The sequence below is a fragment of the Megalobrama amblycephala genome, linkage group LG5, assembly GCF_018812025.1.
Source record: "Megalobrama amblycephala isolate DHTTF-2021 linkage group LG5, ASM1881202v1, whole genome shotgun sequence".
NCBI lineage: Eukaryota > Metazoa > Chordata > Actinopteri > Cypriniformes > Xenocyprididae > Megalobrama > Megalobrama amblycephala.
The window spans coordinates 13,029,952-13,151,847 of record NC_063048.1 but is presented as its reverse complement, the minus strand read 5'-3'; the positions used below and the strand labels follow the sequence as shown (position 1 = coordinate 13,151,847).

At 37.7% G+C, this 121,896-nt stretch overlaps 2 protein-coding genes across 10 annotated transcripts in view; both read right to left on the bottom strand.

Annotated features, from left to right (window-relative positions):
- Window positions 1-17,234: 17,234 nt before the first annotated feature.
- On the bottom strand, window positions 17,235-54,745 carry ston2 (stonin 2). Its single transcript, XM_048190777.1, is given in 8 exon segments — window positions 17,235-18,920; window positions 23,319-23,521; window positions 25,198-27,072; window positions 35,143-35,325; window positions 40,464-40,611; window positions 40,613-40,629; window positions 41,412-41,584; window positions 54,663-54,745. Coding segments are annotated over 7 exon segments (2,583 nt in total). The 5' UTR covers window positions 41,491-41,584; window positions 54,663-54,745; the 3' UTR covers window positions 17,235-18,842.
- A 52,889-nt stretch (window positions 54,746-107,634) lies between these two features.
- The window catches only part of foxn3 (forkhead box N3), a 126,074-nt gene continuing 111,812 nt past the window's right edge, over window positions 107,635-121,896 (bottom strand). For all 9 annotated transcript variants that reach the window (XM_048190767.1, XM_048190768.1, XM_048190770.1 and 6 more), the window contains 2 exons: window positions 112,644-112,752; window positions 107,635-110,808 (listed from right to left, as the gene is read on the bottom strand). In XM_048190767.1, the coding sequence (XP_048046724.1) occupies window positions 110,340-110,808; window positions 112,644-112,752 (578 nt within the window). In that variant the 3' untranslated portion in view covers window positions 107,635-110,339. The remainder of the gene's footprint in view (window positions 110,809-112,643; window positions 112,753-121,896) is intronic.

Genomic DNA, 121,896 nt, shown 5'->3' with positions numbered 1-121,896 from the left:
GAATTGAGAAGAAAAGACACTATTTTTTTTATTCTATTTTCTTTAATGTATATATTTATTTAGAATTTTGTCCACTATATGTTCACGTGCACTTTTAACAAAATGTAATCAGCAGTCTCACGATGCCTCGCTGCATCAATGATCTGTAATCTAACCAACCTTTGGTCCTGTTTGTCCCAGTTTTGTTTATCCCAGGCCCAGTCAAGTGCAATCTTGAGTGACCATCCACATGCTCTGTGTGAATCAATCCATCAACACACATATGCTCACTACCATTGTAAAGTTTTAGATCGGTAAGATTTTTTTTTTTTTTATGTTTTAAAAGGCTCTTCTGCTCACCAAGGGTGCATTTCTTTGATACAAAATACAGCGAAAGCAGTAATATTGTGAAATATTTTTACATTTTAAAACAGGCCTGTTTTCTATTTGAGTATATTTTAAAATATTATTTATTCCTGTGATGCAAAGCTGAATTTTTCAGCATCATTACTTCAGTCTTCAGTGTCACATGATCCTTCAGAAATCATTCTAATATCCTGACTTGCTGCTCAAGAAGCATTTACTATCAGTGTTGAAAATGGTTATGTACCTTTTTTTCAGGATTCTTTGAATAGAACCTAGATTTTGTAACATTATACATGTCTGCTGTCACTTTTGATCAATTTAAATGTGCTAAAGAGGATGTTTTGTTTTATACATTTTTGCAATATTACTTGAAACTGTCTTTACTAACTGATAAAAGACTATTTATTAGGTGCACTGAAAGGAATAATATTAATATACATCATCTGTGCACGAGGTAGGGCCTTAAAAACATCAGCCAATCGTTTACGCGATCATCGCGTAAACGATTGGCCCTCTGGCTTGTCAATCACTGCTGTGGCGTTCCTTGTGAGAGACGTGCGCGGATTGGCCCTCTGGCTTGTCAATCACTGCCGTGACGTTCCTTTTGAGAGACGAGCGTGGCTGCGCTCTCCAGTAACTTTCCACACTCTACAGGCGCCGCATGCAATGTTTTTGTCAGGAGACAGGAGTAACAACTGCAGATTATGAGTTACCTGCGGTGAGTCCGACATAATGAATCCACTAACACAACACAGCGAATGCCGGTGGTAAACACTCGTGTTCCAATACTAGTGTTTACGAGTTTTGGGAGGCGTTCCTTTGAAATGTGTTGTGAAGGAGGGGGGTTGTTCTTACGCATGCGCTCATTTAAAAAACTCAGTAACAGTCTTTGGATTCTCCGTCGACGAAAAAATCCTCTCTATCACCTTTAATGCATCCTTGCTTTATAAAAGTATTAATTTCTTCATCTTACTGACCCCAAACTTTTGAACTGAGTCTTCAAAAGTTTTCTATTTCAGATAAATGCTGTTCTTTTGAACTTTCTATTCAAAGAATCCTGAAAATTGTTAACACATTTCACAATATTACTGTTTTTGCTGTATTTTGGATCAAATAAATACAACTTTAGTGAACAGAAGAGACTTCTTTTAAAAACATAAAAAAATCTTACTGATCAAAAATTTTTCAATGCTATGGTAATATCCAAACACACTAACAATACCTAGAATATTTGCCATGGAAACCCATGGCATTCCAGTTTCTCTCAATGGTGAATGATGTTCGTTATGTGATATCTGGAAGTTAGAATTAAAAATGTTTTATGGTTTCATTCATCAAGGCATGAACATTTTTGGTAGGCCTACATTTTACATTTAATAGAATTCAGATTAGGGGCGTTGCGATATACCGGTATTAACGATAACCGTGATATTTAAAACATGAAAAAATCGATATTGTGTTAATTAAGGGTCTGACAATATATCGTGATAACCGTAATATTTAGAATGAATAATACACATGATAATATGACACACAAATAATCCAGCGCCAGTACCTGGTTGACATCCCAGAGTACAATAGGTGGCGGTATTGCACCTTAACACTGCCATCTGACATGAAACAGAAGCAGATGCAATGCGCGCAGCTGCTACTGCCTTGCAAAATCATGTCGTCTGATAAGACAGAGGAGATTCTCTACACAGCAGAGTGTGTGAGCGAAAACGTTTTTAGTTCATATTTATCTTCATATATTATAATGTTATTTTTTAATTTAATTTGTTGATTATTGAACAGCATGAGTACATCATAAGATGCGCAATATATCAGGAGACATGGAGTGTGTCAGACATGATTTTGACCACTTCATTAAGTTTTGTTTTTAATATAATTTTAATCAATGTTTCATCAACCAATTGCCTGGATTTAAGAAGTAAATATAGCAGACAATATAATGGAGGCGCCGGCGCGATCACTTGCACGTGAACTGGAGCGAACTGAAACTCCTGTTCACACCAATAACTGTAAGGCCGAGCTTTCGGTGGAGAGAATGCTGGCGCATGTTGGCTGCCGCTTCTCTGTCCGTGTTTTTTACTAATTACCTCATTTGTTTGTTTTAAACAGTTGAGATTTTATTATTTGGTGTTTTTATGCTGTTTTCTGACACTGGAGTTCTACTGTGGAGTTTCTCGTGGCTTTTGGGCAAAACATCGTGGGATTGCGGATCCTGCTGATTGGGAACGCTGCGGCCTGTGTGATAGCTATAACATGCTGCAGTGTGATAACAACGCGTCTGCACTGTATTTCAAGTGACTAAATTTGTATATTGCTGCTCATATCATGCATATTCCTTTGTTTTGCATTATCATCATCATTATTTTGACCCTGTCTGGGCTTCGTGGAGAGCGGGTCCTTCAACAGTTGGATTTCATCATGATAAGGTACTCTTTTGCTGAACTTCTCTCACTAGAACACTATTTACTTCCTGACGTCTGTGTTCTAAAGACCTTGAAATCATGCTGGCTTTTACGTCGGCCGAAATATTTACACAGAGGATCACGGCGGAATGTTCATACTACTGGGACTGGCATTAAAGTTTTATGCTCTCGATCCAAGGACTCTGATATACAAAAGCGTTCTCTATGTGGTGTTTGCCATGCAAACTTGTGTTATCCGCAACTGACTCATCAGAAAATACGACTTGAAACTGCTCGATTTGCACATCTAAATGTTCGTTCACTGAATAATAAGACTGCTGTACTTCATGATATCATATTGAACCAATTCTCTGGACTTCTTTTGTATCTGTGAGACTTGGCACCAGCCAAAAGATTTTATAAACTTAAATATGAGTGCTCCACCGGGATACACATATATTGAGAGGCCACGTCTAAGTGGTAAAGGCGGCGGTCTCGCTGTTATCTACAGAGTTGATATATCTGTCACGGAAATTACAATTCCCTGTGTAACATCATTTGAGTGCATTGCTTTTAAAGTGAACGGTGTCTCACCTGTCCTTATTGTACTCATATATCGACCTCCAAAACCAAATCCTTTGTGTTTTTACTGAACTCACATAGCTACTTACATCTCTTAGTGCTGTTTGTCCAGCAATGATTGTGACTGGAGACATTAATATCCACGTGGATAACTCTAATAGTAATCTAACAGTTGATTTCATGGATGCATTAGACTGTTTTAACATGACTCAGCATGTGAAATTTCCCACTCATAATAAAGGTCACACACTTGATCTGGTATGTTCTGTTGGGGTGGACATTGATCAGTTTGATAGTAGTGACTTGTGTATCAGTGATCATAAGCTTCTCACTTTTAATTTAAATTTTCCACTTCTAAGAGGTACTCAAAAAAGGGTCATTAGTTTTAGAAATGTCAAGAATCTTAACTTTGACAGTTTCTCCTGCCTGATCTCAGAGCATTCAGATGTTGAAACTGTTGATCACTATAATTCTATTTTGTCATCTGCTTTGGATGAATTAGCTCCTAGGAGAGAACGTGTTGTTTCATTTAGTAAATCTTCTCATTGGTACACCACTGAGTTAAGGGCCATGAAGATAAAAAATAGGCAGCTTGAACGCCAATATAAGAAATCAGGATTAACTGGTCATAAGCTTATGTATGACGATCACTTGAGTCAATACGCTGAAGCACTCAAAGCAGCAAGAACAAAGTACTGTTCATCTATCATTGGTGATGGTGCTGCAAACCCTAATAAGATTTTTAAAGGTGCCCTAGATTCAAAAATTGAATTTACCTCAGCATAGTTAAATAACAAGAGTTCAGTACATGGAAAAGACATACATTGAGTTTCAAACTCCATTGTTTCCTCCTTCTTATATAAATCTCATTTGTTTAAAAGACCTCCGAAGAACAGGCGAATCTCAACATAACACCGACTGTTACGTAACAGTCGGGTGAACGCCCCAATATTTGCATAATGCCAGCCCATGTTCCCAACATTATAAAAGGCATTAGACAAGGGCAGCCAGTTAACGTCTGGATCTGTGCACAGGTGAATCAACAGACTAGGTAAGCAAGCAAGAACAATAGCAAAAAATGGCAGATGGAGCAATAATAACTGACATGATCCATGATAACATGATATTTTTAGTGATATTTGTAAATTGTCTTTCTAAATGTTTCATTAGCATGTTGCTAATGTACTGTTAAATGTGGTTAAAGTTACCATCGTTTCTTACTGTATTCACGGAGACAAGAGCTGTCGCTATTTTCATTTTTAAACACTTGCAGTCTGTATAATTCATAAACACAACTTCATTCTTTATAAATCTCTCCAACAGTGTAGCATTAGCCGTTAGCCACAGAGGACAGCCTCAAATTCACTCAGAATAAAACGTTAACATCCAAATAAATACTTTACTCGCATAATTCGAAGCATGCATACAGCATGCATGACGAACATCTTGTAAAGATCCATTTGAGGGTTATATTAGCTGTGTGAACTTTGTAAATGCACTGTAATATAGTCGACAGCTCATGTGGCAGGGAGCACACGAATTAAAGGGGCGGCGCTGCCTAAATCAGTGCATTGTTAATGATGCCCCAAAATAGGCAGTTAAAAAAATTAATTTAAAAAAATCTATGGGGTATTTTGGGCTGAAACATCACAGACACATTCAGGAGACACCTTAGACTTATATTACATCTTGTGAAAAAGCATTCTTGGGCACCTTTAAGACGATCAACAGCCTTCTTGCACCAATCAAGTCACCAATTTGTTCCTCTGTGCAGGAGTGTAACAAGTTTCTTAGTTTCTTCATGGAAAAAAAATGAAAATATCTATAAGTCCATCAGTTTGGTACCTTGCTCGAAAATTCCTGTGACCTTTCCACCTAGTTTTCCTGAAAGTGCATTTTCTAGTTTTAACATAGTCACCAATGATTGTATTCTGAAACTAGTGATGGCAATGAATACAACTACATGTACTCCTGACCAATGTTCCCTCTAATTTTTTACAGCACTGAGCAAATAAATATTTCTCTGAGCGCAAACTTTAAAACTGTGAGCAACTTGAGCAAAAATCTTCTGTGACCGTATAGTCTACACAAAAAGAACGTAGCTAACATTAACTAAGATGTGATAGTTTGATAGATGACTTGCTCCTTGTTTAACAAAAAGTCTAGTAAATAATTTAAAAAGTACAATATTTTTGACCAGAAACATTTTATTAAACCATATACACAACAACATTGTAGTGCTTCATCAGTCCTTTCTTGACTGGCCTTGCAGGTCTGTGGAGAACCTCTCTCAAAACAGCATCTGAAAAACAGATACACCACAATAGTTAAAATAGTATCTAACTGTTTAAGTATATAGAAACACTCCCCTGTTTTTGATCATTTCTGCTGGTCTGTACTAATTCATCAAAATAGTAACCTAACCTTTAAACAAAATGTAAAGCTTTAGTCATCTAATTAATATCAACTATATTATAATGATATGTTTAAGAGTTAAAGTTATTTCAGTAAACAATAAAACATATTGTCCAAGTCAAACACGTTAAATACATGTATTATTACTACATATGTAGCCTATTTATTAATATTGCAGCCTAGGCCTACCTTAAAACTTTTTCCTTCTGTCCTTGTCCCCTTTCCAGTGGTTGTAGATCTTGTCCAGATTTAGAGGACCCTCTGATTGTGTAGACCGGATTCTCATTAGCTGATCCAAGTGGGTGGTCTGAAGTCGGTTCCGTGAATTTGTCTTGATACGATTCATCAAACTGAAACCGCGTTCACAGTCTGCACTAGACGCTTGGAATGTCCCGCAAATGCCGATTAGCTGTACAAGCTCAGTGAACTCCTCACTTTTTAGTGTCCAGGTTACCATCTCAGCAAATGTCTGTAGCACTCCCATCTTTCGTTTTTCTTTGATAGTGAACTTGAAATCCTTGTACTGTTGACAGATACGCTCGGTGGCAGTCTTGCCTGTTTGTTTTAGAAAAGCGTGAAACTTCTCTGTCAGTCTGGTTACATCTTCTGTACCATGATCAAAATCAAATGTTGAATCCAGTGTTTCCAGGCTAAAAACAGACCATTCTTTAAGCTCACCTTCAGGAAATCGAGCATCAAGATGGTCACAAAGTTTATGAACAAACAGAATAATGTCCGCTGTATTTACCGCACTGTCACTTGTTTCCAACAGCTCGTTCACTCGGTTGCTCCAATAAATATGCTGTCCAAGATACTGAGATCTTTTTCGATCTTAGCTCTGGCAAAGCAATGGGCATCAACGGTGCTAAGATTGCTTCGCTGCATGGAGACACAGAGCTGGGCTAGTTCTTCCAACACATCTCCAAGCACAGTGAGAGCAACTCTGTACTTCGAATCGGACAGTTTTTTTAAACAGTATTTTGCAATTGGGTCGTTGTTTTCAGCTTCTTTTGTGCAGTACTCTTTTAATAAACTGTAATTCCGCAAAAACGAATTTACAGCTTGGTGACGTGACAGCCAACGAACCTCATTCAAAGGCCTAAAAGACAGTGAATCCACTTCTAAAACGTTTGCCAACTCATCGAATTTGCTTTTCTTCACAGAAGACCTACTAAATAGTGAATATACTGTCCTGAGAAGCGTTTCCACTTCCTTCATCAAAGACACTCCTTTCCAAGCATCATCAATTCCCAAATCCTCTCTATGGGCAACACAATGTTGTTCTGTAAGGTGCGGTATTTGTCGTCTCAGTATTGCAGTGACCCCATTATGTTTACCTAACATGACAGATGCGCCGTCGGAGGTTAACATGACCATTTTCTGCAAATCAAGTCGGTGATCCATATAGAACTTTATTATTGCATCTGCAATATGCTGGGCGCTGCATCCTGCCAGCTGAATGATCCCGGCAAACACAGTTTTGTAAGTGACTTGACTTTGTTCCCTAAACTTAAAGTAAAGAACCAGCATTTTATGCACTGTAATGTCTGTGCTTTCGTCTACTATCAGTGTGTGAACATTGGCATTTCTCACGCTTTACATAGTCTCAGCTTGTACAACTGCATTAATTGACTCCACAAATTCAAATGCGTAGTTTTTACTTCTCCAGCTGTCAGGAAGGCTAACATATTTCGCCAGATGATTATGAATTTCTTGAACAGACAGCATTGATGCGTTCATTTGGATGGCAAGAAGCACGTTATTGATCAATATTTTTGATTTGTTCAGGGTTTGATTTGTTCTTATTAGCAAGATCAATACGTTTTTCTCTCAATTCTCTTGACTTCGAGAAGCTGGTTAATTGAAGTTCCATGCTTTTGATTATACGATGCTTTCACAGCATCAATGTGTCATTTTTGTGTTAAGTGGCGTTTTAGGTAGTCAAGTTTCTACTCCTGTCCACGTTTTCCTGGTGGAAAACTCTCCTTTGATTTTAGCTTCGGAACAAATTTTGCAAACAATCCCATTAGCTTCGTAGCTGAATATGTCAGACAATTTAACTGATTTACGAGGACCATCACTTGTGTCCGTTTGAACTATTTCGTTAAGCCATTCTTGTTTGAAAGTCAAACAAACCTTTTCCTTAGGATGTTGTCGAGGTAAAGTCTCTTCTTTTCGTTTAGCCATGGCTGCTTAATGAGTGGATGCGCGCCATGTGCGCGGTCTACAATTGTGCTGCGTGGGACCTTCAATTAGTCTGCGCGGCCGTGCATGCGCAGCTTAGAGGGAACATTGCTCCTGACCCAATCCCAACATCTGTTCTAAAGGGGTGTCTCTCTTCAATTAGTCCCCTCTCTCACTACTGGCATAGTTCCAAAAGCCCTCAAAGTTGCAGCTATTACACCAGTCCTTAAAAAGCCTAGATGTGATAAGTTAGATCTATCAAATTACAGACCGATCTCAAACGTACCCTTTCTTGCTAAAGTTCTGGAACGTGTCGTTGTGGCACAACTCCACTCACACTTGTCTTCCAACAAGGTTTTTGAACCTTTTCAGTCTAGGTTTAGAAAGGGACACAGTACAGAGACAGCCCTCGAGTTATGAATTATCTGCTTGTCTCAGCTGACTCTGGAGCCTCCACCATCCTGGTCTTGTTAGACCTTAGTGCTGCATTTGATACAGTGTGCCATTCTATCCTGATAAATAGGCTAGAGAGATGGCTTGGTATCACTGGTACGGTGCTTAACTGGTTTAAATCCTACCTCACTGATCGTACCCAGTTTGTTGTCTTGGGAAACAACAAATCTGAACTTGGACAGGTCTGTCATGGTGTTCCTCAGGGATCTGTAATGGGTCCTTTATTGTTTAGTGTGTATATGCTTCCTCTGGGACAAATTATTAGGAAATATGGTTTGGGGTATCACTTTTATGCTGATGACACCCAAATTTACATCAGCTCCAAATCTGATCCTACTCTCACCTCAACAATTCTTTCAGAGTGTGTGCAGGAAATAAAAACATGGATGCACCATAACTTTCTAAAATTGAATTGTTCTAAAACAGAGGTCCTACTCATTGGCACACCGGCGGTTATTCACAAGGGTAGCAATCTTAATTTGATTATGGATGATAGTGTAGTACTTCCATCTGCTCAGGCTCGTAACCTTGGAGTGATTTTTGACACTCATCTAACACTAGACTCTCACATTAAGAGTATCACAAAATCTGCTTTCCATCACCTCAGAAACATTGCAAGAATTAGGCATTTCCTCACTCCACCTGACGCTGAAAGGCTTATTCATGCATTTGTTACTTCTAGGATTGACTACTGTAATGCACTATTCATTGGTTTACCTGCTAAATCAATTAAATGTCTGCAGTATATCCAAAATTCAGCAGCTCGTGTTCTCACATATACTCCATCACGTCAGCATATCACAGGTGTGCTTCATAGTTTGCACTGGCTTCCAGTACAGTCACGTATTGTTTTTACAACTCTCACATTAATATACAAAGCTATACATGGAACAGCCCCTTCTTATATTTGTGACCTAGTGACCCGTTATGCGCCTTCTCGTTCCCTTCGGTCTGCTGACTCCCTTACTCTTCAACAGCCTCCCTCTAGATTAAAATCTATGGGGGAGAGAGCTTTTTCTGTTGCTGCACCCAGGTTATGGAATGCGCTTCCCGTTGCTGTTAGAGATGCTCACACACTAGCCAGTTTTAAGAAGCTGTTAAAAACTCATCTTTTTAAAATTGCTTTTATGGACTGTCAGTAATATTCTATTCTCTTACTGTAATGATTATTTTAGGTTTTTAGTTTCTACTTTGTATTACATTTATTGTAGTTTTGTATTTTATTTGTTTGTAGCGCTTTGGGTTCCAGAAATGCGCATTATAAATAAAATGTATTATTATTATTTTATAGGCTACTTGCCTCACAGACATGAGAAATATATAGAAAGTTTGAAATGACTACTTTTCAATGAAACAATTCAAAACAAAAAGAAATAGGCTACTCTCTGATTATGTAATCCGTATGAAATGTGCATTTAAAATGCAGATAGATGTTTTGAATGATTTAACATGGAGAATTAACACCATTTTGACAGTATATGGTTTGTCTGTGTTCAAGCCATCTTGGTTATTTTCGTAAGGATAATGTATATTTATAATGCTATGCTAATCTACATAGCCTTTATCACTGTATAGAATACTATAAAATAAACTTCTGCCTCTAAATAACTTGGTCTTTAAAATGTGCATCAGAAAGTCTTTTCAGTTCTTCGTGATACATTCAGGCAATGTTTTTTTTACTCCAGCTTGAAATCGGATAAACTAAATGCTTGTCTTCCTTCATAAAAATTTGCTAAAGACAGAATGCAAAAAGTAAAAATAATTGTGCCTTGTGTTTATCAGTTGTTTGTTTATCAGTTGTTTATCAGTATCTGATTACCCTTAAGTGTAGTTGTTGTATGTAAAATGGTTCTATGTAGTACTAAAAGTGGTTCTATGGCTCGTAATCACATACCCCTTTTCCACCAAGGCAGTTTGAGTGCTGGTTCGGAGCCAGAGCCTATTTCAAATCAGTTCTTTGTCTTTCGACACACAAAGCACCAGCTCCGAACCAGAAAAAGTGGTTCGTAAGTAGCACCAAAACATTGCTGGGCTAGAAGTAAGAACCGCTTGCATCAGGGGCTGGGGGCGGGGTTACCGTGACCAACAAGAATCTAGTGACCGCCATTTTTGAAATAGCAGCTAATCGAGCTAATAGCAGCTCGATTGTAATCTCCGTCTATATACAAATTATGGCGAGCCGTGTTTGGATGCCGATGTGGGTTCGCAAAACCATGAGCATCATTAGTAGCGAAACGTCCGCCATTGTTGATGAAAGGCTTGTTTGAGATGCATTGGAGCAGTGCGGACCGATCGGCAGGTGATATAGGAGTGCTGCGGGTCCGCGGGAGCGTTTGTAGAGCATACGACTCCTTGTGCTTTTGGATCATTCTCGTGGTGCTTTGGTGTCATGCGCCGATCGCTCTGCGAGAAGCCGATGCATCTCGAACAAGCTTGGTGTGTTTGTGTTTGGTGCTGCAGCGCTAGCTTTGCTGTGAAATATGAGACGTATACAGTGACGTAAGACCTGCCTCTGTGCTGTCTCTCTAGCCCATGGAAAGGCAAACCGGTTCTTAGAAGGCTCGTCAGTTGAACCAACTCCGAACTGGCACTAGCTCTGAACTAGCACCCGGTTCGTGCTGGTGGAAAAGGGGTATTATAGGTTGTACATGGCACCATTTGACAAAGGTGCTGTAGAGCACCTTTAAAGACATAGTGCTACACAGCACCAAAAGTGGTTCCCCTATGATTACGAGCCAAGAACCACTTTTAGTGCTATATAGCACTTTTTGTGTGTGTGTGTGGTGTGATTCATTGGCTTAAAAAAAAAAAAAGAATGAAAAAGACAAAATAAAGATGAATTTGACTGATTTCTATAGATATCGCGATATATTGATATCGTGAATTCTTTTGGCCAAGATAACTGTGGTGTGAAAAATCTGATAACGTGACAGCCCTATTTCAGATAATAACTAAGCCTATAAAATAAAAAGTTAGACGTGATGCTCAAGATGACTGCGGTATAGCGTCTCGACCAGCTCCCGTGGCTACATACGTGCAATTCTTCAAAGTAGCCTAAGAAACACTACTGTTCGTTTACATGCTAATATGAAAGATAATAAGCAAAAGAAGTGTATAACTTCATTAGTGCCCGAGCACCGATGGTGTGAGGACCCTATTGCATGCAACGTCAACTGGCGGCCCGCGGGCCAAATCCGGCCCGCCAGAGATTTCCATCCGGCCCCCAGAATAATACTGAATTCAGGAATAGCCTTGTAAGAGGAAAAAAGTTTAGGGCTGGTCCGAATACCATTTTTTGAGCTTCGAAGCTTCGGTAGTAATGAACGTATTTTTCTCTCTAATAAAGGCAGGAATCTGTGTCTGTATGTCCGTTTGCATTTTTATTATTTCGAGAACCGTTCATCCAATCGACTTCACAAGGCAGTGCAGTGTCGCATTTGGTGCAATATAGATGGACACGCGAGACGCGACACATTCAGAATTAATAAACTTTTAGTAAACTACAGTCAGAACAGCGCGAGCGGGAAGCGGCGCACCTCATGCGGGCAGGGCTTATGCTCCGAGAACGGACACTGCACTAGTGATATAAAACGCACACACACAGGTCTGTTAAATTAAGCAATACTTTTAAGGTAGTCTAATATTTTTCTGACTAACAAATTGGCACAGTAAGGGTAGATTTAAATAAAGAAAAACGAAATTTAAATAAAGAAAAACGAAATTTAAATAAAGAAAAAACGAAATTTATATAAACAAAAACAAAATTTAAATAAAGAAAAAACGAAATTTAAATAAAGAAAAATGAAATTTAAATAAAGAAAAACGAAATTAAGTTAAATTAAAAACGAGATTAATTTAGATTGATAATAACGGGTAAAAATGCTAATACATTTTGTTTCTATTATTGTATTTTCCACAGTGTCAAAGCAACAAAACACAAGCTCAGACATGCACTTCGGTCCATACAAACTCCGCTGTTCTGAACACTCCCGTTGCTGGAACACGCGTCGGTTCTATTTCTAGCATGCAGGCGTTTTCCGCGTGGCTCGAGCGCGCCTGAGACGCGTGTCTCAGTGTGCAAACTCCAACCTGTTAAATATGGGAGCCGAAATAAAAACGGACACGCCACGCAGCTGAGACGCTCACGCAGCCAGTGTGTCGCCGGCCTTATTCAAGGGGGAATGAGAATCGTTTCGCGGGGGATCCCAGGTGTGCAAAAAATAAAAATAAAAAAATATTCGAATGTCAAATTTTCAAATCGAATACCAACCCACCGAACGAACGAATATTTGAATATTCGGGTCCGTTCCATATTTATTTATTTTTAAATCTAACGAAAAAAAAAAAACCTTCTGAAAAGTAGCTTGTGCCATAGCCTGCCTTCAGTCAAGAATGACGATAAACGCATTGCTCTCATTGAACATCTTTTATTGTTTCACGTGCTCATTTTTTCACAAATGTCAAAATTTTCCTTGCCTGGGATTAGCGCACAATTGCGTGACAGTGATGGACAGCTTGACAGCCTCACAAATATGAAGCCTAAAATATCGCTATCGCCCCCTGGTGGCTTGCTGCAGTACAGGTAATATGTAAAAAATAAAATACATTTGGAATTAGAATTAGTATATCAAATAATAACATATTAGGATACAATTCGAATTTTATTTTATATTACGAGTATCTGGCCCTTACAGTGTCTGCAGAGAAAAATTCTGGCCCTTGGACAAATATAGTTGATGACCCCTGCCCTATTGTAATTGCTCGGTCAATTCTTCTTCTCCGAAATGAATCGAATTTTTGAGGGCCTAAACATGCTCAAACTCATGAAACTTTGCACACACGTAGAAAGTGGTGAAAATTTACGTCCGATATGGGTTTCAGAATTAGGGGTGGCAAAATGGCTCGATAGCACTACCTACAAAATGTTAATTAAGCACTCTTTGTGCTGCGTTTCATGTACAGGTATGAAATTCGGTAGAGAGCCCAATACCTACAAAAAAAGTCCCTGGGAGCAAAATCTGAAAACTCAACAGGAAGTGAGATATTTTGAATTTTCTCTGCAACTTTCTCTGCATTTTTGCAGTCTTTGCCATTTCCAGATGTTGTACTTTTAACAAACTCCTCCTAGAGATTTAATCAGATAAAGATCATATTTGGTCTGTCTAATCTAAAGGCCTTTGTGATGTTAAATTGCGAAGAAAGGGCGTGTCCGTTGTGGCCTGACAAACTTTGATGTTTCGCCATGAAACAGGAAGTTGTTGTAACTCAGACATACAATGTCCGATCTGCCCCAAACTTCACATGTTTGATAATAGTCCTGGCCTGAAGACATTTACATGCCAATATTCAGTTACAGTCATAGCGCCACCTGCGGGCAAAAGGAAATTACATGTTTTACACTGTGATCAACTCCTCATAGACATTTAACCAGATCAACATCATATTTAGTCAGTCAAATCGTAAAGCCTTAGCGATGTTAAATTGCAAAGATCTTGAGCTTCCGTTGAATGACGTGTCCGTGGCAGACTGACAAAGTTTGACGTTTTGCCATGAAAGAGGAAGCTGTTGTAACTCAGGCATACCAATGTCCGATCTGCCCCAAACGTCACGTGTGATAAGAGTCCTGGGCTGCGTTCCACTCCAATTTTAGACACATGAACTTCGGGGAAATCCCTGCTGCCATTTTGAAGTGCATTCCACTTCGTGAAGTGGACAAGGGAAGTTTATTTGGACAGACCCTCGTCCCCTCAATTTTGACAGAGGGAGCGAGTCTACTCTGATGTACACTTCAGGCAGCTCTATATCCCACAATTCAACTTGTTTTGTGACGTCACAGCAGATCACGCTTAACAGAAGTGTATGATATATTAAATATTTTGGGAATTAATTGCATAATAGTGTATAATATATTGTGTTGAGATTTAATCGCATAATATTTGTAGCTCATAATATAGGATTTTATATATTTTCTCCAACAACTTATAAGGATTTAGAATGTTGCATAAAACAAATTCATAAGTACAAAAGGGGTTTAAATAATAAATCAGCTCCATAGTGAATTCCAAGTAATCAATGGTTTGGGGCATTTCATTTAAACCTTATGCACCAGTTTCGCCAGTAGTGGGCACTTGTGCAACATAAGTAATGACACACATCCGAGTCTACGAGACAGGGAAGTTTGCAAGTGAAGGGCATAAAAATTTGGAGTGGAATGCAGCACTGGCCTTAAGAGTTCTACATGCCAATATTCAGTTAGTCATAGCGCCACCTGCTGGCAACAGGAAATGGCATGCTTTACACTGTAATTTACTTCCAGAAACACATTTAAATATGCCATGAAGTACCAAACATGCTAGAAACATGTTAAATCATGCAACACTTGGCTAAGTGCTAATGTAAGTGATTAACGCCACAAAACAGGAAGTTATTGTAACTCAGGCAGGCATACAATGTCTGATCTGCCCCAAACTTTACATGTTTGATAATAGTCTTGGTCTGAAGACATCTACATGGCAGTCTTCAGTTGTAGTCAAAGCGCCACCTGTTGGCAGCAGGAAGTGTGGCACACACAAAAGTGACTTTGCCATATTTCTCCTACATTTGCCCGCTTAAATGCACGTCTCGCCCACTGTTCACTGTTTTCCTAAGGCCACTGGGTGGTGGTGGCCCCGGGTGCGAGGGCACTTTCAACGCTGCTTGCAGCTTTAATTCTCTTCATCTTCATTATCTAAAAACAGTTGAACTTTCACGCCACGCTGTCTGTTCAGTGGCGCTAGCAAACATGTTCTCGCTGCGCTGCACAGCTTGGTCAATTGTAACAGCGCGCTGTTTTGTCCCACTTCCGGTGTGAATGGCTTACCATAGTTTGGCTTCCTACACCACTGTTACAACTATCCGCTATTAGCCTTTTTTACACTTCTGGGTTTTTGGCTTCTGGAATGACCCACGCCGGGTAAAAGTTTTTCCGGTAACAGTGATAAATAGTCAAGCCTAAGAACCAGTTCGGGAATCAAAGTCTTTTTACAAATGAAATGTCATGAAAATGTTTGAACAGTCTTGGTGATTTATTGGTGAGACTACAGAGCTCTCATTAAGAGTTAAATTTATGAACTAATTTTAAGTGATGGCGGTTAAATTGGTTATATTCTCTGTGTCTGTTTGGCGGGGCTGTGCATTATCGCACTCCATGTACTGTAAAGATAGTGCCTGTGTCTCAATTTGCATACTATCCATCCTAAATAGTAGGCTATGTGACACATTCAATACTATTTAGGGTGGATAGTATGCACATTGGGATGCAGGGAGTGTTTTTCGTGACATGCTGGGCAAATGATTGGCTGGCAGCTCCCTTATCACCCAGACCTGATCCTCTGATTCATAATGAGAAGCAGGACAGCTCGCACCCTGGGCTGTTTCTGGATAAAAACACCTCTGTCATCTCTCAATGATATTTCATCTCATTCACTCATATTTTTGCTGTCGTCATAATCTTAAAGTCTGCAATATGCACAGTATTACAAACCCATAGTCAGTATTGTTGCTGTTGCAACATTAATGCAAAGACTGATAGTTGTGTACAGTGTTGTCTTTGAAAGCAATTATGTCTTAGATTAATCATTTTATTGTGTCAGGATTAGTTATAACATGCTTGAATGCGGGATGTAATGTCATGACATTAATACATGCTATATATTTTTAAAATGTATTAAACTCACGACAGTATTATGTATTTCTCACAACTTTATATCCCGCATTGAAGCATATTTTGGGAGTTTAATTTTTCATGAATAAATTATATAAATAACATTCGTCGTATGGTGATACAAGCAGGGGAATTGCTGAATGAGTATCTGCGTAGTCTACAGTTGGTGAAACGAAACCACCCGCCAGTAGATTCAAGCAACGGTCTCATTGTCCGTATAAGCTACAAACAAGTAGAAAATGATTTCTTTGTAGATTATACAACAGCAACTTGGAAAACAAACAAAAATGAAAAGGTAAGCAGCGATATTTGAGAAAAGAGCATATTAATCTAAAAGTGAATCTAAAAGTGAAATTAGCTCATCTATCTTTTCTCATTTCAGTTATGCATATGAATAAATTTCACTGAGGTTGATCATTATTTTCACTTGTGTTTGTAAGTCTTTTTCAGTAATGCGTATGTATTTCACTGAGGTTGATCAGTGTTTTGACTAGTGTTTGTAAGAGGGTTTTTCAGTATTGCTTATGAATTAATTTCACTGAATTGTCAATGTTTTCACTTGTTTGTAAGTCTTTTTCAGTAATGCGTATGAATGAATTCACTGAGGTTGATCAATGTTTTGACTAGTGTTTGTAAGAGGGTTTTCAATAATTGTGGCTTATATACGGCCCCTCATACTATTGTGGTCATGCTCATGTGACATTGCAGTTCATCGTCATGAAAGTCTATGCTAATAGGGCAGAGTCTGTCAACAGTCATAGGTAGGGCCTAAGCATTTGTGACATCACAAAAGCTACAATCTGCAAATGTCTTCTGATGATCTGAATGTTGAGACACTGCTTATGATTTATGGGGATTAAAAAAAGAGGAGTAGGTGGGTTTTTACCATTATATGGTAGTTGGTGTACACACACTGCCTGACAAACATTTGTTCAAACACCATGTAAAAGTGAATTTTGCATAATAGGTCCCCTTTAATGAGCATGTCATTGAAAATCATGCTTTATATTATGATCATTGATCATATGGCATGTGTTTACATTTCAAACTTAAGACAAAAGGCATAGACCATTTAACATAGAGGCATACCATACACAACATCAAAATATAAGGACAAATGAGGGTAAATAGCAAGTAACTTTTTTTTAATCAAACATACTTTATTGTATGCATGCCGTCCAGTTGAGAGATGGTGCATAATCGAGTGACAGATGTTAGTGGAATTACAATTATGAAGACAATAGAAAATTAAACGCATCTATCCATATTGCATCAATTAGCAAAGCATATTTTTTTTTAAATTAACAAAGAATACCAACCCAGAAAAAACAAAAAACAAACTTAAGACATAATAAACAATCAGGGACACTAACAAATAATTTCTTTGCCAAATGTCAAAGTCGCTTTACTGTGAGTATCAAAACTAACAGAAGCAATATATTTTTTTTATAATTATGACAATTATTTCTCAATGTCTCAAGCTATTTTAAGACTATGAATAATCAGCAAAAAAACAACTACATTTTTTTTAAATCATTCTTTGCTTTCAGTGTAACGCTAGTGTGAAATCAGGGTCAGGTCAGATGAAAACATGTGGCAGTTGATATGAAGCATGATGTTGAGTGTTTTCCTCTGTGTCATCATTTTAATCAAATAAAACATACATATTTTTGAAATCATTCTAGGTTTGTGCACAAAAAAAAAAAATATAAAAGCAACTGCGATTCCCAAAACCAAAACAGCATGAAATGAAAATGCAACTGAAATAATGCACAAATATTATTTGGTAAGTGTTATCTTAAATATATTCTTTTTAAACACATTACTTATCAGTATAATGTCAACAACCATTAGTTAAATGAAGCAATAAATCATTACAGCAGATTTCAATAGTTAAACACAAAGTTTAAGCCCTCTATAGTAATTCTGAACATACTTAAATGTTAAACTCAGTATATAAATATACTCACTTAAATTCATCAAGATGTGCAAAGTACAGGGTATTTGACATTCATGATCTATTTCCCTCACAGGAATACTCTGCTTTAAGACTTTAGGAACTTAACTCATTTGCAATTTGATTCTGAGTGTGTAACAAACTAATTTAATGTGAATGATATTTTCATTTGGAATTTGTGTTGATCTAAAAATGGAATTCAAATATAAATATTCATGAAAACAAATTAAAATGTGCTTATAAAAGACTTGTGAACACAAATCTAAGGTAAACAATTTGCATTACTAGTACCTTTTGTTATAATAGCATTTGTGTTTTAACTAGAAATTAGCAAGGGTTACTTAATTTTGTTCTCTGAAATGTGTTAGTTAATGAGTCCCTCATTATCCTCGGTACAAAGTTAAATTAGCAAGAAAATTAACCTGGTAACCCTACACAAATGTCTCTACATAGGCCAAAATATACAAAAAAAAAAAAAAAAAAAAAAAAATTACACAAAATCTCTGATATCTGCAGTTCAGTAAAATGATGACAGCTGCATTGTTTTAGGCAAAGATGATTACATGACTTAATGAGATGATTGAAATTAATATGGAGATCTGCAAATATACTGTAGTGTTGCAAGGGATCTGTGGTGTGTTTTCCCTTTCTGCATTTCATTCTAAATATGTTTCAATTTCAAAATATTGTCCAAATGGGCAATAAATGTAAACGAAAACTACCCCAGTTCAGGGTTGAACATTTATCTCGTTCAAGTGCAACCTGTGAACCTCCCTCTCTTCCTGGTTCCTCACTGATGAGTGCACTCGCCTGGTTGCTCATTTTGAGGACTGTCCAATTTGCTCTCATTCTTCTGCTCGACTGCCACCTACAGGATAACATAAGCAAGTGCATGTGATTAGTTGAGTAGTAGCAAATGCTTGCCACAAGGAGGCAGTAAATTACAAGGCAAGGAAGTTGGGAGTAACAACCTAATGTAAACGGAACAACCTAATCTCAGGCATCACCTGTTTCCACATGCTCATCCCCTTTCAATCTGCCCGTGACTGACCTCACTGGGGTTCAGACACCTGCTGCCACTGTCCTGCCCTGCAGCTATGATACATTTATCATATACAACAAGTTGCTTCATCAGCAGGTTTCTCTGTCATTCCTATACGGAGGTTACAGGCAGAGTTTTACATCTCGTTTCTGCCGCCCTGCTGTTTGTTGCACACCTCTGCTCAGTGATGAATCACTCCCTGTGGCTGCTGAACAGTAATGGGAACAGATGTTTGTAGTAACAGCTCCAGCCACCTTAATGACATGTTTGGAATGCAGTAGGGAAAACAAGCTCTGGCAGCTGACACAGCAGGTTGCTTGAGGGTGACAACTTGTCTTTCAGTGGTTTTGTCACAGGGTACATGACATTTAGCTCAGACCCCTCCCGAAGGGCTTGGCTTAAAAACCACCACTAAATAACCAGATTAAATGACCAGTTTTCCGAAGTGTAATTTTGAGGGTGAAGACAGGTGTATAACATCTAACAAGGTAGAAACATAGCTTTAATCACTGCACTAACACATATTTAGGGATGAGTGGACTAAGGCGTGTCAGTGGGTAAGATGTGCCAACATCTAGCAAACTGCAAAACGTCATGTGACCATATACAGTATTTAAACCAATCATATATAGCTGCCTGTGATTGAGTACTTGATAAAAGTTATATATACACACTATATTGCCAAAAGTTTCGGGATGCCTGCCTTTACGTGCACATGAACTTTAATGACATCCCATTCTTTATCCGTAGGTTTTTAATATGGAGTTGGCCCACCCTTTGCAGCTATAACAGCCTCAACTCTTTTGGGAAGGCTTTCCACAAGGTTTAGGAGTGTGTTTATGGGAATTTTTGACCATTCTTCTTAAAGCGCATTTGTGAGGTCAGGCACTGATGTTAGCGAGAAGGCCTGGCTCACAGTCTCCTCTCTAATTCATCCCAAAGGTGTTCTATCGGGTTGTGGTCAGGACGCTGTGCAGGTCAGTCAAGTTCCTCCACATAAAACTCACTCATCCATATCTTTATGAACCTTGCTTTGGGCGCTGGTGCGCAGTCATGTTGAAACGGGAAGGGGCCATCCCCAAACTGTTCCCACAAAGTTGGGAGCATGAAATTGTCCAAAATGTCTTGGTATGCTAAAGCATTAAGAGTTCCTTTCATTGGAACTAAGGGGCCAAGCCAAACCCCTGAAAAACAACCCCATACCATAACAACAACCCCCCTCCACCAAACTTTATACTTGGCACAATGCAGTCAGGCAAGTACCATTCTCCTGGCACCCGCCAAACCCAAACTGAGAAGCATGATTTGTTACTCCAGAGAACATGTCTCCACTGCTCTAGAGTCCAGTGACAGCGTGCTTTAAACCACTGCATCTGATGCTTTGCATTGCACTTGGTGATGTAAGGCTTGGATGCAGCTGCTCGGCGATGGAAACCCATTCCATGAAGCTCTCTACGCACTGTTCTTGAGCTAATCTGAAGGCCACATGAAGTTTGGAGGTCTATAGCTATTGACTCTGCAGAAAGTTGCCGACTTCTGCGCACTGTGCGCCTCAGCATGCGCTAACCCCACTCAGTGATTTTATGTGGCCTACCACTTCGTGGCTGAGTTGCTGATACTCCCAATTGCTTCCACTTTGTTATGATACCACTAACAGTTGACCGTGGAATATTTAGTAGTGAGGAAATTTCTCAAATGGACTTATTGCACAGGTGGCAACCTATCAGGTACCACGCTTGAATTCACTGAGCTCCTAAGAGCGACTCATTCTTTCACAAATGTTTGTAGAAGCAGTCTGCATGCCTAGGTGCTTGATTTTATACACCTGTGGCCATGGAAGTGATTGGAACACCTGAATTCAATGATTTGGAGGGGTGTCCAATAGGGGTGCAACGGTTCTCCACTTACGGTTCGGTACGCACTTGCACCGCGGTCCATCTCGAATGATGACGCATCTATTGGTTAATATGGTTTGTTTAAAATAGCAATGTGGAAAACGGACACAGAGTTCAGATAATGTATGTTTCAGTCGATGGATGCACAAAACGTTACAACAACGATAATCAGAAAGCGTGGACAAAACAGTCACTCTTTGTAAACTTTGTTCACTGCGAGTGCCATAAGCTCTAATGTCCAGTCATTTAAGCCGTCATCACCCTGGTGTTGATAGCGCGCGAGCGCAGGTGAGACCTGAACAACACACGTTGCTATCTGTATTTAAACTAAACTCATTTAAGACTTGCTGATTTAAACCTTCAAGAACAAGACGCGAAAGAGAACTCGCACACGCTGTGAGAAGATTTGTGTGCGCTCATCCGAAGCGCGTACACGCTTATTTCATTCAGCGCGCAAATACTGAGTTCTCTTTCAAGTCTTGCGCTTCAGCGGACAAATTCGTACAAAAATTATGTCAGCATGCCCGTCTTGGCGAGTATCCTAGCAAACATAGTCAGTTATGTCTTAAGTGAACGTATATTAGTCGAGAAAGACATCGCATTTATTGTTAAATCAAACAACAAATAACAAATCAGTCACTGCTCTTGACTGAATAGTTTTTGTAACTTCAATAATGATTAATCTTTATTTATTTTATACAGTAAAGATAATATGTCCAATATAGTGTGTGTGTGTATATATATATATATATATATATATATATATATATATATATATATATATATACATACTTTTATTTATATATATAACAAATGATTACCTTCCTAGTAGGGTGTGACGAGACGAGACTAGATGGCCAAATACATGACTAGAAAAAAAATATTCTGCAGGTGTATTTGAAATGTTTTAACTAATCATCTTGTAATGAATGTCATTTCAGTTCTACTTTCTGAGTATGAATTATCATATGCACTAAAAGACAACAATACTCAAGCACTGTAAAAGGTTTTGCCACTAACTCAACTGACTGGCTTCTCTCCTGTATGATTCAGTCTCTTCAGACCTTACTGTACATGATTTATGAGCTTCTACAACTTTTGACCTCCTAACTGAACTCCTTTTCATAAACTGATCATAGAAATAAAACAGTATAAATGAAAATGTTAACACTTTACAATAAGGTCTCATTTATTAACATTAATGTATTAATCAACATCAACTAACAATGAGCAATATCTTTGCTACAGTATTTATTAATCTTTGTTTATGTTAGTTAATAAAAATAGTCATTCATTGTTAGTTGATGACAGTTCACAGTGCATTAACTAATGTTAACAAATGAAACCTTATTGTTTGTACTTAATAAGATTAAGAGAAAACTGTTCATTCATTTTTATGGTACTTTACAATAAGTGCAACCATAATCGCACTCTCTCAATATTCAAAGTACAAATAAGACCAAATTTTTCTTTGATACAGAGCTAAGAGATGGTTACAACTACACTGCCCAGCCTAAGATAGCTTTCATATTGAGAGATATTTGCATTCATCAGGGAGCCGCTTTCAAAATGCGGGGTATGGAAATCGCGTTTGAATGCGCCCTCGCGTTTACTTTCACTTTCACTGTCACGTGCACTCTGTGAATATGGAGCGGTGGCAACCATTATCTAACTTAAATGTTTTTTTATTTAAATACAAAGCAAAACGTTAGTGGAGGTGTAATGAGAAATCTCGTCACACCCCTACTTCCTAGTGCTTCCGCCAAAACTGCACTTTCGTATTCTTCAAAAAGCTTACACTGTATGTCCTACGAATTCCCAATTCTTCTTACGGAAAAAATGTAACTGGCGCTGCGTTCGTTCCATAAGTAGAATAGGGAAGGCGTAGGACATACAGCGTAAGCTTTTTGAAGAATACAAAAGTGCGGTTTTGGTGGAACCACTTAGAGGGCGATCATTTGTTTATATAAAGCATATACATTTTTTTTTTTTCTGAAATGACCGATCGTTTCGCTAGATAAGACCCTTATTCCTCGTCTGGTATCGTTTAAAGCCCTTTGAAGCTGCACTAAAACTATTATTTTGACCTTCAACCGTTTGGAGGCCAATAAAGTCCATTATAAGGGAATAATCATGGAATGTTTTCATCAAAAACCTTAATTTCTTTTGGACTGAAGAAAGAAAGACATGAACATCTTGGATGACATGGGGGTGAGTAAATTGTAAGGAAAATTTGATTTGAAAGTGAACTAATCCTTTAAGTAAAAGTTTGCACAGCTTACTCCACCCTTCCCTCACACACACAAACACTCACACACATAGAGAATACCTTATAGAGGTAATGTGATTTGTAGGTGATCCATTTTTTTAAGTCAGTTCTGTCCCCCACGGACAGAGAGCGAACAATGGCTTTGGACGCAGAAGCAGAGGGCATGTCAAACTCAACCTCTACCAGGCACTCAAACTTAGGAGGCACCTCCCAATCTGAGCCCAGCTCCAAACGACAGAAGAACGTATGAGGATGTCCCAGTGCTACAAAAAAAAAGAAAACATCCACAACCGTATTAATGTTATGTATGCAATATTAATGCAAATAATTAATTAATGCAAATTACTAGATGACATTTTAGATGGAGCTGTGCCATGTATAATTTAACATTAGTATAGAACTGGCCTTGATTCTGCTAAAATGAACTGAAGAAAACTCAAGAAATGTCAGGTGTGCCAGACTTGATATCAGTGATGCTAAATAGTATTGGTTTGTGTTCATCTTGATGGTGACTCATTTACAATATGTAAAATATGTAAAAAAAAAAATAAAAAAAAAAAACCCTAAACATGATGTAAATACCCCTCTTGTGAAGCAAATGTATGGCTTCAGAAGACTACAACTTTATAGAGTCTATAGCAGGGGTGGTGAACTCCGGTCCTGGAGAACCACAGTCCTGCAGAGTTCAGCTCCAACCCTGGTAAAAACTCACCTGCCTGTAGCTGTCTAGTAACCATTCAGACCTTGATTAGCCTGTTCATGTGTGTTTGATTCGGGTTGAAGCAAAACTTTGCAGGACTGTTGCTCTTCAGGACCGGAGTTCGCCACCCCTGGTCTATAGAGTCCTATGAACTACTTTCATGATACTTATATAGTGCTTTTTTTTGTCATTTTAGGAGCTTGACAGACATTCTTCAAAATATCTCCTTTTGTGTTCTTTAGAAAAAGAAATTCCATATGGGTTCCATACAACATGAGGGTGAGCAAATGATGAACAATTTTTTTCCTTAAAAACAACTTAAGAGAAGAGAAAGAAAAAAAGCTCATTGCACTGAATTGTAAAGCTCAGGGATGTCAGACACGGAGTCTGTGAATTAACAGATAATGACAGCTTGAGCTTTGTCTAACCAATCAGACTCATGCAGGGGGAGGGGGTCCCTGCTGATGTACTATTGAAAAGCCTAAAGCACTGGCCATTGACAGAAAAAAAATATACCAGCCCTGGTCACAATGCAAATGCTATGACAACAGAAAATCAACAAAAAGGATAAACGATTACTTCTACACCACTGCACTTGCTTAATGCAGTCAATACTGCATTAATAAGCATGGCTTGTTACCACAGCCTTTTTAATGATTTGGGGGTTTGTGAGAATTTATTCAGCAGCATCAAAACATAAAAATCCTTAATCTACTTTGTATACTAATATTCTAACCATGATAATAGAGAAAAACACACTAAAATAAGAGTAGAATTCTCAAATACTGGCATTATTTCATCTTTCATACATAGAAATAGCAAAATCATTATACAGTAACACTAGGAAAAAGTCAGAATTGTTGGCTCATTTTTTGACTTGATCGATCTAACCTTCATCTGATGAAATACAGCAGCTAGATAAAATAAAACAGCTCTGATGTTGCATAAGAGTTACAGAGGAGAACAAGATCAGTTTAACTTGAGAGTGCATCATGGCTATTCTACACTAATGCTATATCTAAATATTTAGGTCAATAAATTGACAAAAAAAAGGGAAGAACATGAGTACTCGGTAAGAGCAATTGATTGATTATGAAAAATAATTGTGTGACTTCAACTACTTTTTTAACTTCGAAACAACACAAGACACCTTCTTGCATTCAAAACTTTTCAAAGTTCATTCATGTTGCCGCATCATTTGACACCATAGCTACCTCAAATTCAGACCTAAGTTCTCACCTGCGTTCTTGTCAGGCAGACGACTGATCCTCCACACCACAGACCTAAAGGCCTGTTCGTATTTAGCCGTGCCGAGCGTGACCCTCATGGCTGGTTCGGGCCCTGACGTGCTGGTTGAACCAAAGCTGGCTCCTTTATTGAACCGAGCCTTCAGGGATTTCTCTCCCGTCACACTCTCGCGCCTAAAGTTCTTTGCCCAAATTTCTGGTATAGGGTAACGGATAGCAACGTTTTCACATGGTATTAAAGTTAAAGGATCCCGATTGGATGAGAACCCAGTTGACATCACCAGCCAGGACTGCACCTCCACTTCCGCACCCCTGACACAAGCGACAGTTCTCAGGGTGAAGGGAAGGGTTTTTTCTGCGAACGCAGTACGAAAACGCAGCAGTTCAAAGCGACGACCAACTGGAGGACTAAACGTAATGGCTCGGGACTCTGTGAACTCTAACTGGTCTGCACACTCATGCAGTCGACAATCCCGCAGTTGAATCCAACGTGACGTTGTGTTGGGAATTATGTCATGCCGAGAAACCACCTCTTTACCTTTGACCTGGACATCATTGAGGCCGATACTACAAGGTGGAGATCCATTTAAAAATGCTAGCATGTTCACTTGGGTCAAAACTAGTTGCTCCAAGATACGGCTGTCCCCTTTGGACAGAATCCCATAAAAGTTATCCCTCACCTCCACGTGGACCTCCTCCTCAGAGTAAGTCGTTGGCCAGTTGAGACCTTCTTGATCCACTGAGAGGCCTACAAGCCTCTCCTGCAGAGCATGACGAAAGCTCAAGAAGTCCTGGTAGTTTGTGGTCCCAAGCTTCACTACTTGCTCTCTTACAGGCAAATGAACCACCGTGACCTTGGGCTGGATCTTCCTCTTCTCCTTGTAAACCACCTGGTCTACACTGATGGTATGAACCCGGCCGTTCTCATCATAGTTCTGAAGCTTGGGTTCAGATATCTCATGCTGGGAGTTTAACTGGAATTCTTTGAAGGGCTTTTCCAGCCCTTTCTCATAGAAAAGTTGCAGCTGGCCAATGTTCGTCAATCTGACAAATATTGGTCCCCAGTGGCGTGAGGACATGATGTTCTTCTTTTCAGGGATGCGCAGGAGCATGGGCCAGCCTTCCTGAGGAGTCATGTGGTCTGGTTCGTAGGTGGAATCATCTGGGCAAACTTCATCCACCGAATCATCTGGTAGTGTAGGACTGCCGTCACGGTCAGGGTCAGAGATGTGTATATTCCTGAGTTGATCCAGACCATCTACAGGAAAGCCTGATGGGACACTATCTTTTCTAACTGCGGAGTCCTTCTGAGCTGAAAAAAGCAAAATCGATTCTTTTTTTATATCAGCATCTTGATACTCAAAGAACGGTGAGCTGAAGCTGGACACATTCGGTGCCTCCTGACACAAGCCAATGCCTTGGGACGTTTTCAGGTCTCTTTTGTCAAAATAGGCACTGAAAGGGTTAATAGGAGAAGGTTGTAGGTTGGAGAACTCATCATCCAGGAAAGGGTTCTTCTTGTTGTAAGGGACGCTGTTGTTCGATAGTGTGTTATCAAAGGCTAAGATGGAATTGTTGCCATCAGGGGTCAAATCCAGGATGTGTCTCTCTGTCATCTGGCCCAAAAAGGAAGATGAAATCAAGTTGCTGTTGGCATCCTGCAGTGGAGAATTGTTCAGGTTATCCAGTTTTATATTAGACGGTCTCCCTGGAGGCTGGAAAACTGAGTCCTCATCATCATCAAAAGTAACCCAACCGGTAAAGTGGTTGGAGGTGACATATGAATGGCCATTACTGTGTTGGTCATTTGCTGTCCAGTTGAATGAATCCATGTTCATTCCTTCATCCTCTTGGCACACAGAAGAATCTATCAATAAAAAAAGAAGACAAAGCCGTTTCAACACTTCAGATCAAATTTGAGCTCTCCAGAATTTAATAATGAATACTTTTTCAGAAGCATTCTCTCAAAGGAATTAACAGAAAGGCAGGCAGAAGAAAATAGATGACCACCTTGGTGTTTCCACTGTCCTTTGAGTTTATTTCTGAAACCTATTTCTGAAAAGTCACAATGGTTGAACTATTTTGGTCTAAATAAAAAATTAAAAAGACATTTCCACTAACAGGAAGGAGGCAGATTCCAATCAACTACAATTCATAAGCACGCAGACATACATACATACATTCACTCTCTTTCCATGCTATGCATTTATTTTAATATAGGTATATTAATATTTCATTAGAAGAGGTGTAAGTGACTTCACAAAAATTAATTTTTCAGGTTGAGATTAATGTTTTTTGCACTAGGATTAGTTTCAGGAACAATGGGATAGCTGAATAATCAATTTCTTTTTAGTCACACCAAGGTCACAGATGACAGTGGCTACACATCACGAGAGTTTGAATTAATTTGTGCAATTCCCCTACTTCTTAGCTGCAAATAATTTGACTATTTACCAAATTATAGACATTCTTATTGTTAGATTTTTTTTACTCTAATCCACAATTATTTAAAAATGTATTGTAATTCCCATGCAGCAGTTCATCACAGTCTCCTTGGGCCTTCACTTTGACTCATTAAGTACATTAACATGCACTTTAAAAGATTGATTTCACAATAAAACAGCCCAGGTGAAAAAAAAGTACACTAGTATAATGTACTTAAAGTGCTCTATTTTCACACACTAATTTTGTACTTAATATACTAAAAATTCTGCTTTAGTACTTCTTAAGATTATCTTAAGAACATTTAAGTGTACTCAACTGTGCTATTTTGAGACGCCATGAAATATGAACTAAAATGTGCTTATAATAACATACTGTCTCTATTAGAAAAATATGTTTAGTTACCACTTGGAGTACACAATCCTTCTGGCTTTTTGGGTTTTAAGCAGGTGTCAGAAAAGTTACCACAGGTATAACTGGCTTGTGACGGCCAAGCGTTCATAGAGACGGCGCTTTTTTTAAAGGCCATTTGCACTAGTAATAAATTGAATTATTGCTGTCAAAAAGAAGGAGTTCATTATTAAACATCAGTAAATACTTTTGTGAGCTAATCAGAGATGGTGAACACCCCTGCTCATTTACCATGCTATTATATCAGGCTACCAGCTAACCTCAACATTTAAGACATTTGAAACAATTTTCAGCTCAACTTACTTACAGACACCAGCGAGTGTTTATGGAAAATACCAGAAACAGCTTGAGGAACATAGTGTACTATAAATGGTAACTAAATAAATTTTTTAAATACAGAGATAGTGTATTAAAAGCACATTTTAGTTAATATTTCATGGTGTCTCAAAATAGCACAGTTGAGTACACATAGATGTACTGAAGATTATCTTAAGAATTTTTAGTATACAAGTACAAAATTGGTGTGTGAAACTAAAGCACTTGAAGTACATTATAGAAATGTTCTTTTTTTTTTTCACCTGGGAGTAATTTGTCTTTTAAAATGGCATGTAAACATGTTTTATTTGAAATGAAGACAATAATTCTAAATTTACCTTAGGCAAATATGTATAAATAAGAGTGATAGCAAAAATAATCATTCATTCATTAATGAATCCTACTGCAATTCTGGTAGTTTGAAATCATGCTCAAACTCTTGTCTGTTTCAGTTCTCCAATGCCAAATTAGAGAGAGTCTTTACCTGTTGCTAGGCACCAGCATTCCCCACCTCAGACCTACTTTCTCTGCCAATGCAACAAAGCACTCAGTGAATGGTCTGTCTCATGCTGAAAACTGGCATGACATCACTATGCAATGAGAGCATATGCACACCCAGACTTTGACACATGCTAACTCACAAACAACATTTTTTAGGATCTGTAATAGAATTATAGACCAAATCAAAAGCCATAAACAACTAATACATCTATCGGGATCCTTTGTACTTGAATTTTTCAGGCTCCCTCATCCCAGTCTCTTAAAACATTTACTATTTAATGTGAGAGAGTGTGTGTACTATGGCTTGTGGCTTTGTTAATCTTCTCATATTAGTTCAACAAGGTTTATCACATTATAAATCTACTCATCTGAAACGATGACTATAACAGAAAGTAATAAAAGGCTACAATACAAAATGTGCACACACAGAAGCGACCACAGACATAAAGAGGCTCAGATTTTATCAGCCCTGGAGGTAGCAGGTTAAAAGATTATCTCAGCTCAGAAAAAAATGCAATGTCCCAAACATGAATACAGCATCTGCGCACCTCCAAAGCAAGTTTGTTCATGTTCTTACAAGAGCTACATCAAATCAGCCAGAGGGTGAGATGCAAATTGTAACCATCAAGGTTCAACCAAGTTCAAGTTAAATTCACTAACAAAATCTTAATTTTTCTTCCAACAAAGCTGCAGTTTAATTACAAAAACACTGCATTAGTTTTCTTCTTCAGTATTTAAATGTTTTCCAGTAAAATAACAATAGTAACAATACTTTAAAACAAGACCGACTTATTAAGCAAAAGTTACTTTCTGAGAATATATCTTTAACCATACTTTTTTTACTTGATGCAAGCATAAATCAGTAACAATTTATTGAGGTTTATGCTTATAACAAGAACAACAGTATCCTACACAACTTTGCTTCTCAAAAAAATGTATCTTAAAGATTAAGAAAATAATTTTTTGCAGACAGTCTGTTCTACAGAGTAAATCATGAAAGCAAAAGCCTGTTGCTAAGCATCAACTTACTGGTATTTCTTCAAACTTCCAGCTCCAAGTAAATCTCAGCATGGATAGAGTGCTGATCCTGAGGCTGTATAAGCTATGCCAAGTGGGACTCCATCAAATGCTCAAATCCCGCTTCTTTTTTAAAACAAACCACCCGATCTTAAAATACAGAACTAAAAGATGAATATATGCTTAATCGACAATAAAAGATGCCCAATTGCTCATGTTATACGATTCATAAAAGAGGAAGGAAGAATGGTGAAAATCAAAACATAATGATGATCCACAAGCATTTATAAGCCAAAGTCAGACAAAATTTTCAAAGCCTGTCACAAAGCAACAGTGCAAGGAAAGACACTCACCAGTACAGCAGAGTCAAGAGTCCAGGTGCTAAAGAGAGGAACAGATGGGACACCAATTGTGAGGCTTCACTAAGGCATCATGCAGTAAGTAGCAGGTCACATGACCTCCTCTGTCTGTGGACATGTAGATGCCTGTTGGTCTGCCTGCCTCACAGGAGGAGTCTGAACTTTTTGACAGGCTGCTGTCTTTTCAGAAACTCTTTGCCACACCTCAACACAGAAATGCATTCTTTGAAATACGATTGGTGGGAAGCAAGTTGCCCGCACTTAGTGCCCGCACTCTCTCATGTTTGTCTGTAACCATGTGGAGGAGCGATTCTGAATAACCCGATTAGGTACGTGTCAAATAAAAGAGAAGAAATTATGTGGAAATGTGAAACAGAAACTGACTCACCAATAACATGATGTTGTGCAACAAACAACTGTATTTAAACAGCTATAAAATGTGCAAGTCAACTGGCATCTGACTGCACACTAAGAGCTGAGACAAACAGGTAACAGCTTGTGTTTGTACTGATGTCCTGATCTTCTTTGAGATCGCTCAATCCTTTCCTACAGCACTGAGCTACTGACCTTTATTTTGCTGGTTTCAGATCAGTCCTAATCAAACGCAGAGCATTAACAAGGGATTACTGCAGAATTTTCTCTACTACACACGCACCCATTCAAGACTGATTATCGTTTACATCAAATGAATGTATTGATCTCAAGATTGGCACTCTTTGTAATATTTACTTTTAAATGCCCATTTTTAAAGCCTCAATCTATGCTTTGCATGATGTATCCCATTTGAAACTCACCAAACTATGCTGGTGAGAAGCAGGCAGAGGTTTCCTATAATTGTGAAACGGAGTGATAGCTGCAGGTGTTAGTCACAGGAGGCGGGTGTTTTGCGAGGACATTTGCAGGGGTCAAAGGTCAAAGTCAGTGAGGAAGCGTGCAAGATTCCCAGCAGGATGTGCTCTTAAACAAGCTGTTGCTCTACTCTATAACCTCTGTTGATCTGAGATTACAGTTAACTTCTGCTGTTCTCTGTAGAGATTTGCAAACTGACGACAATGCCCCTCTGTGTGGGCTACGCTGGATATGACAAAACCACATTCACACACGCTCTTTCTCTTCCTCTCTTGACCGCACACACTCAATGCATCTCAACGGACAACACCATTCTTATGCACAACCGGAAATGGAATAAGAAGGAAATGAAAATGTGCATTGCATATCAAATGCACTGCACGTCCTGATAAAGAACATAGTCAGCCATCCGTGCCTGTGAATTAGCCTAACACAAAGCTTTCATAAAGACCTGCCTTGCACCATACAGCTGCATAAATGTTCATATTCACTCGTATCCAATAGCCTCGACGTACAATGACACATTCATAACTACAATGTTTCATTCATGAATAATCGCAATCTGTAAATCACACACAAAGAATCCCTCTAAAGAAAATATTTGACATACAGTGCTTGAAGTACACACAAGCCAAGAACATGTGCAATGTGTACAAACAGTAAAAGCAGGTCAAACAATTACATCGGGGGGAGGGCTATGTACACAAATAATTAGCAATTACAAGCAAATTTACTTTCAATTCAGCTGTAAATAAACAATTGTGGACCAACACCCATGGGTCACATGGTAAAAAGAAAACAAATAGAACGACACCCTGCTGCCAGTATTTCAACAGTGAGAGCAGGAGCAAAGGCTGGTGGGTAGGTCTAATTGTGTCTCACATAGACAGGCCATATGGAAAATCCAAAACCCCCAAATGCTTCTACAAAGACTTATTAGTGATGATTGCTATAACTCTAGCAAAGCATTTAATAAGCATGTAGACCATTTGTACTACAGGCATGAATGACACCTCAAATCTTCAGATTTGTTGAGGACCGGTATTCTGACATTCATTGGATGAAAAAAATCCCATGGCCTTACTCTGAAGGAGCAACCCAAGCCATATCAAGAGACCAGAGGCCTGGGAATAGCATTAATTGAGTAACCAGAAAGCAGCATCCAAGCAACCTCTCAGAACACCTTTTTTCAACTCACATATTCTTCAGAAAAAAATGTAGTTAGAACAGATTATTCATTCCGTTATGCTACTATCCAAAGTGACTTAAAGGGTGACCTATAATGAGCCTTTTACAAAATGTAATATAAGTCTCTGGTGTCCCCAGAATGTGCCCCACAGATCATTTATTATAGCTTGTCAAATTTGCCCCTATTTGGGTGTGAGCAAAAACACACCGTTTATGTGTGTGTCCCTTTAAATGCAAATGAGCTGGTGCTCCCGGCCCCCTTTCCAGAAGAGGGTGGAGCTTTAACAGCTCATGCTTCCACTTCGGTTGCTCAACAACAACAAAGCTGGAGAATCTCACACAGCCAAAATGACGATTGTCAATAACGATGTTCAGCCTTACATTGTTCAAACCGGAGTCGGACACTGATGGAAAGACTCAGAAGTTACAACTTTTAGAATGCATCTGGACGTTTCTGAATGGTTAAATGGTGGATAAATTGTATGTTGTTGCTGTGGAGTTGATTCAACTCATTAAGCATGTGCCATCATGTTAATCTTTTGTGCAAATCCAGCGTTGAATTGACTCTAGTTTGTGACGCAGTCCGGCGTAAAATGACGGCATGCTAACAACAATCTACTACAGCAACTCTTCCTCTTCTCTAAAGCAGCCCAACATGGCCTCGCCCCCTTTGTTGCATGTTCTCGGGGGCAGGGTTTATGTAAATTTTGGGGTTTGTGATGTCACCAGTCAGGGAAGAAGCTCACTGTAGTCCCTACCAGCCATTTGTTGTAGACCTAAAAAAGCGATTTCTGTAAAAGAAAATATCTCTCTTTGCATTGAACTTTGAGCGTCGTACCTTTGCAAATGCTGTTTATGCTCAAACAGCAACATTACACACTGAAGTTAAAAAAGTGAAATAATCAAGGACCCTTTTAAAGTAGACTTGTACTACCATTTAAAATTTTAGGGTCAGTAAGACTTTTTTTTTTAATGTTTTTGAAAGAAGTCTCTTATGTTTACCAAGGCCACATTTATTTGATCAAAAAATTCAGTAATACTGTTAAATATTCTCGATTTTCTATATTTTTAATAGAATTTATTTCTGTGATGCAAAGCTGAATTTTCAGCTTCATTACTCCAGTCTTCAGTGTCACATGATCTTTCAGAAATTTTAATATGCTGATTTGGTGTTCAAGAAACTTTTCTTATTATTATCAATGTTGTACACAGTCATGCTGCTTAATATTTTTGTGGAAACTATTTTCTTCTGGACATTTATTTGAATCTTTTTTATCATCATACTAAAAAGTACTAATTTCTTTAAAACAAAACTGTACTGACCCCAAACTTTTAAAGGTCCCGTTCTTCGTGATCCCATGTTTCAAACTTTAGTTAGTGTGTAATGTTGTTGTTAGAGTATAAATAAAATCTGTAAAATGTTAAAGCTCAAAGTTCAATGCCAAGCGACATATTTTATTTAACAGAAGTCGCCTACATCGAACGGCCAGTTTGGACTACATCCCTCTACTTCCTTCTTTAATGACGTCACTAAAACAGTTTTTTGACTAACCTCCGCCCACAGGAATACACAAGAGTTGCGTTTGTAGAGTGTGTTTGTCGCCATGTCGTCGAAACGCTGTTATTTTCATCCCGCAGTCCAATCACCGGGTCTGATTCCGGCTCAAATTGATAGGGTAAAATTAAAGACATGTTTACGATAACACTGAGCGCATGCATCTCCACGTTATGGTAAGAGGCGTGACCTTTCCAGGCAAGGTTCGCTAAGCTGCTGTCGAATCACAACACAGGAACCGCTGGCACAATCAGAACTCGTTACGTATTTCTGAAGGAGGGACTTCATAGAACAAGGAAGTCATCAGCCCGTTTTTATGACAGTGGAAACAGCGGTATACAGATAAGTAAATTATGTGAATAATACTGTGTTTTTTTACACGCGAAACATGAACACATGTTATATTGCACACTATAAACACAATCAAAGCTTCAAAAAACCACGAAAAACGGGACCTTTAAATGGTAAGTGTACATTATTACAAATAAAATTATTCATAAAATCTTCTTTTTCCAACTTCCAACAAGTGAAGAATATTTTATATTCTTTTTTAAAGAATGCTCTTATCTTTTCATGCTAAAACTCCAGTGCAGCTTGTCGTAATTACACATTTGACTATTTAGTGTAACATTTGCTTTAACTAACACTCAAAATCATGCACTGCTATTCACTCCTACCTCAAGTGAAAATTCAGTTGCAGTGACTACATCTTCCCTCACACTCTGAGAAATGAAGCATGCTGCATTTTAATAAATAAAACCGTCTTAAGCACCTCACCCTCTCCTGTCTCCATAGAAACCCTGGTCTGAGTGAGCTATTGCCGGAGGGCTGAGGCGAGAGGCCCGAGATGGATCGCGTAGGAGCGCTAACCGCTCCGCCGCAAATTACCTTGCGAGAGAGAGTGCGTCCTGCCTCAAATCAGCACAGCGTTCCTTCAGAGCCACCATCACTCACACCAGAGGAGCGTCTGAGGAGCAGCTGTCACAGACCGCGAGAATTTATTTGTCCCGATTCCTCCATCATTTACTCCTAAACCTGCCGTCTTTTCATTCCGCCTGCGTTCCTGGATGCGACCCTGGAGGCTGTGCTGAGCAACAGAAGGGATTTATTGATGGATAATTCAGCGTGTGAAACATTTCCTGTGTGATTCTCACTTCCTTCTGTCTTCTCACGAGGGGACAGACTTTAATTACTGTTTGAGGCATTGGGTGAATATAAAACTGCCACTTACAGACGTTCGGATGATGAGAGTTACCCATTTATTAACTAGTAGGTATGGCTCAGTGTGTGTGGTACTCACTAGGAGAGTGGGGACAGGAGGGTGTTTGACTGGGTGGCTCTTCAGTGTTAAGAGAGGGCAGGTCACAGGATGACGCCCCCATGCTCACGGAGCTCTGCTCCTCTGATTGGGTGGTCCAGCTGCTCTCTGATGGGGGAATGGTACTCCAGAAACTGGCTGAAGAGCAAATGCTGTGCCTGGGACCTGTAATAAAACAGAAATGTCTTTAGAGATACACATTTGTGGTACATACAGTACTCATAAAATAACTGCCATCTTCAAAAACAGGTAAAATTCTGGATTTAAAAAGAAATAGTTCATCCAAAAATAAGGAATTTGCTTATGCCCTTAAGGGTGCATTTTTTGATCCAAATACAGTAAAATCTTGTGAAATATGATTACAATTTAAAATAACTTCTTTATTTTAATATATATAATTATACAAACTATATTATAATATATTTTATACACATAATAAATAATTGCTTCATTTTTTTCTAGATTCTTAAATGAAGTTTATAATTTTAAAAGAACAATTTATTTGAAACTATTTTTTTATAGTCTTTACTGTCACTTTTGATCATTTCAACGCATCCTTGCTGAATAAAATAATTTCTTTAAAAATAAAATTAAAAAAAAAAATTAAAAAAACTTTTGATTGGTAGTATAGATCGTGTCTATACATCTGAATTGCATTTTTAATTAAATTAAACTACTTCCTTTCAAACTGAAATTCAAATAATAATTCTGCCTCCTATTTGCAACTGTAGAATTCGATTCAAATTCAGGAATTGAGTTGGAATTTAAAGGCATTGTCATTTTTCATTCCGAATGGTGCACAACCCTGGTATGTGTGTGCGTGAATAAATGTGTGTCACTAATGAACAGGTGTTATCATTGAATTAGGACAAGAGACTATTAAATATTCACAGTGGGGAAAAGTGCTTTAGTAAAAGGATTAAACATCAAGGGTGAGGTGAGATAGCACAGCATACTGATGTGTATCATCCTCGTCAAACAAATGAATCAATCTACTCAATGATTTTAATTAGCACTGCTGTAATTGCTATCAGAGGACACATTACTTATGTTATGAATTACTGTGTAGAAGAATGCTTTGAAACAACAATGGCTCTAGATTCAGGTTGGAGTAAAAATATGTAAAGTCAGATAACACACTTCCAGTTCTTTAAATACATGTAGGCAACTCTGATGCTTAATCAAACAATTGGGATTCAAACACAGGATGTGTACACTGCCTAGCAACAAATCCAACCATACAGGTTTTTTTTTTTTTTTTTTTTTTTTTTTCCCTTCAATGGATTTTTTTTTTTTTTTTTCTTGGAGCTCAATTAAAAGAGTTCACAAAAGTAGTTCTTTAAAACTTTTATGGCCTACCTAATTACTAAAGCACACCATAAAGTAGAACTTGACAATGTTATAAGTAAAATATAAAAATATTGAGATCATAGGTCAAAAATGGATAAAGTAGTACAACAGACATGTAAATCTTTTCCTTCATTGCACAAGGAATAAAAAACAGAGAAGTGGTTTGAAACAATGAATTGAGATCATCTGACTGAGTATCACAGGCTTATCATCATCTTTTTTGTCTTTATCACTAAGCATTAAAAGACTTCATCATCAGTTTGAAAAAATAAAAACAGTCAACTAACAACTAGAAGGAATAAAGCACATCTTTTGTGAGTAAATAAAACATGCCTAAAACATTTTATTTGGAATATTCCTTCCATTAAAGGGATAGTTCACCCAAAAATGAAAATTTGATGTTTATCTGCTTACCCCCAGAGCATCCAAGATGTAGGTGTCTTTGTTTCTTCAGTAGAACACAAATGATGATAACTGCAACCGCTGCCGTCTGTCAGTGGTATAATGCAAGTCAGCGGGAACTTGGACTATAAGAGTAAATAAAACACGACAGACAAATCCAAAACCGAACAGTATTTATATAATTTTTTACCTCTAATACACCACTATGTCCAACGGCATTCATCACTCGATTCGTGAGGTCTGATCGCGCTCTGACAACGGCAGTGATGTCTTGCGCTCATTGAAGTATATGCGCGAGACATCACTGCCGTTGTTAGAGCGCGATCAAACCTCACTAAGCGAATGCTGAACGCGGTTGGACATAGTGGTGTATTACAGGTAAAAAATGATATAAATACTGTTCGGTTTCTCTCACAAACTGATTGTTTTGTGTCTAAGGACATCAATGTGTCGTCACGAGCCGCAGGGTTTAATTTGGATTTGTCTGTCGTGTTTTATTTACTCTTATAGTCCAAGTTCCCGCTGACTTGCATTATACCACTGACAGACGGCAGCGGTTGGAGTTAAAAATCATCATTTGTGTTCTACTGAAGAAACAAAGACACCTACATCTTGGATGCTCTGAGGGTAAGCAGATAAACATCAAATTTTCATTTTTGGGTGAACTATCCCTTTAAGTCACCACAGGAAAATATAAGGAATACAATATTAAGTTTGTCTTTACAACTGATGCAGAAAGACAAAGAGTGACTCATATACGATGCTGTGAGGGACACAATGACCTGCTTGTCACTAATAGGCTACTAATAGTAAAAATATTGACTAATAGTAATAGTCATCGTGTCACTGCAGCGGCCGTTAGAAGCTCCGGTTCCTATAGAAACAGTCAGACGCGCGCCTCCGAAATGAGGCACAAGAGACGCGCATTTAGGACTGCGCATGCGCGTTAGCTCGATCCAGCCTGAAAAATAAAATTTTTTGTCATGATTCGAGCATTTAGAAACAAAATTCATGAGACAGTTTTTGTCAGATTTCATTGGTGATTTAAAATATGAAATTTAATCGAAAGCTTGGCAAACAGCTTTAGACAATTTGATGTTTCCCCATTCAAAGAGATAGGAGCTGCACTTGAATGCCTGAGAGGCGTTTCAAAGATGGCCGCCGAGTGAAATGACTTGTCTTAAAGGGACTTTGAATTGGTTGCAGGGCGGGATTGCCGCTGAACTAGTTTGGAGGGAAAAAATCAAGCGCTATGGACTTGCTTGACCAGAGCGTTGCCACCTTGCTTTAGTAGGAAATACTTCTTAGCAAATTTTAAGTCATAATGGGTGTCGACTTGTATTATTCCCGGGTGCAAGAATTCAAAGAGTAAACGTTTAGCGGGAGTGGGCTACTTTTGGTTTCCAGAGTGTTGTATGCAGTGGCTAAAGGCTGCAAAGAATCATAAATATGGAGAGAACGCCACAATCTGAAAATCTGAAAAATCACCCTGTTTGTAGGCAACATTTCAAACTGGAAGAAAACTGAAAGAAACTGTTCCATCAGTTCCGCCTGAAGCAAAACGCTGTCTTGTACAGGTAAAAAAGCTGTTGCCATAGTATTCCATATTTACCATAATGCTGTTTAAAGAGTAGACATAGTACAATAACATTTTTTTTAGTGATAAACCTACCCTTACAATAACGGTTAACTGTTAATAACCCTCTGTCGATCCAATGGTCCATACAAAAATGCTGAAACTATAATCTGTAGTTTTTGCGCAAGCCCTGGAGCTGTCAAAAGAATTTTTGCTGACAAATAAATATTAATTTCTCGGTCCAGGTAACAGAGAGAACGAGTAAACATTGTTCATTTACATATACAATTTCACTCTAACTAGTTTTCTGACCAAATTCAAAGCATTCAAACCACTATTAAAAATCTCTGTATTTTCATATATCCATGTTGCCAGTGATAAGTGAAATCTCAATGTTTTAAAGGAATAGTTTTAAAGATTTGAATAATATTCTCAGTCTATAAGAAAAGAAAACAAGTGTGCATGTGGGATTACTCCACCTAACACTCCTTTTCCTGAGGGTTCCAAAACCTCTGATATCACCACAATCGCCACTTCAGATGGATCCAAATGTGCTCTGATGATTTTAGGTCAATAAATCACATTACGTTCACAATATATAACTATGGCAACATCTGCTGTATTAGCAATAAAGAAAACTTTATTAAACATTTCCATAAATTATAAAATAGTATTCATTCAATCTAAAATGATATGAATCTTGATGCATTTGAATATAAACAATTTAAGACGTAGTTGGATAAACCCAACATCTGACATTGGCTTCCTGGCTGCTAAACCTTCCTCAAGACCACACATGAAAATAAAGGCATCAAACCTGAAATCATATGTTAGACAGACCCTGTAATCGAAGTAAATAAGCAGTATTTTAACAAACCCAGGCTTGATCTCTTAGTGATCATATTATGAAAGAATGATAGACTGGCTGCACCCTGGACTTCATCCTACGGCAGATTTCATGCAAAAGCAACAACAGCTGAGATGAAAACTCTGCTTATGGCTTCAATTAGGGTTTGAAGGGTTTGGCCATTTGCGTGTTGCTGCACTCGGCCTCTCATTGGAGATTTCCTGGGAAAGAGTTGCTGGCAAAGCTGCTGGGTTTGACAAGAGTGGGGGTGGGTGAGTCAATGTGTACAAAAAAGAGACAGACGGAGATAAAGAGAGAGACAGGCAAGACTAGACCAATCCTCAGGCCTAAAGGAAGTGACACAGTCCTCCTCAGCCTAACCCAACTAAGTCAACTCCATTTACAGAAATCAGTATAATAACATTTCTTCAGGAAAACTGGAAACATGGGGAAATCCATGTTGAAATGGGTGTGGAGTAATGGTTAGAAAACTCAAGGCTGGTACTGAAAGGTTGCCATTGTGCCCTCAAGCAAGGGTATAAACCCAGGTTGCTCCAGAGGAATTGTCAAGTATCATAAATCACATGAGTAAGTACTCATTTGTTGAGGAAGCATCTGTCACCCATTATTTGGAGTTTATTTTGAGTCTCTTTGTGAAATTATTATGACTATTGTTATGAAAGAGAAAAAGCAGAAATGTGAAGCTCATTCATGCACTTTATGAACTCTTCAATAAAAAAATTGTATTTATTTTTGTACTTTTTATAATACAAGTACAAAAAATATTTTTCAAATTTTTAATTTGAAAAATAAAGCGGGGGGGGGGGGGATCTGAGGAGGAAGTTTGTTTTGAAACTAGAGTCCTTAACCTAACAGAACTCTTTTCTCAGAAGATCTTGTTTCCTTACAATATGACCCCTTTCGAAACTGTGTGCACTGCATTGCATTTCCCTGTTTTCTTGTATTGTCAGTGATTTTTTTTTTAACAAACTGAAGGATGATAGATTTTATTGAACTGTACTGAACCCTGACCATCCCGTTGGGAGTATAGCATGTGAATCCCAAAGTAAGATTGCACCTTTTATGCAATAACAAAAAAAATAAACCATATTTAAGAAGTTCTCATACCTTTTACCTGTGTTGAGGGAGGAGGAGAGGGTGACCATGGTTTCTCATCAAACTGAACCCAGGAATCTGTCTGCTCTGTTTTGTGGCCAGGCACACATGGTACTTCTGCCCAAGAAGAGGAGTCCAGCACAGGCTGGTCTAAAGAGTTGCTGGAGGTGGTCCTCATCTTCAGAGCAGAAGAAGAAACACAAAAACACAGTAAGTGTTTCTTCTCAGAAGAAAGGTCACAGCTGAATGTTAAATCTAGCAGGGTGCAAGAGCTCTGGACCGTTCCCGCAGTAATCACTATGGAGCAATGACCTCAGGACACAGGAATCTCACAGAAAGGTCTGAACGCAAACTCAGACAGAGTAAAACAAACTGATACCCAATCAGCAAAAAGGTTACATGTCTTTATAATTCCTTACACTGTTTTTCAATCAGGTATAAAAACTTCATCTAGAGCCTTTCTTTGCAATCTAAAGTAACATTCACAATCCTCCTATCCAATGTCGGTCAAGGATTTCCAACTGTGACATATACTTTAGTCAGGGCAGTGCTGTGCCATAATTAATTTTTCACAGGAATGAAAACAAGGCTGTGAGGGATAGAAGTACAACTGATTTGTACTGCAGTTTAACAACATGCCAATTGTTCAGCTGACAAAACATCTTTCAAAAACACACATTTTCAAAAAATTCCATTTAGCAGTTTTAAAAGTTGTTAATTTTGATAATTACATGACCTAGTACCTTTATAAAGTACCTAACATTGTAAAGATGGAAGGTTATCTCTGATGAAGGTCTATTATTGACTGGTAATAGAGGTACTTACATTTACATTTATTAATTTTGCAGCCTTTCATCAGCAGAGTTTTCAAGGTATACCTTTTATTAGCATGTTTGTTACCGGAGAATTGAACCCACAAAATATCTTGTGACTCTGAGTAAAGACAATGTTTGTACTGACCTGCCTGTGACTCCTCATCTGTAAAAGCGACCCACCCCGATCTTGGAGTTCCAGTTCTGCTACTGGCTGTAGCAGCCATGAGGAGCTGTTCTGTCCTGTATCTTCAGCTGCTTGTACCTTGTAACTTCACCTCACTCCCCCCAAATCTTTGATGCCATGTCCACCTACTAAGGCTTAAGGACAAAAAGAAAAGAAACACATTAGCTATTCATTAGGGATTTGATCTATTTCAATATGAAGGTATTTTCCAGACAGTTATTGTTGTAGCAAACATTTTTCACAAAAAATATAGTATACATTTCACGTGATCCTTCAGAAATCATCCTAATATGCGGATTTGGTGTTCAAGAAACATTTCTTATTTTTTGTCAATGTTTAAAAAAAAAAAAAAACATGGTTTGTCAGCATTCTTTGATTAATAAAAAGTTCAAAAGAAACAGAAACTTTTGAAACATAAATATTTTACTGTCAATTTTACAATTCTCATGTGTTCTTGCTGAATAAAAGTATTAAAAGTGCTCTAAGCGATGTCACGCATGTTTAGGCCAAAACATTTTTTGACACATACAGCAAACATCTCCTCACTATCCGCTAGCTGCCTGTCCCCTGAACACACTGTAAAAAAATGCGGTCTCTGTAGTCGCCACAAGCTCCAAAAACGGCAACAAAAACTACCTGGTGCAGCCTGGACCACTTAACATAATAAATATGCTCCAGCCAATAACCGACAAGAATGATTTTAAATGCGCGTTCATGACTGTTTCAGGAAGCATGGAGGGGAGGGGGAGGAGGAGGAGGAGGGAGGGTCTAGCTAGCCTCTGTTTTGTTTGACAACACTTCGAACGTCAACAGGAAGTTACTCCACCCAGGATCACTTAGAGCACCTTTAATTTCTTTTTTTTTTCAAATAAGAAAAAAAAAAATCTTACTGACCAAACTTTATACCATTCAGGTACAATAGTATATATATGCAACAAACTGTAAAGTATAATAAATAATAATATTTATCTACATGTATTTTTACTAAAACATAGCAGGTACACTATGCGCCTAAAATTCACATGGAAACTTCCACGGACAACTGGCTCTTTTTTTTCTTTTTTTTTTACTGATGTGAAATTAATAAAAACTTAAATATCTTTACTAATTGATGTTAAAAATGATGTTAAATAAGACGTTATTAAATTTCTGTCCTAATGCTTTCATGCAAGTTGTGACACAATGAATGGGCACAAAATAGTCTGATATGGTTTTAACAAAAAAAAAAAAAAGCACATTTAAATCATCACAATATTGTGTGATTTTAAATATTCAACAAAATATATTGTAAAAGTTCAATATATTGCCCAGCCCTACTGCTCAAGTGCTCATCAAGACTCTTTTTAAGTCAATTTTATTTATATAGTGCTTTAAATATGCTACAACTTCAGACATTCTTGCTCTGTGTGTTTGTCTTCTGTAGTGAGAGCACAGGAAGAGCATTCGCTCATTCTCTGTGCGCTTGTCTTGTTGTGTGAGAGTGTGGTTTTGAGTTCGCTCAGGCTGTACGCTCTTCTGTCTGCATGTGTGTTGTGTTTGGGGTAGCACGCGGCTCGTGTTTTTCACTGGCCACGTGCTTTCATCATGTCTTGTGTGGTGAGTGCTCTCATTGGCTGCATGTTCATGTCATGTTTTGTTTGTGCACATCTTGTGATTGCTTTCATATCTGTCATGTTTGGTGTGAGCATATGACTTGTCATGTTTATTTCTATGTGCCCTGTGCTCTTCTGTCTATTGTCTTTAACCCTGTCCTCTGTGTTACCTGATTATTGGTTCAGTTGCCCCGCCTTCTCTCCCTCGTTACCTTCCTTGTTTGCTCTTCTAGTTATGTGTGCTCTGTCCGTGCCAGTTTATTGTCAACTATTGGTGTGTTCCTGTCATGTCATACTCCCTGTCTTGTCGTGCCATTTTCTGTTTTTTCCTACGGGGTAGTTTTTTTGTTTGTTTGTTTGCTTTTGCTTAATTTTATATTTAAATAGAAAGCCTGTTGCTCGGCAGTCCTTGCCTCATCCCTTCACAAAATTTGACACAAATAGATTTACAAAGCTTACAAGTAATTAATCATGAGTAATTGGTTTGACTCTTGAAAAGATTACTGAGTAAGTGATTGACTTCATATCTGACTCAGTATTAACCTAAAACAATTAATGTAAGATTTACTTTAGATTTGTAATTACTGAATGTTTGTTAATGGGACAACTTTTAGATTAACATTTTTACAGCAGAAGTTTGTTCTAAAGTTTGAAGTTTGTTGTAAATGGTATTTTATAGGACTGTTGATTTAACGCATTAATTTATGGAAAAACAACGCATTAAAATAATTTAATGCGTTAAATTAATAATTTAATTTAACCCACCCGCCCCAGACCTTTGTAGTTCATCTTACAACCTATGCAGTTAGAATGCCCCTAAAATTCAATATATTAGAGCAAAAAAACCCATCTAAGAGTTTTTGTATATATAGGCATATATACATATATAGGCCTATATGATACGATATAGTTAAAGGTGAAGAATGCAATCCAAGAATGCTTTTTCACAAGATGTAATATAAGTCTAAGGTGTCCCCTGAATGTGTCTGTGAAGTTTCAGCTCAAAATACCCCATAGATTTTTTTTAAATTAATTGTTTTAACTGCCTATTTTGGGGCATCATTAACAATGCACTGATTTACACTCGGCACCGCCCCTTTAAATCGCGTGCTCCCTGCCAAACAAGCTCTCGACTATATTACAGCGCATTTACAAAGTTCACACAGCTAATATAACCCTCAAATGGATCTTTACAAGATGTTCGTCATGCATGCTGCATGCATGCATCGGATCATGTGAGTAAAGTATTTATTTGGATGTTAACGTTTTATTCTGAGTGAATTTGAGGCTGTGCTCCGTGGCTAACCGGAGAGAGATTTATAAAAGAATGAAGTTGTGTTTATGAATTATACAGACTGCAAGTGTTTAAAAATGAAAATAGCGACGGCTCTTGTCTCTGTGAATACAGTAAGAAACGATGGTAACTTTAACCACATTTAACAGTACATTAGCAACATGCTAACGAAACATTTAGAAAGACAATTTACAAATATCAGTAAAAATATCATGCTATCATGGATTATGTCAGTTATTATTGCTCCATCTGCCATTTTACGTTTTACTGTTACGTAACAGTCGGTGTTATGTTGAGATTCGCCTGTTCTTCGGAGGTCGTTTAAACAAATGAGATTTATATAAGGAGGAAACAATGGGGTTTGAGACTCACTGTATATCTTTTCCATGTACTGAACTCTTGTTATTTAACTATGCCGAGGTAAATTCAATTTTTGAATCTAGGGCACCTTTAAGCAATTTCGTACGAGTAACAAGTGCAATACAGTGGTGCAGGTGTGACGTCGGAACCCAGAAGATAAATTTGCCGCCTGGTATTATAATGGGATTTTGGGATTTGGGCCTGTGGTAAGCATAACTCAGTGGTAAGCAGTATGACATCAAAGTATTGCGTGAGCAATTAGAGAGCAGACAGCTCTGTATGCTTCTGAAACACTCTTGCGATACTTTAATGTCATACTTAATGTCATAATTAATGTCATCTATCCACGCAGCACGATTCCTGAATGAATCAGCTGTTTGAACAAAAAGAATGACTGAATGACCTTTACTCATTTAGACATTTACTGCCACCTACTGGCAGTTTTAGTTTCTTATTTAGAGTATCATTTCATTAAAAAAATCATTTCCTATTTTAGGGACAGTTTGCCCCAAAAATTAAATTCTGTTTATTTATCGTTATTTATCGTTTCAAACCTGTACGACTTTCTTTCTTTTGTGGAACATAAAAGAAGATATTTTGAAGAATGTCTGTAACCAAACTGTTTTGGTCTGTAAATATATCTAAATACCAATTCAGATGCAGCTTCAGAAAAAAAAAAAAAAAAATCATGGCCGTTGTAGCCTAAACGTTTATTTGTAATAAATTCTACATTGAATCAAATAAAATATTTATTTCTAAAACTAGCCTACTTTATGTAATATCTATTTATGCTTTTCTCATTTAACATAATAATGACTTGATCTGATGAAATGATCTTTTGGGGGTAATTTCTCAGCCAAATTTGATGTACGATTAATTAATCGGCATATAATGTAATTAAAGCTGCAGTCCGCGATTTTTCCTCTTTGTCACCATCTCTTGTTTGAAACCTGCAATTGCAGTCATATGCGGAACAGTTATCTGTACGTGCGTTGTGCATCAGCACAGCTCGTCAGCGCGGATGAATCTAATGCTTGCTGTCAGTCACCGCACCGGTGTGGATACTGTACTTCAGAATCACAGATTCTACGTCTTGAAAGTATGACCAATATAAGAATTTTCACTGGAAAATATAATCTGAACAAGTAACATTTCTGCCACTTTTGTTCTGACCAACTGAGGAAAAAAGCATTAGGCCTACAATAAATCGTGCTGCCAATGATGATTAAATCTAACGATCGCTTAGCTCGGATCATGCCAAACCATGCAAATTATTATTACTGTTATACTTTGTTCTCAAATTGTTAATGTTAACAACATCAGCATTACGATGACTGTGTGTATTAGCGTTACCTGTAGATTTCAATTTCTGTAGCCACTCAACAGTCTAAAGTCTTTTGCTTTTTGACTACGGCTGAATCTCCAGTTCTCCTGATGATTGTCATTTGGATCTTTCTGGATTACAATCCACCATCAAAATGATAAGTTTAATTATTTCAGCTGCTGTGAGAAAAGGCTATAAATGATCCGCTACCAGCTGCATCCTCACGTGATAAAACCGACTAGCCTGGACTCCTTCCTTTCTGTTTACGGATGTGACGTAATGACGCACAGAGGAACTGCTGCATGCTCAAATTTCCCGTGGAAATCCACCATGTCGCTCTTATTATAAAACATTATCACAAGCTTACTGTTGTGAATCGAGCTAAGATGATGAGATAGTTTTGAACACTGGCTAGTTATGTACTTGCTCAAAAATTGATTTTTAACCCAAAAAAGTTACGGACTGCAGCTTTAATTAGATTAAAAATTGTATTTGCTTGACAGCCCTAGTACTTTATTTATTTATTTATTTTAAAAAAGTGTCACTAAATAGTGTAAAAATAGTTACAAAAATGGTTACTGTTTAGCATTCATTTCATAAAAACCCTATTAATTCATAATTAGAGTTTTGTGGTTTTTACTGTTAGTTTTCAGGCCATTTTACAAGTTTTGGTGTCTCAAAAGTTGTTTGGCTTTGTTTTGTTTAGGACCTGAAAGCCCTATTTATTTTTTAGCCCTGGTTTTATTTGATTACTTGACGCAAATATATTAAGTAACAATAGTACTTTTAAATAGTTACATGACTGGACAGGAAATGGCTGAGGATATACAGCAGGGCTGATAGACAGCATCCCAATCAGTAAACGACGGCTGTTGTTTTTAATAAACATGGGTGTTGTGAGATGTTTAATGAATTCAGTAGCTGGAGGGAGGTGCTTGCTTTGTTTGGTTTGAAAAAGGGGGCTGAGGAAGGGTAGCATGTAGCCGAATTGTGAATACAAAGTTCTGTCACCAAAGCGAAAACATGTTACGGAATTGGCCCCAATTTACTAAATTGTTCAGCACGTCCAAGTGTGCTTCCTCTATTAAAGTGTGTTTCCTGCAGGGTCTTGATTTAAAAGAGGGAAAATAGGCCCTCTGATGTGAAAAAAATCATGATCACAATGCCTTTCCTCCTTTGTGACCTTTGAAAGGTACTGGTGGCTTTTAGGTGGTGCATTTGTCACCCGGATCCTTGTGAACACTAATGAGACATTAGAATGCAGTGATCCTTGACACTTGAAACTTTGATTATATTTACAACACACTGCTTTAATGTCTCCTATGGCATCTAAGAAGCCAGTGGGGCTGTAGTATCTTTTTGTGTTATAAATAGTTTTCAGTTGTCAGACATTTAACAGTAGTCCTTCCTGTGGCTTCACATAGCCTTCATCCTGTATAGAAGGGCCCTGTCGGGGCATGTTGTTTTCTGTTTTGCAGTCAAAAACACTTACACCAAGCCTTTTGTTTACTGCCGTCACTTCTAGCTGTCAAAGCCTCAAATTTGCAACCTTTTTTATATTCTCAACAAATGCAATATATAATAATTGCTTATTAATAGGGTCATAGAGACATATTTAAAGCTGTAATTGAAACTAGAACTGACTAGATTTTAACTTACTGTGAACATTTTAAGCTCTTTTTAGTTGCACTCTGGAGTGTACAGTCAAAATTTCAAAGCAACACCAATGTTTGCAGCTGCAAAATCTTACAAAACTTCCATCCACTTCTCAGACTCCAACAGGCTTGTGCTATGGCAGTCTGTCAGTTATGTCAGTGGTGCATGCAGGCGTCCACAAGATATGTACACAATTAGGACGTTTGGCAGAGCTGGTCTGCAAAACTCTCTCACTGTGTTAAATCTTTCACTTGCATGACCATCCGCGAGCTCATGATCAAGCATGACATCATTCAGACTGTGCTTTTAGACAGTGAATAATTTCCTGCTGTCAGTGCTCACAGTCTTAGTGAGTTTGCCTCATGCAGTCCATGTGGATGGGAGTAAAGACAAACAAACCAAACTGGAAAAACAAAGTGTCTAAAGTATCTAGAAATACAGGAATAAACAGTTATTATCTTTGTGGTGGTGCTGCTATGTCAAGCCACATCTGGACCTCAAAATGCATGATGGTCATGGTCTACATATTGTATGTGACAGTAGTGTAGAGCACAAGTATCAGGTGCATCTCATCATAGGAGCCAACAGGTCTCAGTTCAGCTTTCTATTCACCTTTTTCTTAATGTAAGAGTTGGCACGACTATTGTAACTTCATTTCGTCGCAGAGGTTTCCAATCTCATCAACTTCCTGTTATTTTAGCTGTACAAAAACTGTTCGTTATGCTGCTTGATATTGCAAACTGTTATTTGTTATGATATTTTGTTTTAATTTATTATCGTAATCATAACACACTGGTTTGTAGTGCAAATTATTTTACTATTTACAGCACTAGTTTAGAAGCTATAGTTATTTACTATAGCTTCTAAAGAATTGGAAGTGTGCACAGCCGCACACATTCACAGAAAAAAAAAAAGCTAACTTCAATGTTGCAAATCTTAAAAATCTTGTCTTGGCAACCAACTTAAATTAAGTAAGTTTAAAGGGTTAGTTCACCCAAAATGAAATTTCTGTCATTAAGTACTCACTCTCATGTCGTCCCAAACCCGTAAGACCTTCGTTCATCTTCAGAACACAAATGAAGATATTTAAATGAAATCTAAGGGTTTCTGAACCACACATAGGTAGCAACATCATTGCACTTTTTGAGGTCCAGAAAGTACGGTGGCCCAGTAGTGCACAACACAACGAAATTAAAAAAGCAAACATAAGTTCACAACACAACGAAATCGAGCCACAACACAACAGAATCGAGCCACAACACAACGAAATAAAGCCACAACACAACGAAATCGAGCCACAACACAACAGAATCGAGCCACAACACAACGGAATAAAGCCACAACACAACGAAATCGAGCCACAACACAACAGAATCGAGCCACAACACAACGAAATAAAGCCACAACACAACGAAATCGAGCCACAACACAACAGAATCGAGCCACAACACAACGAAATAAAGCCACAACACAACGAAATCGAGCCACAACACAACAGAATCGAGCCAAAACACAACGGAATAAAGCCACAACACAACGAAATCAAGCCACAACACAACGGAAATGCTCCCGACCACTAGGGGGCTCTCAGAGCTCGGTAAAGTTAGTTTTCCTTGCCACTGTTCAATAGAGTCGGCAGTGATATCAATACCACCACGATTAGTTTAAACAGTATGTAACCACTGCATATCGACCCAAAATATTAATTCAATATCACCTATGTGCAAAATAGCTTCATATTTATACTTGTGAATGATTTGATGCGCTACCACGGCGCATGATGAAGGGAACGTCTGCCAATCCCACCAAGTGGTTAAAACGTATAATTTGTATTCATTAAAATTACTTTTAACATTTAAAAACAGACATATTCAAATTCCAACAGGAATTAACAACCTTTGGAATTTGAATATGTCTGTTTTTAAATGTTAAAAGTAATTTTAATGAATACAAATTATACGTTTTAACCACATGGTGGAATTGGTGGATGTTCCCTTTATCATGCGCCGTGGTATCGCATCAAATCATTCACAAGTATAAATATGAAGCTATTGTGAACGTAGTTGATTTTTAATTAATATATCATGTCGATATACAATGCTTACATACTTAAAACTAATCATGGTATTGAGATCTTTGTAAAACTGTCGACTTTATAGAACAGTGGCAAGGAATAGTAATATTACTGAGCTCTGAGAGCCCCCAAGTGGTCGGGAGCATTTCCGTTGTGTTGTGGCTTGTTTCCGTTGTGTTGTGGCTTTATTTCGTTGTGTTGTGGCTTGTTTCCGTTGTGTTGTGGCTTTATTTCGTTGTGTTGTGGCTTTATTTCGTTGTGTTGTGGCTTTATTTCGTTGTGTTGTGGCTTGTTTCCGTTGTGTTGTGGCTTGTTTCCGTTGTGTTGTGGCTTTATTTCGTTGTGTTGTGGCTTTATTTCGTTGTGTTGTGGCTTTATTTCGTTGTGTTGTGGCTTTATTCCGTTGTGTTGTGGCTTGATTCCGTTGTATTGTGGCTTTATTTCGTTGTGTTGTGGCTTGTTTCCGTTGTGTTGTGGCTTTATTTCGTTGTGTTGTGGCTTGTTTCCGTTGTGTTGTGGCTTGTTTCCGTTGTGTTGTGGCTTGTTTCCGTTGTGTTGTGGCTTTATTTCGTTGTGTTGTGGCTTTATTTCGTTGTGTTGTGGCTTTATTTCGTTGTGTTGTGGCTTTATTTCGTTGTGTTGTGGCTTTATTCCGTTGTGTTGTGGCTTGTTTCCGTTGTGTTGTGGCTTTATTTCGTTGTGTTGTGGCTTGTTTCCGTTGTGTTGTGGCTTTATTTCGTTGTGTTGTGAACTTATGTTTGCTTTTTAATTTCGTTGTGTTGTGCACTACTGGGCCACCATAAGAAAGGCATTAGATATCGTTAAAATAGTCCATGTGACTACAGTGGTTCAACCTTAATGTTATGAAGTATATATACTTTTTGTGCACAAAAACAAAACAAAAATAACGACTTTACTCAACAGTTTTTTGTTGTCAGTTCCCTGTCAGTCTCCTACGCTGTTGATGTAGCAGACGCAATGCAGCACTATAGTCACGTAGACTATTTTAATGATGTCTTTACCACCTTTCTGGAGCTGCTTATGTGTGCTTCAGAAACCCTCCGATTTCATCAAAAATAACTTAATTTGCATTCCAAAGATGAACGAAGGGCTTGCAGGTTTGGAACGACATGAGGGTGAGAAATTAATGACAGAAATTTCACTTTTGGGTGAACTAACCCTTTAAGTTTAACTAAAATGACTAACAATGAAACATTTTAAAGACAAAAACTAATAAAAACAAAATTACTACAACTTGAACGAAAATTACAATAAAAACTGAAAATATAAAAATATCAGCTAATTAAAAATATTAATAAATACTATAATAGCATAAAAATAATCATCAAATAACACCGGGTTTATGGTGTAGCAATCAAAATACGACAAAGAAAATTCATAGCAACCAATCAGACAAACAGTATGATATCTGTAAATAATAAAAATTTAAAACAATACAGAATAATGGAAAACAAAGTGGCTGGAGTAGTTTTGCAACGTGACAAAAATAGGTGTTTGCTTCCAGACAGCTTGATTATAATTGAAGAGACCAAGTGTCTAGTTTTGTTTTGCATGAGGCTAGCCAGATTACGCTGTCATTGTTTTGAAACATATCTGGTAAGGATATTGTCCCACCTCACCGACCACTGACATTAATGGTTCCAGCCGGTTTAAAGGGGCCAGAGCAGAGCCAGTTCAGCCACCTTAAAAGATAAGTTCACTTTCAAATGAAAATTAGCCCAAGCTTTACTCGCCCATAAACACACAGCTCCAGGGGGTTAATAAAGCCCTTCTGAAGCGAAGTGAAGCGTTTGTATATATATATATATATATATATATATATATATATAAAAAAAAATCTATATTTTAAGTTATTGAGTAAAATATCTAGCTTCTGCCAGTCCGTCTTCCGTATTCAACGTACAAAGAAAGTGTAAAACTCTTGCAATTCAAAAACTTACACTACGATCTACGTAGTCCCTATTCAACTAACGGAAAAGGTGTAACTGACGCGACGTCAGTTTACACTTTTTTCGTAACTTTAATACGGAAGGCGGTCTGGCGGAAGCTATATATTTTACTTCATAACTTGATAAATATGGATATTTTTTTACACAAACGCATCACTTTGCTTCAGAAGCGCTTTAATAACCCCCTGGAGCCGTGTGGAATACGTTTATGATGGATGGAGACACTTTCTTGAAGTGAAGTGAAGTGAAGTGAAGTGAAGTGAAGTGAAGTGAAGTGAAGTGAAGTGACATGTGGCCAAGTATAGTGACCCATACTTGGAATTTGTGCTCTGCATTTAACCCATCCAAGTGCACACACACACACTGTGAACACACACCCGGAGCAGTGGGCAGCCATTGCTGCGGCGCCCAGGGAGCAGTTGGGGGTACGGTGCCTTGCTCAAGGGCACCTCAGTCGTGGTAATTAGGGTGGGGAGACATTCACTGGACATTCACTCCCCTCACCGACAATCCCTGCCGGACCTGAGACTCTAACCCGTGACCTTTGGGTTACAAGTCCAACTTTCTATCCATTAGGCCACGACTGCCTTCAGTTCATACTCGCTGATCCTCGCTCACTGCCATTATAAAGCTCGGATGCGTCATGATATTTATTAACTCCAATTGTGTTCATCAGAAAGAAGAAAGTCATATATACCTAGGATGGCTTGAGGGTGAGTAAAGCTTGGGGTAATTTTCATTTGAAAGTGAACTAATCCTTTAACTCCTGCAATGTCCCCTACTGTGCCTAGCAAGAGAAACTCTGCGATTCCCTACAGCTTTATCTCATGGAGTGGGCTTGCTGTCTCACTAAAACCCAGCAATGCACCAAAAGACAACAAAGAGTGGTTCGGTTTTAATAAAAAAGCGTCTACACCCCCCTGCCAACCAAAAGTTCTCAGCTTCATGCCAAGTTCACAGAGAAACTGTTTACAGAGCAGCGAAGCTCACATGAATAACACCATAATCTCCAGACGCTCTACCAGAAAATCCTGCTGCGCTCAGTCTTCAAAGACACTGCCACCAGTTCCAAAACAAGTAGAATGAGTAAAAACAAATATAAGTAACTGAATCCATGTATAGGTAAAAAGGTCAATCCACCACCTGGGACATATAAATGCAGCTAATGAATAGATAGGATATAGACTGGATAGCCATGCCATTTGTCTTGCGGTAATGTAGCCCGTGTATGAAGATGAATAGTATATGCTGACAACTAACTACACCATTACTTTTCACCTAGTGAGAGTAAGTATAATTGAGTTAATGTAGGCAGGTACACATTATAAGAATTGCCACATGCAAACCTTGACCATGAGTATGTTCACAGAGGTTTTTAAAATGTCAATGTCAAAACCTGACAAAGGTTCCTACAGGGTCTATCCATTATGTATTGATTCATATTTGAAAGGCCATATTTATTTAGGATTAGTCTATGAATAGATTTTAGATGCCTAAATAGAGTGGTTCTTCATAGTCTGGTAAATCCCAACAAGGATATGAATATTTGTGTGTGTTTCTACATAGACAAAAGCAAACCGAACAAGCCCAGTTCTAGCAATGACTCTGCAAGAAAAATGTTTCTGACATGCTATGTTATTCACATTCCTATACAAAACAACAAAAACACTGGCACCACCACCTCCGCGTGATTTTCACAGCAGTTTCAATTTCACCATTCCCTGAGGAACTGAACACCTCTTACAAACATTTACTATGGTAACCACAGATAAAGTACCACAGTTACTAGTTATTGCCATCACAAAAAAACTATATCAACTTAAGTATTATTCACCACATTAAAGACCTACTTGACAAGAACCATTTTCCTTCCTCTCTTGATGGATTTCCTATAGAAACTGAGGTGGGACATATCAAAGGTATTATCTCCTTTTAAATTAGATGGTATTAGGCAAGTGTTTTTTAGAGAAGGGACATTTTAGAAAGCATTTGATTGGACAAAACTACATGCAATGCAGCATTTTTCCCATTAAAACTGAACTTTTAAGACAGCCTGATTACTGATACTAAAAAAACACAAGTCTAATTCTGATTTCATATTGTCATTATGAAAAACAATGTGAATTTTATCACAAAATTCTAAAAAAAAAAAAAAAAAAAAAAAAAAACATGCTGAAATTATCTAATTTCAAGAATTTCCCATACTGAGCAACTTTAATTAATTATTTATTTTATTGAAAACTGTGGTTAACATGGTAAAATTGGTAACCAATAGGATCTTCAAAATCACTGATTGAACCCTTTCAGAAATTCTAAATATGCAAAAATGGCATCATACATATGTAAAATAAGATGTTACAACGATAGACAAATTCATGAAATTGAATTAAATTGTAGCAGACTTTAGAGAGTGGAACAAAAAAGTATTCGGACTTATTATAATAATTTTAGCTGGACAAAGCATTATAGAATAATAAATGCTCGTGTCCGAAAACAGTATATTAAGATATGATCGTTTCTTTCAATTATTATCTTAATCAATGCCGATCACACAACAACAATCTGCTGCGATATGTTATCAAATAAATCAAGACATGCTTCAACACGTAACAATGGCACAAAAACAACTACAAATGTCTCCTTACGACATCTACTTCACATAAAACATCTTCCATTTGTGTGTTCTGATATTTAATTACTTTTTGCCACGTATTACACATATCCTGCTACCAATGTAAACAAAGCACACGCGCTTACAACAACCTGTTGCAACATAGTGAGACATATAGTTTCATGGTAACTTATGTAACTTAAATACTTATCCCCGAATATATACCTCTGAAAATAATTCAAGATTCTTAAGCATATTAAGTCGACAGTATTGTGTATATAACACAGCGACAAGACAAAAAAAAAACAAGTGCATGGGAATATTTACATACCGATATCGTGTTGTTGAGTCTAAGCAGATTGTAGCTCTCACTCGCTCCCGGTAAATCAGCGCTAATGCCCCACCTTAATCACAGCTGATTGGACAGTTGAAGCAGCGCTGCTCGATGCCCCACCTTATTGTCAGATGATTGGAGAGTTAAAGCAGCGCTGCTTCAAATGTCCAATCAAGTGCAAATCAGGTGGAGTGTCGAAGAAAGTTGCCCCCATTGCCATTACTCATGGCTCTGGTTGCCCCTAAACGCATCACATGGATTAAAAATTGCGTCTAAATAAAAGTCATATTATATTATATTATATTATATTATATTATATTATATTATATTATATTATATTATATTATATTATATTATAGTTAAAGTGAGAGCTGTGTGTTCTATTATTTGTATTATTTTTTATTTTAAATATATAAAACGGTCATGTCATGGATTTACATACATTATTGTATTTAACATCTAATTAATGAATTGCTTTCACTCATGTACGCCATCTGTTGGATGTAAATTCCTGTTTTGGTGTGTATGTGTGTTTTGGAATGTCTTTTGTGAAGCAATTTTTTAAACCTAATTCCTAGCAAGGAATCATAAAACAATAAAATACTATATGAGTTAAGATGCATGACTTTTTAACATTTCTGAATAAAGTGTGTGAGGAATTGGAATTATGTATTTGAATGTAAAACATACATATTTCCTACAGGGGGCACCAAAGTTCTTATAACGCCTGCCATTAAATTTAACTTTAGATCAAGTGTCTAAGAGCCACATATATGTTGTTGTTGATGATGTTGCTGTTGTTTGTTTTTCATATTAATGAACTGATTGCAAATTTAATTTTTGGAAATAATTAAATATGAAAAGCATTAAATTAAATGAAAACAATATAATGCTTTACACCAAGGCCTGATGCATATCTTTCAAAAATCCCCCATATTTTATTTTTCTGTCTGAGGAACGACTCTCAATATCATATAAATATCAATATCATATAAAACCAGCTATATGGTTCTTTGTTTCCAATCCACAGGTATCTGCCTGTATGATCACTAAGACCTCAGACAGTTGTGTATTAAGGTTACAGGCTCTTTGAACCCATTACCTGTCTATCAACCTGTCATGCTTTGAAAAAGCCAGGGACCTTTTCCCAGGAACCCTTAGAGAAAAGAGAATAAGAAGGTAAAAAGTAAACACAAAACAACTTTTAAGTCACCACATCCTTCAGTGAAAGGAAAGCTTTATTTTTAGCAATAGCAGCAGGGTGATTTCTGGCGCTCTGTACGTGAAATGGCAGAGACCCCTGCCGAGCTCTCAGAGTCCTTAATGAAAGCGCTCAGTCTCTCTCACTCTCAGCTGTCTGTGTTAGCGTGTTGCATAACTACTAGTGACGCTCGTGCAGTCTCTCACTGTTGCCAGGGACAGCGGGCATCTGCCCTCCCGTAAAATAGTCATCACTTCATTCCTGTAGTCATACATCTTCCTGTTGTCATTTACAACTGTATTGACAAAGAAGTTTGTGTTCAGAGAATACAGAGGTGCTCTCTTTCATTGCATAGGAACTTAATGGTGTTTTCAGTTTTCATTAAAGTATGTGTTACATTTAAGAAATAATATAGAAATATAGTATAGTAAAACATACAATTAATGATAATAAAATAGTATATATGGGTAAATTAACCTTTTTTATTTCCAGCAAGGATGAAAAATTGCACAAATGTGACAGTAAAGACATTTGAACTGTATTACTAAAGATTTCTATTTCAATTAAATATTTTTCGCTTTGGGAATTTTCTAGTCAAAGAATCCTGAAAAAAATACATATCATGCAGTTTCCACAAAAAAAACTTAAGCAGTTTGATTATAATAAGAAACATTTCTTGAGCAACAAATAAATACAGCATTGGTAGGCAGCAAGAGACAAGAGACTTCTTTCAGACATCTTTCAAAAACATTAAAAATATTTTTTTAAAAACACTTTGAACTTTATAAACAACACAGAGATAAAGTCGGGGACACAGTGAGTAAGGTACGTTAGGAAATCTGGTAAGGTAACGTGTAGGTCCTAAAAAGTCTCTCTGTGGTATGAGGGTATGATGCTCCTGCAGAGCAGCAGGTGTACAGCTGGTAAGTACGCGTATTTTTACTCATTAGAGTGTCAGTTAATTCTGCCATGGTTGGTGGTTGCAATCCAACATGAATGATGAAGGAATTAAATCTAAATAGTCTTTAATCCACAAACAGAAATACACAGGAGAATCTCAGAAGAACATACATGCAAACTATGTTTAACATCGGTGATAACCATCAACTGAACAAAACAGGAAAACAGGAACAGACCAAAACCAAACTAAAACACAAATGAACTAATATTACTTAACAAGTGTGACATTAGTCCCCCTCCCAGAAGGTGCGTCCTCCCGCAGTAACAAGTCCAACTGATGAGGGAGGGGGCTTAGGAGGAGGACGAGGGACTGACGAAGGGTGGGATGAGGCAGAGCAGGTGGGACTGAGGATGAAGGTGGAGCCCGACAGAGCTGAAGAGGCAAAGGGATGAAGCACAGTTGAAGGCACGGAACTCCATGGCACAGGCAGAGCGACGTCTGACCAAGGCGGAGCCGGAGGGATGAGGGAGACCAGTGAAGCTGTAAGGATGACGACCCCAGGTGAAGCCAAGGTAGGAGCCAAGGTGGAGGTGACTGGTTGACAAGCTGAAGTGGAGTGATGGTCTCAGGCAGCTGGTGGCAGAGCCAGGGGATCCACTTGCCAAGACAGAGCTGGAGACCGGAAGACCCGAGGAGGACGTGAGTTGCAGGCAAAGCCAGTAGCAGAGGAGCCAAGGGACTGGAGGGAGCCAGCGGAGGTGTGTCTTTGGTAGAGGAGTTGGGAGAGAGAGGCTGGGTGTCATTGGGGGATCATTGAAGAACAAAGAGACTTGGAGCTGGGCAAGACCAGTGGCGATGGGAGACTTCAGGGATAATCCTCTTCCAAATCCTGAAACCATTTTGTGGGGAACTGGCACAGCTCACCATCAGTTTTGGAAGTATGGGCAGGGATCCATCCCATGCCCTTATACTCCACCAAAATACCCTCCTTACAGAACAATATAGCTGGCTTGACTCTGGCATTGTCATCGCTGCAGGCTCGGGCTCTGCGTCTGTGGTGGGCTCAGGCTCTTGGTCCACAGGGGTGTGGCTGAAGTCTGGCTGTACTCTATTTCTGGAGTAGTGCTGGTGATGTCCTCATCAGCTGGGCAGATGGTGAATACAGATCCATAATTCACCAGTATCCACACTACATAGGCGGCAAATGTCCCTTGAGGACCATCACCGGGCAGGCGTGCCTTAAACCGCGTATTTAATCTAGTCCCAAAAACATACATAGGGAACGGTTGGGGAAAGTGGTAAGGTACGCTAAAAAGTCTCTCGTGTGGTCCTCAAGGTATGATGCTCCTGCTCCATGCAGAGCAGGCGAACAGCTGGTAAGTCCATATTTTTACACATTAGAGGGTCGGTTATTCTGCCATGGTTGGTGGTTGCAATCCAACACAAATGACAAAAGAATCCAATTTAAAGAGTTTTTAATCTACAAACAGAAATAAACAGAAGAATCTCAGGGTGTACTCACACTAGGCACTCTGAACCAGTTCGTTTAGTCTTCCCTGGCCCAGGCCCGGATTGGCTAATCGGGAGCACCGGGAGAATTCCCAGTGGGCCGGTCTGTTTACTTGGCCTCGAGGGCCGGTGTTGTCATGGCACTGGGTTGAAATATTGATGCTCTAGAAACTGTCGACGCGGCCAAATGTACTAAGCTGAGTAGCCTAACTTTTATCCTTAAAACCAGTCAGTGACGGATTTAGGCCTGGACGACATGGGCAATGGCCCAGGGCGGCATCTTGCCAAGAAAAAAAATAAACTAACGAATGTGCGATCAGGTTTTTACCGCTCATTTGTACGTAACATCAATGATATCATGTCACTCTATGGGTAAATTAACCTGGTCGGGAGGGACTCAGAGTGTGTGCCCGGAGAAGACAACTCACTCAAAAGTATACGAGAAGAAGGGATGAGGTGACGTCTGTAGGGACAGCGGGACAAGTTCTAAATCAACACTAAATTATGGTAAGGCAAACGGTCTCTAAGCCACCGGAGGCCGATTTAAGTAACGTAAATAAATAAAAAGGGGAAGAGGGGAAACACGCAAAAGATCGGTGCGTGGCATAAATGATAAATCTATTACGCAGTATCTTATCGAAAGTGCTTTTCATCCTGTTTTCTTCCATACAAAAATTTGCATCGTATATGACGTAAGCGTGCTCCAGCCTGGAAGTGCAATGTGAGTGCAGCCCAGCGGAGGGGGGACAATCGTGCTCGGTTCAAGCAACCGTGCCTGTGCCTAGTGTGAGTTCACCCTTAAACTCAGGAGAACACACACACAAACCACATTTAAAATTGATGATAACCAACTGTCAATTGAACAAAACAGGGAGTAGTCCAATTTATGCACAGAGAACTAAACTCTACACAAACTGGCATACACTGGGAAACTAGGTCAAGTTAAGCTGGTGCCACAGTAAAAGATTTTTATAATCTTATAAGATTTTCAAAACGTTAGAGACCACAACATGATTGAGAAGACAGTATTAAATTAATTTATATTACATTTTATTACATTTTATATTACACCTATTTGTAATGTAAAATATGATATAATATGGGACTACCGTTGACAGTAAAAAAAATAAAAAAATACAGAGATATACAGTTAGTGTGGATAGCATTATGTGCACATTATGAGTTTATCTTGTGATTGCAGACTTTCCCTGGCAAAAAACACCAAAGAGTTCAAAAACATCATGGTGTAGGGCTTAATTTTAGAGTTGCAAATGGCACCAGGATGAGGCATGTTGTAACAGCGGAACCAGAAGAGACTGGCGGCTCCCCGGCACGTGTGTCTTATTAGGAGTCAAGGTGAGAGGGAGGACCATTCGCACGGTCCCTTGTCTCCCATCCATTCCACATGCTGGTAATTTATCCCCTCTGGTTAACCTACTTTCATCACAATTAAAATGCCCAGGGCTTTAACACATTGCTCTTTTCTTCTTCGTCTTGTTCTCTCTCACACAGACACTGAGTTTAATCTTGCTTTTCTCTTTTCGTAGAGACATCATAGACTAGCCAGGGCGCCGATACAGTTTCAGTATTAAAGCAGGCACCAAGCTGTAAATCTCATATGACATTACATCTAGTTTGTGTGGATCAGGGATGCACCACGGCCTTCCTGACATATTTACATCTGCTTGCCAGAATGTCTCTCGCAAACAAAGTCAATAACCGAATCCCAAGCTGGCAGAACATATCAGAGAGATTTAATGCCACATTCCTTGTGAAATTTAATTCAAATGTTGATCTAATAAATCTAATTCTTGTTTCTGATCGACATCAGTCTACATGGGCCTTTAAAGTCTGATGAATACATCAGTTCTCCTGGGAGGAATAAACCTGTCCAGTTAAATGAGATTGCAGGAGTAGCCGTACATCTGGATCATTCGGACACCCTAATTTTATAATGGCAGTCTCGATAGAGCAGCTGCAGCCCTTCGCCAAGACACATTAATTCTCTAAATAAGTTCTCAATGAACTCATAGTGAATCAATGGGGTCTCTTCTGTCTGCAGGTGGCTGCACCATACAAAGCTAACTAATAGGCGGGTTTGATTGCTACACTGTGTGAAAAATGATCGATAGCACCAAGTGCTTAGTGGTCCATGTGCCTTCGACTTCACCTCGAATTTTAAAACGCCCCTTCCAATGTGGTTAATTTCCTGTCAGAGCACGTTACTCAATGCACAACAAACTACATGAGATTGGAAATTGGTGACTCGACGTTAAAACAGATTTGGATCTGAAACCTGATGTAATTTGTGGCAGTTTCTGCATCATGGACTGAGCTTTTTTTTTCAGTGATAGAGCTGCAATGAAATAGAAGTAGCGAAAGATCTGCAGATCGTTGCACTCAAAAGCGGAGGCAGATGAACGCAAGCTTGGCGAAGTTCTTCATACCAGAGAGGACTTAAGTGTTTGATCAGAAATACAGTAAAAGTAGTAATATTGTGAAATAATTTTGCAATTTAAAATAACTGCTTTGTATGTCAATACATTTTAAAATTTAATTTATTCCTGTGAAAGGCAAATCTGTTTCATTATTCCAGTCTTCAGTGTCACATGATCTTTCAGAAATTATTCTAATAGGCTGATTTGGTGATTTATTTAACTTTTAATTACATTAAAGGTGCAATATGTAATATTTTTGCAGTAAAATATCCAAAAAATGCTAGGCCAGTGTTATATATTTTGTTCACTTGAGTACTTACAATATCCCAAATGTTTCCAACTACTTGTAAATCGTGAGAAAATTGCAATTTTAGCCAAGACTCCGGGACGTGTGAGGAGTCGCCTGTCAATTGCGTTATACCTGCATTACCCTCAGTTTCCGGTTTTATTTTGTAGAAATCATGGAAACACCAAAGTCGCTTTAATATATTACATGTTTTAATAGACAAGGGAACATCTGTTTTGATATATTTATAGACAGAAAACTAATTGTTGTGTTATAGCTCAACACGTTTAGTCTTATTGTTTAAATCTAATTTTCTTGATTTTTTTTGAGTACCATGCTTTACCATGCCTAAGAGAAAAACACTATTTTGTCAAGTAGCTAACATAGCATAATCAGATGCAGCTTTATTTTTAGTAACAGTAATACAGCATTTTCTCCATCATACAATACGTTTTAAAATTAATTGCATGCTATTTATCAACACAAGCTATCCAGAATTTAACATGATATTCTAAAATCGATCTATCTTACTGCAGTGTGTCTCAAACAAGTGTCTCACAGCAGCCGCCGAGCGAACGCACAGAGTAACCTTATAACATCATTTTCAACACTCTCAAATGTATCTAATATGATAAACAGAGCTGCATTACCTCAAACTCATGACCGGAAAAGTGGAAGCGGCGCCGGCGACTGTGGCATAATAAAAGTTCTGCTGCTTGTGAGGCGTGTGTTGCGCAATCACTCCAGCGGCCTCGTTCAGCTTCACACAACACTCGGTCCTGCTCTGCATACTACAGTAACGTTAATAATCACATCCATGAACATGATTTGTTCCCGAGTCCTATCCCGATTGTTTCCACCGGCTATGAGGTGAAGACCACATGTCCCAAGATTCCGCGCTCAAACTTGGCGTCATCAAGCTACGCCTTTGTTTTGAATAGGCCTCTAGCGACCTCTAGCGGACAGAATTATTACAAATTGCACCTTTAATTTACATTTGAAACTGAACTTGAGTCAAATAAACTCAAAATGACATGCACATGTACTCAAATACAAATAGAATGGCTTCATGTGGTGCAGAAAAAAATTGCATGAAAGTTAGTGGAGAAAATTTCGAAGTAGTTGAAGTCCTTTCTGTGGTAAATGCCGGATGGGCAGACTTGGCTGCTGATGGAAGGGCTTTCTGTCCTCCTCTCCCTCGCTCCACTGGACCCAGCTTTCCCTGAGGTTCTTTAGGTGGACTCCTAATGAAAGATCAAGGGCATTAGCTGCCGTCGGTACAGAAACAGGGTACCTGCAGTTAACGGGATGGTTACAGAACATTAATTTTACCGCAGGCTCATTTGTAAAGGGGAGAAAAGTGTGTGTGTAAAACTGTAAGAGAGAATGACAGAGTAATTGAGAGAGAGAGACAGAGAGGAAGAGAGAGATCAGCCTTGATTTGAAGCTCTCTCACAAATCCATGTCCAAAGGTGTAAAATTCATGGGAAGCATGGTGTGGAGAGCAAAACAGAGAAGTGGGAACCATTCAAGCTGGCATTTCCATCTGCTTTCGTCAGCACAACTTCCATGGAAAATGTCAGATTCATTAAATGCTCCCTTTTTTCTCTTTACCTTTAGCTAGTTCATCTCTTAAGCCCAGTGCACATTGTGTGATTTGTTCTGTCCTTTACAAGTGTTGCTTGACCCCGTTGAGGCCTTGCATAGCCTACACGTCAATGCAGACTTGGTGTCATCAGTGGTCAGACTCTTTGATGGTAGTAGAGCTTTGAATTATTTGGACTTTGCTTTTTTGTAAATATATATATAATCATTCTAATATGCTGATCTGCTGCTCAAGAAAATATTTATTGTGTACAATTGTACAAAATATTTGTGTGCAATATTTTTTTTTTCAGGATTCTTTGATGAATAGAAAGTTCAAAAGAACGGCGTTTATTTGAAATATATATAAATCTTTAGTAACATTATAAATGTCTTTACTGTCACTTTTGATCGATTTAATGCAAGCTTGCCGAATAAAAGTATTGATTTCTAAAAAAAAAAAATAAAAATAAAAATTCTTACTGACCCCAAACTTTTGAACGGTAGTGTATATTGTTACAAAAGCTTTGTATTTCAGATAAATACTGTTCTTTTGAACTTCCTATTCATCAAGGAATCCTGAAAAAAAAAAGTACATAACTGTTTTCAACATTGATAATAATCATAAATGTTTCTTGAGCAGAAAATAAGCATATTAGAATGATTTCTGAAGGATCATGTGACACTGAAGACTGGAGTAATGATGCTGAAAATTCAGCTTACATTTTAAAATATTTTCAAATAGAAAACAGTTATTTTAAATTGTAATAATATTTTACAATATTACTGTTTTTACTGTATTTTTAATTAAATAAATGCAGCGTTGGTGAGCAGACGAAACTTGTTTTAAAAACATTAAAAATCTTACCGTTTCCTATATATATATATATATATATATATATATATATATATATATATATATATATATATATATATATATATATATATATATATATATATATGGCAGAATTTAAATTTAAGATTAAATTTTGAAGATCTCCCATTGACATTAGTCTCTTTTCCACCATCAGGATCAGGCTGAAAGGTTTTAAGAAGTGTTACCCAGGCTACCAATAAAGAAGTATAAGTTGGAAAAAGTTGGAAAAAGTTTAGAAAAGGAAATAGAGAAAAATAAGTGTTTTAGAAGAAAAGAGTTTAATCCAATCACTGATTGTGCAACAGTGACAGACTCCCCCTGAGAGCCAATAGTAGCAGTAGATTCAGGTCGCGCCGGCGCCGCTGTAAGCGTGAGCAGACCAAGCAGCTGTGCGGTGCAATCTCCAGAAATTCTCCGCGTTTAATTATCAGTTTAGAGAGAAAATTGATTAAATATAACTAAAATATTGGAATTTCTGAGTGGATGCGATAACTTTGGGAAGCTGTTGCCGCCTGGAGTGAGAAGAGGGCGAGGCGGAGACTCGTGAGAAATGGAGGCCGATGCAGACCCACGGAGCGTCAAAGCACCGCAAATGAACTTCCTTGTTTGATTAAGACCTTGAATTCATGACATGGTGAGTTATGTTTTATACATTTGCTTGATGTTCTGCAAGAAAATTGTTTTAAACTCGGTAGCGAACTGATATGAGTGTATTTAGGCTTCATAGCACGTGTGTAGCACGCAAGCCAGTGCTAATTTGCATGTGGGCTAAAGCTAGTCACATGTGAAAACGCTAACGAGTTCATGAAGTGTGACAAAGTGTGATAGTAAGCGTCAATGTGTTCAATAAGAGTTGAAATGTTGAGTTAATGTGGTGTTTAAAGCACATGCATGTGTAGGGCTTAATCCTCCTATTCCCCATGGCACAAAAAGGGCTGGGCGATACAGCTAAAAAATTATCACGATATAATGTTTCATATTGTTCGGTATCGATAATTATTGATTTTTTTTAAAAATAACTTTAAAAAAAAGACCAGTAGAAAAACATGTTTGAATTTAACCCATTTTTAATTAAGGCAAACAACAAATAATTTTAAAACAAAATAAGTAAAATGTTTCTTATATTTTATATTAAGATTAAATAATTAAGTGTTAAAGAAACTTAGAGATGCACAATTCTGGATAAATTGAGAAACACTTTTTTGTTTGTTTCAAACTGAGATAATGATTCTGAATGACAACTATACGAAATAACATGTAATTTACCAGAGGTTCTAACAAAATATTAATTGCTGCAGTCTATTTTAAAATTTTAAATTCATTTGAATTTAAAAAAAAAAAAAATATGTTCTATGTATGATTCAATGACTCACTCATAAATTGTTTCATTACTGGATGAATCAGTTGCTCCGTCACAATTCGCCTACTTATACTATGTCCTAAAAGTATGTACTGTTTTTGTAAAGAAAAAGTACACAGTTTTGAGTGTGTAGCAGCAGAAGAGTATGCAAGCTTTGGGACATACTACTTCGTCATAATTGCGTCTTTAATGGACGTTCTGTCGCTTAGTTACACAACCTGTAACTGTTTAAACTAGGGCTGTGATGATAACCGCATCACCGCGGTAATGAGATGCCTACCATGGTGTTGAGGTACTCCCCGTCATCACTGCACCTTTTTTTGTATTTTATTTATATATTTATTTTTGCTGGTGAAAGTTGCAGGAGTGCATATGGTGTGTGACATGAACTATAAACACAATAATCATGTTTATAGTAATCAGTAATAATAATAATGTTTATCATAATTCACTGTCTTCTGTCCTATGTTCAAGTGCTGCTGGAGAAATGAAAAGCTTTGCGCAAGGGGGAGCGACAGTCCAAACATATGGGGGATTTATTTTGTGCGTGTGTCTGATTATTATAAATTAACTGCTAGGTTCCAGTACTTGTGATTTCTACAGATAATGTATAAAATACATTGTTAAAAACTAAAATACATTGTTAGACCAACAATATCTTATCAATTAATTATGATGTTCACACCCGTTCACATTTAAACAAATATGAAACTAAATAGGCTGTTTTCTTTAACCCTCTGACCAACAAATGCGCCGGCACGTTCAGATGATATGACAGCTGAAACAACTTAAAACAGGCCTACTCCATCATTTTAGACATCATTACAAACTACAAATGGTCTACTTTTAGACATTTGAGAGAAATTCATCATTAGAAAACGGTCTTCCCAGATTTAAAGAAATGCAAATAAAGCAGGAACGGAAAAAACTTAATTTCTCCTCTGATAATGCTGAATTGTATAATCAGCCTTTTACCATGGAGGAACTTTTGAAAGCCATAAAAAACGCCAATGACACTGCCGTTGGACCTGACAAAATTCACTATCAGTTTTTGAAACATCTACCCTATAGTGTATTATTGATTCTACTGGAAAATTTCAATAACATCTGGAAATCAGGAGAATTACCATATTACTGGAAAGAGGCAATAATTATACCAATACCTAAACCTGGAAAAGACCATACTGACTCAAATAATTATTGTCCAATAGCCCTTACTAGTTTATGCAAAACCATGGAACGCATGATCAATGACCGGCTGGTGTGGACCTTGGAAAAAGATCAGTAAATATCAATGTGGATTTAGACGAGGAAAAAGTACTCTTGATCATCTTATAAGATTAGAATCTTTTGTACGAGATGGTTTTATTAAAAAAGAGCATGTAGTAGCGGTATTTTTTGATATAGAAAAAGCCTATGATACTACGTGGAGGTATGGTATTTTAAAAGATTTGTATGATATGGGCTTTAGGGGATATTTACCCGTTTTTATTTCAAATTTTAATCCAGTAGAGTTTTTCGTGTTCGAGTTAGAAATGTATTATCTGACTTGCATGTACAAGAATCAGGAGTGCCTCAAGGAAGTATACTTTCAGTAACTCTTTTTAGTATTAAAATTAATGGTATTGTAAGAGTTATGGGGTCTAATATATTTCGTAGATTATATGTAGATGATGTGTGTTTTTGTTATAAAGGAACTTATAAAAGTCGTAAAAGAGACAAAATTCCTAGGACTTAATTTTGATAAACTATCCTTTATTCCTTATTAAAATGCTGTGAAATAGATGTTTTAAAGCAATGGATATTATAAAAGTGCTAGCAAGGATTAAATGGGGTGCAGACTGTGAAGTACTCTTGAGACTTTATAGGACACTTGTTCAATCAAAAATGGACTATGGGAGTATTGTTTATGGATCTCCTAGGAAGTCATACATCAAAATGCTGGACACAGTACATCATACAGGATTGAGACTTGCCTTAGGAGTATTTAGGACTTCCCCAATTCAGAGCCTGTATACAGAAGCAAGAGAACCATCGTTATATAACAGAAGGCTGAAATTGGCTCTCAACTATGTAGTTAAGCTAAAATCTAATGAAAGTAACCCAGCATATTCTTCAGTTTTTCATCCTCCATATTCACATTTGTATGAAGCCAGACCCAGATACATCAGTCCTTTTGGAATTTGTATAAAATCACACTTGGAAAATATGGACATTAATATGGATATCCTAACATCGACGCATCTAGTCCCGTCCGAATGTGCCATCTCGGCAGAGGTGTAAAATACTTGAGTAATTTTACTTGATTATTGTACTTAAGTATTATTTTTGGGTATTTTTACTTTACTTGAACACATTTAAAAATCAATACTTTTACTTTTACTTGATTACATTTTTTGAGAAAAAAGAGTACTTTTTACTCCTTACTAGGGCTGGGCGATATATCGCATCCGATTGTCACGCGCATATCGTCAGTAAAGCCGGTTCCCTGATTACCGCTAAATCGCCATCACCTGCTTTCAAATGGAGCGGCATTTAATAGACAGAGCCGTAGTTCACTGACAAGCTACGCAATATCGCGTTCATTATCGAAGGCGATTCATCTGCGATATGAACGCGATATTGCGTAGCTTGTCAGTCAATTTTATTTACAGTCAAAAAGTACTTATTTTTTGGAGATCACTTCATTTTCCTTTGCTATTTTCCTTTGCTATTACCAAACCAATTGAATTGCGCTGATGACCAGTTTAATTTAAAGGTTATTTATTCAATGAGATTCATTTTCACATTCCATGAAATTGGTCAGACATGTTCATTGGTCCTTTGGAAGTGACGTCATGTCACATCAATTACCACAATGCACAGCACCTTGACCTCAAAGAATATACACTAACAAGAAGCGACACTCAACAGAATGTTCCATTGCAACACCTGCGCCCAGCAGCGGCCTTGCATTTCCGGTATTTTGGGGTGAAGGCGACTTGGCAGTCCACTAGTTTCTATGGCATTATCAGCTGCTTTGTTAAAAAAACAAACAAAAAAAAAACTTTTTTCACAAAACATTTTTGCTCTCAGTCAATTTGGGTTAAAACTCTTTAAAAGATCTAGTATTAGTATTAGACTTATAAACACTGAATTAATACTGACATATGAAATTAAATTATGACATGCATCAGAAAAATTGGGAATGTTGGACAATACATATATGAATATAACAGCTTGATTTTGCAGTGTTGTCTAATGTCCATTGAAGCAAAAGTGTCCAAAAGTGGGAATTATGCAATAACAGACACAGCAATGCATCATGTATTATAAGTAGGGGTGGGACAAAATATCGATATGGTGATATATCGTCATCCTTCTCTGTGCGATACGAGAATCGTATCGCTGCGCCAAATATCGATATTTTAATTTAAAAAAATAAAGCGCTATATATATAGATTTCTTTGCTCAAAGCGTCCTACTTCAAGGCGGCGCTTGACACATGAATGAGGGAAACGTGAACTTAAGTTAACTAGCCTAAGAAAAAAAGGTTATTAACAGGATGGCGGACAGCAGTGTGAGTAAAATAGATGCCCCAGCCACGTTTAAGTTCAAAGTCTTGACGCACTTTTATACCATTGATGTGACAGTCGTAGACATCTTTGACGTTCTTCACCGAGCGCTTATATATACACGGGAGCATTTGAAAGCATATATTAGGGATCCTCTGATAGACGCCTGCTTTCGAACGCTCCCGTGTATATCAAAGCGCTTGAAGAACGTCAAAGGGTCTGTTTGCACCTGGTGACTTCATGCATTTTCTCTGATCGGATAGCTATCCGATCGTGAAAAGACCAGGTCTAAATGCCTAAATGCCTAAAAAATATCAGAGTGTCGCCTCTTGGGTTCTATACTCTTTGGCCCTGTCCCAAATGGCACACTCCGGACTTGCGGACTTCCTCAGAGTCCACACTTTGGTGACGTCATGTAGTGCAGATCTATAGGGCCCTTGGCGGAAATAACGGTCTTGTTGTTTTTTGACAGGTTCAGGGAATATACTGCCTGTTGTTGTTGTTGTTTTTACCTTTGTGTTTGCGAGATGGCTTGCCATGCAGAGAAATCATATTTTGAGCCGATTCAGGGCTGCTGGCCCTTTAATTGCTCGTGCTCCCCGCCCACGGAGCTCGCGCTTGCCTTAAACAACATAAAAAAAGTTCAAACAGCTAATATAACCCTCAAAATGGTTCTTTACAAAGTGTTCGTCATGCAGCATGTCTAATCGCGTAAGTACAGTGTTTATTTGAATGTTTACATTTGATTCTGAATGAGTTTGAGGCTGTTCTCCGTGGCTAACGGCTAATGCTACACTGTTGGAGAGATTTATAAAGAATGAAGTTGTGTTTATGCATTATACAGACTGCAAGTGTTTAAAAATGAAAATAGTGACGGCTCTTGTCTCCGTGAATACAGTAAGGAACGATGGTAACTAGGGGTGTGACGAGATCTCGTGTCACGAGATCTCGCGAGACTAAAGTGTGACGAGATTTTCGTCGAGGCGAAAAGTAGTCTCGTGATGTTGCCATGACAGAGTGTTAGGATGATTAGGAAAGAATATGCCACCGCTACGTTTACATTACGCCTCCACTGTCCTTTTGCTTTGTGTTTAAATAAAAAAAACATTTAATTAAGTTGGATAACGGTTGCCGGCTCTCCATATTTAAAGAGTTACGCGCGATCGCTTAAAGTGAAAGTAAACGCGCGCGCGCATTCAAACGAGATTTAAATACCCCGTATTTTGAAAGCGGCTCCTTGATGAATGCAAATATCTCTCAATATGAAAGCTATTTTAGGCTGGGCAGTGTAGCTGTAACCATCTCTTAGCTCTGTATCAAAGAAAAAGAGTTTTCTCTTAATCTTATTAAGCACAAACAATAAGGTTTCATTTAGTTAGTTAGTTCATTTAGTTAGTACATTAGTTAATGCACTGTGAACTATCATGAACTAACAATGAATGACTATTTTTATTAACTAACATAAACAAAGATTAATAAATACTGTAGCAAATATATTGCTCATTGTTAGTTGATGTTGGTTAATATGTTAATGTTAATAAATGAGACCTTACTGTAAAGTGTTACCATTTTTATTTATACTGTTTTTATTTCTATGATCAGTTTGTGGAAAGGAGTTCAGTTAGGAGGTCAAAAGTTGTAGAAGCTCATTAATCATGTACAGTAAGATCTGAAGAGACTGAAATCATACAGAAGAGAAGTCAGTCAGTTGAGTTTGTGGCAAAACCTTTTACAGTGTTTGAGTATTGTTGTCTTTTACTGCATATGATAATTCATACTCAGAAAGTAGAACTGAATGACATTCATTATAAGATGATTAGTTAAAACATTTCAAATACACCTGCAGAATATTTTTTCTAGTCATGTATTTCACCATTGAGGATTTCTTAAAAATAGTGTGTAAAAATCTTGTCTCGTCTCGTCTCGTGAACTCAATCTCGAGTCTCGTCTCGTCTCGTGAGATACCCGTCTCGTCACACCCCTAATGGTAACTTTAACCACATTTAACAGTACATTAGCAACATGCTAACGAAACATTTAGAAAGACAATTTACAAATATTACTAAAAATATCATGTTATCATGAATCATGTCAGTTATTATTGCTCCATCTGCCATTTTTCGCTGTTGTTATTGCTTGCTTACCTAGTCTGATGATTCGGCTGTGCTGCTCCAGACGTTAATGCCTACCCTTGTCTAATGCCTTTCATAATGTTGGGAACATGGGCTGGCATATGCAAATATTGGGGGCGTACACCCCGACTGTTACGTAACAGTCGGTATTATGTTGAGATTCGCCTGTTCTTCGGTAGGGATGGGCGATATTATCGTTTGCGATAAATACCGTTGAAAATTCTCCTCATGATAAAAATTTGTCTCCTCTCGATAATTACGATAAGTCTAGTTGTTGACGTAGTTTCGTGCGAGACCGATTCACTGTTCACGCACGGAGTTAAAACAAGCACGACTAAAAAGATGTGAGGCTGAGGAGCAGTTTGTTGTTAAGCGAGGAGCTACCGCCACAATTTGGAACTGGTTTGGTTATAGAAAATCAGATGCGGAGCAAACTATAATAATCACTATAAACAAATGTTCAGTGAGTGAGCCGTATGTCATTCACGCCGTCATCACCCGGGTGTTGATAGCGCGCGAGTGCAGGTGAGACCTGAACATCTCACGCTGCTATCTGTGTTTAAACTAAACCCATTTAAACCTTGCCACTTTAAACATTCAACTGTAAGACGCAAAAGAGAACTCGCGCGCACTGTGAGGAGATTTGTGTGTACTCATCCGAAGCGCGTACACAGAGAGCTGCGTCACAGCTATATTTTGTTAACTATCTGAAGACATAGTTGGGATTGTTACTTTTTGATACAATTAGGGCTCTTACGGTCGGCATGACAACCGCGCCACCGCGGTCGTGTGAAATATATATATATTTATATATATCAGAGTTCGCGTTAACGGTTTTTTTTTTTTTTTAGCAATGACGGAAAAAAATATGAAGGCCGTCCGTCATTTTGACAGATTACTGAGGCTGATGTAGTATGTAGCTTGTAAATGTAATTCCCACCCCTGTCCAGTAGGTGGCGAGTGCGCTCCAGTGTGGCAGCAAAGCGCGAGTTCAGTCTCCAGAATAAAATGATTCACCACACAGGCAAGCACTCGGTTTAGGTATATTTTATAATAATAAAGTTGTGATACTTATACTTACATAAATCAGTTTCTAATCTAGTTCGTTTTGTTTTAAATGGTTCGTTTTGTTATTTTTCTTGCTGACTATCAAACGAATTCTGAGGTACAAGTTAACATAACGTTAATGTTAAGTGAAAATGCTTGCAACACTGACGATTTCGGTAAGCTACTGTGTCTTTCAACATATTTTCATGTATTTCGTTCTGCAAAGAGGAAAGGATGAAGCTGTTCAAGATGAAAGCGAGATCAAAATGAAAAGCCTATCAAGATGAAAGCCTATCAACTTATCCTGCAAGTTCATGAATAAAAATGAAAATGTGTACGAAATCAGAAGCTATCAAATGTCTTATCATTATAATATAAAAATTAAAATGACGGGTAATAATTTATTATGATAGATTTTTTACTGTCCGTCAAATTGATATGTATATATTATCGTCATTGGTATCGTTATCGCAATAAATACCTGAAATTATCGCGATAATTTTTTTAGGCCATATCGCCCATCCCTATTCTTCGGAGGTCTTTTAAACAAATGAGATTTATATAAGAAGGAGGAAACAATGGAGTTTGAGACTCACTGTATGTCATTTCCATGTACTGAACTCTTGTTATTTAACTATGCCAAGATAAATTCAATTTTTGAATCTAGGGAACCTTTAAAATGCTGAATGGGACGGCCTACGGACTCGTAGACTCGGCGAGCATGCGCAATTTAAGTCCACGAGACCGAAAGTCCACATGAAGTGCACCATTTGGGACAGGGCCTTTGTTGACCTGGAAATTATAACAGTCAGTGGAAGAAAATGGAGGAAGTCAAAAATCAGCCACAGAATCAAGAGCACCTGTGGCCAACAGTTCATCTGATGATGAAGATTTTTTTTCGCTTCTTTTAAACAGACAACACGTGAAGCCAGCAAAGAGTTGGATGGATATCTGGCCTGTGTTTCAGGCACTGCAGGATTGATTTTTAGCCCCAAAAGAGCTAGGCTTGACACTCACAATTTTGAAAATCAGCTTCTGCTTAAGTTAAATCTGAGATTTTGCAACTTTGAGTAGCATGTTGCATACTGGCATTAGGTAGCAGTCTTATAGTTTGATAATTAAATACAATTAAACACAAACAGTTCTAAAGGAGGATAAAACTTTGTATGTGGTTCTTTCACTTCATGTTTTTAGATATTAAAAGCTTAAACAAGAATCTCTAGTTTTCATTCTTGCTGTTACTTTTACTTTTTTAACCCTCTGGAGTCTGAGGCTGATTTGGGGCCTGGAGAAGTTTTGACATGCCCTGACATTTGTGCTTTTTTCAGTTGTTCATAAACATATTAATGACACAAGTGTCATTACACTGTATTCAGCACAAACTAGGCTACCATAATATGTGAGGAACATGTGTGTACATGTTTGTGTTTTTGAAGGAATAACGTTTATGCGTGGTTACTGAAAAAACAAAAAACTTAAGTCACTGATATAAGGCCAATAAAAGTATATTAAATCTGTGTTCACAAGACTTTTGGGTATTGAAGGTTGTAGACTAGAGTTTTTGCTTCAAAATTATGTAAAAATTATGCTGACTACTCTTTCATTTATAACAATATACTGATTTAGTTTTTGTAAGACACTTTTTGCCAAGAAACACGGTATGCGAGGAGGCGTGAATCTCCATGAATAATGGCTCATTCTCACCTGTGAAGACAAAAGAATTGAATAGTAATGACCTGAAAAGACTTGCATATTAATGAGGCATTTCAGTCAGGTAGGCTGTGAAAAAAAACTTCTGTGATGTCTCAAGCTCATCATGGTATATGAAACATACAGAAATTTTATTACAATATAAAATAATGGTTTTATATTATACTTTAAAATATAATGTATTTCTGTGATGCAAAGAGTCTGAATATAGGCTTTTAGTTTAAAAGCATGCACATTTGGAGAAATATAGGATTCTCATATGTTTATGTCAATTTTCTATACAGAGGAGTTATTTTTTATTTAATATTCATTGTTATCTCTATGAGCGCTGGTGTTTGCAATTCATACTGCAGCCGGAGGGCGCTCTGTGCATTTTAGTCCACAAATTCACCTAAGAAGAAGACGATATTCCATGAATGGTGTTTACCAATTCATACTACAGCCGGAGGGCGCTAAAGAAACAAAAACTCACTTAAAACTTATCAATAGAAGAAAACAAACAGGAATTTACTGAATGTCTTCCAGAGATCGCTAACCATGGCTTTTTCATCCAGATAAACAATTTTCAAGGCAATAAATACACGATTGAGATGATGAATGCATGTGTTGTCTCTGAATTTGCCTGTGAATAGCGCTGGCTCCGCGGGCGTGGCCGCATTAGTGGGTAATGAGCTGAATCACGGACTTCTGACATGGCTCTCTTTTCATACAGATTACATAAACACAGAATGTTTGTTTTCGATTTGACTTGCACGATTTAAAACCTGACATTTCAACGTTTTGTTAGACATAAGTATGAATTTTTTGTGATTAGTATTCACTAAGTTACACTTCATTTTCTGAGAACTATCAGATTGGACTTCGTTCAGAGGGAGATGAGAGATCACGCATCATGTTAGTTTTCTTTATTTTACAAAAAGCACAACATTTTGTTTTTACTCTGAGTGTATACAAATAAAAGGAGATATTCTATAGTTTCAATTTATGTATTACTTATGTCTCTATGACAAAAAATGACAGAGTATTTTAAGTCTGTTTTGCTGCAATGTGAAAAAAAACCTGCAAAACGCGCCGGCGCGTTTTTAGACCTCAGAGTGTTAATACTCAAGTACAATTTTAATGTAGTACTTTTTTACTTTTACTCAAGTATGATTCTGGCCAGATACTTTTAATTGAGTAAAAATTTCACTCAGTACTTGTACTTTCACTTGAGTAACATTTTTGAGTACTTTTTACACCTCTGCATCTCGGTAATCATTACGGACGTATTATAAATAATGTATTGAACTGATATTGCTGATTGCCATGAATATAGCCATTGCTGCTGATATGGCATTAAATCATAAATAAATAAATAATCATTACGGACAATGTCAGTAAAGATTACGGCGACTTTTAACTTCTGTAAAAGGTCCGGAAAAATTACCTCAGGTAATACTAATCCAGTTCGAATAGACCCGCTGTAAATATGTACGGTAAAATTCCGTCATTTCCTGTTTAAAAGTAGTTTTTACTCCACCTCCCCACGTAAAACTAATCCCGTCCGAATAGGGCTTATGTCAGACAGTCGGGTATGTGCCGCAGTAGTGAATGGGTCAAAACGCTATGGCAAGTATATTTCTGGACAAACTTCATTTTTCACAGCTGAAGCTTGTGCATTACTTCTAGCTCTTGAACAAATAAAGGAACAACAACGTAATTTTTTAATTTGCACAGATTCTAAATCCTGTCTACAAGCACTTTTCTTTTCTTTCTTTGAAAACTGAACATCCTATAATTATCAGCATAATAGGAAAAGTGGACTCTTTAAAGAAACAAGATTTTAATGTTGTTTTTTGTTGGATACCAGGCCATATGGGATTGACTGGTAATGAACAAGCAGATAAAGCAGCAAAGGAAGCACTTCATTTGGAAATGACAGAATGTAAAATACCAGCATCTGACGTTAAACCCATATTGAACCTGTACATTTACAATAAATGGCAAATGGAATGGAACGAATGTTTAAATAACAAATTATATGAGGTGAATCTAGTTTTAAATCAAGGAGTTATTAGTTATTATTTTGAAAATAGATATGACCAGGTTGTATATACGAGATGCCGAATTGGACATTCAAGACTTACTCATTCATATTTATTGAAGGGGGAAGAGAAACCGGTCTGTGATTTGTGTAAGAATTTCACGAGTGTAAAACATATTTTAATAGAATGTCCTTTTTTAAATAATATTAGACAACGGTTTTATACAGAGAACACATTAATGGACGTTTTTAAAAAGGTTTCTCCTGGAGTAATTTTAGAATTTCTGTCGAATATTCAATTGAAAGACTCTATGTAATTGTTGTTATTATTAATGTTGTTGTTATTGGTATATATGCCTGATTTTGTATAGTGATTGTTTTTAAGACAAAATTGTTAAAGGTGCCCTAGATTCAAAAATTGAATTTACCTTGGCATAGTTAAATAACAAGAGTTCAGTACAAGGAAAAGACAGTGAGTCTCAAACCCCATTGTTTCCTCCTCCTTATATAAATCTCATTTGTTTAAACGACTTCCAAAGAACAGGCGAATCTCAACATAACACCGACTGTTACGTAACAGTCGGGGTGTACGCCCCCCAATATTTGCATAATGCCAGCCCATGTTCAAGGCATTACACAAGCCAGTATTAACATCTGGAGCTGCACACAGCCGAATCATCAGACTAGGTAAGCAAGCAAGAACAACAGCGAAAAATGGCAGATGGAGCAATAATAACTGACATAATCCATGATAGCATGATATTTTTACTGATATTTGTAAATTGTCTTTCTAAATGTTTCGTTAGCATGTTGCTAATGTACTGTTAAATGAGGTTAAAGTTACCATCGTTTCTTACTGTATTCACGGAGACAAGAGCCGTCGCTATTTTCATTTTTTAAACACTTGCAGTCTGTATAATGCATAAACACAACTTCATTCTTTATAAATCTCTCCAACAGTGTAGCATTAGCCGTTAGCCACAGAGGACAGCCTCAAATTCACTCAGAATAAAACGTTAACATCCAAATAAATACTTTACTCACATAATTCGAAGCATGCATACAGCATGCATGACGAACATCTTGTAAAGATCCATTTGAGGGTTATATTAGCTGTGTGAACTTTGTAAATGCACTGTAATATAGTTGAGAGCTTGTGTGGCAGGCAGCACGCGATTTAAGGGGGCAGCGCCGAGTGTAAATCAGTGCATTGTTAATGATGCCCCAAAATAGGCAGTTAAAAAAATTAATTTAAAAAAATCTATGGGGTATTTTGAGCAGAAACTTCACAGACACATTCAGGAGACACCTTAGACTTATATTACATCTTGTGAAAAAGCATTCTTGGGCACCTTTAAATTATTGAAAACAATGTATTGAAATGATACCGCTGATTGCCATAAATATAGCTATTGCTGCTGATATGATAAATAAATAAATAAATAAATAAATAAATAAATAAATAATTAACTGAAACTCAGCAAATAATTATCACACAAACATGAAACATATGTCTAAAGAAAGCTTGACATGTCTACTTTTAAATAAATCAATTCACATTTAAAACAAATGTTCTTCTGCAATGTAATCTGTATTAAACTAAAGAGATGCACAATTTCTCCTGACTCATGTTGTGAATGTTAATGCTGTGAGGGTGTTTCTAATGCAACCGCTGAGAGAGTGACAGCAAATTTGGCATATTTCTCCCTTTTGACCAATGTAAGCAATCTTTCTATATTTTTCCAATATTTTAGAAAGTTGTAGAAATGACATATAACAAATAAAACAAGAATATTCATTCTGTGGAATATTTTTAATAGTTCCCCCAAAGTACTATTGTATAGGCGTAATTTGCAGGTGGGACATGTCCCCACGACCCTACCCAGGGCTCGAGAATAAGGACTGCCCGATGGCCCGGGGCCAGTGTGAACGACGCTCGGGACAGTAGACGAACGGTCACTTGCCTGATCGGGCCAGTGCTGTAGGGTGTGCATTATATATCGTCTATGATATCGTAATTGTTGATTTAATGATCTGATATTACAAAAAACTAACAAAAACATACCCATTGAGTGCACGCATGCACTACGTGACGTAGTCTAGTAGGTTAGACTAGTGTGCGTGCATATTTAGATTGCACGATTTCACTGCGTGATTTAGTCTATTAAAATGCCTTTAGAATGCACCAGAATTCAAGATAAGGGGAAAAAATGCCCTTGTATATATTTCATATTTATTTAATTTAATATAGTTAAAGGTGCCCAAGAATGCTTTTTCACAAGATGTAATATAAGTCTAAGGTGTCTCCTGAATGTGTCTGAAGTTGCAGCTCAAAATACCCCATAGATTTTTTTAAATTAATTTTTTTAACTGCCTATTTTGGGGCATCATTAACAATGCACTGATTTACGCAGCGCCGCCCCTTTAATTCGCGTGCTCCCTGCCACATGAGCTGTCGACTATATTACAGCGCATTTACAAAGTTCACACAGCTAATATAACCCTCAAATGGATCTTTACAAGATGTTCGTCATGCATGCTGTATGCATGCTTCGAATTATGTGAGTAAAGTATTTATTTGGATGTTAACGTTTTATTCTGAGTGAATTTGAGGCTGTCCTCTGTGGCTAATGGCTAATGCTACACTGTTGGAGAGATTTATAAAGAATGAAGTTGTGTTTATGAATTATACAGACTGCAAGTGTTTAAAAATGAAAATAGCGACGGCTCTTGTCTCCGTGAATACAGTAAGAAACGATGGTAACTTTAACCACATTTAACAGTACATTAGCAACATGCTAACGAAACATTTAGAAAGACAGTTTACAAATATCACTAAAAATATCATGTTATCATGGATCATGTCAGTTATTATTGCTCCATCTGCCATTTCTTGCTATTGTTCTTGCTTGCTTACCTAGTCTGTTGATTCACCTGTGCACAGATCCAGATGTTAACTGGCTGCCCTTGTCTAATGCCTTTTATAATGTTGGGAACATGGGCTGGCATTATGCAAATATTGGGGCGTTCACCCCGACTGTTACGTAACAGTCAGTGTTATGTTGAGATTCGCCTGTTCTTCGGAGGTCTTTTAAACAAATGAGATTTATATAAGAAGGAGGAAACAATGGAGTTTGAGACTCAATGTATGTCTTTTCCATGTACTGAACTCTTGTTATTTAACTATGCTGAGGTAAATTCAATTTTTGAATCTAGGGAACCTTTAACCAATATTACACAAAGAGCACCGTTTGTCTCCAAATATTAGCATGATTAAGTTACAAATGTGATATTGATTTTATACAATGTACAGTTTAATGAACAAGAACTTAATATCCAGTGACTTACATTTTAGACACCAAATCGTCTTTCGCTGTATTTCGCCAACGAAAATAATTCCAAAGTCCACAGAATTGTTTTGTGTCTCTGAGCAACACTTCCTGAATGAATCAGTCACTTGAATGAATCGGTTGAATCTCAATGATTCGCTCATTAACTGTGATTCGCTGCCACCTACTGGCAGGTTTAATTTCACCTAAAGCGTTTTCATTTTTTTAATAATTTCAAATAACAGTATTTAACGTGTTATATTTTCAACATTAAAAACATTTTTTATGCATCTGTAACTGCTCTTGACTGATTAACTATAATAAAGTTTAATCTATTCTCTAGTTATATTATTATACATTAGATTACAATTTATGTACCTGAAAATCTCCTGTTTAAACCTACATGAAAAACTTGAAAAGCACCATTTCATTTACGTTTGTTCTGTTGTATTTATTTGTGCTATTACTCGTAATTTGATTTTACTATTTTATTACTTACTGTTTATTTGTCTAACAATATTTAAAATATAAGTTAATCTAGTGTCATAACCCTATTTATTGAGGTTAAATGTAACAAAGACAACGAAAACAATAACTATGCTTATTTTATAGGCACATTTTCTTGTCTTTTACTTTTATTAATTTTTTGTTGTGGGGCCGACCGGGCCAGTAGAAAAAATCCTTAGCGTTGAGCTCTGCTACCACTTTTTGCAACATATCGCGGCCCGCACGGATGTACCTAAAAGAAAGAAACGTCAATTCGATAAGAAATTCATTGGTCTGTGTTAAATAAGAGGTGATCTCTCGCTGGAATGAGTTGGTTTTGCTCGTTGCCGCTGTTATCAGTGTACGATGTGCAGTCTTCACACAGACGATCAAGCGCTTGTTCTGGTAAAAGCACAAAACAAAACGCACACAAACATGTCCTTGCTCTTGATATACAATCACTGATGAACACCTTTTGTTTTAATGAGAAGAAAAACTATATGAGGACGGAATTATTCAAAGTTTCAACAAGTTGCGTTTGGACGAGTGTGTATATCCACGGACTGTTACCTCATACCTGAAAAATAATGTGTAAAGAAATCGGAATCGAAGTTTAGCACAACTCACTAGATTTAAGCAATGTTGGGGCATGTTGAGCTCAGCTTGTTCTTTCTGTAGCTTTCTCAGGTTGTTATTCTTTGAATAATTCATTGTAGCCTACAAAAAAATGGGTTTCAAACAATGACAAACTGTTCCATAATTCCTTTTAAACTCAAAAGTTATTGAAAAAAACAAAGTTATAGAAATAAGTATTATTTCGTGTTATGTTATTGTCAACATGTTAATAGTTTTTTTTTTTTTTTTTAACCACCAAACTGCGGGATTCGTTGCTTCATCACCGCGGTAAGAAAAAAACCCATACCGTCACAGCCCAAGTTTAAACTACCCTCAGTGCTTCCCACAGGTTTGAAATATACTTGAGGTGGTAGCCGGGTGGAAAATCTTCCTATTACCCATGGCACAAAAATGATCTATGTCACAAACAACAAATAATGTGTGACTTTATGGGATTTATGGGATGTGATGGTGAGAATTTTCCCACCGGTTAATCGACATGTGACAATACCGGTGTCACCGGGGGGCAGGACCTCTACCTCTTTTTTTCTTTTTTTCTCACATATCGCGTATAAAAACATGTGGAAAACTCGGGCACGCCGCTTTTTCCTTGTTTCCAAAGTGCTTGGTCTCCCGTGGTGTCTGTCGTTGCTATGCAACCATGCACGACGAGGAATATTTTTGACATGAAAAATAAAAACCTGCCCTGTACAGCTATGATCAGCTGTTCGGCTGAGCTTTCGATGTTTTGTTACGGAAAGGCCGACTTTCACTTTCAAATTATTGGCAATTGCTTTAGTGGTGGGTTACTCTTACTGAAAATCACTTGACAAAACAGACATTTTGGCATAATTTGTGTGTGTTATGGTTCGTTAAGAGCAGAAGAGAACTCGATACTGGCGTGCGTGCGCGTTATGTGTCAGGACATTCACAGACAGCGCATTCTCTTTTGCCTTGTCATGCTTGAATGGTTTAAAAGCATTAGCATGAATAAGAGCTTGATCATATAATGCAGAAAATGGATACTGCGTTAATTGCATTAAATGCAACCATTTTTAATGCGTTAAAGTGGAAAGAAAAATTGGCCTCGGTGCCGCGGTGGGCAAGTGATGAAACCGGTGTTGCGATTGAACACCGGTAACGTCGACTACCGTAGCATTTTGATACATATTATGCTGTGTTTTGGGGCGGATATGAAGTAGGCTACTTTTTTATCCATTTACCGCAAAATTCAACTACACCATTTGTATGCATATCAGTGCTTCCCGCAAGTTTGAAATATACTTGCGGTGGTAGCCGGGCGAAAAATCCTCCTCTTACCCACGGCACAAAAATGGTCTACTGCATGTGACAAACAAATAATGTGTTTTTTTTTGGTTTTTTTTGTTTTTAAACAGTATTTTTATTTATTGAAATTAATTTTAATTACATAACATATTACATTTAATTACATACTAATATTATGCATTTTTATGCATTGTAAATTATGCAAAATTACAGCATTTAAATGGTTCACATTTTCCTATGTTCTCCTTGCTGTCATATAGTGTCTCTCTCAGTGAATGGGACACAGATTTTACTAGTGAAAATTTATAAAATGAATAATATGTGCCAAATAATGTTCTTAGTCTTTTCTTCCTGTGGGGGAGACTACAATAATTTACTATGAATTAAATGGAAATCAAATTAAATACAATTTATTGTGTAACCAAAATACCAATAATGCCCAAAAGAAAAAAACTTAGCGTGTGACTTTTAATTATAAACAAGCCCGAAATACACCGGGACTCTTATTTTGAAATGTCTGTACTATTTCAGGCTGATCCTTCAGATTCTTACAATCGTCTTAAATATTTTATATAAAGGCCATAAAGTAGACTTTGTAATAATTCATCAACTTGAGTTCATTAGCAATCGCTTGGCATAAATCTGCGCTTTTCACTGATTGAGAATCACTTTGAAGCAGTCTGAAGCAATGTTGCACGAGCTTGTAGAAAGCGCAACAGCGCCCCTTGTGACTTTGAAAAATGCAGCGCCCGTGGGAATGTAAAAAGTTCTGACGCACACATAACGAGCAGGTACGAAACGACTAGTTAATCGATCGCGGATGGTTTCGTTATCTTGCGCAGATATAAAAGTATAAGAGGATAAATATAATATAATAGCAAAAATGTGTCTCCGAATATACTTGGGCGGCCGTTATTATACGTGGGCGGCCCGCCCAATTAAAGTCTATGTGTGGGAAGCACTGCATATAAAATATTACATTTTTATGAAAAAACACTTGATGATGATAATGATCAAAATCAAATAGGAGTTGTTTCTGGATATTGATCTAGGTTTTAGAGGCAGAATTCTGTCATCTGCTGGTTAGAGAAATCTGAAGGAAATACATTTTTAGTGTAATTACCATGTACATCCAGCAGAGGACCCATTCATTTTTCTGGATGTGGCACACAGCTCTTATAAATGCAATATGGAACGAACATGATCACGCGCACACACACACACACTTGCGCGCAGCAGGTCTTTGTCTGTGAAATGTCCACCGCGTCTCTGAGGGTCTTTGCAGCATGTGGAATTGTCAGTTGGAGTAAACAGTTCTCGCGCACACTGAACGAGAAGGTACGAAATGCATAGAGCAAAGGGAGACTTTCCAATATTTAGTCGCGTCTTTTGCGCACCCAAGTTTATTTTAAATGTAGACGCGGGACGAATGCGCTCAAATAGAGATCGAAAGCTCTGCCAAGATGGACGAACAGCTGATCATACCTGTACAGGGCGGGCTTTTTAATTTTCATCTCCATAAGTAGTAGTATAATCTAAATAATCTAAAAGCAAAAATGTGCCACTGTTTTCTCAGTAATAAAGCACCTTTGCTAACAAAGTTGGTTCACAAATTAGTACTAAATCGCTGTTTAGTGTTCGAATGTGCGATACTTGCAAAATGCCTTTACTCTGTTGAGGAGCATCGGGTCTGCAGGCTGAGGAGAAATCCTTGATGGTTTGGTCCGAAGTCGTAATCAATATCTTCTGCTTTGGATGAAGAAATATGAAACAACTTAAGGTGTTAATTTGGCTAGTTGGAAAGAGTTCTTTCTCCCTTCTAGATGAGCACATGGCTGGGGTGCAGGTTCAGGACTACAGGCCTTGCAGGCCCACAGGCATTGGCCTGAAGAGGCCTGCCGCAAAGGGGGTCTCTTCAGTCCATCCAAAGCAGAAAGAGAGAGAGGGAGGGGCATTGTGCACTGGCTTTTATCCTCTGGTCAAAGTCACACCTCTTAGGGTTGACCTGACCAATTAGAAAGTTAAATTTCCGGGCGACAACATTTCTCCTGTTCGGGCTTTTACGACTGAGCATGATTAAACTGGCTGAGTTGTTGAAGATTCTTGTAATACTGATGTGTTGCACAGGTATCCATATATTGTGTACACAAGCATTTAAATCTTCTCGATACAAACCAATAGACACTAAACATGGCAAAATTGAAGTTACGTTACATGTATCATTAAACATGTGAATTACAATACTGAGTACAGTACAACAAACCGTAATAATGGATATCTTTTCCTGGGGATATGCATGTTCATGTATAGAACAGTCTGTCTGTAAATTAAGGCAGGAAGGTCTGTTTTCAGGCTTTGTGTGCCTTTTCTATGGGCCTGACTCAGAATGACTTTTGGATGCAGAGTTCTGCATAGCTGCATAGTTTCGGATCATAAAAGTCTTATCTGATCTTGTCCAAGAGGCCCTTTCCCAGACTGGTCTTCTCGGGGGATGGGGACAGAGTAAGTTTAAAGGTTATTTGTTCATTATGACAAATAATTGTGTCTGATTTGTCTGTCGTTACACAGTGCCCCTATTACGGATTTTTGAAAATTACCTTTCATGTAGTGTGTAACATAGCTCTAAGTGAATGAAGACATACTGCAAAGTTTTAAATCTGAAAGTGCACCATATATAAAGTTGTCTCTCAAGAGTCGACTGAGTCAATTAAATGAGTCGTTTGTAAAACGAATCCAAAGTTGTTTCGTTGTGACATCACAACAATACATTAGCATATTGCCCGCCCACTTATTGCGCGCAGACGCCAGGGAAAATTTAATTTTTTCAACAATACTACAGTAGTACAATCTTTTGTTGTGTTCCTGTCATGTTACTGATGACTGCTTCTCAAACCTCGGGGAGTTTAACGCAGGATTCACAAAATATTTAGATATTATTCACAAAATATTTCCTTATCTTCGTGAGTGAGCGAAGGTGAAAACTTGCTGAATAAAACAGGCTTTAACTGTGATGAGCAGGGCAGAGAATGGCACGAGGCCGGTGGCACGAGTGATAATGAGCGTTAGCTGCGCGTTGCACCGGTCTTGCGCCGTTCTCTCACGGCTCTCGCCCGCCCGCCCTTTTCAATGGAACTTTGAGTCTCTGCCACATTGGAATTAAAAGCGCGCTGTTGTTTCTCCATTTTGATTTTAGGTTTACCTCAAAAGCAGTTTGCGTGTCTTTGGTTGCTTGGTAACAGACCAGAAAGTTGATTATCGAACTCGATGGAGAGGTTTGAGATTTCCTAACTACAGATAAAATGAGATTTTGTAAGATGGGATAAGAATCCTAAATCAAGTTAAGATTTGCTTCTGTAATACGAATGAAAAATCTTAAATTAACTTATCGTATCTTAAGTTAAGACCTAAGATAGAAATTTTCTGTAATACGCCCCCAGAATCTCAAACTGTAAGTATGTTTAATAATTGATGTTTATATTTTCTAGCAATCATTCAAAATTCGTAGTTTTGTATGTAATGTTGTGTAACGTACACCCTAGTCTATATTGCTGCGTCCCAATTTGCATACTTCTACAACGCCCTAAAAGTTTGTGAACAAAAAGTACATACTTTTGAGTGTGTAGCAAAATAGTAGACAAGCTTTGGGACATACTATCACGTCATACAATTGCGTCTTTGCTCTCTGACGCTACCTACCGTATCAGAGAGAAATGTTGATCTGCAGTTGCGGGTCTTTCATGTGGAGAACTCTCTTCATATGCATAATGATGCATTTAAAGGTAAATGGCCAATCGGGTCTTTATAAAAGTCTACATTGGTATTGCAGATGAAATATAACATCTATAACATTAAATAAATATTTTCCATCAGGTTAAACTGATTAGTCACTCAAACCTCTCACCGTCGGTCGCGCATATCCGCCATGTTTTGTAGTGTTTTTTTGTAGTTCTGAACTGAATCCTCATCCAAAGCGCAATGGGTTGTGGGCAATATTAGCCTTTATAGTGTGCACGGATCCACACTTCGAAAATCTACCGGAAATAGTAGACCATCCGGGGACTTTTGCCATACTCTTTTCAACATACTATGCTTTGGGACACACTTATTTTAATCTCAAATACTATTTAGGATGGATAGTATGGACATTGGGACGCAGGGTATGTCTCCTGTTAACCTGCTAACACACGTTTCTGTAGTTCTGCTATTCAGTTGTGGGTCCAATATTGTCTAAAAATGTGTCGATTAATGCAGCTTGTCTGTCTTATTACTTGGAGTAATGATCAAGGATGGAGCACGACTTTTGTTTACAAAGTGTAATGCATTATTAGCTATTCATGTTTGTGCTCGGCTAATGTGGGAGTTTACAACATACAAAACAAACTGTTTTTTTCCTCTGCGTTTTAATTATTACAGTAGAGTGGAGCTCTATCTGTATCGTAATAGGATGTTAAGATGCTAGTCCGTGCTAACTAGTTTAGTATTCTCTCTGTAAACGGTAAACACCCATTGTAATGTCAAACATTTTTTTCTTTAATAGTTATGACAAAACATTCTGTGTGGACAAAAAAAATGACCAGTCACATAATTGACCCGTATATATATAAGATAAACTTATCTTAAAAAATAAATAAATAAATAAAATTTCTCTGCATCCTCATGGAAAGACATTAACATTGAACTTTTACTATTCTAAAAGAATCAACAGTTCTTTGAACTGAATTGTTTGATTCATGGACTCAGGTAACTGAATCAATTCATTGAATCTTGAGTATTGAGGGGAAAAGTGATTTATTTGAATTTGAAAATGGAAGTTCAGAATCACATTTTGTGCATTTAAATTGAGTATTTGATTGAATAACTTGAAAACACAGGAATGGCTCTCACAAAAAAAACTGGGCTTTATTCGGTCGTTCTAAAGGTATGTGTAAAAAAAAAAAAAAAAAAAAATCACTCCCCTCGTCACATTGAAGGAAAAAAAAAAAATCCAGCGTAAATCTGAATTAGGGGTGCAACGGTTCTCGGTAAAAAATCGAACCGTACCGTTCTCCACTTACGGTTCGGCACGCACTTGCTCCGCGTTCCATCTCGAATGACGATGCATCTATTGGTTAATATGGTTTGTTTAAAGCTGCAAGAGATTTTTTTCTTGTTTGCCATCTCTTGTTTGAAACCTGCAATTGCAGTCATATGCGGAACAGTTATCTGTACGTGCGTTTTGCCTCGGCACAGCTCGTCAGCGCGGATGAATCTAATGCTTGCTGTCAGTCACCGCACCGGTGTGGATACTGTACTTCAGAATCACAGATTCTATGTCTTGAAAGTATGACCAATATAAGAATTTTCACTGGAAAATATAATCTGAACAAGTAAGTAACATTTCTGCCACTTTTGTTCTGACCAACTGAGGAAAAAAGCATTAGGCCTACAATAAATCGTGCTGCCAATGATGATTAAATCTAACGATCGCTTAGCTCGAATCACGCCAAACCGTGCAAATTATTATTATTGTTATACTTTGTTCTCAAATCGTTAATGTTAACAACATCAGCATTACTATGACTATGTGTATATTAGCGTTACCTGTAGATTTCAATTTCTGTAGCCACTCAACAGTCCAAAGTCTTTTGCTTTTTGACTATGGGTGAATCTCCAGTTGTCACTGATGATTGTCATTTGGACCTTTCTGGATTACAATCCCCCATCAAAATGGAAAGTTTAATTATTTCAGCTGCTGTGAGAAAAGGCTATAAATGTGCCGCTACCAGCTGCATCCTCACGTGATAAAACCGACTAGCCTGGACTCCTTCCTTTCTGTTTACGGACTTGATGTAATGACGCACAGACGAACTCTGCATGCTCAAATTTCCCGTGGAAATCCACATGTTGCTCTTATTATAAAACATTATACAAGCTTACTGTTTGAATTGAGCTAAGATAATGAGATAGTTTTGAACACTGGCTGGTTATGTACTTGCTCAAATTGATTTTGGATACTTTTTAACCAAAAAAAGTTACGGACTGCAGCTTTAAAATAGCAACGTGGAAAACAGACAGACAGAGTTCAGATAATGTATGTTTCAGTCGATGGATGCGTGAAACGTTACAACAACGATGATCAAAAACGTGGACAAAACTCTTTGTAAACTTTGTTCAGTTCGAGTGCCGTATGCTGTAATGTCCAGTCATTTACGGCGCCATCACCCGGGTGTTGTTGGCGCGTGAGCGCAGGTGAGACGTGAACAGCACACGCTGTGTTTAAACTAAACTCATTTAAGCCTTGCCAATTTAAACATTGAAGATCAAGACGTGAAAGAGATTTCGCGCGCGCTGTGAGAAGATTTGTGCACTCATCCGAAGAGCGCAAATGTTTATTTCAGACAGTGCGCAAATACAGAGTTCTCTTTCAAGTCTTGCGCTTCAGCGGACAAAATCATAAAAATTATGTCGACATGCCCATCTTGGCGAGTATCCTAGCAAACCGGTTATGTCTTAAAGGTCCCATGGCATGAAAATTTCACTTTATGAGGTTTTTTAACATAAATATGAGTTCCCCTAGCCTGCATATGGTTCCCCAGTGGCTAGAAAAGGCGATGGGTGTAAACCGAGCCCTGGGTAAATTGAGAAAATGAAAGCTCAGACGGCCCAATCTGGAATCTTCCCTATATGTCGTCATACGGGGAAAGGTTACCTCCCCTTTCTCTGCTTTGCCCGCCCATGAGAAAATGAGCTACTACCGTGAGATTTGAGCACAATATATATTTTTTTTCCTCGAGAGACAGCATGCCTTGTAAACAAGCGAAGCATGGCAGTTGCTCAGTGTCTGGATGTACAAATGAACACCTTAGTATTTTTTTTAGTTCCTTCATCCGAGCCTATGAAGAAACAGTGGGTTAGTTTCATTTTCTCTGGTAATGCACCAATATAACTTCCCATAGTTTTGTATGTCTGCGCCACACATTTCACCGACGACTGTTTCCTCAACGTGGACCAATACAGCCCAGTTACTGTCACTAATGTAAAGGTAGACAGCATCAAGTGTGTGTGTGTGTGTGAATACACACACTGTAACGGGAGTGTTGAACATTTCTTTGTTGTTTGGATAACCGTTCTGCTGTTGGCGCACACGATATCCACATTTCCAGATTGCAGAGCTTGATGTAATTGTAATAAGATTGTAAAAACTTTTAAGATTTATGAAATATAAAATATGTAAACAAATAAATGATGTTGGCATGGTAGCACATTTTCCACAACGGCACCTATCCGAAAAGGTATTTGTAATAATGGCAGAGGTCTGACTAATTTAGTAGCGCTGGTTACAGGGTATCCACGGGTCCTTAAAAAGTCTTAAGTCTTAAATATATTTTTCCTAATAAAAGGCCTTAAAAAGTCTTAAAATGTCTTAAATTCAGATTTGATAGGTCTTAAATATTTTTCGACGCATTACCTCAAAAATGTTTTACGTATCTTATGTTTTATGTTTTCTAATACGTCACCGACTGAATGGTCCAGCTCCATGCGGCGGCATCTGCAGGACAAAGCTCAGTAAAGATGTAAGAATATCTGATCAGAGCTGTACACGGATACACATTTTTAAATAAATCTGCTGTGGCAAAGCTACTGCAAGTGATTTTCCGTGCTGGAAATCCATATATCCTTTGCTGAAACAAACTCGTCATAGAGAGCGCAGCTCATGGTTGCTTAGTAACTGCAGATGCCACCGCAGCGCCCGAGTGCTTTGGAAAGGAGAAAACGGCGCCGGCGCGTTTTCCATGCGTTTTTAGACGTGACATATGAATGGTCTCTAAAAGAGTTCAAATGGGTCAATTCGCCAAATGCGAGTAGAATCAGCACTGAAACGTGTTCAGTAACTTTTCTATGAATGGTGGTGGGAATTTAATATATAATTTGCAACGGCTGTGATGTAATTATATAAATAATAGTCTGATGCGCTGCATGCTTGCTGTAGCAGTAGTGTTTTCATTTTCGATTCACTGTAAATGCTACTTTGTGACGTTTAAATTTGCATTTGGGAACGCAATATTAGTCATTAGAATCATATATAATTCTGTTGTTTACAAAGAGAAGTTTCAGTGTCACATGATTCTTCAGAAATGCTGATTTTATATTATATACTATACTATATTATACTATTTATATTACCAATGTTCAAATGCAGTTTTTGCTGCTTAATTTTTGTGGAAATCCAATTTAAACATTTTGTGGTAAGATTTAAAAAAATTGAAAAATTAATACTTTAATTCGTCATACTTCAAGAGTGATAAAGTGAGTGAAGAGTGAAGACAATTAAAATGTTACAGAATATTTCTATTTAATAAATACTTTAATAAATAATATATTTGATAAATACATGTAATATAATTTCAAATAAATGCTGTTCATTGAACTTGAACCTATTGAACCTATTTTTCAAAGAAAACTAACAAAATGTCACCATTTCCACAAAAATATGAAGCATCACAACTTTTCAACATTGATAATAATCAGAAATGTTTCTTGAGCATCAAATCAAATTGTAATGACTTCTGAAGGATCATGTGACACTGAAGACTGGAGTAATGATACATTTAATATAATATATCATATGAATTATTATCATAATTATTAAATGCTGATTTTTATTTTTACATATGTATGTATTATTACAATATATGACATAGCTTTTAAAGGGTTAGTTCACACAAAAATGAAAATTCTGTCATTTATTACTCACCCTCATGCTGTTCCACACCCGTAAGACCTTTATCTTGGGAACACAAATTAAGATATTTTTTGTTGAAATCCGATGGCTCCGTGAAGCCTGCATAGGGAGCAATGACATTTCCTCTCTCAAGATCCATAAAGGTACTAAAAACACATTTAAATCGGTTCATGTGAGTACAGTGGTTCAATATTAATATTATGAAGCGACGAGAATATTTTTTGGTGTGCCAAAAAAACAAAATAACGACTTATTTAGTGATGGACGATTTCAAAACACTGCTTCATGAAGCTTCGGAGCACAAATGAATCAGTGTATCGAATCATGATTCGGATCATGTGTCAAACTGCCAAACGTCTGAAATCACGTGACTTTGGCGCTCCGAACAGCAGATTCGACACACTGATTCATTTGTGCTCCGATGCTTCCTGAAGCAGTGTTTTGAAATCGTCCATCACTAAATAAGTCGTTATTTTGTTTTTTTGTCACACCAAAAATATTCTCGTCGCTTTATAATATTAATATTGAACCACTGTACTCACATGAACCGATTTAAATATGTTTTTAGTACATTAATGGATCTTGAGAGAGGAAATGTCATTGCTCCCTATGCAGGCCTCACTGAGCCATCGGATTTCAACTAAAATATCTTAATTTGTATTCCGAAGATCAACGAAGGTCTTACGGGTGTGGAACTGCATGAGGGTGAGTAATAAATGACAGAATTTTCATTTTTGGGTGAACTAACCCTGTAATGTGCTAAAATATAAAATAAAAAATAAAAAATAAAAAAAAAAATATATATAAATATATATAAAAAAAGGTGCCGGGACGTGGCTCGGGTGTGGGGTCAGACTTTCCTGTTTTTTTTTTTTTTGTTGTTGTTTTTTTTTTTTATCTCTAGCTGATCACATGCCTGGTGTGTGTGTGTGTGTGTGTGTGTGTGTGTGTGTGTGTGTGTGTGTGTGTGTGTGTGTGTGTGTGTGTGTATATAAGGGGTGTGACGAGACCGGTATCTCACGAGACGAGACTCGAGATTGAGTTCACGAGACGAGACAAGATTTTACACACTATTTTTAAGAAATCCTCAATGGCGAAATACATGACTAGAAAAAATAATCTGCAGGTGTATTTGAAATGTTTTAACTAATCATCATGTCATTTCAGTTCTACTTTGAGTATGAATTATCATATGCAGTAAAAGACAACAATACTCAAGTACTGTAAAAGGTTTTGCCACTAACTCAACTGACTGGCTTCTCTCCTGTATGATTTCAGTCTCTTCAGACCTTATAGCTGTACATGATTTATGAGCTTCTACAACTTTTGACTTCCTAACTGAACTCCTTTCCACAAACTGATCATAGAAATAAAAACAGTATAAATAAAAATGGTAACACTTTACAATAAGGTCTCATTTATTAACATTAATGTATTAACCAACATCAACAATGAGCAATATATTATGCTACAGTATTTATTAATCTTTGTTTAATGTTAGTTAATAAAAATAGTCGTTCATTGTTAGTTCATAATTCACAGTGTACTAACTAATGTTAACAAATGAAACCTTATTGTTTGTGCTTAATAAGATTAAGAGAAAACTCTTATTCATCTTTATGGTAACACTTTACAATAAGTGCAACCATAATCACACTCTCTCAATATTCAAAGTTTTGGACCTCCACTTCTTGTGGAGGTCAAACCTCTGCATACTCCGGTCAGATCTTCCTTCTTGAAGCCAGTAGAGGGAGAACTACCAATGCCTCCAAGTGTCTCCGAACACCTCGCTCTACCAGCTGCTCGCTTCGAACCCCTGCCGCTGGTGACAAAACAGCCTGAGAGTCCTCAGAAACCGGCTCCAGCACCTCAAGTGGATCCTCCCAAAAGTTGCCAAATTTTTCTTTGATACAGAGCTAAGAGATTGTTACAACTACACAGCCCAGCCTAAGATAGCTTTCATATTGAGAGATATATGCATTCATCAGGGAGCCGCTTTCAAAATGCGGGGTATTGAAATCGCGTTTGAATGCACGCTCGCGTTTACTTTCACTTTCGCACATACTCTGTAAATATGCCGCCTCTCTCCTCCTCATTAGCATTTAAAAAACAGACCCAGAAATGGCACGTCCTGAGGAAAGCTCATTGTGGGACTGGCTTGTAGTGGCTGAAGTTTTGCACCAAGGCTGAATTTCAGGAAAGAGACTTCAGATACAGTACTAGGGACCACTTAGGCCTATATAAAAGCATCCAAAAAGTAGCATGTCATGGGACCTTTAAGTGAACGTATAATAGTCGAGAATGCATGTGTAACAGTATATGTACTGGATCGTGGATGTCTTAAAGGGAAAAAAACTATTCCTGCTGTCTGTGTTTTTAATGTTAAACAACAAATAACAAAGAAATCACTCACTGCTCTTGACTGAATAGCTTTTGTAACTTCAATAATGATTAATCTTTATTTAATTTAAACAGTGAAGATAAAATGCAGTATTATTTTATATTTGATTACTTTATCAATTTTCTGTACATTAAAACTACTGTTAGATACCGGAGAACCTGAAAAGCACTGTTTATTTTATTAGAATATTTGCTCTATTGTATTTATTTGTGATGTTTTGTTTGTAATTTGATTATTTGTTCTTATTTACTTTATTTTTATTTGACAGTAGTCCTATTTTCCCTGAAAATAGCACATACCGAACCATGAGCAATTTGAACCGTTGCACTCCTAATGTATTATGAAAAATGCACAAAAACACTATTTTCAATTTTTATATGAAATCTGTTTTTCAAGACATTTTACTCTAAAACTAAATTTTACTCTAAACCATAAATATAAACAAGTTGTGTTCCAATTCCAAATTTGAGGTTGATATATAGCCTATCAAAAAATTAGCTTTCAGTAAGATTTTGTTTGAGCGCAGTACCAAATGTTTCCACTAGATGAAATTTGAATAAAAACAAAAACATGTTTGATATTTAGGATTTTAAATCAGGAAGATTACGTCAGTTTTTTTTTAACAACAGCTACTGAGAGAAGTGAAAGAGCACTTTTGAAATCGCAACCGTGAAATCAGATGCTGTATGGGTTCGTTAGACAGCGGAAATGGCGGAATGGCAGGTGGAAGTGTTGCAACAACACAACTGCTTGAGTAACGCGTCTTTTGAAAAACATGACACGACCATATGGACAAAGAGAAAAGCTGGGGAGAAATCTGTATGGTTTTGAACATATCAGGTGAGTGTAGAAAGCTGCTAGCAATGTAAACATGACCTGTTTGGATGTCAGTGACGATCTATGTATATTTACATCCACTTCCCCATGAGATCATGTGAGGTGCTCTTCTGGGTCTGATAATTAGGGCTGGGCGATATATCGCATGAGATTGTCACGCGCATTTCGTCAGTAAAGCCGGTTCCCTGATTACCGCTAAATCGCCATCACCTGCTTTCAAATGGAGCGGCATTTAATAGACAGAGCTGTAGATCACTGAAAAGCCACGCAATATCGCGTTAATTATCGAAGGAGATTCATCTGCGATAATGAACGCGATATTGCGTGGCTTTTCAGTGATCTACGGTTCTGTCTATTAAATGGCGCTCCATTTGAAAGCAGGTGATGACAATTTAGCGGTAATCAGGGAACCGGCTTTACTGACGAAATGCGCGTGAGAATCGCATGCGATATATCGCCCAGCCCTACTGATAATATCCTTTTAGTGTGTGCTGTGCTACAATTTTTACATCTTGCAGTGTGTGCATGTTTGAGATTTGCGAGAAAAAAAAAAATCTGTGAAGATTCACCTTATGTGTGTGCTGCAACCAGATTCCACAATCGGGATTTTAAAACTCTAGCCCCCGGTTTCACAGACAAGGCTTAAGATAGTCTCAGACTAAAATGCATGTTTGAGCCGTTTTAACTGAAAGCAACTTGCACTGACATATCTTAAAATATGCCAGTGCTATTGTTTTGTCTCAAGATGCACACCAGTAATGTTTCTTTTTAGTGTACATTTTTAAAAGCTAGGCTACTTAAATGTCTTAATTGAACTAAGGCCTAATCCTGGCTTAGTCTAAGCCCTGCCTTTGAAACCGGGCCTAGAAGTGTGGAATTCACACTACAACGTTTTTTTTCTAATGTTCAAAGTAAGTTTTACTTTAGAATTAAACTAATCATCTTTGATGGGAACTGTTGTAGCATAATTTCACAAACAGAATCACAAAAATATTAAGCAGAACAACAGTGATATGAAATATTTTTCAACATTGATAATATTTTTTTTTCCAGCAAATTAGCAAATCAGCATATTCAAATGATTTCTGAAGAATCAGGTGACACAGAATGACTCGTGCTGAAAATTCAGCTTTGCCATTACAATAAATTTCAATTTAATATAATATTAAAATTTATTTAATATATTTTTAATATATTAACATTTAAAATATATTTCATATTATCTTATATAATAAAACAGAGGAAAAAAAGCTATTTTAAAAGCTCACATTGTTCAGAGTTCTGACTATTGTGACATCATAGTGGAGATTCTGTTCTGGCAGCACTAAACTGCAACTCTGACTCTGGTCTGCTGTTGGTGTGTTAGGAGTGAACTGATTGAAAGACTTTCGAGACTTTCTGCAGATATATCGACAAATATTGAATTCGATTGCAGCATTCAGTGTCCATTAATGGCGCTGTTTATTCGACTGGTTTGAGCGTTTCGCTCACTTCTTGCGCAGAAGGGAGACACAGCCGTGTGCAGCGCAAAAATTGGCGGCAGTAGAGAAACTTCCAGAGGAGTGTGAGACCTTCGACTTCCACTGCCAATGACAGGAAGTGCAGGAAGAGACACCACAAGGTACCTAAGAAGTGCCAGCTTGGAGAGAGAGAGGAGGAAATAGAGGTGAAGATCGAGGGAAAGATCAGTCATAAAGATGAGGCTGAAGAGGAGAGAGCGCCACTCAGACTTGAAAAGATAAAGATAAAGAAGAGTGGACGTGTGCATCAGAAAAAAAGAGAGATGCACAGTCTGGAAAAGTTGATGGAGGGAGGAAGTGAGCTTAGGGAAGCTGGAGAAAAGAAAAAGAAGAGAAAACTGAAGCAACGGAAGGCCACAGAGCCAACACCACTTCTTGTGGAGGTCAAACCTCTGCATACTCCGGTCAGATCTTCCTTCTTGAAGCCAGTAGAGGGAGAACTACCAATGCCTCCAAGTGTCTCCGAACACCTCGCTCTACCAGCTGCTCGCTTCGAACCCCTGCCGCTGGTGACAAAACAACCTGAGAGTCCTCAGAAACCGGCTCCAGCACCTCAAGTGGATCCTCCCAAACTGTCGGTGGTTCCTCCATGTCCTGATGAAGTTGTTTCGCTCCAGAACTCTTCATCCCAAGTGCGTCCTTCCAAACCACAGATGTTTCCATTGGCGGTTCCTCCACGCCCCACTCCAGCGCCTGATGAATGGTTTTCTTCATCTCAAGGGCGTCATCCCAAACGACTTCCTCCGAGCCCGACTCCTGCACCTGATAAAGTCGTTGCTCTGCAACGTCCTCCCAGCCAGAAGCCTCAGCCGTTTACTTCCCTGTTTGAGCCACTTCCAGAACTTATGCTGATTGATATAGAGGATGAGGAGAACGAGTATGTGACCTTCCCGGCCAGTGACTTTCTCAAGTCTGAATGCCCCCAAACGCCGGAGGCTGAAATTAAACCGAGAAAGATGGTTGCTTGGTTGGAGAAGAACAGCGAGGTGCAGGAAGAAGTGTGGGAGTGCAAAGTAGTGGATGTCCAGGGATTTGAAGAAGAAGACCCCAAAGAAATGGGAGACTCCAGTGCCATACAAGGCCATGCCTCTCCGAAAACAGAGCTCGATGAGTTCTCGATGAAGCTCTTCTGTGTAACCTCTCCTGACTGTCCCAAGAATGAGAGCCAGCACACTGTGAACATCCAGGAAAAGTGCAAAAGAAAAGTGCCACTTTTTCTGTTCACCTGGGCAGAGAAGGCCAAGAACAAGGAAGAGAAGAAAATAATCAAGGAGAAGGAGCGACAAGAAAAAGAGTTTTTGCTTGAACGCTACATGAACGATCCGAAACTGAAGCACTTGTGGATCAACAAGCACAACCGCAACTATTGCTTCTCCTAATGTGGATCATCATCCCTCCTCACCTTTATCCTGTGTAAATAAAATCCTCTTTACCTTTAACCTGTGTTTGTCTAACACATGTAATATGAAGTGAATCAATTTGAACTAGTTTGGTTAGTTAAAACTAACTGTTTAACCAGTTTTGGGAGTAACGCATTACAAGTAACTTGAGTTACCTAATCAGATTACTTTTTTCAAGTAACTAATAAAGTAACACATTACTTTTAAATTTACAACATATCAGAGTTGCTTTTTCAAATAAATAACGCAAGTTACTTTGTTTTCCCATGTATTGACTGACAGCTCTCCTGTCCCCAAGTTTAGATGCATCGAGATTAAGTGCAGAGACATTGTGTGTAAACATGACGGTTATTGTAGTTCTAGACTAAATGTGAGCATTTACTCATCTCACTTGCACAAAAGCAGAAAATTGATAAAATTCCTCAAAATATATAAAAACTGTGAAATGCAATCTCAGAAAATTGCATAAACCTGCAATAATTAAATATTTTAAATTAAGCAAATATATTTTATGTATTTAATCTCACTTTATTAACCAATGTCTTTGCTGCTGACCTTCATGATCTATTTCAGCCATACTACTAAGCAAAAATGACTTTAGATAAATATCACATTTGTAATCAGCCTGAGGCTTATTCATTTCAATTTTGGTGTGAAAGGGCCTTTACATTTGACAAAAAATATAACCTTTTTGTTGTTATTAAAAAACAAAAGCCCAGCGCAAGGAAAAGTAGGAAAATTAACACAAAAGTAACGTAACGCATTACTTTCCATAAAAAGTAACTAAGTAACGCAAGTAGTTACTTTTTTTAGGGAGTAATTCAATATTGAAATGCATTACTTTTAAAAGTAACTTTACTCAACACTGCTATTTTTTTCCTCTGGGGTCAACTTATTTATGTAAACATGACTTTTTTTTATGATTCTGTTTGACCCTTAGATAATATAATAAGGCTGTTTTTGCTACTGTGCATATGGTGCATTTGCTAATATGCCTGAAATGGGCTGAAATTATCAGGGACCTTGTAAACTTCAGATGGCTATGAAGAAGAATCATAACATCTGGTGTTTACAAATAATAGTATCTATACATTTTCTTAATTCTCCTTAATTGTTGAGCGTAAGGTGGACAGGACTAGTCAATCATCATGAAGGAAGGATCATGCCAAGAACAGCTCACTTTCAAGCTTTACAGTAATTAGATCAGGGTGGAGAGAGGGCAGGGATAAGAGGCTCACGTTTATTTCAGACAGTGCGCAAATACTGAGTTCTCTTTCAAGTCTTGCGCTTCAGCTGACAAATTCATACAAAAATTACGTCAGCATGCCCGTCTTGGCGAGTATCCTAGCAAACATAGTCGGTTATGTCTTAAGTGAACATATAATAGTCAAGAAAGACATCGCATGTGTAACAGTATATGTACTTTATCGTGCATGTCTTAAAGAGAAAAAAACTATTCCTGCTGCAATATCGCAATATCGCGTTCATTATCGAAGGCGATTCATCTGCGATAATGAATGAGATATTGCGTAGCTTATCAGTGAACTACGGCTCTGTCTATTAAATGCCGCTCCATTTGAAAGCAGGTGATGGCGATTTAGCGGTAATCAGGGAACCGGCTTTACTGACGAAATGCGCGTGACAATTGCATGCGATATATCGCCCAGCCCTACCTGCTGCCTGTGTTTTCTTCAATAATGATTAATCTTCATTTATTTTATACGGTGAAGATATGCAGTGCTATTTTATATTTGATTACTTTATCCATTTTCTGTACCTGAAAACTACTGTTAGATACCTGAAAAACCTGAAAATCACTGTTTATTTTATTTAAATATTTTCTCTATTGTATTTATTTGTGCTGTTGCTTGTAGTTTATTTGTTCTTATTCTCTTTATTTTTAGACAATAGTCCTATTTTTCCGTAACATAGCAAATACCGAACCGTACCAAAACCGTGATACGAACCCAACCATGAGCAATTTGAACCGTTGCACCCCTAATAAATAAATAAATAAATAAATAAATAAATAAATAAATAAATAAATAAGGTCACATCCACAAAAATGAACGGATCTCTATAGGGCCTCTGCTGGACATTTATAATGATTACTTTCTTTCTAAAACTGTATTTCCTACAGATTTTTCTCTAACCAATAGATGGCAGAATTCTGCCTCAACACCTAGATCAATATCCAGAAACAACTTAAAATTAATTTTAAACAAAAAATTTGTGAAGCTTCATGAAGCAGTGTTTTGAAATCCCCCATCACTAGATATTGTAAAAGTCATTACTTTGTTGTTTTTTTGTTGTTGTTTTTTTGCCGCACAAAGTATTCTCGTCACTTTATAATATTAAGGTTGAAACACTGTACTCACATGAACTGTTTTAAATATGTTTTTAGAACCTTTCTGGGCATTGAAAAAGGAAATGATCTTGCTGGCAATGCAGGCCTCAGTGAGCCATCAGATTTCATCAAAAATATCTTAATTTGTGTTCCGAAGAAGAACGAAGGTCTTACAGGTGTGGAACGACATGAGGGTGAGTAATTAATGATTTTTCATTTTGTGGTGATTAACCCTTTAACATCGGTATGCAGAAGTTTTCAGCATTGTCTGCACCTGAACCCAACTTGAATGTGCAATTTTTATTAAAACTAAATATTTCCATGTATTAGCACCTAGTTCAGTGGACATATAATACTGATGACATTGTGTGTTACCTCAGGTAACATAACCAGGGTTTTTACACTCATTATACATCAGCGAAGGAGTTAGCAGCATGTCTAACCACTCACACCCTGGCGATTTCAGGGACCGTGTAGACCTGAAACACATGCCCTCACTGATGAAGTCCTGGCACGTTTCAGCAGCCATCGCACCACAGATTCCAATTTCTCCTCAAATCCCTCGACTGTGCCCCCATGCAAATCAGGGAGATTAAGGCAAGATGTATGGACTTGCAAATGTATTCAAACATTCTTCCCCTAATGCCACAGATTTGCTGTAATACTCCCATATTTGTGTCTGACTTACAGGGACCGACAAATTGAAGCCACCGTGTGGCAGATTTGAATGGTTATTATCTCGCGCCGCATTCCATCAAAGAGAGCGCACTTATTGATTCGCGCTGCCAATGAGCACCTCCATTTCCTGCTACCTTGGAAACGAGAATAAATATTGAAGTAGTTGCAGGTGGAAAGTGTTAGTTCTGGTTGTCGGGTCCTCCAAACCCAAACAATCCTCCTGAGACGACAACTTTCTAGGTGATGAAGGGGGCAGCCGCTCCCCAGACAAAACAGTGAGATAAACCCCAGTGCAGTTTTTCATGTTACGTGCTGCCGCTAAAAAAAAAATGGATGTGCTGGAATGAAAGCCACCTCGCTTTGTTTCCTTGGCAACAAACACATGCAATATGTCTTTTGGAAGTGTGTTTTGGGGCTGCGTGCCGTCTCTCGTGGGAGATTTCAGAAGAACGCTAAGATAGATTTACTGAGTAAATGAAACAGCCTTTGACTGCCAGTGTGATGTTTGCAGGGATTGTACGATGAGGTCACGAGCTTGCCAAACTCCACGATAACACGCACAGACAGCCAAAATTGAATAATGACATTTGTTTGGTGTTTAGTTTTGTTTTGAATCGAATTTACCCCAGAATATGTCGGTGTAAAGTGTAGCACATGTTACCTCAGCTCTAGTAACCTGTGTGTAACCTTTGCAAAATAGATGAACTTTGCATGTCTGTGTCTGGCAACAAGCTTCTTGTACATTTTCCGTTTCTCTTTTCCTGCAGTTGCATAGCAACACAGGCGAGCATGGGTGCGGTGACAGGGTGCAGGGAGGCAGTTGTTTCCAAACGCTCACTCTTTGATTAAGAATAGGCCACAGAACTCTATCAGCTCCTCCAAATGGCATCTATAAAATATAGGCTGCATGTAAACAAAGTAAACTCTGATGCAAATATCAGACATCAAAAATTCTCAACACTCAGATTTCATGTTTGTTCCATTTATGAAGTTCAGGAAGTTGTGGTCAGTTTAGCAAAGAAATCTTTAAGAATGCAACTGTAAGCAAAACTACTAGCTTATAATTTATACTCATATTACTGGTCATTCAAGTCTTTCGTCTGCTAATCTGCAGTGTGTGAAGTTTTCTGGGGGTTGGGCGGTGGATTGCTGAGAAGAAAGTGAAGAAAGTGTTTTTAATATGTAGCAACTAGATTTTCAACAAAGATTTAAGGTCAGTATGTTTTTTTTTGTAAAGAATATTCTGCAATGATGCATTAAATTGATCAAAATTGAAAAAAAAAAAAAAAAAAATATATATATATATATATATATATATATATATATATATATATATATATATATATATATATATATAAAAATATTGATTTCTTGATTTTAATCAACTCTCATTTCTACAAACCAATATCAATTCTATCCTGTTTTCAGTTAATGACTGAATGGAACTATAGTGTGACTCGCATTATGGATGGGCGATATCTTATCGTTTGCGATTATACCGTTGAAAATTCTCCTCACAATAAAAATTTGTCTCCTCGCAATAATGACGATAAGTCTAGTTGCTGGCGTAGGTTCGTGCGCGACCGATTCACTGTTCATGTGCGGAGTGAAAACAAGCATAGCGGAAGGCGGATGTGAGGCTGAGGAGCAGCTTGTTAAAGGTGCCCTAGAACTTCTTTTTAGAAGATGTAATATAAGTCTAAGGTGTCCCCTGAATGTGTCTGTGAAGTTTCAGCTCAAAATACCACATAGATTTTTTTTTAGATTTTGGGGCATCATTAACTATGCACCGATATATAGGTTGCGGCCCCTTTAATTCTCGTGCTCCCCCTCCCCCGGAGCTCGCGCTTGCCTTGAACAGCATAAACACAGGTTACACAGCTAATATAACCCTCAAAATGGATCTTTACAAGATGTTCATCATGCATGCTGCTTGCATACATCGGATCATGTAAGTATAGTATTTATTTGGATGTTTACATTTGATTCTGAATGAGTTTGAGGCTATGCTGCGTGGCTAAAGCTAACATTACACACTGTTGGAGAGATTTATAAAGAATGAAGTTGTGTTTATGCATTATACAGACTGCAAGTGTTTAAAAATGAAAATGGCGATGGCTCTCTTGTCTCCGTAAATACAGTAATAAACAATGGTAACTTTAACCACATTTAATAGTACATTAGCAACATGCTAATGAAACATTTAGAAAGGCAATTCACAAATATCACTAAAAATATCACAATATCATGGATCATGTCAGTTATTATTGCTCCATCTGCCATTTTTCGCTATTGTCCTTGCTTGCTTACCTAGTCTGATGATTCAGCTGTGCACATCCAGACGTTAATACTGGCTGCCCTTGTGTAATAACTTGAACATGGGCTGGCATATGCAAATATTGGGGGCGTACATATTAATGACCCCGACTGTTATGTAACAGTCGGTGTTATGTTGAGATTCGCCTGTTCTTCTGAGGTCTTTTAAACAAATGAGATTTATATGAGGAGGAAACAATGGAGTTTGAAACTCAGTGTATGTCTTTTCCATGTACTGAACTCTTGTTATTCAACTATGCCAAAATAAATTCAATATTTAATTCTAGGGCACCTTTAAGCGAGGAGCTACCTCCACAATTTGGAACTGGTTTGGTTATAGAAAATTGGATGCGGAGCAAACTACCGTAATCACTATAAACAAATGTTCAATGCAAGAGCCGTATGCTCCATGAGCAGTCATTTACACCACCATCACCCGGGTGTTGATAGGTCAAGGTCAAGGTATCTTTATTTCGTACCCACAGGTAAAATTGTTTTGCAGATAAATAGAATTTCGTTGTCCAGAGAAAACACATACAAGACACAACAATTCACAACAAATATACCAGTTAATAGCATCATGACAGGCTGCACCAAACACATGCATATCTCTTCTTGCATTTAGCTAACTATTGCATACTAAAACATCTCTTCTTCTTCTTCTTCTTAATTTTTAAAAAAAAAAAATTTATAGCACCGCGACCTGATCATGTCACGTTGCTATCGGTGTCTAAACTAATTTAAACCTTGCCCATTTAAACATTCAACTGTAAGACGCAAAAGAGAACTCGCTTCACACGAATCGCGCACACGGAGAGCTGCGTCACAGCTGTATTTTGTAAACTATCTGATCATCTATCAGAGGTCGCGTTAACCGATTTTTTTTTTTTTTTTGATTTTTTTTTTATAAAGCCGTCCATCATTTTTATTACATGTCATTTCAGATTACTGAGGCTGATGTAGCTTGTAAATGTAATTCCCACCCCTGTCCAGTAGGTGGTGAGTGCGCTCCAGTTTGTCTGCAGAGTGCGAGTTCAGTCTCCAGAATAAAATGATGCGTTTGATTACACATTAGCACAGCACTCAGTTTAAGTATATTTAATAATAACAAAGTTATAATACTTGTACTTACATAATTAAGTTTCTAATCCAGTTCGTTTTGTTGTTTTCTTGCTGACTATCAAGTTTATGGTCAACGAATGGCTCTTCTGAGGTATAACATAACGTTACGTGAAACTGTTTGCAACACTGACTGAACTGACGATTTCAGTAAGCTATTTCTTTCAACATTTTCTATATTTTCATATATTTTGTTCTGCAAAGAGGACAGGATGATCGCGTTTACTCACGACCCGTGACAACTGTTCAAGATGAAAACTGAGAAGTGACGCAGTCTTTGTTCAACTTTCTTTTCATAATATAAATAAATGCATAGCCTAGGCCTATTTACTTATCCTGTAAGTTCATGAATAAAAATGAAAATGTGGATGAAATCAGAAGCTATTAAATATCTTATTAAAATATAAAAATGAAAATGACGGGTAATAATTCGGACTTTTTACTGTCTATCAAAATGACGGACTAACGCAACCTCTGATAGATATATCGTCATTGGTATCGTTATCGCAGTAAATACCTGAAATTCAAATTATGTGCATTTTATTACGAAATTTAAAAAAAAAAAAATACAGTTTTGGCGCCGTTTAATGTGGCGTGACAGATCGGTGTAGCTCCTCAGTTTAAGAGAAGTGTCAGCACGAAGCAATCATCTTTTCCACTTTAATACCAGTTACAACGTGAAATAAACACAATTGAACACCTGAAGGTATGTTAAAAGATGCAGTACAGCTTACTGAAATCTGTATCCTGTCTCATGTAATTGCTCAATAGGTGTCAATAAAACAGCTCTTAACTCCCTGAGGTCTGAAAATGCGCCAGCGCGTTTTGCAGGATTTTTTTCACATTGCAGCAAAACAGACTTAAAATACTCCGTCATTTCTTGTCATAGAGACATAAGTAATATATCAATTGAAACTATAGAATGTCGTCTTTTGTGTACACTCAGAGTAAAAACAGAATGTTGTGCTTTTTGTAAAATAAAGAAAACTAACATGATGCGTGATCTCTCCTCTCCCTCTGAACGAACTCCAATCTGATAGTTCTCAGAAAATGAACTGTAACTTATGAATACTAATGACAAAAAAAATGACACTTATGTCTAAAGAAACGTTGAAATGACAGGTTTTAAATCGTGCAAGTCAAATCGAAAACAAACATTCTGTTTATGTAATCTGTATGAAAAGAGAGCCATGTCAGAAGTCTGTGATTCAGCTCATTACCCGCTAATGCGGCCACGCCCACGGAGCGAGCGCTATTCAAACGCAAATTCAGAGGCAATACATGCATTCATCGTCTCAATCGTGTATTTATTGTCTTGAAAAGTGTTTATTTGGATGTTAAAGCAATGGTTAGCGATCTCTAGAAGACATGCAGTTAGTTCCTAGTTCCTTTTCTTTTTTATATGAATTTGTGGCCTAAAGGTGTACAGAGAGCGCCCTCCGGCTGCAAGTATGAATTGAAAATACCATTCCTGAAATGTCCTCTTCTTCTTTAGAATAATTTGTGGACTAAAGGTGTACAGAGCACCCTCCGGCTGCAAGTATGAATTGAAAAAACAGTATCCAGCACTCATAGTGATGACAATAAATATTACTTCTCAGTATAGAAAATTGACATAAATATATAAGAATCCATCAATACTTCTCCAAATGTGCATGCTTTTAAGCTAAAAGCCTATATGAAATGCCATAGAGGTAACATAATTGTTCAGACACTTTGCATCACAGAAATACATTTTATTTTAAAGAATATAATAGAATACCATTATTTTAAATTGTAATAATATTTCACAGTATTGCTGTTTATGATGAGCTGAGACATTATTACAGAGGGTTTTTTTTTCACAGCCTACCTGACTGAAAGGCCTCATTAATATGCAAGTCATTTCAGGTCATTATTATGTGATTCTTTTGTCTTAGGTGTAAATGGCCCATTATTCATGCAGATTCACGCCTCCACGCATACTGTGTTTCTTGACAAAAAGTGTCTTACAAAAACTAAATCAATATATTGTTTTATATGAAGGAGTAGGCAGCATAATTTTTACATAATTCTGAAGCAAAAACTCTAGTCTACAACCTCCAATACCCAAACTTGTCAACACAGATTTAATATACTTTTTTTGGCCTTATTTCAGTGACTTTAAGTTTTTTTGTTTTTTCAATAACCACGCATAAACATTATTCCTTCAAAAATACAAACATGTACATACATGTTCCTCACATATTATTGTAGCCTAGTTTGTGCTGAATACAGTGTAATGACACTTTTGTCATTTATATGTTTATGAACAACTGAAAAAAGCACAAATGTCAGGGCATGCCAAAACTTCTCCAAGCCCCAAATCAGCCTCAGACTCCAGAGGTTTAAACAATGTCAAATAATGTCACATTTACTTCAGAAAAACCATATTCAGTGACCATAAACTCGTTAGTCATCTAGAAAGGAGCATTTTGCTAAATATATGCAGCATATTACATGTTCATTATAACGTTTAATGTTCATATTAAATGTTTGAATAAATCCAAGTTTTTATGACGGCCACCATTTAAATGTTTGTATTTTAAAAAAAAATTGGAATAGAAATGATTTCGTAGTTGTAAAGTTAGTATTATAACTATTATTATTATTATTATTATTATTATTATTGTGCAATTTAAGTGTTTGAATACAAATCAGTTAATTTTAATCTTCAATATTATAGTAATGTAGTACAAACCGACTCCCATGTATAATTTACAGCGTTGAGATTTTTTTTTTTGTCAAAAAAAAAAGTCAAAAAAATTTGTCTTGTCTGTACCTGATATATATCCAAAATAATTGATGTCAAATCAAATCTAATTGAATCGGAATCGAATCGCAAGCTTGTGAATCAAAATCGACTCATTTGTGTCAATACCCAGCCCTAGTAAAGACATTTATAATGTTAAAAAAGATGTATGTATCGCGATTTCCACAAAGATATTAAAGGCACAATATGTAATTTTCACCGCTAGAATTCGCTCATTCAAAACAAAGATGTAGCTTGATGATGATTTTTACGATTAACCTTTTGAGCGGTACGTTCCTACATATGGGATTTAGAACATTCAGCGACATCACATAACTGCCAGATTCAAACTGTGCTTTTGCTACCATTGCTTTGCTACTGTTCGGACACTCTTGCTTACAGCTCTGCGCTTTGCTCTATTGCTTTTATATTTATCAGCCACACAATGTTTTTTTTTAAAGGTTTCAGACATTTAAATGCACATAAGCACCAGTAAAATACATTTAGAGTTTATAAAATACACACTGATGTCAGACATCAGTGGAAGCAGCAATAACAATCCATTCAAATATAATTTGCTGACATTTATTCATATCAGACACACATAATGGGCCTAAGTAACTATAAAGTTTACTCTATTATTCTTCCAGTTCACCAGCCACTTACTTGCATATATTTCGGGAGAAACTGATGAATTAATCCGACTGACAGGTTTTTAAGCGACAAAACGACAAAATGCTCACTTACACATATTTGAGAATCAGAATATCAGATAGTTGATGACATGGTAAGCAAGTTTGTGAATATTTTAAATAAAAAAGGAAAAACAAAATAATAGTGATCCATCTGTCCATACAGTGTTATTGTGGCTGCGTTCACTCTATGTGACACGCATGACGCATCGCCATGGAAGGGCAAAAGTTCTAAAATAGCGGTCGCCTGAAAAAAAAAAAAAAAAACTCACTCTGGGGGGTCAGCTAGAATATTTTAAAGTGACGCTTGAAAGGTTTAAAGGTATGATTAAAGTAACGTTTAATGTCCGCCTCCTTCCCTGAACTTAGTTGCGTTTGATCACTTAAATTCACATTATTTTAGTTCATTCTAATGAAATAGCCACGAGTGCTGAATTACTACTCGTACAGATCAATTTATCTGACAAATTGTAATTGTGGGGTAACGAAAAGCTGTTTTACTTGGTCAAAATAATCATACTAAAAAATATGTTTGAGTGTGTTGAAAGTTATGTTTACATTACTCTGTGCGTTCACTCGGTGGCTGGTATGAGACACTTGTTGCACACTGCAGTAAGCTAGATCGATATTAGAATATCATATCAAAAAAAGTTGGATGACTTGTTGCTAAAGGACATGCAATTCATTTTAAAATATATTATATGATGGAGAAAATGCTATATTACTGTTACTGTGGATATGTTAGCCACTTGACCAAATAGAGATTCAAACAATGACAAACTGTGTTGAGCAAATGGCATGCAACATTGATTAGTTTTCTAACAATAAATGTATCCAAATAGCTGCTTACCTGTCTAATAAAACGCATAATATATTAAAGCGTTGTTGGTGTTTTCATATGTTTTTTACAGAAGTAAAACTGGAAATCAGGTAATGCAGATATGACATCATTGACAGGCAATGCAATGAAACGGCTCGTGTCCTGGTTAAAATAGCTGATTTATCTGGATTTAAACATTTGGGATAATGGAAGTACATGTCAACAAAATATATAACATTGTTCTAGTAGTTTTTGGATATTTTAATCCAAAAATCTTACATATTGTGCCTTTTAAGTAATGCTGCTCAAGAAATGTTTCTTGAGCAGCAAATCTTAGAATGATTTCTGTAGGATCATGTGACACTGAAGACTGGAGTAATGATGCTGAAAATTCTGCTTCACATCTCAATAATAACTTTTCTAATTGAATATATTTAAAAATGTAATTTTAAATGGTAATAATATTTCACAATATTACAGTTTTTACTGTATTTTTGATCAGATTCAACCTTGACGAGCATTAGAGACTTATAAACGTTATTTCTCAAAATTACAAACATGTACATACATGTTGCTCACCTATTATTGTAGCCCAGTTTGTGCCGAGTACAGTGTAATATGTTTATAACTAAAAATAACACGCATGTTAGGGCGCCAAGAGGCCTTGGTGAACATGAGACAAAATCTTTCAGACCTCAAACTTTTATCTGTAGTGTAGTTTATTCCTACAGTATAGCAGTAAATTAATGATGCTGATTCTTATTACTCCTTGCACCCGCATTATGGTGAAGCAACAACATTTAGAAGTTACTTTCCAGCAAAGGCACATATATTTTTCACTCACACGTTTTTCAGTTTCACTTCCAATTAAACAATGCCCAAATCAGCTGTTAAATAGGATGTATCTGGCTTAAAGGGCCATGTGATATGTATTAAGATGTGACTATTTTAAGCAATAATATCAACAATGCTTTGATAGCTGCACAAAACCATCATGCTAGTCCAGGATTACCTTTGCAACTTTTTTTTTTTTTATTGCAACTGGAAGACAATACATCACAGAAACTTGATGGTAGGGTTGGAGGAAGGAAAAAAACAAACAAAAAAAACTAAACAAATAGAATTTGTCGTAGCAATGAACAAAGTGGTATTTACATTAATCGATAAAATCGTTGTCTTTGGCAATATGATTACAAGTCAAAGGAAATACAGAGTGCAATTACGCCTCTATATTGACATATTAGCAGGGTGCACATGCCATCAGACCGAATAATTCATTACAAACCAAATGGGCTCCATTACTTTCATCTTAAACAACTTAACTTACATCTTAAAACACTTAACAGAATGGCAGTTAACAGGAACCTTTCAACAAAATGATTTTTAAAAAAAACACACAATGGGTAAAAAAGAAACACTTCGCCTCCTATTATTATTATTTTTTTTTTTTTGGCTCTTCTTTTTAACATGTTTCAGGTTCCTTTGAAAGAACTGGAAAGGAAAAGTTACGTAGTGAGTGTTGTCTTTGAAGGAAGGCAGTGACTCGTAGCTCTCTCTCTGCTACTGGTTTCCCAGTTTGAAGCACATTGAACAGAAACATGATATGGCAGATGTTATTAAAGACCATCAGACAAGGTTATAATCGGGGTTATTTCACGATGTGGGGAAGAAATGTCAAGAAATGTCTAGCTTGGTTAGGGAAAGGCATGCCAACTGGAGACATCACATTAACACTCATGGGTCAGATATAACATTCAACAAGCTACAAAACATTAGGTCGAACCATTATCATCATCGGATGAACAGGGAAGACAGTGTGACTTCATGAAACAGCAATGCAGTGTGACATTAACAAAATGACTGAGAAGATCTTATACATGGTTACTTGAGAGAAATGCTACAACTTATTGACTTATGACTGACATATCAAGTATGCATGTGTATAGAGTCATTACAGGCTTTGGCACTGAATTCCTAAGTTCTTTACATTAAAACAATAAAAGTGCAATTCGGTGAGGTCGTGAAAATATATACACTAGCGTTTGCACTGAGCTCTATCACTTGTTTTTGTCTATAAGTGCTTAAATATATATATGTGTGGAGGCGTAAATATCCGTCTGACTGCCTGTACCGAGAACTGAATCAATACTGATGACTCCTGAACAGTGCTACATGTAAATACAGGAACAAAAAAAACTACTTGTACTGCAGATCCAAAGTCTCGTGGAACAAAATGGAAGACCCTGAATAAATCACAGACACGCACATCCGGATTACACATGGAAGAAAAGCAGGCACGAAGCCAGAAGGAGCAGGGGGACCGACACTCACTACGAACTTCTCCTTGAAGACACGGACATTGACGTAGCGGGTATTCGTTAGAGGGGCGGCCGTTAGCATGGACCAAGACGGCCCAAGCCCGAGTCCTCGTATTGCAGAGAGAGTTTCCCAACAGTCAGTGTTTGTCCCTGAAGAAGGTAATTGTTAAGATGCCTGCTTCAACACAAAGGCGATGAGGACGACAAATCAAAATCGAATCCGACAAAAACAAAGAGACTAGGCCTATTGGCATAGAAATTAGAGGCGGTGCCTTAGTTCTCTATGATCTATATTTATATGAAAATAATTCATGCTCCATGCTAAATACATTATTTACCTTACATGAACTTTGATTTTTTTTTTTTTTTTTTTTTTTCTTTTCTTTTTAAAAAACGGTCGTCTTTTTCTTTACAGAACCCATGCAACACGATTTGGAAAATCCTGCTGGCTACATTGCTTAAATTAAGAAAGGAAAATGGTCTAGTGTTACTTTTATACAGTGTTTATCCTGACTGGATGAAATTGCTTATTACATCACGAGGGTTTCAAATAAAAAAATTAGAAAACGTAAACGAACAAACACAAAACAACTCCACAGTCATTTTCCAATTTAAAATACAATTGGCAGGTATTGTAGCATTAGCTCAGAGTTTTCATTTTCATTGTGCCGAAGAAGAAATATCACCATCCGCTATCGCTTTAGATGGGAAATATCACTCATTTTGATTGCTTAGGAGAAAACATGGGCAGTTTGAAAAGACTTACTGATAAATGTATCACTTTTGCCTCCAAAAAGCACTTTGACAAAGGCTTATGGCTTTACTCTCATCCTGGTGAAATATGGTTCATACGAGCCCAACGACAACTACAGACATGAGTGTTCTCCACACAATGCCTCTGGACTCGGCGAGAGCATCAAGGGGAAGTGACATCACAGAAACTGCTCAAGGATTGTCTTTGGCACTGCCCTGTGCTTCTAAAACATCTTATATTACAGCAGAGATTACTAGAACCTACAATTATCACTAACTTGAACTACTCTGGCGAGCTGCATAACGTTCAATGTTTCACAATGACAACGGGGCAGGGCAAATTTTGCTATCACTTTTTTTTTTTTTTTTTCCTGTCAAATGAAATAATTGGCTGAATATCTTAAAAAAGGAAGGCTATGGCTTCAATCTCCGTAGATTAAAAAAAACAAAGAAAACACAATAAAATTAGTGAACCAAAACAAGGAACCCTCAGTAAAATGTTACCTATAAAGATAGGAAAACAAAGTGATTGTTGATATTGCCACAAATCAGTAGAATTCACCTGATGTCCTGGAAAAAAATAGTAAATTCTATTCAAAGTGATGTTTTTTTTTTTTTCCTCTTTATAATACAGTCTGTTCATTATTTTTGCTCTTTCTGCCCCTTTGCCGTCCTGTTGGTGATATTGTTCAAACAGGCCCTGACTCCTGCCAAATGAAGCAGGGACCCGGCCGCCTCCTTCATTTCCTCGTCGTCGCTTTCTGGAGGCTTCTCTGTGCGCCTCTTTTTTAGAGGAAGAGTGTCACTGGCCACTCTCTGTTTGACTTTTGTCAAATGTTGCCGTTTCTTGTGCTGGGCCAGAGCGAGGGCGTCCACGGACCACTCTTTGGGCTCCTTCTTGATTTTGCTCTTGTCGTCGTCCTCTGCATCGCTGCCAGTCTCATTGGCGTGGAAGCTCACCTCGCTTCCATCGCAGTGGGCCTCGTCTCCGGCGTCCGAGCTGGAAGATTTGGCAAAACTGTAGGTGTGGTCCTCCTTGGGGTCGATGCTGACCAGTGGAGAGTTACGGGTGGGCTCGCCATCACTGGTAATTCTGTATTCGAGTACTGACCTATTAACACAGACAAGAGATGCATTAGTGCAACCGCTCACATGCTGCTCCTGTTGTACTGTATAAGTGCTGCGTAAAACAAATGAACTACATGCGCTTACTGTGTAATTATTTTGTGGACCTGCTTGTAATTATGCTACTATGGTAATTAATTATAATTTGTGTAACATGGACACTTTATACTGATGTTTTACTGTTTTTTGCACAGATGGCAACAGCCTCTGGAACACATGAATAAATTAATTCCATTTGTTATTGTATAAAGTGGGTAAATCTAAATCACAAAACCTGTCAAGAATATGCCTGGGTTATATTTCACCCAAAAATCAAGAGAAAAAGAAATGAATTAATCTCATATCGTACACTACCATTCAAAGTTTGGGCTCAGTAAGATGTTTTAAAATTCTTTTCTCTTTGATTACAGGGTAAAATGCTAGAACTACAACTGTGGTTAACACATCTTGCAGCCCGTCTTTTTTTAAAAACTTGTGTGCTGGTTAAAGGCTGCAGCCTTGAAGCACCGCAACCTCAAATGTTATAAACAATTATTGTAAGTATTTGTCTCTGAAATTCACCTGAGCTTTGAAGCACCTCTTCAGCCGACCAACATCATTAAAACGTGAATTAATTGGCGGTTTACAAAAACTCTCCACTTTTCGGTAAAATAATGATTAAAAATAGTGAATAAATTCATTTATGCCTCTTATCCTCATAAAAAAACAGTAATGAAGTGTCTTTTCAATGACATTTGTTTTGTGCTTCTGTTCACAGTTTATATAGCAGAACTCTGAGTGACACAGAACATCCTGCCGTGCTTTGCAGATTTGCTGGAGAAACTCCCTCTGTGGTTCGAAAAATAATCCTAAGAGCTTTTCCACTTCCTGCCTCATATGTGCATTTATGACTCATAAATTATAGCCACAGCACAGCAGGCTAAAGAAACTGCTTCAATAATTAATGCCTAAATGCAGTGTCACTCATTTTAAAGAGGCTGTTTTACTCTTTGGACTGAACTGAAGCCTGTCACTGCACAATATGTGCATCACACAGCAAATGAGAGGCTGAGGCCGTGTGCGTGGACGCGCACAGGAGGAGAGCTGTAGCTGAATGAATCTTATATTTATCTGGTCTAGGCCTTTGTTTTGTGTTAATAATGTGAATCATAAATTCAAAATGAATAAATAGGTGAATAAAACTTTTGGGTGAACAAATCCTTTAAATAAAGTAGTTTTTTATTCTGTTATGTATTTAATGTATAAAGTAACATTGGACATTACTGTGGTGAAATGTGACCTTTAGATGAGTTCACACACACACAGAGAGCAAACCTCTCTGAACTGGTGATTTCTTCTGTATTTTCACATATCCAAGCACTATGTTCTAATTACCACCTTTTAGTGCACAACACATCTTGCATTGAGATGCAGCAGAGCTTGTAATGTTTGACTTTGTGACTGGACCAGACTAAGCCCATTTGCGTTTAGTTGAGGGAACACATGTGTAGTGTTTGCAGTGCACAGACACCACCTGAGGGGCGGCCCGTTTCTAAGGCCCAGGCTTATGAATGTTTCACATCAAGACAGTCTGCCCATGTGTTCGGTCATGCCATTAAAAAAAACTTAGCGTATGTGATCAATTATTCACGTCACATCATGCATGCAAGAGCGGGGCCTTAGTCTGAATAAGATGGTGTGCTGATGTCTGTGAATGAGTAGTCAGACTTTAGAGTCAAAGCGAGAGATCAGATATGAGCCAAAGTACTGCAGGGTAAGCATGATTCTGATTGGCTGATAAACCTGTCAGTCATGTAATGAGTCCGCAGAGACAGGACTGACCTGACAGTGGCTGTCCTGCTGACGATAGGGTTGATGGGAAGGGGTCGGATTCCTGGGAAGAGGCCCTGGCTCATCATTCGAGCTCCATTCTGGATCACTCCCTGAGGGACTGGGGAGAAAACAGATAATGTACATTAATGCACACAGTACCTGCAAGCATATGGGAGCACAAATACACAATGCAAACAATTCTGCCATGTATAATAGCAGACATATAGACTCCATTCAAAAGCAGCACACCATGAAATTTAGAAATCAGCTTAAAATTGTTTCAATTCCAGCTGTTGATGCTGCAAGGATGAAATTTCCCCGTAGTTTCATATAGGCTCAAATCATCAGTTTCAATCTGTTCAGTTGGCTTTTGCAACTTGGACCACTAATTGGTATGCAAAAACAAAGAAACAGTGGTTGGTTCATTAGCATGTCAGACAGGGCTCTTGTCTAAATAGACAGTTTCCAGGCAGAATAAACTGCAAAGTGGACTAGACTGAATGCTTTATTTTGGTGGTCCATTTTAGATATTCTACTAACTATAGGTAACTTTGCAGCTACATGTCAAATACCAGTCATTACAGTATTAGTAGACTGATTCATATCTGCTAACAATATTTTGATGCTCCCCCAAAAGACATTCTACTGACTATAAGTAAGTTTACAAGTACAATACATGTCAATTTTACTAACCCTAACCTAACCAACAGTCTACTAATACTGTAATGATTGGTAGTTTACAAGTAGTTGCCAAGTTATTTATGGTTAGTATAATGTCTAAAGTGGACTATTGGAATAAAGTGTAACCCTGTGAGGTAACAGAATCCTCTAAATATGGTTAGTCAAATGTGAGTGAAAATAATGTTTTCACATTAAAATGTTAGTTCACCCAAAATGAAAATGTCATTTATTATTCACCCTCATGTCGTTCTACACCCGTAAGACCTTTGTTCATCTTCTGAACACAAATTAAGATATTTTTGATAAAATCTGATGGCTCAGTGAGGCCTCTATTGCCAGCAATGCCACCGAACTTCTCAAGATCCATAAAGGTACTCAAAACATTTAAAACAGTTCATGTGACTACAGTGGTTCAACTTTAATATTATAAAGTGACGAGAATACTTCTTGTGCGTCAAAAAAACAAAATGAATTTTGAACAATATCTAGTGATGGCCGATTTCAAAACACTGCTTCGAATCTTTTGTTTTGAATCAGTGATTCAGAGTGCCAAAGTCACATGATTTCAGCAGTTTGACACGCATTCCGAACCACTGATTCGAAACAAAAGATTCAAAGCAGTGTTTTGAAATCGGCCATCACTAGATATTGTTGAAAAGTCGTTATCTTGTTTTTTTTTTTTTTTTTTTTTTGCACAAAAAGTATTCTCGTTGCTTTATAATATTAAGGCTGAACCACTGAACTCACATGAGGTGTTGTAAATATGTCTTTAGTACCTTTCTGGATCTTGAGAGGTTCACTGAGCCATCAGATTTTATCAACAATATCTTAATTTGTGTTCCGAAGATGAATGAAGGTCTTACAGGTGTAGAACGACATGAGGGTGAGTAATAAATTACTGGGAACAACCACAAACCCAATGGAAAATTAATTGCTTTCCTAGTTTTCTCTGTAATGGGAGAGAGAAAGTAGCCCAGACAGATGATAAAATAAAAAATAAAAAAAGATTGTGCTGCAATCTGTCACTTGATTTTACAGGGAAGTGGGCTCTTGTTTGATTGTTTGCATTTTCCTATAGAATGCTATAATGCTGATTAACACTCTGAGGTCTGAAGGTATCGCCGGCGATACCACCGTGGTTTTTTTCTTATCAGTGTGAAAGAGACTCAAAATACTCCGTCAATGTTGCACATACACTACATTATCTTGAGGTATAAAATTGAATACAGTGCAGAGTATTGCAAGACATTACATTTATTTATATTATTTATATAAAGCAGCATCCTCCTTTAAAAAGGGTTAACAAGGGACGCCACATTTTTGGCGTTGCAGTCAAACTGACCTAATGATCGCTGCCCTTCTCAGTCCAAATACAGGGCAACATATAGCTCCATCTGGAAAACCAACCTGGACTCATAGCAGATGGCGAACACAAAAAAAGGACAAAATAACCATCCATTTAGAATCCAGCACACTGATCTGGCCATTAGGCAGGATCATTGTTGCCTAGGCAACCGGTCCCCCTATGTATGCCATAGTCGGGGAACTCAACTAGGTGACAGTGAGTTGTGGTTGCGAAGCCGAAAGGAACATCTGGGCTGGCTGGGTGCCCTCTTCACCCCGCCCCCCAACCCTGAGGGAACACGCTGCCAAAACAAGGTGAAGCGATGCCCTGTGACAGAGGCCGTCCCAGCTAACCCGAGTGCACAATGAGAATTGACAGAGATGTGCGGCTCTCCACCAATTAGCGTGGATGGGCTAGCAAAGTGAATGGCTAATGATCTCGCCCCATTGTAGGCGGTTCATGTCGAGCCATCCATCCAGGCATCAGAAACAACAGCATGACACAAAAGCAAAGCACATTCACAGTGCAGCCACATCAGGAAGGAAGCCAGTGAGGCCTTTGTGCCTGGGGATGTTCCCTCTTTTATGTGCATGAGAGCTGTTAAACAAAGGCTAGCTCCATTGAAAAGAAATCCAGATCTGCGATCGCAATAAACGGCTTCACGTTAGCACCATTGACCGGTATTTTCTATGTGGCATTATGTACGGATAATGCTGCGTTTAACAGCAGGTAATAAATAAAGTATCGCAGATGGTGACTTCCAGGAAGCTCGGTACACACACACGCGACAGAACGCTCACTGCGAGGCGGAATCTGGGGCTATGCAAACATCAGCAGTGATTCAGTGGCGTTTCTGTCACACCGATGCCCATGGGAAGGTGTCCTGGCGCTCTCACAGGGCACTGCAGAGGCAGTCAGTGCACAAATGCTATCAGACTGTTCATTCACTCTCTCTCTCTCTCTCTCTCTCTCTCTCTCTCTCTCTCTCTCTATGCCTTCCTCTCAACCATATTAATGTATGTGGCAGATGGCCCTGGAAACAGCGGCCCTAATACAACACAATTCTGTATTTAAAAAAGTCAGTTTCTATTTAATTCTCTCTCTAACAACTCTATTCTAACAGAGGACAGTTAAGTTGGTTATCAGCATTATGTTTGATCCCACTGAAAATCTTAAATTTATCAATCTTGTTCATGCATTCTTATGTCTACATCATTACTGCAAATCAGGGTTATTACAGTTAACTAAAACCATAAAAATGTTGGTTATTTGAATAAAATGGCCAAGGTGACATTTCACATTTTCATTGTTTCATTAACCTGATATACTGAAATAACTTAATAATAAGAAAAACTATATAGACATTTAGAAAAAAAATATTTTAAAAACTAAAAATAATAAATAAAAAAAAAAACTTTAATAGTACCTCAAGAGTAAAATAACACTTGCAAATTCAACTTATTTGTAACCAAGATTACATTTTGAGGTTAACAAAACTGCAAAAAAGAAATTAGGAATCAGTAAAAGTGTTCAGAAATCTGCAGTTTTGCATCTTAAAGCAAAAACATTTAGATTACATCTGCATAATTCCCAGCTCAAATTCTCTTTTGTGAAGAAAATTATTTTTGTAAATATTTTTTTTTTTTTTTTTAAATTATATATGAAATAAATATATAGAAGATATCATTCTCTTGTGTGAGACCAGGTTAATAATTTATATACATACATACATACATACATACATAAAATACAAAAACCAAATATCAATCATTAAATGTTGATCCCAGTGTATGTTCATGTTTTGTTGGCAACAGTGCTTGCTGTTCTCAAACAAGCTTGCAAGCTTGAATCAAAGTACTCCGTAGTCTTTAGCACCTGCTTTTGCAATATTTCTCCACCAGGGGGAGTCAATCACAACAAAGCAGATGCCTGAGGGAACATTTAGTCCTCTCTTTCTGGACAGTTTCATATTATCTTATCAAAGTACATAAAAAAAGTGCATTAAAGTTCATGCTACACCATAATGTACCCTTAAAGCTCTCGTCACTAAATGCTTTTTTGGAACAAAAGTAAATGAACCCTACATTTTCATTTTTGCGTTAACCTTTCCTTTTTATACATGATTTGGAAGTCCTTCAGATGAAATTTCACTGCAGTCTTTTTTTTTTAGATGAGCCGTCCTGACAGAACTCCTCCTTGGGCAAACTACACATTCAGTAAGAAGTACCTTAAAAACACTGCTTATACAAAGAGTTTTAGGGCGAGAGTGCTTTTGGCCATTGTTTTCTCACAATACAGCTGGGGGCTGCATGATTTGTACATTCGGGCCTATGACATGCACCACTGCTTCTGTTGAGCGAGCGCTTCTTTACTCACAAAAGCCAAACAGCAGGGACTCCACATCCTCTTAAGAATCAGCCTCCGCACATGGGCTCTATGGCCACTGGGCTGCTTTCTGTATAAACACCAGTGGAGGAGGAGGTGTACCGAAGGAGCTTTTGTATTCAACTGGCACACTTCTGTAAAAACAGGTTCAAGTAAGCAAGGTCAGAAGCCATATGGAGTGACTGACTAAAAGCTTGACTTGTATCTGAGTTTGATATAGTGAGAAAATCCTCTGCTTTAAAGCTATAACATGTACTGTCCGAGCAATAAAGACAAATCCAAAGAGAACAGTAGTTTATTTGTGTATTAGTATTTATCAGAATTATAATCAGAGATGATTTTTAATCAAAATTTGAATCTCAATTGTTTTTTTTTAAGTGAAAACTTTGTTGTCAGATATACTATTTCGACCCCTAATAGTTTACCCAAAAACAAAAAATCTGTTATTTACTCGCCCTCACAACCTGTGACTTACTTTCTTCAGTGAAAGCATACAGTGACCATGGGCTGCCAAGCTCCAAAAATAATAAAAACCATAGAAGCTCCATAAAAGTAATACATATGACTTATATTCTAAGTCTTTGAACTGTTTTTATGAGAAGTCAATTCACTGATCCAAAAAAAGTAAAAAAATAAATAAAATCATTAGCATTATTAGTAATAATGACTTAAATTTCAAAATTAAATAATTGTTCTTTTGTGTAAATCTTAAGAGTCACTGTATTGAGCCACAAATTACCATCAAAAGGTAGGCAACCCAGAGGCAAATCAAAAATCACAAAAAAAAAAAATCACCAATCCTGTCTTCATTTTCATTCTTTTTTTCAGGCACTGAACTCATTCGGGAGCCACATGGGAATCTCTCGTTCCAGGACAGAAGATTGAGCCATACATACATTGCCTGATGTGAAATCAGTTCGAAGAATATCTGGTCCATGAATGTTCAATTCAACGAGTATAAAGGAATCCAGATTAACTCCAGCAAGACTTAATGGTGACTACAGCTTTGTAGAAATGCACCAGAGAAACATGCATTTACATGCCTGCTCATTTAATCTAATACTGAATCCGCTGGAATCACCCCTCCAGGGTATAATGAGAAAGACGCAGTGAGATAAAGACAGATAAATACACAGAGACACTAAAAGGAAGAGTAAAGACGATGAGAAATGCAGATGACAAATTCCCTGTACTGTAAACTTGGCACCTGCTGTTGTGCAATAAAGCCCATGCATTTAGCTTAATTCTTTTCCCAGACGAACTATAGGAAGTATATTGGATTTAAGGGGATCGGTTTTCAGCTCGAATATTTTCAGCGTGATAAATGTCAGCATTAGCCGGAATTAAAAGGAAGGAGCAGTCAAGTGATACACTGCTATCTTGAGGCATTGAGGCAGGAATAACAGTGCAAAGTGATGCCGGCGTCTTAAACAATTCTCCTACACGCTACAAAAAGCGCTCGGCTGTGGTGATGGATTCTCGGGTGCTGTGAGAAGTCCTTCTGCCTTTCACGGCCAAATAAAAGCCCCGATACACACTCCAGAGATGGCTAAACGCATGCATCACACACATAAAGGCTTGGGAGGGAGAAACAGTCAATGCCTTTTTGTTCATAGAGCCACAGCGACTGCCGCAGCACAGAACCGAATCCAAACAAAATGTCATTTAAGCATATCATTTCAGGACGAGTTGCTGTCAGTACATTGGCAGAGATCGAAGGGCCCTTTGTAGGTCACACTGTGACAAGTGACCTCCTTAGGGACTAATCTTCCACTCGCTGCTTCACAACTATTTACCAGGCTGCCATGGCAACCGAGACTGATATCCGAGCGTTCGGACCCCTCCCCTCGCCCCGGTGACCAGGAGCAAGGTCAGGCCAAAAACATAAACAGCACACGGGTCTCAACGTTATGCAACTCTCCCACTGACAGAAAGCAGATGCGAGCAAACGAATGCTCTTTTTAAGTCAGCGCCGGCTGCGTAAAACAGAGGCAGGCGAGATGCCAGCGCATGTTTTGAAGGCTCGCCGTGTGAGCTCTCCTTTGATTCTCCAGACAAATGAACATGTTGAAGTGCGTGAAGAATATCTATTATTCACAGGGTGGAGACCCAGCGTTCATTTAAGTGCCAGACTCTGATGAGATATAACGCGCGCTGTCGGGAGCGCAAACTTAACAACGCCTCGCACCACATCTGCTCGTTTGCGTCAGGGCCCTGGGGTTAAGCGTTTTTAAGTGGTATGTCTTTAAACACAACTAGCATTTTTGCAAATAAACCTGTAGTTGAGGTCGAGTCGAGGCACTGTATGCGAGTTGGAAAACAACAAAACGGTCGTTTTGCTATGCTGGGTCTAGCTACACACTTAAAGTGTGTTCACACTTGACAGGTTTGGTTCGATTAAAATGAACTCTGTTAGTGCGGTTCATTTGATCAAGTGTAGGGTGACCAGATTTATCAAGGTGGAATACGCAACGGGATGGACAGGAATCGGACTGAGACCACCTCGTTCAGGCGATCTCGGACCAATTTATGTTGGTGATTGCGTGATTGTTGTGTTCACATATGCCTAAACGAACCGAACTAAGGGAGAAAATGCACGCTACAAACGAGCCAGGTGTGAAAACTTTTTGGACCAAGAGAACCGAACAAGAAGCGTCAACACACCCTTAAAAACAAAGGTTTTTGCAGCGATGCCATCGATCGGGGATGTCCAATCCTGCTCCTGAGGGCCACAGTACCTGCAGAGCTTAGCTTCAACCCCAATTAAACACACCTGAACCAGCTAATCAAGTTCTTACTAGGCATACTGCAAACTTTCAGGCAGGTGTGTTGAGGAAAGTTGGAGCTAAACTCTGCAGGACAATAACCCTCCAGGATGATTTTGCACACCCCTGCCACAGAAGAACCATTTTGAGTTCCCCAAGTTAACTTTCAGTGAACAGTTGTATCATGGATTTTAAGGTTCTTCACAGGATCATAGATGCCAATAAATAACCTTTATTTTTAAAAGTGTAAGTATCTGACTCTCTTTCACGTTGAAACTGCTACATGGTAGAATCGATTGTATAGATCGTCAGAACTGAATCCACAAGAACAGGTGTCCCAGTTAGGCAATGAGCCATAGTAGATGAACGTCCCTCCATCTGAAAAGAAGAAGAAGAAAAAAAACACGAAACCCATATTAAAGGTCAGTTACCATTTTTATAATGTGGTTGGGGATTTGCTTGTTTGCAGCAACAACTAAGTTTAATTGCGCAGTTAATAAAATGAAATGCCTTCCCAAAATACACCGTGTTGGCAAATAGAACCCAGCCGTTGGATATCAGAGGAAGGGAAATAGTCTGTGAATGAGAGAGAAAAAGACAGAGTTGGGCAAAAATACTTCAGAAGTGGGCTATAAACCCAGCCAGACCCCTAAAGCTAGTGTTGTTTTTGTTTCAGTTGGTGAAATCTATAGTGCACACTGCTTTTAAAAACTACTGCGAGCTAAAAACAGAAAAACAGACAAGTTTTTGGTGTCCTGCCTCTTCATTTTCATAAGATTAAAGCGAGTTCTGTATTCAGAGTGGGTCGCCTCAAAGGCGTCGACTCTACTGTATCGCTATAAACTAAGCTCGGAGGCATCCGATGGTACAGCGATGAATAAACACGAAGAGCATGTTTGTGTGGGTGCCTCACGTGGTCGGTGTTGATATGCAGAAATTGCTCTAATTCTGAGAGAAGTCGGTAATTTCCCTCAGGTGCCCGCCTCAGGCCCCGCAGCGGTGCGTAGGCCTCGGGAGTGCTCGGAGATTAAGGGCTTACAGTTGGCACATTAGCTGCTAAATGAATCCTGCTCTGTCACTGGTAACAGGGCCACCTAGCTGTCAGATACATTTCACCGTAGGTTTACCCTACTCCTTTTAACACGCTAATGTACACAAATGCTTGCTTACAGTAGCTAATCTTACTTGCTATGAAATATTCATTTTGTTTTGGCCTTTATACCCTCTTTTATCAATGCGGATAGTAAAAAGAGAGCCTTAAATGCAAGGTAAAAAGAATGAATGAAAATGAGGGGAAAGTATACATATTTATATTTATTTATCTAAATATATTATTAATCTATGTACATATATTTTTCATATTTATAGCCTGGCTTCAAAATTTATATTATAATATAAATTCTAAAAAGAATTTACTTCAATAATGGTTCAGCAATGTAGTAGCCATTAAAACACACACACACACACACACACACACACACACACACACACACACACACACACATTTAGACAAATTCTGTGGGTTTTTTTTTTTTATTTTATTTTATTTTTTCTTTTACATTTCTTTAAATGTTTTTTTTATATATATATATATATATATATATATATATATATATATATATATATATATATATATATATTATTATTACTGTTTTTGCTGTATTTTTGTTCAAATACATGCAGCCTGAGTATAAAAGACTTTAAAAACATTAAAAAGCATAATTATTCCAAACTTTTGGCCTGGTAGTGTGTATATATAGTATAGCTTATTACAAATACTCCAAATCCTAAACCTAAAACAAAAATACACCCTAAATAAATGATTAATGATACAGTAAATTATGACATTATTTGTCTTTGTGAACCATTTTTCCCTTTTTGATGTCCTAAAAGGAAGGGAACAGTTTTAGTAAATTCGTCAGCAAAAGTATCTAGGTCCAAAACACACACACACACACTTGGGTGGGCAAATTACATGACCATCAGTACTCCAAATCAGCTCAGTTTTTGTTTTGAGTATGGGGTGTTAAGTTACCCAGCGGTACCCACAGGAGGGAGTTGTGTTGTTTTTTCTCTTTGCTTTGGT